Below are 139,281 nucleotides of genomic sequence, written 5' to 3'. Positions count from 1 at the left end.
TCTCTCTCTCTCTCTATATATATATATATATATATATATATATATATATATATATATATATATATATATATATATATCTCAAAATGATGCTAAAGGTAGATTCAGCTTTTTGATACCGCTGTCACATATCTTCGGATTCTGCAGACTTGTTAGGAACGTTATCACTTGGGGCCAAACAGACGGCTGAGTTAGTTCTAAAGTCCACCGACAACGATGCAATCTGGCGAGATAATGCTGAAGCTGCTGATAAAGTAATACTTACAAAACTTGCGTTGTGGATGCCAAAATTAACTGCATCAGTAACAGAAGAAGCGTGGTAGTTATCGTTCATGGATAGTGGTGGTAAAGGAACACTGTCGAGGCTGACATGGACCACAGATTCAGTTACAAGCACAGTCAATTCATTTGCATGGCAGATAGCATCTCAACGGGGAATTTCAGCACCACGACTTATATTCGTTGCGTTTCAATGTAACACAAGATTAGAAAATCAAGGAAGAAACCCAGTGGTGTTTGACAGATTAGCGGTGTCTACGATTTCATTATAAATAAATGGAAATCAGGAACGATCAGAGGACATAATACTGAATTTCGAATCAAACAACCTAGCATGGGCATATCATAGTCTGATGAGATTCATGGGTCGTGATCAGAATGTTTCTGGTTTGCAGATATCTCAGTGTGATTTCTCAACGCTGTATCCAATCTATTACTTTTCGATGGAACACCTCGATTTGTTCGGAGAATATGTCGTTGATATACACGTGCGAGCTACTGTTATTGACATACCTGCTGGTTCTGGTGGTTACAGAGCAATCGCTGCTATACTGTCGGACAAAACAATGCTGCTTGAAGGCGTTGGTGGACGAATGAGAGTAATTGATACGCCCGTTTAAAACAAGTAAGTGTTTTCCAACATGCAATTAAATCATTCATGATATTATAATGTCATTTCATCACGTCAATGTTACTCTGACCCCTGTCAGTTTAAAAAGCTGCAATAGGTATCAAAGAAGAATTCTGGGACAAAAATATATCTGAAAGCAGCGGCATTGCAAGGCCAAAATAAATTATTATTGACTGAACGTCAGCTCAAACCCTACTTGACGCAAAGAAATAAAAAACTGGCGTGAGACTTGATCATTCTGTGAATGCGATCAGCGATACAGCAAAGACCGAAGGTATATCTCCACTTCTAGCAGCTATACTAGCGCTGATTGTCGCTGAAGCTCTAGCTCTTGAAAAACTAGCTGCACTCGGTGCCGTTGGAACAGCTGCCGCCACTAAAAAAGGCAGCAGGACAATGGTTAAAGATCTAAAAAAAGAAAGACGGGGTCTAAGATTACCAACAACGTGGTACAGTCACGGTCTGAGACTGCCAGAGACGCTTCGTTAAAGTCCCCCATGTCCAGTTTTGATTTACTTGTTGCTGATCAGCGATTAAACATAAAAACTACAGAGGTGTTTTCATGCGTGATCAGTTACCGGAAAATCCAACAGTGTGGAAACTGATATCATTAACCTTGATGTTCGTTCTGGTCCAGGAACTCATTGGGTTGCATACGCAGTGGATCCACGTAGTGTTGTTTACTTGGATTCGTATGATATAGCGCCACGGAGAGAATTTTTAAAATATAGTGGCTTAGCCGTTGACATAATAATCTGGTATTCAACATTAGCAACATAGACATCAACGGATACACCTATATGCGGTCCAGAAGTACTAGCTGTATTTAACGCTTTGTCACGGTCATCAGCGCCACCACATAAAGTCGTGCACGAATATACGCCCCGTCGTTTAAAACAGGTTAATAATTTATAATTGTAGATATTTACCGAAGATCTGCTAAAAGCAAGGCCTCGGGTAACATTGATCATTGATCTGTCATCGTCAGTAACACGAGATTAACTTGCTGATCTCTTGAGTCTCACCGGGGTTGAGCTGGATGAGGGTGTTGTTTTTCACGATCAACATGGGCGCCTGAAGACGATCAATATCAAGTGGGTCCATATTATCCTGCGAGTTTCAGGTGCGACCAACGATAACATCTTAGTATTTACTTATGGTGGAAAAATCAAAGAATCAGGCGTATCAATCGGATGGACCATAGGAGAGATCTTTAAAGTGTTGCTAAAGCCGGCGATACAGTGACTGGTGAGCTCAGCATTAGCGGAAGTAGAATTGCTAAATGGAGAAAACCAGAATCGGACGATGACGCTGCAACGAAGAAATACGTAGACAACAACGACATCGCGATTAGTACTTCGTTAATAACAGTCAGCGATGAGATGGTCATATTCAGATTTGAATATAATAATCACGTAAGAGCGTTTACGAACTTTCGCAGAAACAAAAGTAGAGTCAAGAATGAGTTTTTGGGGGAATTCAAAATTTCGTCTCACTGAAATTCGTACACAACAAAAAGATAACTGCTGTTATAATACGACTCCGCTCATCAACGAGGTATACACAGTAGCGTCTGGATCAGCAACATGGTCACAACAAGACATCTCCATCAAACATATCGCTGAGGTCACCGGGGTGTACATGCTCTCCGTGTTTAGCGCTGAGCGATTTAGGATACTTACCACATTTATATGGCATCATTCCACCGATAGATTGTCTGGAACCGTGTCAGTCGTGTTAAATCAAAATACAGAGGAATATTCATGCTGGATCCAGGAGACAAAATATTAACCGCAACGACGTATTGGTGGTGTCTGGCAAACACCTCAATTGGTAACTTAGTATATAACATAATGAATCCCACACAATCCTTTCAGTATAATCAAGTATGTGCGTGGAAGGCATCGCTGGAAGAAATCATCAACGAACACATGACAAAACCACAAAAAATATCGCAGACAAATCATCGTCATCGACAATGTTGTATATGCGGTCTTCTCGCTGGGCGCTGAAACAAAGATGTTAATCGGCACGTTATCAGAGACGCACGTGATATCACCCATGGTTGGAATCGGTGTAGGTATTGTTGTCGTGGTCGCTGATATACGTAATATTAATGCGAAAAAATATCTACATGTGTCGGTAAAAAAAAAATACATGAGCACACAGAAATAACGTACGCCGCGACGTATACGTGTATACATATATCATCGATACTTCGGCGGCGTTAAGCGACGGTGCAATATCAGACAATGAATTTTCTGCAATTAGAGATATTTATTATTGGTATCAAAAGAATGCAACCATACCCGTGCCAACGTTGCCAACGCCACATTTAGAATCCACCGTATAGATAATAATGACCGCATAAATAATCACACGACTGGAACACATCATCGCTAACAAAACGCAGCCGACGACCACAATGATATCAGCGACGTCAACGTGGCCGGAATTTGATATTGGTTTTCCAACTCCAATAAAAGCCTCCAATGGTCGATCACTTGAGTTCGTACTGGCACAATTACGACTTATGGACAAATATCAGAGAAAAATCATTTGATAGATTAGACACAAACAGTTTGCTGATATTCGCGCATACGAATATTGAGGGATCCTTGAATACTGAGTGGAACGTCATTGGCATTCCAACAGGATCATATCAAATCGAACAAACAAGTTATGAACTGCAGCGTAGAATTAAATCAATAACGGGAAAGGAATCAAAGATCGCTGTCAAAGTACACGAGCCAACTTTGAGTTCCGCCATTGAAATATCGACGCCATATTACGCCGTTGACAGGTCGTCAATCAGAGCTGTGTTGGGATGACCGATGGTAGTATCAGATGCTGTTGGACCACCACAACCTAACCGATCTGATTATTTATCAGACAGACAAAGATCCATAAGAATTCCGGGGTATACAGGACACCGGCAATGGATAACCAGGGAAAACCGTTATACATTCGGGAATATCAATGATGAATTTATAAGTGACGATACCAAAACAATACGCGGTATGGTACTATGAATATACAAGAATGCCGGAGTCAATATTATGGGAAGAGGACACACACAGGTTTTCTAATGAAACACTTATTGAAAAAAAAATAGTTCAAGAGCATAAGGCTGCTTAATCAGTACATAGTTGAATATCCGAATGATGATCTTAATCTCAGAACCATGGTGACAGTAGAATATCCGAAACTGGTGAAATCTGACGTAGAATACTTTCATAAATCTGTGACAGAAACAGAAATTCACCGGGTTGATGTCCGGTTAGTAAGAAGCGCAGTAGAGTACAAAACAATATTTCTTGACTTCTTTAAGATCATCGAAGCCCCACTGCCTACATTTAAACTACCCGGATTGGATACCGATAACATGCAGCGGGAGCTCGATGACATATTTGCGAATGTTGACATGTAACAAGCTGCAGATGAATGATGATAAAACTGAGGCCATTCTGATCACAACACAACGACTTTCTCATTCACATCCTTTACCTCAAACAATAAATATCAGCAACACCAACGTCAAATTCATACAGTCAATACGAAACCTACGTGTTACTCTGGACAGTAATCTCACATTGCACCAACATGTCATGAACATATGCAAGGCTGCATATCTTGAGCTGAGACGTATCAGCTTCATTCGCAAATATCTTTCAGTTGATGCCACTAAAACACTTGTGTGGTCATTAGTACTTTCAAGACTAGACTATTGTAACTCAATTATGTCTGGTCCGTCTCAATATCTACTCCACAAACTTCAAAAAGTTCAAAACACAGCTGCTCGGATCAGAGTACCACGATCAGAGCACACCTCCCCGCTGCTCTGTACCTACACTGGCTATCCACTCCGTCCAGAATGAAACACAAAATTTGTTCTCTGTGTTACCTTTCACTAACGGACTCTAGTACAGCATACATATCCAACCTCATCCATGTGTACTACCTTAAATATTTCAGCATGTTTTTTTTATGTTTTCTAGGTGTTTGTTTTTTGTAATCATATCATTATATATATTTGTTATGTTATAGGTGTTGTCTAATGTTGTAAAGCGGTTAGAGCTTCTAAAGATTAGGCGCTATCCAAAGTCCTCATTATTATTATTATTATTATTTATCAACGTTAAACCCCTTACAAATCCGCCACAAGCAACCGAGTTCATTGTGGATGAGACCGAACAATATATGGCGCTCAAAATCTAATATGATGCAGCGGACACAAGGCATACACTTTGGTTGACATTTTCGAACTGTCATAAATGAACTAAAGGCCCACGCGAGATCAGAAGCTCGCCCGAAGATCATAAAAGATTTCACAGAAAATTCATGTTTTGGCGGCTTAAGCAACACAAATCACGCAAGCAACACAACCATTGAACCAACAACAATCTCTTGACTGGAGGACTACCGTCAGCACGCATCAACCATACGATGCTACCTTCCAATAAAAAGCACACAATTCGACGCCAATGCGCTAAATTTTTCTATTTCGTTTTTAGGAAATTTTTTATAAAATAAAAGTATCCGTCTCACGAACAATTGCCTTTATTCGATATTGTATGCATGTTTACAGTAGAAAGTTGCAAACTATTAATATTAATATTGATGTCAACGTTTCCGTTCTAACAAGCCGCATATATGATCGTATCATCTTGACTATTTTTATTATTTGATTGACTCTGGAAACAAGTTTGCATTTTGTTCGCTGGAAATTCTCTACTAAAAAAGAAATTCAGTCTGTTCAAATCAGCTTGGTAATTTATACGATTTTAATTGACTATAGAACTGAACGAGGTGTTACGAATAACAAAAAAAAAAAATGTATTTTCGATCATATCTGGGTCAGTCTTATTTTCGTAAATAGTCGAAGTTTTCCGACTGGCAGCTATCGACACACATTCGAGTTATGATCCGTCCTCGAAGTTGCAAATGTCGGCACACTTTGAAAGTCGATCGGAACATTACAGGAATAAATATAAATTTGATGTATTAAGTTATTCGCCTCAGGCTGGTTGCACCCAGATATGTTACCATAGCAAAGGCCATGATTTTTCCGTTTGTGACTTCGTCTCCTTCCAGCACCATGTGAGCAATAGTAGTTTACAATATAGTTGTTAATTGGGCGAATTTACAAGAGGTTCTTTCTCGACTTGACTGAAAAGGTTAAGGGTATTTTGATTGATTCGACGTATGATTCGTAGGACTGACATCGACATCGCGAATGTTTCCGATAGTTGGCAAAAAGGGCGTATTAGAATCGGTTCTCATGGGCTACATACAATTTACATTGTTTGTTATTTTTTTATAAATATTTTTTTAAATTTCATTACGTGCTCTTGGAATGTAATATTGTATGTTGGACTTGACCTTGTCCAAAATTGAGTTCATTCTGCTTGACCCGAACTGACGTTTCTATTTTATCCTGTGTAAAGAACTAATGATTTGTTATAATATTCTTTATGTGTATTGTTTTGAAATCGGATTTATTATTAAAGAAGTTAATCGGTTTATTTGGGTCTAGGTGTAGGTTTTGGAATTGCCTTAGTGTATTTGACTATTTTATAAACATCAGGTTCATTCTAGGTTAGTTTCCATTAAGTAATAGGTGTTTGTTGTTGTTTTTTAAATTATATGTTGTGTCCAGTATTTCATTTTTGGGCTGGAATTTTTTTCTTCAAATAGTTGACCTCAAGCAGCAGGGAGGGCGAACAGACCAAGGTTTTTTCACGAAATAAAAGCTTCCACAGAGAAATTCTCCGTAGAAAGCTCCATTTGTCAAATAAAAACCTTCTACGGGACGTTATTTTCGACATTGACCAGATCTCATTACTACTCCAGTAGTAATATTTAACTCCAATAATGTGGATTGTCTGTGAACATCACATAGGTATGCCCATCCCTGCTGCTCCTAATAGAAAAAAAATCTTAAAATATTTTGTCGAGGCCGATCCGTAATTTTTTTATAAAGATTAATTGAAATTATTATTATATTAATATTAATGGATGTCGGAGAAGCGTACACTACTGGATTAGCGCGAGAACGCCAAGAAGCAATACAAAAATATATTCCCGTGAGAGAATCCGTTAAACGAAAAATACGTGCCGTCGAAGACGCAAGTAAGGGATTTGCTGAGTCGGATGAGTTGTTATTTAAACCAATAACTACAACCACTGAACGAGTTATATTAGGAGATGTTAAAGATATTGACGTAAGAAAAACAGGTATTCTTCCGGTATTAAAAAAAATCGAAGAACAAACTCGACCTCAACCTGCGGTTGCACCTGTAGCTGCACCAGATGTACCTGCAGCTGCAGCTGAAAGAAAATACGATAACAAATTTAGTCAATATGGATTGGTTAGGATGATGGAATTTCCACTTAATACTCCAGAGGACTTCGAAAATTTTGGTGATTTTGCTTATGGAGCTTTTGCATATTTAGCTCAGGATGTTGATGTTAATGACCGTAAAAAAATTTGCTGATTGGATGCAAGGTTAAATATCCCTGAATTACGAGGTAAGCAAAAAAAAACCCCCGGCTATTATGCTGATTTTATGCGGGGATTTAGAGGGAGACAAGAAGAACCTCCACAAGAAGTTTTACAAAAACCTGCACACAAAAAACCTGCACAAAGAGAATTATTGGCGCACGAAGTATTTAGAGAAGATATTTCAAAATTACTTAGGGATCGTAATCGTGTGGTTGAAATTGCTGCACACGATTACGCTCAGCGAGATAAATATCTATTGTCGGAATATGTTAATCATTTAGATCCAAATGGTTGGAGAAATGCATTATATTTTACTTTCTACAGAGATAAAAAAAAACCTGATATTAATGATCCAGATTATAAAATATTTGTTGAAGAAGTTAATCGGAAAAAATCAACTTCAGAGGAAGAAATATTTCAGGAAAAGGAAGAACCTTCCGATATTCCAGAAGATAAATCGACGTTCCAAAATCTTGTAATTACAACCATGTTTAATAAAGATCCTCTCTCAAAAATCAAAGATCAAAATGAATTAATTCGTATCACTACATTCGAATATAAAAATAAAGGAAAATATCTGGAGAAAAAAAGTCATGATACTGTTACCGAGCATGATTGGATTCCCGCGTTATATTTTGCTCATAAAGGAGGCAGGGTTAATCTTGATGATCCGGATTATAAAAATTTTAGAAAATATATATATATGAAATGAGAGAACAAACCGGCCATACTGTTACTGGTAGCGGTTATAATTCTATCTGCCCCGATAACGTCGTTAATGACGTATCTCGGCTAGAGATTCTTATTGGAGGGAAACGAGCTGGAAATAACTCACCAGAAATAATTAACGAAGCAACTGATATTTGTCAGCGATTATTTCGCGGCGGCATCATGGACATTCACGTTTACAGAAATGTAATTGATGAAATCGTCGACGACTACAGCGATTAGTTAAATAAATGACAATTGAAAAAAATGATAATTCACAAAGGTCATCGCAAACCTACGCAGGCTCGGGTGGTAAACGCGCGGTTGCCCATGTACAAAGTTACCTACGGAGATGGTTTCGGCGACGTCGTTAGTGGATTTGTTACACGAATAGCTCCTAAAGCCGGACCTATTGCCAAGCAATTAGCAACGAAAGCTATGGGATTTGTTCGCGATAAAGCACTTTCCGCTGCTGGTGATTTTGCTGACAAAGTACTTAGCACCGTCAAAGATGGAATATTAAACCTAGTACGTGGAAAAAAAAACAGCCAGTTAAATTACCAAGTACCGAAGTGATGCCTAGCGATGTCAGCAAGGTAATAAACGACGCAGCAACTCAAAAATTAGCGTCGCTGATAGATCATGGATCTGATCAGATAAATACTAGCATGATATCAGGAAGTGGTCTTCGTTTTAGAAGATAATCCTTATAATAAAATGTTCAAGCATGCATCTAACGAAGCATTTGACATGGACGAGCAAATAAGTCAGGATACATCGATACGCGATTATCAACATTACTCTTACGACGCGGTAACATCAAATAGTAATAGCCGAGTTGAGATTCAAGTTCATGACACGAGTAGATATTTTCTACCATCTGAGGCGTTCATCGAAGTTGTCGGTGAAATCACAAAAACGGATAATACCGAGTATTTAGCAAATTATAAGGTTGGATTCGTCAATAACGGTATTATGGCGTTATTTAAAAGTGATGCGTATTTCGTAGACGGAAAAGAAATCGAATCAATTAACAACGACCTTGATGTTGCTACGACAATCATAGGCCTGGCTAGGTACTCAGATGATTTTGCTAGATCAGCCGGCCCTAGCATGATGTTCGCCAAAGATAATTCCGATCATCCTGATAATATTCAGTTTGATACAAGACGACCAAATATGTTTACCGACGTTGCTACCGTCGCTAATATTGAATCGGTAGTTATGGGCGTTAATCCTAACTTTAATTTAGGTTTTGCTGCACGTAAAGCTATGTTTTCAGGTATTCGTAGAAGATTTTCATGCGCAATTCCATTATCTCACGTATTTGGATTTTGTAGAAATTTTAGGAAGGTAATTTTTGGAGCCAAGCATACTATCGTTTTTTATCGAAAAGATAATAGCAACGACGCTATCTGGCGAGAAGGTAATCGTGCTGACGGCGCTGACGCTAATAATAACGCCAAAGTAACACTAAGCAGACTTACCCTGTGGATGCCAGCGATGACTCCGTCGTTGGTCGAAGAAAATAAATTGCTCTCATTTATGGATCAAGGCGGTAAATCAGTAATGTCGTGGTTAACAACAACTACTGATACTATTACTAGCAAAATTAACGGTGATTTTACCTGGCATATGGCATCGCAGCAGGGCGTTTCTGCACCTAGACATATCTTTGTTGCTTTTCAACGAGCTGATCGATATCATCAAACAGCTAGCCATATGATATTTGATAATTTTAATGCCAGCGAAATATCGTTGCGAATAAACGGAAAACAAGAACCAACCGAGGAAATATCGTTAGATTTCGCCGACAATTCAATGGCACGCGGATATCATCGGTTGTTAAGTTTAATGGGACGAGATCAAAATATTGATACCGGCCTGCAAGTATCGCAGCTGGATTTTAAAAATTTATATTCGATCTATTATTTTTCACTGGAACATCTTGATTTGATAAAACAGTCCGTCGTCGACATACATTTCAAAGCCAGAATATCTAATCATCCTCCTGTTGATTTTAAAGTAACCGCGGTCATGCTTAGTGATAGAACTATGATTCTTGAAGGTATTGGTGGCCGAATGAGAATCATTGAAGCACCAGTGGAAAAAATGTAAGATCAATTTAAATCATCAATATAATTATAATGCCATACGATCATGTTAGTGTGACTCTGACCCCAGGTCAGGTAAAAAGAACTTCAATCAAGCACGGCAAAAATGTGCGGGACAAAATTGACGTTAAAAAACGCTCAAATTCAAGGTGGTCCAAATAAACTGTCGCTAACTAAAACTCAACAAAAAATTTTTACCAAGGCTAAATCGGCAAATACTGGCGTCCATGTTGATCTTAGTCCAAGTGCAATCAGTGACATGGCGTTATTAGCGGTGGTGCTGGATACGCTGGTAGCATAATAGCACAAAAAATAACAGGAGGCAAATACGGTTAAAAAAAAGGACACGGACTAAGACTGCCAGGAACGCCTCCGTTTTACGGACGCGGCCTACGGTTGCCAGGAACGCTGCAGTACCCAAGAAGCTTTTAGATGTTACGCCGATGTCAAATTTAGATTTAGCTAATGAAGCAAAAACAAAAAAATAAAATTCTTTAGAGGCGTATTTATGCGAGATCAATTACCAGATCGACCGAATTTAAACGAATCTGGAATTATAAATTTAGATTCACAATTATGTCCTGGCACGCAATGGGTCTCATATTCGATAAATCCACGTGAAATTATTTATTTTGACTCGTACGGGCTAGCACCGCCGAGAGAATTTCTAAATTATGCTAGACAATTAAATACTACAATTTGGTATTCAACGTTACCCACGCAGACGCTAACTGATCCACCAATATGCGGCGGCGAAGCAATTAACGTCCTTGATGCGATATCAAAATCATCTCAGACGCATCACAAAGTCGTACTTAGGTATGCTTCTGACAAATTAAATCAACCGCGATTAAATAATGGTTGACATTTACGAGAGAACTCTATTGTCGCGATTATTGAAAAAAAAACCAATCGATGTCGATTTATCAAAGTACGCAACCAAAGACGACGTTAACAAGCTTCTATCGATATCAGGAATAGATCCTGACAAGGTTGTTATTTTTCAAGATCAACATGGAAAATTAAAAACTAGCAACATCAGATTAGCCGACATAATTCGACGCACCGAATATAACGCACATATAAGTGATTTTACAAATGCTCAAGGAGAAATTAATGAAATCAAGGAAAGAGCCGCCGAGGTAAATAAAAACACCGCTAAAGTCGTCAAAGATACCGCTGAAACTATCAAAAATATTAATGAATCTATTAGACAAATTAATCAGGTAGCCATCGAAACCAGCTCGGTAACCAACGTGGCTATTAGGCGAGTTGATGAAACCGCCGTTGAAACAAACAGAAAAATATCTGAAATTAACAAAAAAATTACTAGCATCGAAGCAACCATTGAAACACTTAAATGATTTGAAGCAATGATACCTGGAGTTATCGCAAAAACTAGCTTTATTAAGATTCCACCGGCAATAACTTCAGCGCAGGTCAATAATATCACTTTTATCATGTCGACGGGAGAATTAACATGGACGCAGGAAAATAAAACTATCAAATACACCGCGCCGGTTACTGGCGTGTATCGGTTATATGTGTTCTCAAAAACGAGATTTAGAGTCATAACCAAAGAATACGACTGGAAACATATTAATGAGCGATTCCTTGGATTTTTTAACATTTTGATGAATAAGGGCGTCGAAGAAATATTTACGTTAGAACCGCCCGAAAAAGCAGTACCAACTGCGCCAGTACCATCGTGGTGGGCTATGGAATTTATCGTTGAAACACCTAAATTGTTCACAATATAAATTAATATAAATGACGCCGTCCGATTACAGATATAATCAGGCGCGTGAGTGGCAGAATTCGCTAAAACTAATCATAGATACGTATCAGGCAAAATTAAAAAGATATCAACGACGACTAGTTATCATTAACGTCGTTGCTTATTCGGTGTCGGCAGTCGTTGCTGGATCTGGAATAATATTATCCGCGGTAACAATGATGGCACCAGTTGCAGTTACGATTTGTATTTGTGCGACAACGACGCTCGCTGGAGTCCTTAATATTATTGCAAAAAAAATATCATCATGCACGAGTGAAAAATTATCCTCGTACGTGGCAAAATTATACGCGGCAACGATCGCGTACACGAAATTATCTTCGTTGCTATCAGAAAGTCTCAACGACGGAGTTATTTCTGATTTTGAATTTTCCGCGATGATAAAAATTTATTCGCAGGCTGATATTAAAGTTACGGATAATAATAATGTCGGAATTATCTCAGATCGTGACAAACACGACCCTGCAAGTAACAACGATGATATCGGCAAGCTCGACTAAGCCAGAATTTAACATCAATTTTCCGATAGCGATCTTCGTCTGCGAAATCGCGCTGTCGCAGATGCGAGTTTATCATAGTTGGCCCAATGTTAGATCAAAATCATTTGGTGCATCACTGTCAAATAATTCATTTGTTTTCGCTAACAAAAATAAAGCCGACGGCACTCCAGATTGGACCGTTGTTGGATTACCAACAGGTAGTTATCAGGTCGAGCAAATTAATGATGAGTTATTATATAGAATAAAAAATATAACAGGAGATGAACCTGGAATAAAAATAACCGTACACGAGCCGACGTTAACTTCGATCATCGAGGTAACAGCGCCGTATATTGTTGATATTTATGCTAGTTCGATTAGAACAGTTCTAGGTTGGCCTGAAAATATGCCGCTACATCCGCCAGCGCCGCCAGAACCTGAAAAATCTGATTATATAATAACACATGGATCTTGGCATGGATATGAAAAAAAAAAAACTCCGCCAGTATCTTAACATTCTTGATGAATATGATTCTATCAAAAATAATTTTATCATCAGAGGTAAAGGCGATATATTACTCAATTATCACGATCATAGTGATAATAATAAGTCTAAAAAAATCCATTGAACTGAGTGAGATTAATGAGTGGGTCAAAGTATTTAAACAGGAATACGATGAACAACTACAGCGACTACGGCAGTTTTTCAAGAGTGTATTATTCATATATCAGGGTCATGCGACAAGATTATCGAAACCATCAGAATAGCAAATATTATCGCATATGAATTGTATCTCATCAACAATAGATTAGTTTTTCTTATTGGATATACTGAATCAGCAGCAGAAAGACAAAAATGTTTAGACATATACGGGCTGACCGAGGAGGCGTTGAAAACTTTCAAATTTCCCGGTTATAACGACGATGAAATGTTAAAATCCACCATTGATGTCGTTGATGAGTTATTTCCTCAATTACACTCCGCGTGGAGAAACAAAACTACAACCACCAAGTATACTTAAGCATAATAATAGTCAAAACGGAGAAGGCCGGCATATTTCGCCAGGTATCATAAATATAACAACCGTCGTCGCAGTTAATCTTGATTGCGACGTCGTCGAAGGCAGTTACAGCGTCGACGCAGCAGTGTCAAATCAAGTTCAGCGAGGATTTGTTCTTTACTCGTTTTCGCCAAAAGAACCGCCTGGATATTTAATTATACAAGAACCAATTAATCCGATTTATCTGCTGTGCCATAATAGTTTGTTATCGAGAATTAATTTTAGATTAACCGATCACGGGGGAAATTTACTTGATTTACGCGGAGAAACTTTAAGTATTAATTTGTTAGTAAGATCCTAAGGATCTTGATCTTAAGATTTTAAAATCTTTGATCTCTCTACGTAAAAAAACAAAAAAAAAAACAAACAGATAAAAACCAATAAATATTAGCAAAATATTTTTTTTTTAATTTTCACAATTTTGATGGGGTAATTGGTAGTCAAAATAAAAAAATTGCGCAAATTTTATAATTTGAGTGGGTAATTGGTAGTCAAAATTAAATAATTTGTACAAATTTTGTAATTTGATGGGGTATTTGCATGAAATTTCAGTAAAAAAACAATAATTTCAGTAAAAAAAACCCAAATAATTTCAGTAAATAACAAATAATTTCAGTAAATTTTACTTTTTATCATTAACTATTTTTCTTAATTGCCTTACGCGAGTGTTAATCACTTTTTTTGCTTCATATTCGTCAGATAATTCTGATCTGATTTTTTCGATCGCAATCGATAACGGAGCAAAATCCTTTATCGACGACTCGTCAACGGATGCCAACGACTGATACATCGCTGACTGAATTTTTTTATATATATTTATATTCTACCTTCGTGTTTGTTTTGCGCGAGCGTCTCAGAGTCAGCGATAATATTTTCAGCGTCCAACTCGTCCGATAGTGTTATTTTTTAATTTTTAATTTCTCAATAGCATCAGTTTTATTACTGATATTTTCTTCGTTCATTATAGTAAATATTATATTTCTAATGCAAAAAGAAAGTAAATATAATATTTTTAAAATAAATAAAATTGATTTAATCATCTAAAATTAGTGGAACGTAGGAAAATTTAATCCACTCACCAAATTTATATGAGAACGCTGATTTAGTTATTTTATCTGCAACATATTTGACCGAGCGTGGGTGAATATTAAAATATTTACCAGCGGCGCTCATCGACGCAAATATCATTTCTTCACCTGTTTCTACGTTAATTGATTTAACTGCCTTGGCGTATTTGCTATGTTGACCAGTTTTTCCGCGCGTGGAGTTTTCACTCTGCGTAATTGCCTGAAGATTGGATAATTTATTATTTGATATATCTCCGTCAATATGGTCAATTGCGTGTCCATCTTTTATTGGTCGTTAAAACACTCGAAGATGAAACGGTGATTCGGATAAGATTTCTTTTCGTGACTCACGGTAAATCTAAGATAACCTAATTTATGAATGTTTCCAACCGTATTTTTTGTTTTACAATGTCTGACAACGCCGTCGCATGATGCTTCGTAGTTATCGATAGTTGGATGCTTCTTGAATATTGGATTCATATACTAAATATCATTTGTCTAAATCAAAGTTTGCCCTGAAACCTATTTAGATAATCTTCTTCACACTTGATAATCTTATCATCGTCGTTTTTTTTTTGTCATAATGTCGTTTAAGTTCTCGGTAGCGTTTCCCGCTACAACATAAACATAATCGAGTTTTAACTCGTAATCCAACATTGCATTTTATGCATCTGATTGGCCCATAATTACCTACGCAAATGGCCTGCATATGCTTGCCGCAAAATTCACGTTTACATGATTTTTCACAGCAAGATAACGAACTGACAAGTATCCATTTGCAATGATTCATTATTGTATTAGATATTTGTCTAAAATATAACATGGATTTGTTTGACCTTGACGAAGCCGATATTGATATATCTGACGCTAATAAAGCTAAGAAAGAATTTTAAGACGACAAAGCGATTCACACGCGGACGACTTGGAAAACAAACGAAATTAATAATACTATGACCGATGAGCGGGCAAAAAGTATTATCGATTCCATTAAAATTAACCACGCCGGTGAGAAATTTATTTACGGAATAAAATTCATCGCACAAATGTCCGACGATGTTTGGGTTATTAGAGATAAACGCGACCCTGTAATTAGTGGGGAAAAAATGTGATTTTATCTGCTAGCTCAAAGCCTGGTTTGTTAACCGGCATAGACAAACCATATTATGATAGATCTTATCCAGTCACCGCGATTGTTTATGGAATTTATCGGCTAAATAATCGAACAGATGTTAAAAATCTACCCCCGATGAAATTATCTTCAATAAACTGTGTAGCTGAGCGAGTAATAGAGCATCTAAAAAATACAAAACGCGGATCTGGCTTGAATGATTTAAGATTATCTTTGATAAATACTTGGGCGAAATCAGTCGCTGACGGCGCATCAACAAGCGATGTTGCCGCGTTGTCGGGAAAATTAAAATTTCCAATAACAGTAAAGTCGTTATCGGGGGAAATTTTATATCATTCCCCATATAAATCTCGAGGAGCGCCAATTAATATAATTGATCATAATTTTCATGCGTGGACGAGCGCGGTAACGATATTTCCGCGAGATCGTACTGTTAAATTTTATTCGGAAATTTCTGAAAATTCCGCGAAAATGTTCGATTTTATTTACAAAATAAGCGAGTCAGATCCAGTATCGGTGTGGCTGTTTCGCAGCGATGACGAATACGACCAATTCGTGCGGTCTAACGGTGATGTATATAGAAATAAACTATTTCATGATTTAATGAGTGAATTAGCAGAAAAATACTCGATAAATCCCAAACAATTATCTAGTTGTTTTACTGTTCCATCACTTGCTGCTCACGCTGCCATGGAAAAAATCTTTGGAAGCCAACGCGAGGTGAGTTTCTCAAGGATATTCAAGAAAGTTGCATTGAATACGGTCACGGCGGATTATGGAACACCAAATATAATTATCTTAATATGATATCGTTTGACATCGTTGCGTGTTATCCTGGAAGTTTTCTAGGATACGGCGATTGTGCTAAATATTTTGCTCAATTTGGGCATCCTTGCAGCGAAATGACGCGAGTATCAATTAACGGTCTGCTGTCAGATTTTCCCATTACCGGATTCGCTCGCGTCGTATCATTTAAATTTGCCGATAATTTGCATAATTTGCACGGCGTTGCTTCGATATATGCTAGATTCGGCGATGTTAACGTCGTTGATAGTCAGTGAAGCGATTATATCGTATAAAAAACAAACTGAAGTCTGGTTGCCAACTGATCACAACGAAAAAGCAAAAGACCTAGGTAGGAGAATAATAGGTAAATTTACCGAAGGTGGCGCATATGATCATCAACGACATCATTGCAGGTTACTAATCGACGACGCCGAATTAGATTTTATAATTGCTGATACAACTGAGAAAAATACATTTTGTGGTCGAGAAAATATTCATCTTAGTGACGGAACGAAATTAGGCACCGTGGTTAGTTATCTCGATGGAGAATCACTTCAATATACTCAGTTAAGATCTTCGATGCTTGCATATGTAAGTATCAATTTGCTTTCCATGATAAATAAATTTCCCCATAACGCAGTTAGAGTAGCTACTGATTCATTTTATGTTGATAAAAAATCATTATCTGCGTTGGAAAATTTATCTGGTGATGGTTCATGGGGCACGTGGAGAGTGAAAGACGAAGATATTCTTGATTATAGTGAATCCGCGGACGTCGTAGACGCTGACGAATATCATCGTAGTGAAATATCAGAAATTTCTTCGTCGCCGTGCGTGTATGATCCAATATCAAGACATAAATTTATTTACGTAAACGGGTCATGAGGTTCAGGTACAACAACTCGAGTAATCGAATTATTTAAAAACTCTGATTTAATCGTGTTGACACCGACGCATAGATTAGCAAAGGAAATGAAACAGCGTGGAGTCAATTCCTGTACTTATCATAGTTATTTCAAATACAGCGGCGGCACATGGACATGTTCGCGAATGGGCGACAAATATATCAATAAAGTAATAATGTTCGACGAAATTTGCACAGTTCCGCTAGAAACATTAAAATTATTCCTCGACTGGTTGTCGTTCAAAAATACCGACGTAATCATGTGCGGCGATCAAGGTCAACCAGGTCCAATTGATGGTGAATCGCCTCATGACTGGCTAAAGAACTTTGTTGACTACTACGAGGAAGTTGACGCCGATTATAGATCTCTCGATGCGGCGTTGAGTGAATTAAAAAAATTAATTCGATTACAATCAAATAAAGTTCAGTGCAACATAATGCGAGAAATAATTTCAGAAACATCAATGAAGGATTTTTTTCTCTCATGGACGCCAAGTGATTTGATAGTTGCTAGTAGAAAAATAGTTCGAGATAAACTTCAACGAGAATTATTTTAAGATCAGCAGGATAAATTTCCCTTGCTACCGGTGCCGTTATGTTATCGGCCAGCCGATACGCGACAACAAAATATCAGCGTTGACGTGCCAGGGCAAGAAAGGAAAATTTTAGTGTTAAATGATATTGTCACCGTTGATATCAATTTAGTCAAAGATGCACTAAGCGCAAATAAATCTCCATGGACGCTTGGATATGTAATGACAATTCACTCATCGCAGGGATTGACTATTTCAGATACTCGAGTTTGGATCGTTCACGATCGAATCGAATGGTCGAATTTGGTTTATTTAGCCGTACCTAGAGTTAGAAAAATATCTCAATTAGCGCGAATAGTTTTAGATGCGACGATGACTAACGATGAAACCTGCGAGGATATAATTAAGAAAAAATTGTCCAGTTATAATCAATTTGATAAAAAAAATGATCTTAAATTCGACCTTGACGTGGACGCGATAATGATGCTAAAACAACAGCAGGACAATCACTGCGCGATTTGTAACTGCATAATGGCATGGAAATATAAAAAAATGATCCTTGGCAATTTACCGTGAATAGAAAAAATAATAATCTCGGCCATAACCGAGAAAACGTCACATTGGCGTGTTTAGAATGTAACAGAAAAGTTTACCTGAGTGATTTAGGTGGTAATTGAGTATCTGCGGAAATTATTTGTAACTCTTCGCAGTAAATCCGCGCTCAGAAGCTAGCGAATCAAGAAAATAAATCGCCGGCCTTCCTGATGACCTTGTTACGGAAGACATTTTATGTGATGTAACGCTCCAGACTGGATCAGTTGCTCTTTTTCGGCCATCTTCAGCTTCGCCGTGCTTGTATAAATATCGAACAATTATACTGCCTAAAACCGGCCGAGTTGAAAAATCACGCCTTACTATCGGTATAATTGTTTTTGTAATTGCCATCGCTGGTTTCATCTTTATTGTTCTCGTTGGCTCGTTATTTATCGCGTTAATCACATGAGGTAATCTCTGAACCCATTCTTGAGATCGCTCATCAGAAATAAATTCCCTCGCATATTGATATCCAAATAACCGCTCAGCAAGTGTTTTACTGAATCGCTCAACAATCGCTTGATCTCGATGAATTCCAACGTGTCCGCGCCGTATATTTGTGTTATTTTTTTTTTTTTTTCATTATTGATGAAACCGCGCCAAGAAATTCCCTACCAGGGTCAACTTGAAGTAAATTTGGCCAAGTTAAAGGTCCTTGTTGATAAATTCTACCAAATGCATTTGCAACTTCGGTAGCTGTTTTAGTTATTAACGGTTCTGCTTCTTTGTACCTGCTAGCGATGTCAACGACGGTCAGCACATATTTGTAAGTTTTACCGTCAACGACGTCGTGAGGAAGAAACATAATATCGGCCTGATGAACTTCGTTAGGTACGCTAACGTCGAAATGTGCGTGCTCGATTCGTTTTGGCGGAGGAAGATAAATCTGCCAAACGGCCTGCTTAGATAACCACGACGCTGCAACGGGAATTTTTACTTTAGCTGCTTTGGCGAGTTTGGCAATTGCTGATTTGCCACGCCAAAATCCAGCCGGAGAATAATAAATTGACTCCATTTATTCTAACCAGCACCGAATACTAATTTGCCTTTCATTGCACTTTTAATTATCCAGCTAGCTAATTTTTCTCCAATATTTTTGTTAGGTATAGAATTTAGCGCGTGAATTAATCTTACGTCGGCGAGATGTCTTTGTTGAATATCGCCGCTTCGATAAGCAATATCATGAATAAGACACGCATCATCGATGGCGTTTACTGGTTCCTCGCCAGATTTTGGCATATCATTGTCAAGTCTAAGATCAAGTCGAGTTCCTGGTCCGCAATAATTATATCCAGGAAGGTGTTTTTCTCCAGGATATTTCGCCCAAGGAGCGCCAGGTAAATTTATTAATCCTGATGCGATATCACCGCCATGTTGCTTTTTTTAGCCGGTTTTTCTTGCCCAGATGAAATAAACCTAAATTTTTTTGTTCCACATACTTCACATTTGCCTGTTCCAGCTAATCTATTATTGCGCGTCGTAACAGTAGTTAAGTCTATCGTACCTGTACGTGAACGACATTTCACACAATATAGATCCATGCTAATTATATCATGAATGTAATTGATTTTTCTGCCACAAAAAAACGTGAACCAGTTAAACATCATGCGGCGCTACCAAATTCGATTAGAATGATAATAATTGGCCCATCAGGATCTGGTAAAACGCAGTTATTGTTGAATTTGATAATGAGATGGTTGAAATGGGACAAATTATATTTAGTTGCACCATCCGTCGACGATCAGCGATGCTATGAGGTACTAAAAGATTTTAACGAAAACGCGTCGTTGATAAGCGAAAATGTTATTGAATTTATTACCTATATCAATGATGCACCATCCGTTGATGATCTTAACGGAGAAATTAACAATTTAGTTGTATACGACGACGTTATGCTAGATAAGCAAGCAAATCCAGCTAGGATATTTTCTCGTGGACGACATAAAAATACAGATGTCATTTATGTAACTCAGCGGTCTCGACAAGATATTTTAAAGTTTTTTTCAATTAGGAGCAGCAGGGATGGGCGGACCTATGTGATGTTCACAGACAATTCACATTATTGGAGTTAAATATTACTACTGGAGTAGTAATGAGATCTGGTCAATGTCGAAAATAACGTCCCGTAGAAGGTTTTTATTTGACAAATGGAGCTTTCTACGAAGAATTTCTCTGTGGAAGCTTTTATTTCGTGAAAAAACCTTGGTCTGTTCGCCCTCCCTGCTGCTGACCTCAAGTGATTATTTTATCTGGACATACGAACGTGCTCTGATAAACTTCATGGACAGAGATATTCACTGTAATTTATAGTGAATCCAAACTTGGAATTATATTAATGTGGCTCAACAAAAGGCTATTGACACATCAACACTCTTTAAGCTACCACAGACAAATCATTGCCTTCATTTTTTTCGATTTATTCTGGACTTTTTCTGAATTTTAGTCAGGACTTTAAGTGATTAGGTCTTGTGTTTGTAATTCTTAGATTGTTTTGGGATTTAATTCGCAATTCCGTAAGTTCTTTTTTCTCATTTTCACTTTGTATTCTAGGGAAATAAATTATTTGTAGAATTTTGAAAAGCTTGTTGCCTTTTGCTCTTTTAAATTACTTATTTTAAGAGCTTGCACTCGTAACACTACTGTCAAGACCAAGAAGGTGGGGTAGGTGGCGGTGCTTGCACAGAAAACCTATTGGCTTAGAATGTAAGCAACGTAACAATGTCCTTGCTTGCAGCAGTTGGTTTTTTTTTCTGTTGTAAAATCTTTAATTTCAGACGAGCATATTTTTGAATGTTGTTCTTTTCGGATGTAAATGCATATAGTCTGTCTAAATAAAAGTGTTGGGTTTTGAAAAACACAGAAAATTGTGAAGTGTGGAACTGAACAAATTTTCGTTTTGCAAAAACACATGCTAACTCTTTTTTTAATGAAGTACTTTACTTAATTTAAATTACAATAAAGGCATATATTAACTTCATCTTAATAAATAATTAAAAGGAACGAATTAAAGTGACCAAGTGTTTGGAAGTACTCTCAACATACAGACGTGTCCCCTGGGGTTGTTCGGCTTGGAGATAATATCCAGAATTGGATAGAAAATCGCCAATTAGTAGAATCGCTTACTTAGAGGCGATGAAAGAGTGGCGCATACATTTTGCTTCATTCGAAATAACTCCGGTTATTTCTGCAAGACCAAATTATGCCTGTGATGAAAGTCAACGAAGTAATTTACAGAAGAAAAAACAAACAAACAACAAAATACCATACCTTTTGTTCACCAGAAATTTTTCCACAATTCTCTATTTCTATCATTGGATTGACTGACAATTAGGCATTGATCGAGAAGTTACCAATGAAACAAGTTGTAGCCTCATCCCCTGGCTTCTAGAGAAGAGTATTATTCCAGAGTACCAGACAAAACTTGTTCTTAGCTCGGTTTATCGCTATTTTCAACTACCAACCATTAGAATAAATAAGTTAGGGAACCAGTCTAAATAGTTTGATGCAGTCGTAACTTTACAGTCAATCATTTATGGTAAATAGCAGAGATTATTCGCATGTCAGCTTTCGGAATACATCCTTAGGATTGACGTCAAAAGGGTGACAGTTGTATATTGGTAGTGAACCAGACTATTAGTTTTCCGGAAGTTTTGTTGTCCACCTTCGTGGGCAGATCGATAGCTGTCGTACGGAAGTTTGTCTTAAAATGTCTGGAAATGGTCTTCAGGTGGGGACAGGGGGATACGCCAATGAAAGGCCCCCATCTTCCACAGGGAGCGCGGAAACGGATCCTGCTACAGATCCTGCTAGCAGTGGATTTTTCAGCAATGACTACAAGAGGTAGGCTGGACCGGCGAGGCGTCACCTGACATGTAGCCATCATTCAACTTTCGACAAATAATAAATAACGAATTTAAGGATTTTGCAGGAGCATATAGGCTTAATAAATAAGAAAAGATATTAATATGGTAGACAAAAATACTGAAACTTGTTCAAAACATTCAGCGTAACATGTTTTCACGGTTGATTGTCTTGTGATGAAACTAAAAAAAAAAGCATTTATTGTTGTCTTATATATTTATTGAGTACGGTGAAGTATTCCAAATATGAGTTCACTGACATCATTTGAATACCATAAAGTACTCCAAATATGAGTACATTGACAGTGTTTGACATAATTTGAATACCATGAGGTAAACAAATGTGAGCACACTGACAATGTATGGCATCATTTGAATACCATGAAGTAAACAAATGTGAGTACACTGACAGTGTATAACATCATTTGACTACCATGAAGTAAACACGTGAGTACACTGACAGTGTTTGACATCATTTGAATACCATAAAGTACACCAAATGTGAGCACACTGACAGTGTATAACATCATTTTAATACCATGAAGTAAACAAATTTGAGTACACTGACAGTGTTTGACATCATTTGCATCATACAGAGAGCTCAAACACCTGATTAGTATTCTTTTGCAGAAAGTTGGAACCTTGCTCTATGAAATCTATAGTATGATAGTCATATTTTCCTTGACCCTTCCTACTGCATTTTAGGTACTTTGACATTTATGTTGGGGAGTGAGATTAGAGCCATTTGTCTATAGAAAAGATTAAATTCACCATTCTAATGTGGTAGCATTGGGTAGCCACTTATTTGCAGGCATAAGGAACTTATATACCTGTATAAAATTGATAGGAGGAGGATTTAATTTCTCAGCAATTGCATACATATAAGCCAAGACATCCTTTGTTCCCTTTTTTAACTATAATACCTCATATAAAAATCCATTTTTGGCCTTAAAGTCATTTGACCGCTTGATGTGTGCCCATGTTTACAGTCATTATTGAGTCCTACATAATTGTACTGGTATCAAATTTTCTGTACCCTGTAGATGGGACTCAATAGTTTCTGTAGTGTGGGGATAAAACACACAAACATGCCAGTTCTTTTGTCTCAGTAATGCAGGAATAATTATAATCTTCAATTTGTAAAAAGTGGCATGGCAGATTTTAACTATAAAACAGTATATGCAGTAGACGTCATTTAAAATGGTATTTTTATCTTACCACAGGTTGAATGTGTGTTGGTGGGAAATTAAATGAATGGCAGTATTTGATTAAACATTAATCAAATCAAGTCATAAATGATCCCCTCTTTTTTATAATTATCATTAACATAAGAGATAATCTGGAAAGTTTAACTTTGATTCAGTTATGCCCACCTAAGTGTGTCATCAGTGACATGTGAACTCTGCCCACTTCAGACTGATCTTGCATAGGTGCAATATTATTGGCCACTAAAGTGTAAATAGCGGTCAAGCAAATGTAAATCACTGGTATATACAGTTAATTTGGAAGGAAAATATGCCAGAGGTTAATCGAGGGTCAGCTCTACTTCAGATCATAAAAATGCACAGGTTGGAATTTCAATGTGCCAGAAATGGTTCAAAACCTGAGCGTACACATCTGTTGATAATGCTGCTTGGAGGAAACCATATTCATCAAGCACAGAATACATGACGGTGCTGTAGTCATGTAATACTAATGTAAACAACGACTTCCAATTTTCTGATGGGCATTTGACTCTGACCCCACACCTCAAGATAAATTTCAAAATATATAAATTGGGGTCGGAAGGGTCAATGGAAACTCAGTAGGTGTACCTGATCATGGTATGCAGTCTAATCATTATAGCCTAACTGATTTGTTTCATAAACCTTTGGAATAGAGAAGGGTAGATTTTGTGACCATGCTTTTTGTATAATACAAAATTTTAAGGGGGGGAGCATCACAAATGGGTCCCAATCCCAGTGATCATGATTACAGAATCTTGACTGTTGAACCAGGGGTTCATCCCTATACCCAGAAATTTAACCCCATGGGAACCTTTGAGATCCCCATCCTGTAACCATATATATACTTACAAAATATAAAACAAATTTGTATGGGTATGTGAGATAGCTTACCAGTAACTTCTTGTGGGTTGGTGGTTCTTTCTGGGGTTTTCCCGGGTTCTTCCTCCACCATTAATACTGGCCGCCATGTATAGCCTAACGTGTGCTGAAAACTGACGTTAAACCCTACAACAACAACAACAACAACAACAACACATTTGTGCATACAGCTGACATTGATCCTTTGGCCCCTGGGTGATAGGTTGTAAACTATTAAGATCATATTTCTAGAATGCATCCAGTTAACATGAGTCTATTATTTAGCAGTTTAATGAAATATGTTTTAATTTTTTTTCCATATATTTAAAGTTTTAAGTTTAATCAACACTGCTATTCTTGGTGTATCCAGTGTGGTAATGCATTGATATAATCTAGTCCAGCCCTAATTCATTGATACTGTTCTCACCCCCACCCCAGTTTGTTAAAAATTGACAATCTTACCATGTGAAATTGACAGAATAGAATTCATCCCCCCTTTATTTAATTTGAAAATTGTCCCATATGAAACTGATGGAGAACAAAATTCCCCCTTTGTGATAATCCTGGAGAAATATCTAATTTTAAACCAAAATTATATGTTTTATATTATATATTTATATTATATATATTATTTTCAGGCATGATGATTTGAAGTCAATGTTGGACAGCAATAAAGATGCATCAAAACTAGAGGCTATGAAAAGAATAATTGGAGTAAGTGAATAAGTTTCACTGAAAAGTGAATTAGTTACATTGACCAGTGAATTAATGTATTTACTGTATGTCTTGGGACATGAAAAAATAATTATTTATTTATTACCAACTCTCAAATTCCAAATTGCTAATTTATTTATTTTGACCCACATGCTCAAGAGTTACTGTTTTTCAGAGGTATAAGCAATCCAAACAAAGTGATGTGAATCATAAGAAATGACACACATCTTTAATTATACAAGTCACATAACCAGCATTCAGTATATTCACACAACTGATCTTCATCAATACATTTTAGTTTTGTGTTTCAGCTTACCATAACACAAAATTCATAATTTTCAACACAGTCTTCATTCTACCTTTGATTTAGGACAGCTGGGTGTCTTGGTGTTTCCTTTTGATCATAATTGTCAGAATTGCCTTTTGTTTCTTGAAAGGAGACCAGGTAATTGTTTGAACCATGAAACGTGCTTTGGAAAATAGGGATTTTTTCTGGCCGCAGTGCTGGTAACAATTTGTTCTGCAACATTGATCAGCATGAATTAACTGTTGTAAAATCTAAAGTGGGTTGAGCAGGATGAGATGTCCTGCTTAATAGTAGTTCTAAATTGTTTGGCTCCCCAAAATTATATTGGACTGACTAACCATTGACGTCAGTATCATTGTCAATCAATTAAGGTATGAACACTTGCTCATTTGAGTAGCATGATACCGTAGCCAAGTAAACAGGTAGCAGGATAAACGTAACTGAGTAACAGGTACTTATTTATGATCAAAGCAAACTAGGTCAGATTGTTTGAGATACTACTTTTATTTTCAAAGCATTATTTCTGAAGCATCTTTGTTGGATTTTGGACGTATCATTTAAGTTTAGTGCATTTGTGCCTATAATTCAGATCTAAGGGATGTACTTCATTAGTGCAAGTAAAAATCTTCAGTGTACATGCAGTTATGCCATGATGTAAATTTGCTAAATAGTGTTGAACCAAGTGCTATTGTTGTTCATTCTTGTCATACCTGGAGCATTGTTTTACTGAGTTAGGCATTTACTTTTTTAAGTACGAAATAAAAATGTAATTACTGTTGCATTGATACAGTATTGTAAAGCGATAATGCTTAAACAAACAATAATAAACTGAAGACAGAAGGGATAAGTTACTGTTGTAAATGCTTACAGCAGCTCGCTAATGCTCAGCTCTTGTCATCGATTAAATTATACATAATTGAATTGGGTAGAAATAATAAGGAAACAGAAGAAAATTAAATATATTTATTGACTTTTCAAACAAATTGCATCAATTTATAATATTCCCATGTGATAATTCATGATGATAGTCTCGTAACAGCCACTTTTTTAATGTTGTTACGCTCAAGAAATACTTAGATTAGTAGAAAAAATGTTGAAGGTGTCCCAAGACTTTTAGTACATGAAAATGTTGCTTTTATTTTATGTCCCAACATTTATTGGTTGTCAAAAATACTTTTGAAAATAATTTAGGGTGCCCCAAGACTTACAGTCATTACAGTAGTTACACTGAAAAGTGAATTAATTTAACTGAAAAAGTTTCAGTAAAAAAAATGTTCATTTGGATGATATTACTTATTGAAGAGATTCCAGGTACTTGAATGGTTTCCATTAAAAAATATTGTCTGGGTTTTAACAACATACATTTTCATTGTTTTTAGGGATGTTTTTTGGCAAAGCTTGATCAGATACATTCAGAGGTTTTGTTAGAGGATGTTTCATTTAAGAATCAGGGTATTATTTCAGCATGATATGTTCAAACTGTCTCCAACACATGTAGAGTCTTTTTCATGTTGAACTGAAGTGTTGACTAAAATATAATTTAAGAAAAACCAGTGGTTTTTATTTGAACTACTTAATATTCCGATTACACACATCATAATGGAATATGGCCTCCAGTGGTTTTTAGTCAATGCACTTTATATACCAAGTACACACATCATAATGGAATATGACATCCAGTGGTTTTTAGTTGAAACACTTCTTATTGAAAACTCAGAATGTTCCTCTTTGAAGGCTGTTTTTATCCATCTCAAAAATTATGTTTTGTAAAGGTTGAATTTTTAATTGACAAAACAGCATCCGATTTATCTATTTGTATATGCTGATGATGTTGACCTCCGACTGAAAACTGAAGTTAAAAAGATTAAAAGCCATGTTTTTTGAGTATTATTTATGTCTAGCTTCCATGTAGAGAAGCCTATACTGTGTTCTTCATGACTTTGGGTTAATTTTATGTTCTCAAACTGATCTTTATATTTAGAGAGTTTCAGAGGCTTTGGGTCAAGGTTGCCAACCAACTAAAGTTACCTAGCTTTGTGGATGGCTTGCACTAGGGGTTAAGGGAGAACCATATTGATTTTCAGCAGTCAACAGGTCAAAGGTCTTGGACTGTGACTGACACAAGAAAAACAGTTTCTGACAACAAATTTCAGTTTTCTGCTGACAGGACTATTAGACATTGTTCTGGCATATAATGTGATGTACATCTTCATATATGATTGTTGTTTTGAATATCGACATACTTTAATTATTAATTCATTGCTGTTTTCAAAACATTTTGTTCAACTATTTATGCAGCCAAGAATATATTCCTTGTTTAAAATAGGACTAAAAACCATAAGCACATATGAGTACCATAAGGCAAACATATATTAGTACCATAGGGCAAGCATATATTATTACCATAAGGTGAGCGTATATTAGTGTATATTAGTACCATAAGGTAAACATGTGTTAGTAACATTAGTACAAATGTAAGGCAGTTTTATATTTGTATCATAAGGCAAGCATATTTTAGTACCATAAGGCAAGCATATTTTAGTACCATAACGCAAGTTTATATTAGTGCCAATATAAGGCAAGTTTTTATTATTACCATAAGGCAAGCTTATAATTAGTACCATAAGGCAAGCATATATTAGTACCATAAGGCAAGTGTATATTAGTACAAATATAAGACTAGTTTTTATTAGTACCATAAGGCAAGCATATATTAGTACCATAAGGCAAGTTTATATTAGTACAAATATAAGACAAGTTTTTATTAGTACCATAATGCTAGCTTATATTAGTACCATAAGGCAAGCATATATTAGTACAAATGAGCATGAGGAAAACTTTTTTGTCTTCCTAAAAGTAATAAATGACAATTAAATAATGTCTTATCTTCTGTATCTCTGGTGTAGATGGTTGCAAAGGGAAAGGATGCCTCGGACTTATTTCCTGCAGTTGTCAAGAATGTGGTGTCAAAGAATTTGGAGGTAAGAAAACAACTGTATGCAGAAATCTAAAGATAGTTTTTTTTACATGTAAGTTGAAATTAATGTATTTAGTCCAGCTTGATAGATCAAGGCAAGCTCTTATAGTGTGACCAACCTTAAATGTTTTCTAGGGGCCCCGAGTGGCCGAGTGGTCTAAAGCGCTCTTCGTTACGGATCACTGCCATCTCACCTCTTCCTGCGTCGGTTCGAGTCTAAGATTCAGCCAATGTGGGTATGTGAGAAAGCTTGCCAGTAGCTTCTCGTGGGTCGGTGGTTCTTTCCGGGGTTTTCCCGGGTTCTTCCTCCACCATTAATACTGGCCGCCATATATAGCCTATCGTGTGCTGAAAAATGGCGTTAAACCCCACAACAACAACAAATGTTTTCTTTCAGGCGGAGAATCTATTTTAGCTGACTTAACTAGATACTTTTCCCATATTAATGGTAAAGTGAGACAGAAGTCACTTGTCCAACATCATGATTGTCATCAACATTTTGTAATTTTGTGAATGTTTTGCTTAAAGTTTTTCATTTTCTATTTCCTAGACTACGTGATAGATTCTCATTGTATTGTCATGTATTAATATGAAGTTAATGCATTTCATTCTGCATCATGCTTGCTCAGCCTTTTGACTTACAGCATTAGCTTGCTTATGGGTCCAAAGTGCAGACACTGTTTTGTTTTGAGCTTTGTTTAATTTGACATTTTTTCAGATGATCATGTAAAATTTAAAATTTAACACACTTTTATGACCAAAAAGATGTGAAATGGTAAACTAGTCTGTGACAAATTATATCCTGCAGTTTATCACAAGTCTCAGGGAACCTTGCTTCCAAGACAGATATACGTAAAGTTATCAGAATCTGCAGAGTAGTTAATGGTCAGACTTGGGTCAACAGGGATGAAGCCAGTAAGATTTTTTGACAGTTAATGGCCAGTCTTTATTAAAATCATATCTCCACTGTCTTATGTGAAGATCTGACAGTGAATACTTTGCAGTCATGTTTTGGTGACTTAAGTTATTACCGTAATCACTAATTTTATCAGCAAATCAGATGAAATCTTGTACAAACATGTTTGGGAAACTGAGCAGTATGGCTGAAGAGCATCCATGTGTGCCAAATGATTATATTCACTTTCAGATTTTTTAAAGCGTCATTTTCATTGACTAATTCAAAGGTCACCAGAATATGACCCCTAAGAGGTCACTGTCAGATCTTCATGTAGGACAGTGGAGATCTGATTTTAATCAGATTGGACCTGGATAGCAAGCAAAAACCCAGTACAGTTACATAACAGTTAGTCTTCCTATGGTGTGATGGCTTCAGAGAAACTGATCTTTTGTTGAATGTGTATGTAAGCACTAAAGATTGTTCAGCAAATAATGATACGCATTGTTGTTTTAACAGTGTTCAAATTGGTGGTGACACATACAGGTGGTGACATACAGGTGGTGACATACAATGGATCATGAAAGTTATAAAAGCTTTTGCAGATTTTGAGTTGGACATTTCTGTACAGTCTTTAATATGCATTAGTAGAAATAATAATAATAATAATAATAATAATAGATGCTACTTTAGTGTATGTGTTTTAGCCTAGGGCACAACAGTGTCAGTAGTCACTTTTAAAAGAAAGCTGAAAAGTACTCTGATGCCAAAAAATGAGCCAGTAAAGTTAGTTTTTAGTGAGAAATAGACTTACAATAAAAATGAAAATAATGTTAATAAAAAATAGACAATGGTGGCATGAGAACTTTGAAAATTGATAGGGAGAACCAATTTTCATGATTTAAGAGTGGAGATAGATTGTACATTAAAAATTTTAAAATAGTATATTTGTGATTGGATAAGTGTTGGAATTTAATGCTGGTCATTTAGTTGTTGTTGAGACAGACAATGCCATATGTTGTTGAGACAGACAATGCCATATGTTGTTGAGACAGACAATGCCATATGTTTTTGAGACAGACAATTCCATATGATGTTGAGACAGACAATGCCCTATGTTGTTAAGACAGACAATGCCATATGTTGTTGAGAAAAATGATGACTTCAAAGCAGCACATTTCTGTACAAAGAAACAGTGAAGAAATAAATTCAAGTAAAGGAAGAATTAGATGACTCTGATGGCAAGATGGCATACATACATTTGTTTAAGTCAGATATAAGTAAAATTTAACACAAATGATTTGAAAAATTAATTGCAGTGCATTTAGATATAACAATTTTGGACCATTATTGAAAAACAGTTACCCTGTAATGCGATCTTTTGAGGCTGAGAATATAATCCAGATATGTAATAAAATAAATATCATTATTTTTTCATTTTCCTCTTTGTTCTTTTGAAAGTGAGGGACTTACGAGTTTATACCAAGGGAGTACCCCCCCCCCCCCCCCCCCCCCCGAAATAGGCTGTGAACTCCAATTTCCAAGAGTGAAGAGTTCAGGACTCCTCATCTTAAAACTCTGATGAGAAAGTTGTATATATAGTAACATTAGCCCTTCAGGCAGTCAGATTCACTTGCTCAAAAAGAAGTTATCATGTGTCAAAAGAAAGTGTCATATAGTAATAAATAGCTAAATCCTTTAAGCCACATGTGTCAAAAGAAAGTGTCATATAGTAATAAATAGCTAAATCCTTTAAGCCACATGTGTCAAAAGAAAGTGTCATATAGTAATAAATAGCTAAATCCTTTAAGCCACATGTGTCAAAAGAAAGTGTCATATAGTAATAAATAGCTAAATCCTTTAAGCCACATGTGTCAAAAGAAAGTGTCATATAGTAATAAATAGCTAAATCCTTTAAGCCACATGTGTCAAAAGAAAGTGTCATATAGTAATAAATAGCTAAATCCTTTAAGCCACATGTGTCAAAAGAAAGTGTCATATAGTAATAAATAGCTAAATCCTTTAAGCCACATGTGTCAAAAGAAAGTGTCATATAGTAATAAATAGCTAAATCCTTTAAGCCACATGTGTCAAAAGAAAGTGTCATATAGTAATAAATAGCTAAATCCTTTAAGCCACATGTGTCAAAAGAAAGTGTCATATAGTAATAAATAGCTTAATCCTTTAAGCCACATGTGTCAAAAGAAAGTGTCATATAGTAATAAATAGCTTAATCCTTTAAGCCACATGTGTCAAAAGAAAGTGTCATATAGTAATAAATAGCTAAATCCTTTAAGCCACATGTGTCAAAAGAAAGTGTCATATAGTAATAAATAGCTAAATCCTTTAAGCCACATGTGTCAAAAGAAAGTGTCATATAGTAATAAATAGCTTAATCCTTTAAGCCACATGCTTGACTGGACAAGTAGGATATTGATTTTACTTGTCTAAATTCAGATATGGTTGTCCAGTACACTTTGACAAGAGTAAATAACCAGCCTCGTGTATTGAATGGATTCCATGATGAGTTCTTACTTTGTTTTTCAGGTTAAAAAGCTGGTGTATGTGTATCTGACCCGTTACGCAGAAGAGCAGCAAGACTTGGCCTTACTGTCCATCAGTACCTTTCAGAGAGCACTGAAGGTAACTTATACCAGTGATAAAAGAATTCCACATTTTTGGCAGAAAATTGTAGTTGGAATTTTCATTTCTATTTCTGTTTGTTTTTTTGCCCTGTTCTGGATTTGTATTAGTGCCTCTGCATATTCCAGTACTGGATCGAGCATTTAGATCTGTGCTCACAAAATGAACTCTATTTGAGTTGTAAAGCCTAGTTTTGCTGGTGTAACATGATATCTGACTGGTCATTAAGTGCATTGTTTGTGGGATTTGGTCAGAAGATATGTGGTCTACTGTTCTACGCAAAACGGTGAAAAATAATCAGAAAAAGTCCATCAGGAAGTAGTTTTTTTATTATTCTTCCTAGAACTGAATCGGTGCTTATCTTGGTGGGGAACATTGTTGGATTAAACCCCTCCCCAGCTGAAATTGAGATTGCAAATGCCATCGGCTATAGTAACTTAATTGGAAGTTGAGCCAGGCACCAAATTTTAGCTGATCTTCACCATTGCCTAGATTGTCACTGAGTGTGTCACCTGGTGCCAGAGGTAACAACACATTTCTCCCTTTGGAGCAAAGATTGTCTTACTCTTCAGTTAAAAAGAGCAATAGTATGAGGGAGTGTTCTTCCTTGTCTTGTCAGCACACTGTTTGAAAACTATGTTGAGATACCATTGACAGATCCTTCCATCTCTCCTCTGAAACAGCACTGTCCTGGAACATCACAATGATAATATTGATAGGTCTCAGCATTCCCTCTTCCTTTTACCTCTTCTCCTAATGTTAATGTGATCAGGGAATTTATTTGAAGGAGAAAGCCAGAGTTTGAAGTAAATTATTTTATTCTGAAAATACGTCCCCAGTTACATTACTATGACACCCTCCCACCTCCCTGCCATATGAGTATTCTTGTTAATGCATCACTCAGCTTAAAACTCGCAAAGCCTGGCAGTGTCAAGGGAGATAATGGGCAAGGGTTATTGTTCTTTTGTATTTATAATGCCCATTTAGTTTTTGGCTTTTGGAGGGCTAGATTTGTGAGGTAGCATGTTTATATCCCAAAATGTTGATTTGATATGGTAAGTATTTGCAGAGAAACATAATTTGACTCAAAAATTTGCTTTTCTAAAATGGTGGTAGTCACAGGAGTCTGTAACACAATTTACATGCAGTGTAGTGTCAGACCTGCCAACCATTATGATTTTTGCCTAAGTCTTACAAAAATGACCCTTAAAATACGGAGTTACTGAATAAGAACAAAAACTACGAAAATGATTGTTGTGGTAAAATCTGGATAATTTTCTTGTCCATGTTTGATTTTGGATCCAGATTTCACATTAGATTTAGTGGAATTAGCCAGCGAACCAGACAAACTTTGAAGTAGTACCTCAGATGCTTTAAACTGCACATTTTCATGCAAAACATCTGCATCCTCAAACTGTTGATTATAGAATGTTTTTAAAAAATAGTGTGCAGCAATTCATTCATGCTGAAGATCAAAGGGAAAATAAGCCTCTTAAATAGAAGTAATAATCAGTACAGAAAATTTAAAAGGAATACTCAGACTTTTGTCAATAAAAGCAGGAAGGGACACAGTTACTTTTATTGGACATCCTGTGTCAATTTGGGTATGTCTTATGGTGGGAGAGATGATTACCATCATGTGAAATAGAAAAAAGAATTCCAAGAATTACATCATATTGAGAGATAGCAACAAGCCATTGAGCTGCATAGGGGTTGGAACTGAAGCTTGTACAACTGCATTAGAGGTAAATATAAACTTTTCAATTGAACATAATGTTTACACTCGCCATATCAGTTTCAAATACCAAACTTTTTAAATATATGTTTTCCAACTTTAAATAGCAGTACATTATATTTTGTTTCATTTTGCTAAAAGTTGGTCGAAAGTATAGAAAAAAAGCAACTGCCTTAGTGAGGCGGTCTGTGGTTGGCAGGTCTGTAGTGTATGCTTTTATACATATGCTACATGGTGTGTGTATGAAACATACCTTCTGTTGCAATGGTCATAAGAAATCCAGAGATGTACTTAAAATAGATGTTGAAATTGGGAATCCTTGAGTATGGGAATTGATTAAGAAGCAGGTTGACTGATAGGTACAGTATGATAGTCTGAGCTGACATTTTCAATATGTTGATAACCCGGCCAATGGAGGTGGTTGATGACCCAATCAAAAGGAGGTGGCAGGGATACTAATGTTAGTACTAGTTGATGGTGTGAAATGAGAGATTTAGTTGATGGTGTGAAATTAGAGATTGTGCTCAACAGCCTGGTTACATTGATCTGGCAAAGCTGTTATAATGCAGGCTTTAGCCACAAGTAGAATCAACATTTGATAGAATATTCTTTTTACTGCAATGTTAAATATAGGATTTTGTTATTTGCTCATTTTTTTTCTCTGTTAACTTTACATTGTCAGAATCGTTCAGTGTTTTATGATATTGCACTCATGTGCACTTCATATTGCAGTCACATGTGCCCATTAGTGTATTAGGAACTACTTAAAACAAATCATGTACACTCACGTAGTAGGCTCTTTACGTTTTGGTTGATTAAATTTGTTTCTGAATGAACTAAAGCAGAAGTTTTGTAGACTGCCACATACCAGCTGCTTTGCCACATTCCGAGTTAACTTTCTTGATACAATGTTTGGAATTTAGGCTTGCGGTAGATGCCAGATTTCATAAAATTAGTGGGTCCGTACAAAAAACATGCAAGTGACAAGGCATAAACTGTCATCTTTAGCTGGTATTAAGAAAAAAAAATATACTTACAGTTCTACATCCTGGATTTCCTCAAAATGTACTTTCTTAGTTCTGCAAATCCAAATTACATGTGCCATGTCATGGGTTCTCACACTTGATTACACATTTCAAAATTGTTCTGTTATTTCGACTATATTCCAAGTGCAATTACATCCTCCTTACAACATTCAAAATGAAATTAACATTTATTCCAGAGTTCACAACTAAGAGACGAACGTTTGTCGGCAACTAATAGTTTTCCTTACGGACTAATAAATATGTTCCAATACAGTTCCATCTGACTAATAAAAAAAAATGGATGCATGTAATTATTTTAAAGTTTGCTCTTCTTGAATTTTTTAAAGAATTCCATAGCAGAAATGCGGACAAAAAACTTGCTATTTTTAGTTACTGAACTTGTTGTAACTCCCATATGTAAATCCAGATCACCTAGGCACTTTATATTAAACATTACAAATGATGTGCAAAGCATTATTGTCACACTGACCAGGATCATATTTAAACAAAAGAAAGCAAAGAGGACAATATGGCAATTTGTACAAGGTGTGGAAAATATGGCCAAACAGCTGAAGACTGGCAATAGCAGTGGAACATGACAAACAGTATGATAAAGAAAGTAGGAACCGAACTTTTCTAGAGAAGTGGAAATGTGGTCAGCTGTGGCTTAACTTTAACTGTGAAGTAAATACCTTGTTTTGCAGCATCTGCAGAGAGCATTAAAAAATGGAGGATGAAAAAAAAAAGCTCATTTGTCGTTTAATTTACGGTTGGAAACAATAATATAACATGAAACCAAATCACAAATCCATCAGAAATGCATGATCACGAGTCTAGATTTATCAAAACCCAAAGGTCAGTCATCTGCAAGTAAAATCGTCATGTCACGGAACGAAAAATTTGTTAGAAGAATGTCAGTTTTGTTTAGGAATGTACGGCCCCTAGTAAAAATGAGAAGGCCATTTAGCGATTATATGTGGATGGTCCAGTTGGATGCCAAAAAGGGAATTGATGTTGGTCAAACATATATATGTCATGATAAAGAGGCACAAGTGTGCAAGAAATAAACTTGAACAAAAGATTATATCAGCACCATTTATTAGTATTATCACTGATGGTTCCACTGATAAAGGGTTCCATGAACAAGAAGATGTTTATGTGAGAACTGCCATGGGTGGGCAAATATGCACATTATTTTTGGGAATGACAGAAGTTTCACGAGCTAATGCTGATGGGATTATAGGAGCTTTTGATGATGCATTTGCATCAGTTGCAATGCCTGATTACAAAAGTAAACTTGTTGGGTTTGGTTCTGAAGGAACTGCTGTCAATACTGGAAAAAACAATGGTGTTATTGCTAGATATAGAGAATCGCAGAAATGTCTTGTAGGAATACATTGCCATGCTCATCATTTGGAATTGGCTTACAAAGCTGCCATTGTGAAAAAGCCTATCCATGCAAAAGCTGAGGAGCTGTTAACTGGACTTTACTATTTTTATTGGAATAACCCTTTAAATATAAGTGATTTGTTAGGTGCATGTGAGATATTCCCTACTCGTATTGGTGGAACTAGATGGTTGGCATATTGGCAGAGGGCTTTGGACAGTTTGTGGAAATCATATCCAGCAATAGTCAGCCACCTCCAGACATTGACTGAAACTGATCAGCCTTCAGCTAGAAGACCTGAAGCTACTGGGAAAGCAGCTGGATATCTGAAAATGTTGCTAGATCTGCATCTTGTTAATTATGCCCATTTTTTGACAGACGTCATAAATTTGCTGTTGTCATTGTTTCTTAAAAATGAGTCTTGTTTTGGTGTCTGAAGTGTACCTGAGAATTCTTGCAACTACTGGTGTCCTGGAACAGTTAAAATTAAGAGATGGACCTTGGTTAAAAAAGTTTCTGCAAGATCTTGGTAATGGACCTATAAAAGAATTTCATTGTTTTTTTTACTAAAAGAACAAAGTTCCCCAACATTAGTGCAGTTATCACTTCATGCTAGAGTGGACATGATCAACAGTTTAGCAGAACACTTGTATGCCCAATTTGACAAACAGCAGTGTGATGTATTGAAAGCCACACATTTTGCATATTTTCATTCATGGCCAACAGACTCGAATCATATTGGATTTGGTGATGAGGATGTTACTGCTCTGCTGGAACATATTTCCCCAGTAATGACAATGGCAGGCTTCTATCCAGAAAAGGTTGAAGAGGTATGGTAACTCTTGAAAAGTTTAATTTATGCTTGTGGGTGGCAGGTAGAGAACTTACAATGGTATGATGTTAACATGAGATTTCAAGAAGGTCACACTAACATTCTTGTACTGGTGGATATTGTGTTTGACCCTTCCAGCCTTGTCTGCAGATGCAGAGTGGGGATTCAGTGAATTGAAAATGACATCTGATTGGAGATGCAGATTGTGCAGCAGTGTACTGAATGACTTATTAATAATTCATTATTTAAGTGAAGACATTGCTGATTATGCCAGCTATATATTTATGGAACTCTTGTGGACCAAGACAAAGAAGACCGCTGTATTTGGAGGACTATTTAGAATCGGATGGAGAAGATTATGATTTGGGACAAACTGATGGCAAATCAATATAATTTATAATGTGTTTAAATCTATATTGTTTTTATGTACATGTGTTTTGAGGACTAATGGCTTTTGCTGCAGACTAGTGTGTCTTTTGTCCTGTTAGTCTGCTTGATTGGTTAATAAAAAGTTAGTTTTGAACCCTGTATTACATAACTTCTTTTTGATAATTGCAGTTGAAAGACTTCATATTTTTTACCACATTATCATTTCAAACATTCAATGACAGAATAGAAACATTTGCAAATGTCAACATGCTGCAGAAATCCAATGTACTTCATGTGGAATTGGCACAGATAAATCCAGTCCATAATCACAAAATGTGGAATCAACAAAAATACCAAAATCCATTCATTCCAGATCAAATGGAAAAGTTGTTGCAATGTGCATCCATTCACAGTATGACTCCAAATTTCAATTTTAAGTAGACCGAAATGCCTTTTTCTTCTGAAAGTTATGTGTAGCGTGCAAATTAGTTCAAATTTATCTGGGTGGAGTTATGTGTGCATTAATAATGTTGTTGTTGTATAATGATGAATCTGTGCTTGTGTATTTAGTTTGAAATATGGCATACATTCAGTTACTCTGTTTCTTGTAGTGTATTTGTATTTACATAATTAAGCCTTAGGTGGAATAAGAAAATGAGCATGTAATAAAAAGGTTGCTGCACCTGTATGGGAAAATATGAACTCATTTTGTCAGATGGATATACTGCACTTCAAAGGTAGTGTAGTATTTCCATCCAAAAAAATCGTTCATATTTTCCATACAAATGCAGTAACCTATAAATACTGAAGAAAAACATTAATATCTTGCTTTACCTTGTATTCCACAGATTGAATAGATTCCATCCTTTTTTCTACTTAAGAGATTAAAGTGAGATTTTAGTAATAGTTCATGCCAAAACTTGTGATGTCCATTTATTTCAATTTATGTTAAAGAAATACATTGAAAACTGCTAGGTACTGGCATTACTTATAGTAGAAAAAGCCCAAAATTCAGTTTCAGCTGAGTGAGTGAGGGTGGGGGTGCTTTACCCCTACATTACCATGGCATTGGTAAATAGCCTTCACACCCTTGGCCTATTTTCAGCACTTCTGAAATATTGCTGTTATATGACATTGTGTAGTTACTTTTCCTAATTCTCAACAGCTTTAGGAAGTGATTTTATGGGTACTTTATGATAAATTAAAGAAATAGAATGGTCCAGTAATGTTTATGTAGAATGTGACATAAATTAATCATGATCCAAAGGAAGATAGACTAGCAACACATTGCTTGTGAAATGTTTTAGGTCTGTCATTCCTAAGCCATTGTCTGAAATTATCTACATTTAGTTGTTTTTTTTTTTTCTTCTCTTCTTTCAGTAAGAATAACTTCTTTTACACGTTATGATGTCATTATAATGAAACCGTTTGGAGAGATAACAGATTTTAGTGATACGCAGAAAAGTTAAACTGGCTGGAAGAGGCTTTTGTTACTGAATACAATTTTTTTTATAGGATCCAAACCAGCTAATCCGAGCCAGTGCCCTGCGTGTTTTGTCCAGTATCCGAGTTCAGATGATTGCTCCTATCATGATGCTTGCCATCAAGGAGTCTGTAATGGACATGTCTCCATTTGTTAGAAAGACAGCTGCTCATGGCATACCCAAAATGTACAGGTACAGTTCACATCTTTATCCTGCTTTCTTGTCTTTATTCCTCCTCTTTCTTTCTCCACTGTCCATCCATTCTTATATTGTTTTATCTACTATTTTCCTAATGGACAAGTCAGTAGCTGCATAATCAGAGACCATATTTAGTGAATGGAGTAGGGTGAAAGTCATATATGCTAGATTGTTAGCACAGTGCAGCTTTCTATTCATGTATACATTCTGCTATTTATATTTCATTCCACAAAAGCATCATGAATGATATCCATGTTTGTAGTTCAGTAAATTTTCATGTCACCATCTTTAAATGTAGAATTATTTAATTCTTTTCCGACATGAACTATTTCGACACCATTTTTACTGAAAAACAGCGTAACACTTATCTCAAATTACATTCTGAAATAGGGTGATCTGTTTACATCACCTTCTTCGATTCTACCATTTCTTTTGGAAGAGTTGATTTGTTTATTAAGGGGTGATCAGTTTTTTTATTTGGCCATAATGTAGTTGCCTTGCTTTGATTTCTTTGTAGTATAAAAATGGACTCTTCCAGAATGCAGGACAAACATGGCGGATTACATGTACAAAGACCAGCCATTTTCAGCATGTATTGAATGAATGCTGTTGTATCAATATGAATTTGTTTAAATTATTTGTGAACAGGATGAATTTGAAATCTTAGCTACATTTCGAGATGCTAAAGTGAAAATTCAATATAAACAAATGCTAAAATCATTCATGATGCTGTATGGAATGATCTGTAATCATTGTTGTTACAAACTTCAATGGCAGTGGATTATTCAGAATTAAGGTGCTGTGATTTTGATTCATTTGTTAATATACATAATACCGTTGATCTTTTTTTGTGTGTTATTTTTACCATTGCTAAGGATCACAAATAGACAACCCTGGGATAATTAACAAACATTAGGTAGACATGTTGCGCAAGTAGTCAGGTATGTTTACCCTGTTTTTGTCTGACCTTGTCAATATCCTTGATTATTAGATTGTAGTTACATTTTCTCTGTATGTTTGCAAGTGTCAAACTGTGTGAGGTAGAACTATTATATTTAGACTGTATATTAAGCGATTCAGTTGTTTTTTTTATCCACCCTTACCCTCTTTCTGCCCCTCAGGTGATGTCATTGTCAAGTTATCATTGATTTTTTTCTGTATCGTCTTTAGTCCCAAACCTTTAGAGGGAAAGATATCAAACTTAAAATGCAAAATCTAGGAGTTGTTATTTCATAGACGTACCCTCCTACCACATACCCTTAAGCAAGGTCAAGGTCAGTACATATAGTTCCCCAAAATATTTATTCTAGGAAAAAATTCAAAAATTATATCGAAGGTTTATTTACTTGCCATTAATGATTCGTTTGAGCAATTTGTTCACTTCAACAAAGATTATTGAGAAAAGCATCTGTCATTCTCTGCATTGACACCAAATTTCACTCCTCCATCATAGGCAAACATCAGTGGGATAGCCCTTAAATAGCCTGCATTTTGTCAATGTAACACATTATCTTCTATTTTCAGCCTCGATCCAGAACAAAAGGAACAGTTGATTGAAGTCATTGAAAAATTATTAGCAGATAAAACAACAGTATGTTTTCATATTACTTAATACTATTCCATTTGCATAGAAAAAATAATGACTGAGGTAAATTTTACTCAGATTTTTCATCTTCATAATTTTCTAAGAAAAAATAGGTTAAAGTGTCTGCCAATTGGTACATGCTTGTTAGTGTGTGTCTAATGCCTGACAACTCCTCCTTTTACTTCATTGATATTAGAGATTTGACACCTTTATCAGTGTGTACCTAATGCCTGACAACTCCTTTTACTTCATTGACATTAGAGATTTGACACCTTTATCAGTGTGTACCTAATGCCTGACAACTCCTCCTTTTACTTCATTGACATTAGAGATTTGACACCTTTATCAGTGTATACCTAATGCCTGACAACTCCTCCTTTTACTTCATTGACATTAGAGATTTGACACCTTTATCAGTGTGTACCTAATGCCTGACAACTCCTCCTTTTACATCATTGACATTAGAGACATGACAGATTTATTAGTGTGTACCTATTGCCTGACAACTCTTCCTTTTACGTCATTGACATTAGAGATTTGACACCTTTATTAGTGTGTACCTAATGCCTGACAACTCCTTTGATGTTGACACTAGAGATGTAACACTTTTGTTAGTGTGTACCTAATGCCTAACAACTCCTTTGATAATGACACTAGAGATATAACACCTTGATACATTTGAATATGATTGGGAATAGTTTTGAGATATGTACAGGGATTTTTTAGTTTTGTTTTATCTCCTGAGGAGGTTTGGTAAGAAGGTGGGAAGGCAATTTGCAATTTTGCAGAACTGTTGATTCTAGCTGTTTTTGTTCTCTTTTAATTACAGTACTGTTGCAATTATAGGAACCCTGTACAAGCAATGTTTCAATGCAGACCAATGGCATTACAAATATTCAAGTACAAGACATGAGTGGAAAACCGTACTTTTACAAGAGAAATTAAATCCGTTTTTTTATTAATCCAGAAAAGAAACTTTTACATGAGAAATTAAATCCCTGTTTTTTTTACAAATCCAGATGAGTAACTTTTATGACATGACAATCCTACTTCAAAGTTTCATAATTTCATGTTATAAAATTGTATATCACTCTGGCATAACACTAAGGATTGTTACTTAGCAATGTGTTAAATGTTTTGTATCACCGTGGCACAACACCAAGGATTATTACTTAGCAGTGTGTTAACTGTTTTGTATCACCATGACACAACACCAAGGATTGTTACTTAGCAGTGTGTTAACTGTTTTGTATCACCATGACACAACACCAGGGATTGTTACTTAGCAAGGTGATAAATCTTATTCATCACTGTGGCACAACACAAAGGATTGTCTCTGAGCAGTGTGCTAAATAATATGTATCAATACGGCATAAAACAGATATGTCACTTAATGCCAAGGAATATCACTTGGCAATCTTATATGAGTAATTAGAAGTGTAGACATCAAGTGATTGTGTGATAATTTTTTGTTCATTTGACATGAATTTATGAAACTCGTTCATTAAAACAAAAATATATGACACAATTAAAGCAGTTTTGCATCAGTACTATATGACGTATTTCAATAATTTCATATGAAATAAACAATTATACTTCATCCACTATTTCTGATATATATTTTTATTGCTTTAGCTTGTGGCTGGCAGTGCTATTCAGGCCTTTGAGGAGGTGTGTCCTGAGAGAATTGACCTGATACACAAGAATTATCGTAAGCTGTGTAATCTGCTGGTGGACGTTGAGGAGTGGGGGCAGGTGGTCATTATAAATATGTTGACTCGCTATGCACGCACACAGTTCACCAACCCGAACAAAGATGTGAGTCGATTTTTACACTTACAGGCTGGTAAATTTACTTGATCCAGAATTTTAGGTTGATGGCTTTGGTTGATGTATGAGAGTAGCAAAGGAAATACTATTAAGAGTTACTTCCCTTCTCAGTCATATGTCCTAGTGCTTCATAAACATAACATTTTGACAAAACAATACACTTCTGTAACGCATAAAGGAGAAATCTTTGCCATCCTTGCATTTCAAGACACTATGAATTTGGCTTTTCAAAACTAAACCAACTTCATTTTGAGGGGTTTCTGATGCATTTGTATCTGTGCACTCAAAAATAATCGGTTGTCCAAGCTCCAGCAGTTCAGTTGTAACCAAATGCAGTCATCAATAAAACCTTATCAGCCAGTGTATCATGTAACAGTTGATATGGGTCTGTAGAGTTTACCCTGATGATTAGTGACTACTTATGCTAATTTTTAATGACTGTGTACAGATATGTACAGGCAGATAACTGTGTTATTCAGGCTGCCCAGATGGTGGAAGCTAGATTTACTGATTATTTTAGTATCCGTATGCATGTCTGTACATTCGTATGTCTGCACTGATGATTAAGGTCAGTTGTAAAGTTATTTAGTGTGAGGTAAATGTAGAAGTTTTTACTTTTGAGCTAAATACAGGCTTTACAAAAAGGGACATGTTTTTGCTCCAATGTGTAAAATGTTTTGTACAGAATGCATACAGCTTCCTGTTCTTTAATAGGAGGTGCAAGATGAGGCTGAGAAACCATTCTATGACTCTGAAAAAGAGGAAAAGGAAGAGGAGGGAACAGCAGAGGAGAAGCCCCAACCTAAAACTTACATCATGGATCCTGATCATCGACTGCTGCTGAGACAAACCAAGCCTTTGCTTAACAGTCGGAATGCAGCCGTAAGTAGTGAACTGTCAATCATATATGTTTTACAAATGTACTTATTTAATTCTGTTCACAGAGAAGGGAGTTTCTGATCGTTATATTTCATACACTGTGTTTTTCACATCTTTTTTTGAATGAGTCGAAAGAGATTTAATTTCCCTTTTTCACATATTTGTTTGAATGAATCAAAAGAGAGTTAAATTCCACCTGAATCTAAACAATATGAATCTCATATAAACTATAAGTGATTTACAGCACTGGCAATAATACACAGTTATCTTCAGGTTCTCTTCAGGTTGACTCTGTTGCTGTAACAGGCTCTTCTTCATGTGGCCCCTGTTATTGTAACAGACTCGTTTTCAGGTTGATAATGTTGTTACAGACTCATCTTCAGTTTACCCTTATTGTTGTAACATGTATCTTCAGGTTGTTCCTATTGTTGTAACAGACTCATCATCAGGTTGCCTGTATCATTTTAGCAAACTCATCTTTAGGTTGCCCCATATTGCTATAACAGAGTCATCATCAGTTTGCTCTAATTGTTATAACAGACTCATCTTCAGGTTGTCTCTATCATTGTAACAGGCTTGTCTTCAGGTTGTCTGTATCATTGTAACAGACTCATCTTCAGGTTGTCTGTATCATTGTAACAGACTCATCTTCAGGTTGTCTCTATCATTGTAACAGGCATGTCTTCAGGTTGTCTGTATCATTGTAACAAACTCGTCTTCAGGTTGTCTGTATCATTGTAACAGACTCATCTTCAGGTTGTCTGTATCATTGGAACAGGCATTTCTTCAGTTCACCTGTATCATTGTAACAGACTCATCTTCAGGTTGCCTGTGTTATTGTATCAGGTACATCTTCAGGTTGCTTGTAGCATTGTATCAGGTACATCATCAGGTTGCCTGTATCATTGTATCAGGCACATCATCAGGTTTCCCTTTTCATTGTAACAGACTCATCTTTAGGTTGCATGTATCATTGTAATAGACTCATCTTCATCTTGCCTGTATCATTGTAACAGACTCATCATTAGGTTGCCTGTATCATTGTAACAGACTCATCATCAGGTTGCCTGTATCATTGTAACAGACTCATCATCAGGTTGCCTGTATCATTGTAACAGACTCATCATCAGGTTGCCCCTGTTGATGTAAAAGTGCTGAAGCAGTGGAATATATGCAGAGATTTTGCAAATTTACAAATTACATTACAATTATATGATTCCTATGAAAAGCAGAACATAGATCTATCTATCTACATACCCAACTCCATTCAGATTTATAAATATATTGCTATTATACGATTATCCATAAAACTGTTATATCTATCTACATACTGAAAAATAAATTACATTACTATTGTATAATTACTCATGAAAATTAGAGCATAAATCAATTTTGTCTAGCTAGATACATTCAAATTTATCAAACACATTACTATTGTATGATGATTTTCCATGAAAATTAGAACATAGATCTATTTTATCTAACAACATACATTCAAACTTATCAAATATGTTACTATTGTATGATGATTTACCATGAAAATTAGAACATAGATCTATCTTATCTAGCTACATACATTCAAATTTATCAAATATATTACTATTGTATGATGATTTACCATGAAAATTAGAACATAGATCTATTTTATCTAACAACATACATTCAAATTTATCAAATACAGTACTCTTGTATGATTTTCCATGAAAATTAGAACATAGATCTATTTTATCTAGCTACATACATTCAAATTTATCAAATATATTACTATTGTATGATGATTTTCCATGAAAATTAAATCAATCTTTCCATCTGCCTACCAAGCTTAATGTGAGAAATTTACTGTATTCGTTAACTTTTGTGATTTGGTCGTAAATTTAATTAATTTAAATTCTAATAAACAAACAAACCCTTCATTTTCATAGTCAGAAATTGACAGGAATGTAACAACATAGAAAATACCATAGTATAGTAATTTTATTTCACCATCCCTATCAGTCCACCAAATATTGTTGGGTTGTTTTTTTACTTCTAATTATTGAACTGATGGATTTAGTGATGGAATCATGCCAGGGAGTAATTGCAGTTATTGAACAATCACTTTTAGAAGTTTCAAAATTCATTCTCTTTATTGGAGTGTCTGAACTGTCTTCTTTTTTTTCCAGGTGGTGATGGCTGTAGCCCAACTTTATCATCATTGTGCTCCTAAATCTGAAGTCGGAGTTGTATCACGTTCACTGATACGCCTTTTAAGAAGTCACAAGTGAGGGCTATTTGCTTTAATTTTACCATGGTGGGGTGGGGTGGGGCTGGAATGTCACTTTGTGTAGGGTTACAAATAATAGGACTTTAATATCTCTTTTTAAAAAAAAGTACCTGTTCAGATCCTATCCCTACAAAAAGCATGAATTCCCATTTCCCCAGATAAATGTAAATGGAATAGCATGGAGTTATTCAAAATGATGAATTTTAATTGTCTCCCTTGCATTTAGCAGATAGCATGACATCAATATCAATTTAATGGATTTAGATTTGTGCTTGGATTTCATGTTATAGTGTTGAAAAGTGTTTTACCAGAAGGATAATGCACACTGACGGTGAGACATAGTGTTTTATGGAATGCTTGTTTGAATTTTCTACATATAACTGATGCAAGAATTTATCCTTTTTTTAAGGAAAACATTTATTATATTTAGATCTATTCTATTTGGAAAATGTGATTTAGAAATACATAAGATTTTTTTTCCTGACACAGTTACGAATTTTGGCAAGTAGTAAAGTTTCTCAGGTTTGTATCAGTATGTGCTTTTTTTGGTTGTTTGTCATGTTGGTGTTTTTCAAATGTCAGAATAATCTGCTTTCAAGAATGCAAATTTTCCTAAACTTATATTGAAATGTTTACAGATGTATTTTCAGCAAACCGATCTTTTTTGAAATGAAAAGATGACAATTATTCCATGATTTAAATCCTGACAAACCAAGATGGATATTTGTCCTTGGTATTTTGATATTCCCTTGAATGAACCATATTTAATTTTGTTTAATAAATAGCTGATTGTAGTGCATAATGAAACCAAATAAATCTGCCAAGGAATCTTAAGGTACCGTCTATACTCATGTATTAATCAGATGCCACAAAATCTTTGGGTACCATCTATATCCATGTATCAGTCAGATGCCAAGGAATCCTATTGTACCATCTGTACCCATGTATTATTCAGATGCCAAGGAATCCTAGGGTACCATATATACCCATGTATTAGTCAGATCCTGATGCAGCTGCATAGACCCAGATCTGCCATTGTTAATGTACTGGCAGATCTGGTTTTGGTTTGTTAAGATTAATCAGTAGAACCATCTGCATAGACTGGACCTGTCATTGCATTAATCAGTGGCTGATCTGGGTCAGTGTTGTTGGCAGTTGGACCCAACATAAAGCTGAGTATTTATGATCAGCAAATAAATCATTCCATATCAAGCTATGTTAATTGTTGACAAACATGAGGAATGTTTTCTTTTTCAATTTCAGGGAGGTCCAATATGTAGTTCTGTGTAATATTGCAACCATGTCCATCAAGAGAAAGGTAGAGAAATATTTTGGTTAGCAATAATCATTATGTACCAACAAAGTGTCTAAATTTACTTATGTACTGACAATGTATCTAAAACTATTTACATACCAACAAGGTATCTAAAGTTACATATGTTCCAATAAGCTATCTAAAGTTACATATGTACCAGTAAGCTATCTAAAGTTACATATGTACCAGCAAGGTATCTAAAGTTACATATGTACCAGCACGGTATCTAAAGTTGAATATGTACCAGCAAGTTATCTAAAGTTACATATGTACCATCAAGGTATCTAAAGTTATATATGTACCAGCAAGGTATCGAATGTTACATATGTACCAGCAAGGTATCTAAAGTTATATATGTACCAGCAAGGTATCTAAAGTTACATATGTACCAGCAAGGTATCTAAAGTTACATATGTACCAGCAAGATATCTAGAGTTACATATGTACCAGCAAGGTATATATAAAATTACATATGTACCAGCAAGGTATCTAAAGTTACATATGTACCAGCAAGGTATCTAAAGTTACATATGTACCAGCAAGGTATCTAAAGTTACATATGTACCAGCAAGGTATCTAAAGTTACATATGTACCAGCAAGATATCTAGAGTTACATATGTACCAGCAAGGTATATATAAAGTTACATATGTACCAGCAAGGTATCTAAAGTTACATATGTACCAGCAAAATATCTAAAGTTACATATGTACCAGCAAGGTATCTATAAAGTTACATATGTACCAGCAAGGTATCTAAAGTTACATATGTACCAGCAAGGTATCTAAAGTTACATATGTACCAGCAAAGTATCTAAAGTTACATATGTACCAGCAAGGTATCTAAAGTTACATATGTACCAGCAAGATATCTAGAGTTACATATGTACCAGCAAGGTATCTATAAAGTTACATATGTACCAGCAAGAGATCTAAAATTACTTTGAAAACATGGATCCTATGAGAAAGACTTTTTTTTACCTGATTGCAAAGCTGTTTAGGTTCATGTATTGTTTTTTGTTTGGAAGTCATTTTATGTCATGTTGAGTACTACACCTTTCATTAAAAAGGAAGTAGGTCGCTGTGACTACATTCTAGTGAGTTAAGTCAATTTGTTTTCATTTTTTCTTAGTTTCTCCTGGTTAGGGTTTGTGTTTAGGTCATTTTCTCAGACACTACTGCTCATAGAATAGTACCCCATGATACAAAATAAATTTATTGTATTGATGGTTTGAAGTTCTTGTTGATATTTCTTTATCATAATAACATAAAGTATATGTCAGGGCATTTATTCTAGAATATTTACACATAGGAGAAAGATTTGTGTTGATATTATGTAAGTATAGTACATAATCTCTTATAAATAATCAGTGCATAATATTTGAAAGGTGTTACTACCATTAAGTGTATCATTTGTTATTTGTATGATTAAGAGATTGTATAAGACAAAAGCCAAATTGATATAGTAAGAAAGATTTATTATAAGTAATATATTACTATGACACATTTTTCACAGAGATAATAAACTTCATTGAAATATTTCTTTCTTAAATGGTCATAAACTTGACAAACCTAAACAAAATGGAATTCATTATCTACCAAACAAACATTATTTTTCTGGCATAGTTCACAATACCTATTATTTCTCTCAACCCTGCTGTGCCTACCTGTCTCTGTATTCAGCGTATGTGCTGAGCATCTAAAGTTAGCTTGTAACAAAGTGTGAAAATCTACATTATAATTATTTTTCTGGTTCTAATTCAGTTTTATACATGTTTTAATACATAAATATATGTGAGTTGTTAATATCACTTGGGGGGGCCCCGAGTGGCCAAGTGGTCTAAAGCACCCTCCGTTACGGATCACTGCCATCTCACCTCTGTCTGCGTGGGTTCAAGTCTCGGATTCGGCTAATGTGGCTATGTGATACAGCTTGCCAGTAGCTTCTTGTGGGTCAGTGGTTCTTTCCAGGGTTTTCCCGGGTTCTTCCTCCACCATTAATACTGGCCGCCATGTATAGCCTATCGTGTGCTGAAAAATGGCGTTAAACCCTACAACAACAACAACAACAACATCACTTGGCCAGTTTTTGAATGCCAAATCCCTAATTCCTTGAGAAAATAGTGAGACAAATTGTTTTCCATCTCCAACATCTTGATTTAGCCAGACATACCTAAAGCCAAAGTGAAATAGCCTGTCTTTAACTTTGCATGCCCAGGAGACATGGTTGGTTTCATCTAAACTTTCCAACGCTGGTGTGGATCGCAAGTTGAAGGCATTATTAGAACCTTCAACTGGTATATAATACATTGTAAAAAAAAATATGCGGTACAAAGTGGGTATCTTTATTGACACCTCAGTACTGTGTGCAGAAGTTGTATTACACAATTTCAATATCTCTGCTAAATTCATATCCTCAGATTTGTGACCCATAGCAAGCAGTTGGTTTTAGTACACACAGAAAATTGTAAAAGCATCCTAAACACTTAAAACAGCCATATCGTTTTTGATAATTCAAAATCTTTGAAGTTGCTTTCTTTGTCTGATCCGCTAGTGTCTGCTTAACTTGTATCCAAACCAACTTAAGGATGAAAAATAGACCCATATATTTTAATAAGACTGAAGACGTCTTTCTTTGGAAAAACCAAACTGCCATATCCCCCATTTCTGAAAACAGCGATTTTAGTTTTATTGAGATTGACAATCTTACCAGCTTTAGCACAGAAAGGTTTAACATGGTCAAACATTTAAGAGTACAAAGAAATATAATTCCAATAAGAATTGTTCTAGCAATAATGACTTAAATTATCTCCATGACAATACTCTATTTAGATTTAGGAGGTAGCTGAATCATCTTTGAGATTTCAGTTGTTGTAATACTGTTACAGAATTTAATTTCACCTGTGATACGTCTTCCAAGGTGGTCAAATAATATTTGCAAGATTAAAACCACAGTCAAAGTCATAAAGTCCTAATAACAAGAATGTTATCCACATATAATTTGTACACATATTAGAAATTTTGTGCAGAAATTATTGTACATTCTGTCAGTGAACTTTACCCTGCATTGTTATGATAGATTTTACTGTGGCAGACTTTGACATTGACCAATCAGACTTTGATATTGACCAATCAGACCTTGATATTGACCAGTCAGATTTTGACATTGACCAATCAGACTTTGACATTGACCAATCACACTTTGACATTGACCAATCACACTTTGACATTGACCAATCAGATAGTGTATTATGTTCTGAGATGTGTTAGAATTTCAATGTATGTGCTGTGTATTTGTTTGCGCTTCACACATTCCTTTTTTTTTTTTTAAATCTTTTTCAGGGGATGTTTGAACCATACCTGAAAAGTTTCTATGTACGGATGAATGATCCAACACCCATAAAACTTCTTAAGGTAAGCTGTATATAGATTCAGAGATGGAAAATTCTCTTGAAAATAGAAGGATAAAACATAAGGCTGACACTAAGTCTGAGTTAACTATTCCTCCAAAGACACATAAACCAGACCTTTGGCAGCAAAAAATGTCAAATGAGACACAACTAAGAGACAAAGATGTTTAGCCAAATTGTGTAGATAATTATCCATGGCATAAATTCATCAACTGAATAGAAGATGTTTTGCAGTTATTGCAGGCAATATCCTGAAATGGCACAGGATGGAAATTCAGCCAGTATATTTGTCAATGGAAATGATTAATTCAGGAATTAATCAAGCAAATCACATGATAGTTTTTGGAGCTAATAAAGAATGTATATGCATGACACTAGCCGCATATGCAAAAAATCCCAGAAGTAAGATTTGCTAACATTCCTATAGGAAATTCAATTTTAAAACTAAATGAAAATGAAATGAAAAAGAAATACTTAGAGCCTAGAACCAACACCAGTATGGAAAACCATTTTTTTGGTATGGAAATGCTGTGTGCAATTCAGGAGAAGAATGGTCTTAAACATGGTTCTGATTATAAGAACAGACCAAGGTTCATGGCATATTAGTATATCAATTATTTAAGTGTTGAGAGAAGTTAGTAATGGTTAGAAATCCAGTAAATTCTTTTCTGCTCATGCTGATGAAAGTACTGATCCTATCATCCTATCATATTGGAGCAAAAAATTGGATGTATAAAATATAACAAAAGCTACAAAATTAGTTCCTTTAAAGAAAGAAATACATTGTACATTGTTTTTTAAAATTTTTTTTAACATGGATTAAAATGCTTACTTCTTGCTGAACCCTAGGCAAGAGACTGAAATGTTTCTTTGGACAAGTGAAGGGGCATTCTGATCAGTCCTGATCTAGTGCCATTTGGGGTATTCTTTCTCTTTTTACTTTAATTTTCATATTCAAGCTGTATAGAGTGCTCCTGTCCATTGATTAACCTGTTATTGACCCAAAATGTCCCAGATAGATACAATTTTCTGTATATTTTTTAGTACCATCACTTTAATATTTGCTAGGAATGATTCCAATATTCATGTCAATTTCAGCTGGAAATCTTGACCAATCTTGCCACCGAAACCAACATCTCTACAATTCTGCGAGAACTGCAGGTATTAAAAAATGTCATAGATTCTGCATGACCTCTTTTCTATGTAAAGAATACATTTAAAAATGGTTTGTACTTTCTTTCAGATAAAAGAAAATATTCAGTGCTGTTAAACTGCATAATACTGTTAAAGTCCTTAATATTGTTAAATTACTTAATTGTGATTAACTGCTTAATACTGTTAAAATGTTTGATAATGTTAATGTGCTTAATACTGTTTAATTGCATAATACTGTTAAATTACATAATACTGTTAAATTGTTTAATACTGTTAAATTGCATAATACTGTTAAATTGTTTAATACTGTTAAATTGCTTAATACTGTTAAAGTGCATAATACTGTTAAATTGTTTAATACTATTGTTAAATTGCATAATACAGTTAAAGTGCATAATACTGTTAAATTGTATGATACTGTTAAAGTGTTTAATACTATTGTTAAATTGCATAATACTGTTAAAGTGCATAATACTGTTAAATTGTTTAATACTAATGTTAAATTGCATAATACTGTTAAAGTGTTTAATACTGTTGTTAAATTGCTTAATACTGTTAAGTGCATAATACTGTTCAAGTGCTGTTGAATTGCTTAACACTGATAAATTGCATAATACTGTTAAATTGCTTATTAATATTCAAGTGGTTAGTAATGTTATCATGCCTAATAATGTTACATTGTTTATTACTCTTACAAATGCCTAATAATGTTACATTGTTTATTACTCTTACAAATGCCTAATAATGTTTACATTGTTTATTACTCTTACAAATGCCTAAAAGTGTTCAATTGTTTATTACTCTTGAGAATGCCTCTTATTACCATGCTTATTTTGAATAATTCATGATTTTATTTGCTTAAGATTTTTTTTGTAGTTTGGAAAATAACAATTAGTTTATGTTTAGAATTTTTTTTTGATAGGTACGGTGCACATTTAAGCAACACCACAGAAGAAAATTATTTCTTTTCAAGTTCACTTTATTCAAACCATTAAATGTTCAGATGATACATGCTTTGTGAAATCATTTGCCAATGATAAGGTTTGAGCCTGAGGGTGAAACAAACCATATTCTTCTGTATTTTGTGCAGAAAAAAAGCAGATATGCAAATACTACTTTTAAGTTCCAAATCCGATTTTATGCAAGTAAAGATATGGAAAGCTTGTATTTAGCAAGTACAGAAATAAAGTGAAAGAAGTATGAAAGAAAAGCCTGCCATAGCCATGTATTAAATAGAATGGTCATGTGTTAATTATTCAGCAACTGCACCTGTGTAGGGTTTCTTTGTCTTCCTCTTTAGTGTAAATAGCATCATGACTTACCTGGTTTTAGAAAATGAATTTGAAATACATTTATGAGGAAAAGAGTGGCTGAAGTAGAATAAACTTCATCCAAAGAAAAAAAGAGACAAGTACAACAGTCAATCACATGATACAGCAAGACCTGGCCATTCATTTCTGCTAACAGAAAGTGCGATAGTTAAGATAAAATGCAGAAAGTTGTCTTAACCAATGCATTTCAGTTGTAGTGCGTCTTCTCTCATTTATTCTGTTGTCTTTTTCATTGTTCTGTTCAAGGTATTCAAACCTGTTTTTAAAAAATGGAATTACAAAATGGGAGGTTATTGTAGTTGGCATCATTGCTATTAAAAGTACATGTTTTAAATTCTCATAATGTATAAAAGTCAACTTTTATAGTAAAATTTGATATAAATGCTTATTTACCTTTAGACATATGTGACCAGCTCAGACAAAGAGTTCGCTGCAGCCACAATTCAAGCCATCGGCCGATGTGCTAGTAGCATCGCTGAGATCACGGACACGTGTCTAAATGGACTGGTTCGACTGATGTCCAATAGGGATGGTATGTACCAATACTGGTAAAAATATGACTTTATGTCACATATGCCATGAAATCATCTCTACTGACTATTACATTTATCACATTATTTTAGCAAATAATCTGTTTCTCCTTCAAATACATTCCCTGATCACATTAACGTTAGAAATATAAGCCCTGCTACATCCTGAATCAAGCCCGCCCATAGACAAAAATTCGTCTTTAAATATGTTACCTAATCATAATGCCAAAGGATATTGACACACTCTGAAACAGCTCTGGCAACCAAGTTACCACCACTGAACTCAACATTATTGGTAACTCCCTCTACCTTGCCTCCTCAAGGTTTGACTTGATTCTTATTGCAGAACAGCAAGGGACAGAGCTGAACAAACAGCCAAGTTCCCTCTTTACTCAGCAGACATACGGACACTGGTTACATGGATCAAACATCCTGTAACCTGTCCAAATCTGGTGATCCCTGCTTGAATGATCTATTTCCATTGTGACTCGGATCAAAAAGGGCCAACACAACATTTTGGGCTCAATCACTACTAGCCTGGCTTCCATTACATAAAACGTTTGCAGTTTAGCTGCTTTGCAATCTACATTCTACCAACGAGAAGAGACTTTTTATTCAGCAACTATCTCAGAGTCACAGTTTGTAATTCAGGGCATTCTATAAGTTTAGTGAGCTGCAGACCTTGTCACTCCTCGCCAGCTAAGTATCATACAATACAGGAGGGGTGGCCGAGTGGTCTAAAGTGCTTTCCGTTATGGATCACTGCCATCTCACCTCTGTCTGCGTGGGTTCGCGTCTAGGATTCGGCCAGTGTGGGTATGTGAGAAAGCTTGCCAGTAGCTTCTCGTGGGTCTGTGGTTCTTCCCATGGTTTTCCCGGGTTCTTCCTCCACCATTAATACTGGCCGCCATGTATAGCCTATTGTGTGCTGAAAAATGGCGTTAAACCCCACAACAACAATACAGGAGACATTAGTCTCACCTCATGCAACCAAGAAGATGTTGCTTGTCTCAAGTCTAGATTATCTTGACAATCTGATGTCACAGGAAGATTCAGCTTTCCAAACCTCCATTGAGGACATTTCTGCCTTTGACCCCCGAGTCCTGCCCTCCTCCCACTCTTTCAACTATCTGGACCGGAACTCCAGCATCTGTTTGGATTATGACAAAATGGAAGAGTCAAACTTCAGTTGCTTCCTTATCTGGGAGAGTTATGGTCATTCTGACTTGCTTTTTATCATCAGTTCATTGGCAGTTCTATCTTGGCAATACACCAATATTTCATTTGGAACCCCAGCAGTTGACCGTGATACCACCGAGGATGACAAAGCCACACTCCATACACATGGATCTGATGGCCTTTGATGATACGTAGCAGTTAGTGTGCATTATTGTTGCCGTGGCTTCGGTGTTCCATGACTATCTTCCAACAGGCAGAAGCTAGCTTATCTTCTCCCACTCTGAATACCTCAGGGCATGCATTAGAGTCGGTCTCAGGAATGGCCAGAGCACTGAACAGAGCTGGTCAACACACTTTGGCCTATGCCATAACTTGCAGCTACAATTTACAATTGGTGGAACATAACTCAGTACTCTCCCTCTGCACTTTCCTGAGGGACCACTATTAGGCCAAGCTAAGAGCACAGCCTTTATTCTCTAACCTTCTGTTTAATGGGCAAATTAAAGAAGCCTGCAAACCAGCCACCAAGGAGACCAGTTTCCTTCCCCTCACAAACACAGCATCAATTCAGGGATAGTAAATCAACAAAAAGACCCAAGGACCACACATAGGACACAAACCTCTCAAAACCATCCTATCGAAGGTCCACCCAGCAAAAGTCATAGTTCTCACAAGCCAAAGAGGATAAACCACCAAGAGGGTCCAATTGTTTGTACCAACGTTTTTCTCGCGTTTTATCCCAGACATTTCATAGTCTCAAAGGAAAATGGCACTCTGCCTCCATTCATTGACCTAAGCGCACTCAATCCATTCATTCTTGATCCTTGGTTCTCAGTGGAAATAGCATGGTGCATTTTAATTACCATCCAAAAGGAAGACTTTGCCATCAGTGTGGATTTGAAAGACACATAACCTTTTTGTCCCTATTCACATGGCTTTCAGGACAGTCAGCAATTTGCCTACATCATATACCAAATTCAGGGCACTTCTATTGGACTCATCAACCCCTGGGTCTTCCTTCATCTGATGAATCAAATAATGGCACATCTGGACCATGTCATCATCAAGTTACCTGGATGTCATCGTGCAGAAACATCAAGTTATATTGAAATGCAACATGATAACCCTTTTTACACTGCTTATTAACCTGGGCTTTTTGTCAACAAGGAAAAATCTGACCTGCTTCCATCTCAACAATTTGTTCACCAAGGAATGAAGTTCAGTATACATGCAGGATTGTCCCTCTCAGGATTGGGCATTGAAAATCTGAACCATGTTGGCTTCTTTACTTTTGAGGAAAATTCTATCCACACAGGACTTCCTTCACCTGCTAGGCTTGCTTAATACAGCAGTGGACCTCATTGTCCTTGGTCACCTTTTTATACGCCCATTGAAAATGATTCATCGGTCCCAGTGGAGGTCAGAAGGTTGCCCACTGGACCAATTTCTTACTATCTGCACACAATCAAGATACCATCTGCACAACAGGTATGCCTCTGTAAGTACAACAGCCAGAGATTACATCTGTACTGATGCAAGTAGAGAAGGCTGGGGAGCCCACCTACAACCATTCTTTCAGGAACCCAGTGGTGGATGATACGGAAAGTTGCCTTATCCTCATTGCACCAATCAGATGGGAGAAATTGTTGATCAACGGTCAGATAAATCTTGCAATGGAAACTCCTTGGAAAATTTGAATTTTCCCTCATCTACTCAAACAACCACAACAGCAGTTGTCTCATTCCTACTCAGAGCTAATGAACCTGCATGTCTGGATCATGTTAAACATTAAACAAGCCATCAGAAATAAACTGTTCTTACAACCAGTCGTGGAGAGAATCACTCTAGCAAGAAGGCCCTCCACTTTGAAAGCTTACAAAGGCAAATGGCACTTTTCCATCCAGTGGTGCACAAATGAACACATCTTACCTGTCCAGGCACATATACACCAAATAGCTAAGTTTGAACTGAGTATGATAAAAGGTTACTGCAGAAGAGAGGATATCGGACAAAACAAGGCCTTATTTGATCTTCTCACCTTTCTTTGAGTATACATGCTAAAATGTTAGCTCTGTGCCTAAAGCAGAACCTATCTTTGGTATCAGTCTGGCTGAACAAGACACTTTTTGAACCACTCTCAAGGGCATCTGGGGCACACCTTTCATGCAAGACCTGCTTCCTCACAGCATTAACGATGTCAGGTAGAATTAGCGAATACATGCCCTATCAGCAGACCTGACTTGCACACAGTTCTGACCAGGCAGGTCAGTCTTTCCCATGACAGCATCCTCTGCCATTGCCAGGAACGGACTGCTTTCCATGGGTAACTATACATTCCTCATGAAACCTTTGTCTAGTCTGGACACATCCACTCAAGACCGCCTACAAGACATAGTCCCTTAAGCTAAAAGTAGTATCAGAGAGGGCTGGATTTGCAAGGTAGTAGTAGTTCCCTTAATTTATTAGGATTGGGTAAGTATTCTTAAAGGAACATTTTACCAGGAAAAATTGGTTTATGCCTGTGTTGTATAGACAAAGAGCAATAACTCTTGCCAATTAACTCCTCTTGTTGCCGACATGTGGCGCTGGTGTTAAGCTTTCACTGTAAACTGACACCATCATTCACATTGCCTCCCAAAAAACGTTGAAACCACCTAAATCAGAATTGTTCGTATTTGATGTCCAGTATGTCCACTACAACAGCCATCTTGAAAAAATCGGCTGCTACTCCAAATTGGAAAGTCATATTGACATGAAGTTTTCACCAGAAGGTTGCTTATGATGTCTGGTTGGTCATAAAATGGTGCCAGTAGGATGTCCAGTATGGTGGCCAACTTAAAAATCTTGTCGTCACTACTCCTCCAAATTGGATGGTCATATTTAACATGGCTTCTTCACACACAAAAAACGTTTTTGTGATGCTTAATTAGTCCTAAATAAAAATGTTACTATGTCCAATATGGCTGCTACAGTGGCCATCTTACAAAACATGTTTTTGATAAATATCCTGTATGTGGAGTCATAATTGTTTTGCTCCTTCTCATAGGTGACAGGCCATATAAAGATTGGTCTTGTACCAGAAGCCTGCTTGTGATGTGTAGTTGGTCTTAATTGGAAATTTTATGAATCTGATATTAAAATGTCCATGATGGCAGCCATCTTTAAATCCTTGTTATCAGTACTCCTCCAAAATGGAAGTCATATCAACATGTGATTTCACAGAAGACTTCTTGTGATATCTTGTTTGTCCAAGATGAAAATGGTGCCAACCAGACATATTCAGTTTTGACTATGGACATAGCTGTATTCACACAGATAACAGGGTGACTAGCTGTATTCACACAGATAACAGGGACAGGGTGACAGAGTTTGTTCAGAAGTCTTGTTAATGTTGAAACATATCTGAGAATGTTTCAGTACTCTGCATATGAATTATAGAAATTTTCTTTTCATGAGTTTTCGGCTGTTCTTTCTGGCCAGAATACATTAGTCCCTTCAGGGGACACTTTTATACAGTTGTTGCCAACCTGCCATCAAATATATCTCCAAATGTCAAATGGATAAGCAATGAAAATGCTTTCTGTAAGACACAGAACAGAATTTGACCAAAAGTGATAGACAGCACAGAAGTATAAAGGCTTTTCAAGTTAATAAAAATAATGTTCATTACAAATCAAATATGACTGAAAATACTAGAAAGAGGAAAACCTGTAAACGACTGCTTAAATTTGAAGTTACGTGACTTTGACATAAACTATCAAGGCACCAAGATCTTTTAAATTTGACAAATAATGATGATCTGCCATTATATACAGCTGCTGTTTCCAAAAGTTGCAAAGAGTACCTCACCCCACCCAACCCATAGTACAACTCAAAATCCATTTTAAAATATGGCCATAATTGACAGAGAGTATCATGCAATCAAGGCCTTTATTGACAGAGAGTATCATGCAATCAAGGCCTTTATTGACAGAGAGTATCATGCAATCAAGGCCTTTATTGACAGAGAATATCATGCAATCAAGACCTTTATTGACAGAGAGTATCATTCAATCAAGGCCTTTTCATGTTATAAAAATATTGCTGATCTGTCATAAAATATGGTGACTTCCCCTCCCACTCACTAACTCTCACCCCAATTAAAAGAGGCTTTTCAGATTTTGTACCAATGGTGCAGATCTGTATACTCATTTGGCCTCCATGACAAGGAATAAATGCAGGCCTTGAAAGGACCATTTCTACAGAAACCATTCAACAGATTTGTACCAAATTTGAGAAAAAGAAATGTGCTAACCCATAGCTCTTACATGTTACTTTTGGGCTGATGTCAACCAAGTGAGTAGGCTCAGACCTACTTGGGTCTCCTGTTTATGAAGTAAGATTGTATGATTCATAGAGAACCACCTGAATATATTTAGTGTAATGCTTTTAGTGGTCATTTTACCAAATTTAGTAATTGTTCTTATAGCTGTAGATATTTCTGTCACAAATGTTTGACTTGTATAGCAGTGGTAAAAACATGTGATGAAGAAACATTAGTGTGTTCACAATGATACTACACAGGTGAAAACTGTAAATGGCATGTCTGTTGTTGACTTTATGGGTGTTGAATTGAAGTGTCCTCATCATGTATGTGCTGTTCTTGGCAATATGCATGAAGTGGCCGCATCACCTATCCGTTGCCCTTGCCAATCGTTGTGAAGTGGTCTCATCATATATATGTTACATTTGGCAGTCAGCATGAAGTGACCTCTTTACCTCTGTTTTACTCTTGGCAATCTGCATGAAGTGGCTTCATCACCTGTGTGTTACTCGTGGCAATCTGTATGAAGTGGCATCTTCACCTTTATTATACTCTTGGCAATCTACATGAAGTGGCATCTTCACCTCTATTATACTCTTGGCAATCTGCATGAAGTGGCATCTTCACCTCTATTATACTCTTGGCAATCTGCATGAAGTGGCCTCATCACCTGTGTGTTACTCTTGGCAATCTGCATGAAGTGACATCTTCACCTCTGTTATACTCTTGGCAATCTGCATGAAGTGGCAATTTCACCTAGGTGCTACTCTTGGCAATTTGCATAGCTACTGACTCTATGAAGTGCAATAACAAAAAAAAAACCAATAAAGACTGTGCATTGCTATCTTAAATGTCTAATAACAGTAATAAGATGAATAATAATAATAATAATAATAATAATAGATTGGTATGTTTTAATATAAAGTTTAATTTCTTTTTCAGAGAGTGTTGTTGCTGAGAGTGTTGTTGTCATAAAGAAATTGCTCCAAACTCAGGTACTCACCAAAACAAACACTTACATTCTGTTTTCTTTGCTATGTTACAAATTCAAAGGAGAAAACTTTTTATGACCCTGTGTTAGTGTTGATTTAATTTGTAAAACATACTTAGTACATGAACAGATACACTCCAGTTCATTGTAAATGCAAATTGAATTCACATATCCAATGAAGCATCACATCCCCAAAACCTTTTTTTATTGTTACCCCAATACCACCTTTGATCCAGGGGAGATAACCCTTAAACTGTTACTTATAATATGTTCTTGTGTTATCACTATATCAAGTTTGGCTAGAAAATTAAAAATCTAACCGCAATGTTTGTATGTTTTACCTTGACTCTGTTTTAGGGACCCCAGGAGTGGGGCCCAAAACTAGATCCATGGGACTTATTCTGTCAATGTTGTAAGAAAATGTCACATTATCTGAGGGAAAAAAATAACAAAGCCTATACAGAAATATAAAATAAAGGAAACATTGGCAGCTTGTTTTCTTTGTAGGTGGGAGAGCAGAATAAACAATTCTTTTTTTAATACCATTCAAAATATTTTAAAAAATCACACCTTGCCTAAAATAAGAAATGTTATCCAACCACCATGATAATATGGACAGTTCCAAAGTAACTAAGAAGAAATCCAACAAAAGAAAATTCAGGGACAAGTTTCTTTATATTATATTTTGCAGTCCTCAGGACACAAGGATATCATAATACACATGGCAAGGATGGTGGACACCATCACTGTTCCCATGGCAAGGGCCAGCATTCTGTGGTTGATAGGGGAGTACAGCGATAGAGTTCCAAAAATAGCACCTGATGTTCTTCGCAAGATGGCCAAAGGATTTATTTCAGAGGTTAGAAGAATATTATTAAATATCTCCTCCAAAATTGATGGCTCACACAGGACAGATTTAGAATTCTGGGAAATAATTGGAGATAATTTTTAAATGTACATAATCTTTCATAGAATTTTTATTCATCCTATTGGTGGTTGTGGGGAAAATGGAAATCCTGAATGAGCTAACATAGTGGTATAATATTTTGCAGTAAATTGTTTGTTATTCGCGTGAAGACAAACCTGTCTTAACCAGCCACCTAATACATGAAGTGAGATAATTGGCTGCTTACGACAGTTGATTGCTTAACAGGTTCATCATGAAAGTTAAACTTAATAACAGTGAAATCTTAGGCAGATCTGAGTGTACATTTCAACTAAGTTGGAGAAAAGGCTTGGATATTTACAGGTGGACAATTAGGAGATTAATAGAAACATTAATTTTGATTCATAAATGTCCTTTCTAACCGGAATACTCCATTTTATAAATTTAATTATTCTAATTTATCATAGTAACTTTAATTCTTTTTATTGCTTTTTCTCTAGGAGGAGATTGTAAAACTGCAAATTTTGAATCTGGCAGCCAAACTGTGCATCACAAACAGTAAGCAAACCAAATTACTAGTCCAGTATGTGTTCAACCTGGCCAAATATGACCAGAACTATGACATCCGAGATCGAGCACGATTTCTGCGCCAGCTAGTTATGCCTGGAGAGAAGGGCCCTGGGTTATTTACCAAGCATGCCAAGAAAATATTCCTGGCTACCAAACCAGCACCTGTATTGGAATCAAAGTTTAAAGGCAAGTTTATCTCACACCTGTATTGGAATCCAAGTTTAAAGACAAATTTATCTCGCACATTTATTAAAGTCAAAATTTAAAGGCAAGTTTATTTCAGATAAGACCAGACATAAATAGTCATTAGTGTTGACTATATCATAAATAGCAGGCTTTCATTCAGTACTAGATGTTGTCACTCATTTCTGGATTGCTGTCATTCAGTACTAGATTCTGTCACTCAATAGTAAATGCTGTCATTCAGTAGTAAATGCTGTCATTCAGTATTAAATGCTGTCATTCAGTAGTAAATGCTGTTATTCAGTACTAAATGCTGTCATTCAGTATTAAATGCTGTCATTCAGTATTAAATGCTGTTATTCAGTACTAAATGCTGTCATTCAGTGCCATCATTCAGTATTAAATGCTGTCAGTAGTAAATGCTGTTATTCAGTGCTAAATGCTGTTATTCAGTACTAAATGCTGTCATTCAGTATTAAATGCTGTCATCAGTAGTAAATGCTGTCATTCAGTAGTAAATGCTGTTATTCAGTACTAAATGCTGTCTTTCAGTATTAAATGCTGTCATTCAGTATTAAATGCTGTTATTCAGTAGTAAATGCTGTCATTCAGTAGTAAATGCTGTTATTCAGTACTAAATGCTGTCTTTCAGTATTAAATGCTGTCATTCAGTATTAAATGCTGTTATTCAGTATTAAATGCTGTCATTCAGTGCCATCATTCAGTATTAAATGCTGTCAGTAGTAAATGCTGTCATTCAGTATTAAATGCTGTCATTCATTAATAAATGCTGTCATTCAGTATTAAATGCTGTCATTCAGTAGTAAATGCTGTTATTTAGTTTTAAATACTGTCATTCAGTATTAAATGCTGTCTTTCAGTATTAAATGCTGTCATTCAGTAGTAAATGCTGTTATTCAGTATTAAATGCTGTCATTCAGATTTAAATGCTGTCATTCAGTAGTAAATGATGTTATTCAGTACTAAATGCTGTCATTCAGTATTCAGTGCTGTCATTCAATGCTGTCATTCAGTAGTAAATACTGTTATTCAGTATTAAATGCTGTCATTCACTGCTGTCATTCAGTATTAAATGCTGTCATTCAATGCTGTCATTCAGTCTTAAATGCTGTCATTCAGTATTAAATGCTGTTGTTCAGTAGTAATTGCTGTCATTCACTTTTAGATGCTGTCATTCAGCATTAAATGCTGTCGTTCAGTATTAAATGCTGTCATTCAGTATTAAATGCTGTCATTCAATGCTGTCATTCAGTATTAAATGCTGTCATTCAGTGTTAAATGCTGCTATTCAGTATTAAATGCTGTCATTCAGTATTGGATGCTGTCATTCATCTTTGAGGTAGGCTGTAAGGTTATGGCTTTGTGGAAAATAGAATGAACACCATCTGTCTGAAAACATATGCAGTCATTCAAGATTTTAAAAAATTTCTTACTATTGTACAAAACATGAGACCTAGAAATTCAAAGGGTTGTTTTTAGAGAGCCATTTTACAGGTCATTTTTCTCCTATTTGTACTGAGTACACCTTACCACTCTGGTGGCCTAGTGGTTAGAGCATCCACCATGGATTTGGCAGCTCATGGGTTCAAACCCTAGCCAAGTCATACCAAAGACTTTAAAAAAATGGTACTAGCAGCTGCCTCACTTGGCGCTCAGCATTAAGAGGTTAGTGTTAGGACTGGTCAGCCTGGTTTCATAATTTGACTGAGTGGGACATCATGCTACGTGTCTGCGGCATGATGCCCCAGTGCTATACATCACTATACACTGCCACATTGCAGACATCATAATGATATGATTGAATATTTTTTTAAAGCTATGTTAAAACTCAAAAACACACACACACACCCTCTATACAGAAAGTGTAAAAGATGGTTAGTTGCCATGTTTTCCTTTGACTTCTATAACTGCTGTAAATGTCATCTGTGTTTTGATCTGTTATCATTAGCAATTTTACCATGCAGAAATTGGGCATTGAGTAATTGGTAGAATCTACTGCTTGCATTGCCATGGTGATCAACAGGACTGTGCATCATTCCGTGATCAGCGCCATGCTGACTTTTTGCAGCTGAGATTTGGTGACATAATACATCTTTCTCTGCTTGTCTTCCCTCATTGGTTTTATGCTCACTGCTGATTGGTTGCAGCAATGAAGAAGTGTCTTTCCAGCTTCCAGATCACCTTCTGTCTTTTGTCCACATCAGTCTCAGTCACAACAGAGAAATTATCATAGGTAAAAGGTGCGAAGTCCTAAGTCCACTCAACAGCAGTAGGTTTAACTCATCATAGGCAAAAGGGGAGAAGTCCTAAGTCCACTCAACAGCAATAGGTTTGACTCATCATAGGCAAAAGGAGAGAAGTCCTAAGTCCACTCAACAGCAGTAGGTTTGACTCATCATAGGCAAAAGGAGAGAAGTCCTAAGTCCACTCAACAGCAATAGGTTTGACTCATCATGGGCAAAAGGTGTGAAGTCCTAAGTCCACTCAATATCAGTATGTTTGACTCATCATAGGCAAAAGGTGCGAAGTCCTGAGTCCAGTCAACAGCAGTAGGTTTGACTCATCATAGGCAAAAGGAGAGAAGTCCTAAGTGCACTCATCATGTGTAGTTTTTACTGGTCTAACTTTAGTCAATCGCAGGAGCCTCATTTTCAGAGGCAGTGTAATAAAGGGGATAAGAAGCAAGGTTTCACCTTTCCCAAATGCCAGTGACGTGACATGACACCATCCTGCCTGTAGTGCCAGACTTTTTCATTTTCAGTAGGCTTGGATCAATTTTGTCTCCACAGAGCAAATTGGTGATCCAAATTATTACAGAGGGGTTTTGAAATTTTCTGATTCAGCCACCTCATCTTTCATCTTCCCCTTCCATGATGGAGGTTTTGTATGATCCAGAGAAATCAGAAGTATAACAGAAGTAACTTTTCTCTTTACTCAACAAGTGGGCAGTGGATCTCTCCAGGGGTTCAATAAGTTCATTTTGTTTTCTCAACTTCATTGATAACCTCACTGGATTGTTTGAATTAATTGTTCATTTGCTGTAGAACAAAACAAAGAGTTTAAAGTATTTTATGATGAGTACTTTAAATTTTCAGTTTATTGACTAGTTCCAAAACTATGTAATGTAGAAGTAACTGAAATATAAGATGGAAATGTTTCTGAAATTTCATTGGATTTAGTCATCAGTTTCTTGCATGGATTTTAGCATGTATGGCAATCTGTTCTTCAACACATAATTTCAGAGGCAAGGAGAGATAAATCCATTGCCTGGTAGCATAGGGCAACAAAAATGTTTGGCTTTGGTCAACATGTATCAACATTCGAAGCTGGTTGCACAACTAGCTAGGTTTAAATGGCTCTACTCTATGATGAGTTTGATTACTGTAACAAAAAATCAGTATGAATTGGCAAACGATGGGTCTTTTAATTCATTAATTCATGTTAAATGTAAAAAGATTTAATACCCACTTTGCAGGGTAAATTATACATAATAAACCTTATCTTAGTTGCCATTCAGCAGTCCAGTGCTGGATGAGTGCTATACCAGATGATGGATTGCTGAGTGCATTACCATATGATGGATTGCTGAGTGCAATACCATTATGATGGATTGCTGAGTGTAATACCAGATGATGGATTGCTGAGTGCAATACCATTATGATGGATTGCTGAGTGTAATACCAGATGATGGATTACTGAGTGCAATACCGGATGATGGATTGCTGAGTGTAATACCAGATGATGGATTACTGAGTGCAATACCAGATGATGGATTGCTGAGTTTAATACCATATGATGGATTACTGAGTGCATTACCATATGATGGATTACTGGGTGCAATACCAGATGATGGATTGCTGAGTGCAATACCACATGATGGATGGCTGAGTGCAATACCAGATGATGGATTGCTGAGTGCAATACCAGATGATGGGTGGCTGAGTGCTATACTAGATGATGGATTGCTAAGTGCAGTACCACATGATGGATGGCTGAGTGCAATACCACATGATGGATGGCTGAGTGCAATACCACATGATGGATGGCTGCTTGCAATACCAGATAATGGATGGCTGAGTGTAATACCACATGATGAGCTCTCTGTAACAGGCAGATAGTCCATGGTTAGATTGTCACAGGCTGTTATTTTAGTTGCTTTCAGAGTTCGTCCACTTGTCTCCAAAGGGCAGTAAGTCATTACTCTGCAGACACATATTATGGTAAAATATTACTCTGGAATGATTATAATTGTGGGGTTTTTTCTTTGTTTTTTTGTAGTTTGAGAGATAAATAATTTAACCTATTAAAAATTCTTTAACTTATTTACATAAACAGTACAAGAAGACAAAATCCTCCATGTGATGCCATTGACTGAGATAATATATAAAATATTAAAAGTTATAAAAGGAAAATTAAAGTTTGACTTTGGGGAGAAAGAATATTTTGGGGCATTAGCTAAATATTCATATTAGGCAAAAATCTAGCGACGATTCTGAACTTTTATTAAAATGCTGATTTTATTTAAATTGTGCATGTTTTTTATTGTGTATTGAAAAATGAAGTAAATAATTTATTAGGGCATTTGGCAAGAAACTTTGATTTACTGATGATGATCACCTTTATTGGAATTTCATCCAGTAATATATATATATATATATATATATATATATATATATATATATATATATATATATATATATATATATATATATATATATATATGTGTGTGTGTGTGTGTGTGTGTGTGTTTGGAGAACTGAATGATTTGCTGGCATCCATGCTTTAAAAAAATTCTCAACCAAAAGATCATATTTAGCACTTCCAGTACTTTGCTGTTCTAATTATGTGGGGTGCATACTTTAAAAAGTTAGGAAAGAAAGAAATTTTGATAAATCAAACAGTTGAAAACTGCTATTAATTTGTGAATTAATGAGGTGTTTTTTTCAGTAGCGCATGTTATATACATCATGGATAAAAGCAGTAAGTCTCATAATGGCATCCATTCAATGCCTGTAAGAAATAAGTTATCTTCATGATGGATATGCCAATTTTGAAGATAGAATTTGATATTTGTGATAATCTAGTCAAATTTGTGACTCTCATTTGTATAAAGGTGTTAAACACGAAGTTCAAAGAAAAATAAGTGATGACTGTTTCAACTTCAACCCAATTCTTGTTGCTTCAGCTGTCACCAATGCACTTTCTTGTCTTTGCCAGAAAATGTACACCTGTTACAATCTGTTAAAATTGCAAGTCAAAATCCTATTATTTTTTAAAGTTTTGTTTCTCAATTATTTTAAATTTCCCCATGAGGTGCTAGTTGTGATATCGGCAGTTGCCAAAAATGTCCGGTACTGCTAGTTGCGATATTAGTAGAACTATAGCTGAGTGTTACAGTTGGCTCGTTAGCAGACATTTTAGTGTATTTGAATCTGTTTGTTTAAGAGTAGTTTTACAAATGCTTTTTGAAAGAAACCGGAGCCTAACAGGAATTTTCCGACATGTATGCGCTGCCAACACTGATTTGAATTACCATTCGGCATCACATTTTGAAAGCATCACCACCAAGGAAAAAGAAATATATTGCACAAAAAATTAAGTTTAGTTTGGAATATACCAAAAATTGGCCGTGCATTCAGCCAACGAATATCAATATACATCATGCTTTCTGCAAGGTGTGCCAAAACTTTTAGCATTGGGCATGGTGGCAGGGACAATGTGAGGAAGCACATTGGCAGCAAAAAGCACATAGAAGTTGGGAAACTACATGAACACAGCTTTTCGAGTGTTGGAATTTGTTAGATTGGAAGATTAGCATATATCATAATTTGCTTGAGTGCACAGTTTTCCACTCATGCGCCGATACCATTAATCATTTACTGTTTGACTTTTCATCTTCTGAATTAATACCATTTGGTAATTAAGCTACACCTCCAGGGAAAATTATTTGTATTCCACAGAAAGTGAAGTATAGATTGAAGTACACCAAAATTTGGCCTAGTATTCAGCCATTAAACATCAATGCACATTATGCTTTTCACACAGTAGTGTGCCGCAAATTTTGCAATTCAGAATGAGAAAGGGCTGGTATTGTTGCTTACGATGTACCATGTAATATTATTATATAGTAGATGTATGACAGATAAATTGTAAGCAACGATACGAGCCTGTGTAGGCATGTGGCAGAATGATGTGAAAAAGCACAGTGCTATAGCACACCAACAGATTTCAGTTTTGGAGTGCTTTAAGCCACCTTTTCAAGTCCTGCATGCTACCAATGCTGAAGCATTATTTGTGAGCTTTCTTGTTGAACATAACCTGTCTTTCTCAGTTGGAGATCAGCAACAGTGACAGTGAAAGATTATTTCCTATTGTGAGGAAAAATAAGACAAACTTTAGTGCCTCCTCAGGTGCTGAAAATTTGCAACAATTTTAGTCACCAGTATTAACCAGAAGCATGAACTGTTTTTAAACAAATTTAACATGGCCTGATTGAGGAAGTTCAAGACTGCCACAGCATCAGATCTTGACAAACAGTGTGAAGTTTATGTATATCAGTAAATTTGGCTACAGATAAGGTTGTACATGTAATCAGTGTAAATAATAGGTTTTAGTTTTATTTGGGATTTTCGTATAATGCAGTACTGACCATTGAAGTGGATGGACTTAATGTCGTGATATAATTTTTCAATAATTGTGTTCAAAATTCACTAATTTGTATCCCACTTTTCACTAATTGCGAGTCTTGAGGGTTGGCAGCTCTGTTGTTTGGATTTCTGTACCATAAAGCCAGTTATGCATATGGTATGTTTCTGCATCCAGTCCTTTGTTGTCCTTTGTCTCTCAGCTATTGCTATTGGGAACCTTTTCTCATAAGGTCCTCACAAATTTCAACCAGTCATATTATGTAGGCCTTTCAAGTTTGAACAGTCGATGATGTTGATTTGTAGGCATACAAATCTTCAACACATTTCACAAATCACTTAAAAGTTGTTTAACTAAATTTGACAGCTACCTTGCATAGCGCCCTTTTAGGGTTTGTGCTAGCAAGGCTAAACCATCATATAAAACATCCATCATTTTTCGAAATAGGAACCTATAATAGAAAACATCTTCAAAACATCCACCTTTTGTAGGAGTAGGAAAGGTATTCTCTAAAACATCCACCATTTGTAGAAATAGGAAAATCATCCTCAAAAACATCCACCATTTGTAGAAATAGGAAAATCATCTTCAAAAACATCCATCATTTGTTGAAATAGGAAAACCATCTTCAACACCATCCACCATTTGTAGGAATAGGAAAGCCATTCTCTGAAACATCCACCATCTGTAGAAATAGGAAAATCATCCTCAAAAACATCCACCATTTGTAGAAATAGGAAAATCATCCACAAAAACATCCATCGTTTGTAGAAATAGGAAAATCATCCTCAGAAACATCCACCATTTGTAGAAATAGGAAAATCATCTCAAAAACATCCCTCATTTGTAGAAATAGGAAAACCATCTTCAAAAACATCCATCATTTGTTGAAATAGGAAAACCATCTTCAACACCATCCACCATTTGTAGGAATAGGAAAGCCATTCTCTGAAACATCCACCATCTGTAGAAATAGGAAAATCATCCTCAAAAACATCCACCATTTGTAGAAATAGGAAAATCATCCTCAAAAACATCCATCGTTTGTAGAAATAAGAAAACTTGTAAACAGCTTCTCAAAAACTTTAACAGAATTTGAACACATCTGACAAAGCATTTGGGAATACTGGCCTTTTAATTTTGTACAAATACTGTTAACCAGCCATCAGATCACCATTACTACAAAAAAGAAAAATCCTCTATCAGAAACTGCAGAAGTGATCTCAATTACATTTGAGAGAAAACAAAGGCCTTTCAGTTTTATGCAGTTGAGGCTGGTATGCAATGAAGTCTAGCTGTTGTTACGGAAAGCAGAAAAACTGCCAAGCAACTTTTTCACAAACTGTTGAACAGAATTTGAGCAAGTTTGACATACAGAAACCTGGCATTAGGTCTATTAAATTTTTACCAGTAGTGCCCATCCATCATCAAGTATAACCATCTTTGCTAAATAGAAAACTCGTCAAATGACTTTTGTTCAAAGACCATTAAACATGAACCAAATTTGACACAAAGTATCCAGGAAATGATGCTATTCCATCATTAAACACGCCAGCAGATTCTTAAAAAAATCCCTGTAAGATGACTTCGTCTCAAAAAGTACTTGACAGAGTCTGAAGGAAAGCATCCCTGCATGAAGGTCTTTTGGATTTATACAGATGATGATTATCCAGTTTCAAATATGGTTACTGTTACTAAAAATAGTAAAACATAACTTCTCATATATCCTGAACATAATTTGACAAGATTTATCACAGCCCATATTGGCATAAAGACTTTTTGAAACTATGCCAATCCATTATTACAAATGTCCAACATAAACACAAAAGGAAAACTGATTTTTCAAAAACTGAAAAACACAATTTGACAGCAAGCATCATTGCAGGAAGGCCAGTAAATTTTCTACAGGAATGCTGATCTGTTATAAAATATAACAAAAATATCTTTTAAAAAGATAATGTTTGAGCAACTCTTTTTTGAACACCAATCAAAACAAGTTGGCCAAATTTCACAGAAAGCATCCTTACATTAAGCATTTCAAGTTGCACAAATGTTGCTGATTAGTCTTTCAAAATGGCTTAGATTACTGAAAATGAGTAAAACCCTTTAAGGACACACGGTACTAATTATACGGAAGAACTGTGAACCAGTCTAGAAATGGGTGAAGAAATAATAGAGTATTTACAGGTTTGGTGGTCCATAATTGGTTAATAATGAAAATTAAAATTTTAGGAAAAACATCTTTTGAGAGCTTATCCTATATGTAATGTAAAAAAAATATTGACAAATTTCTACTGATGCAATTTTAGCATTTTTACAGGCTTGACTCAGGAGTACTCAATACTGAAAGTAGCACCTGATTCATTTGGTGCAGAATCAATAACATGTTTCATGTACATGTATGTAAACAAAGTGCCGCGGGTCATATGGTGTTCTCCACACATAAGCTTGCACCAAGGTTAGATGTACATGAAGAATTATAGGTGTCATTATCAGCACCCAGAAATTTTAAGTTATTGAATTTTGAATATGATAGTGTTTCCATATGTTTACCATTGGAGTTGAATTAGTACTGTGAGTCCTTAAGTGTCAGCAAGTCTGATACCAATCTTTGTCCAACTTCTCTGAACTTTGGCTCAGAGAGTTAAATGTTAGTCAGATGAATGATAAAAGGCCCACTTTGTCCTCTTGTTTCAGATCGTGACCAGTTCCAGCTTGGGACTCTGTCCCATGTAATCAACAAAAGGAGCACAGGGTATCAAGAGCTGCCGGATTGGCCAGAAGTGCAACCTGACCCAAGTGTAAGGAATGTGGAGGTGGTTATGCCTTGGACTGAAAAGACAACCACTAAGGAGAGGAAAGAGAAGAAACCCAGGAAGGATGCCTTCTATTCAGATGAAGAATCATCAAGTGCTGATGGTATGTTTACAATAATTCCCAAATCCAGTAATATCATGCAAGAAGAAACCACTCTATGTGAGATTATAAGCAAAACAAGTTTTGGACCCCAAAATACATATCAACAGAGATAATGACAAGGTAAATATGAGTGTGAACCACACTAAAAATGTATAAATTTGTGTGCACAAATTGCAGTGATGTTCAAGAGTTCCCACAAATTAGTTTAAAGTCACTTTTAATAATACTCTGCATAGTATTCAATTTTTTTTTGAACATTTGTCACAAGTGCTTGTTGTAACACAAGCCATGCTGTCAGTAATGGTCTTGTAGCACTCTTCGAGACATCTGTCATTTTTCAGGTAGGCAACTGTTTGCACATCTGGGTACTTCAGTTAAACATGAATGGTTGTGCAACTAAATGTGATTAGTACATTGTGCCCTGGAACATGCATTCATCCATAATTTGAACTTTGCTTTCAGCAAGGATAATTACAAATGCTTGTTTAAAATAAGGGCCTTTCAGAAAATCCCAAATGACTGACTCCCAGCATGCTTCATCTTCATATGATGATTTCATTTGGCATAAACTGGCTGATGAGTACATGGGATCATTAGAGCTGGAATAGAGTCAACGATACTACGGTGAGCAATTTGGAACCCAAAAATGATGTATCAAGTCCATTGTATGTGATGGATGGACAAAAATGTCATGCCAATCAACCCCTATACCCCTATTCAACAGTATCTTCAAGTGAAATGTAGAAAAGTCAGAATACCAAGTCTGATTTTAAAAAAATGTGATTTGAAAGTTGGGCACAGTTTTAATTTCTATTCTGAAACAATTCAACAATGGGGGATCTTGTGCTACAAAATTATGTTGATATGGATAGGAGAGAGAGTTGTAAACAAATGTAGTTGCTTCAGGAAAATAGTTGAAGAAAAGTTAATGTATGGAATATGTGTGCTTAAATAGTTAATGCATGGAATATGTATGCTTAAAAATTAGGCATGGAATATGTGTGCTTAAATAGTTAGTGCATGGAATATGTGTGCTTAAATAGTTAATGCATGGAATATGTGTGCTTAAAAAGTTAGTGCATGGAATATGTGTGCTTAACAAATTAGGCATGGAATATGTGTGCTTAAATAGTTAATGCATGGAATATGTGTGCTTAAATAGTTAGTGCATGGAATATGTGTGCTTAAATAGTTAATGCATGGAATATGTGTGCTTAAAAAGTTAGTGCATGGAATATGTGTGCTTAAATAATTAATGCATGGAATATGTGTGCTTAAATAGTTAATGAATGGAAAATGTGTACTTAAATCGTTTAAGCATGGAATATGTGTGCTTGAAAAGTTAATGCATGGAATATGTGTGCTTAATTGTAAATGCGTGGAATATGTGTGCTTAAATAGTTAATGCATGGAATATAAGTGCTTAAAAAGTTAATGCATGGAATATGTGTGCTTCAATTAATGATATACAGTTACTGTAAGAAACTACATATTGAGTACAGTAATGGTAACACATAAGATTAATTTGTGTACAGATTATGTATGTGGTCTTTTTTGCACTGATTTGGTGGTGCAGTCAATTATTATTATTATTATTATTATTATTATTATTATTATTTGTTGAACAAGTGCATGAATAAACTTTGGATTAAAGTCTTGAACTGTCTTGAGTGATTGAAGACTGAACAAATATCATTTTTATGTTTAATGCTGAGTAGACTTAATTGCAATTTTAAAATGTGTATGTACTGATAAATTAGGAAATTTAATCTTAATGTAAAACAATGTCTTTAGTTCAGTTTTGCCCATCACCCCTGCCAGGGTATAGGCTGCCCACAAAAGATCGCCAGAGGCTTCTGTCCTGTGCCATCCCCTCGAGCTGACTCCAGGAGTGACCCTTCTTGGTGATGTTCACCTCAAAGTCGTGTCACCAGGTGTTTCTTGGTCGTCCCCTTCTCCGCTTGCCTTGAGGGTTCCATTTCAATGCCTGTCTAGTAATGTTGGTTGTCAGCTTATGTAAGGTGTGTCCTATCCATCCCCACCTTCTCTTCTTGATCTCATCCTCTAGCGGAAGCTGGGAGGTTCTCTTCTACAGGTTGATGTTGCAGATGGTGTCTGGCCAGTGGATCTGGAGAATTCTTCTTAGGCAGCTGTTGATGAAGGTCTGAACTCTCTTTACGGTCGACTTGGTGGTTCTCCAGGTCTCTGCTCCATACGGTAGGACTGACTTCACATTGGAGTTGAACAGTCTGATCTTGGTAGTCAAGGAAATTTCTTTGGAACTCCAGATGTTATTGAGCTGTATGAAATCTGCTCTGATTCTTTGCCTTGACATTTGCATCTGTGCCACCCTGCTGGTGGGGCCCCGAGTAGTCTAAAGCGCTCACCATTCCGGATCACTGCCATCTCACCTCTGTCTGCGTGTGTTCGAGTCCAAGGCTCGGCTAGCGTGGGTATGTGGGAAAGCCTGCCAGTAGCTTCTCGTGGGTCGGTGGTTCTTCCCTGGGTTTTCCAGGGTTCTTCCTCCACCAGTTATACTGGCTGCCATGTATAGCCTATCTTGTGCTGAAAAATGGTGTTAAACCCTAGAACAACAACAACAGCCACCCTGCTGGTTGATATTGCTGCCCAGGTACATGAAGGACTCCACCTTCTTCCAGGGACTTCCATGAAATGAGACTGAGTTGTTATTGACATAATTGATCTTGAGAATCTTGGTCTTGTCTTTGTGGATGTTGAGGCCAACCTGCTGCTGACTGTGGGACAAGAGTGCTAGGACATCAGCAATGTCCAGGTCCTCAAGTTGACTCCAAAGTGTACACTGGATCCCAGTTCTCTGCCCATTGGTGGGCATCTTCATAATCTAGTCAGTGGTGAGAAGGAAGAGAAACGGCAACAGCAAGCAGCCTTGCCTCGTGCCAGTCCACGCTAGGAAGCTGTGTACTGTCCTGCATGAATGACTCTGCAGGACATTCCGTTGTAAGCGTTCTTGATCAGGTTCACCAGCTTGGTTGGGATGCCATAGTGGCGAAGAAGTTTCCAGAGTGTCTCTCGGTCCACGCTGCAGAATGCCTTCTCATAATCAACAAAGTTGATGTAGAGTGAAGAATTCCACTCCAACATTTGCTCGACTATGATGCAAAGAGTAGCTATTTGGTCCATACATGATCTGTTCTGCCTGAAGCCCGCTTGTTCATCTCATAACTGGGGGTAGATGGCCTCCTTCATCCTGTCCTCGAGGACCCGGTTGAAGACTTTCCCTGGTACTGACAAGAGTGTGATTCCTCTGTAGTTGGAACAGTTGCTGAGGTCGCCTTTCTTTGGGATCTTGATGAGGTGTCCCTCCTTCCAGTCGGTCGTTATTTCTTCTTCCTCCCAGATCTTCTCAAAGAGGGGTTATAGCATTTCCACTGAAGCCTCTAAGTCTGCTCTGAGGGCTTCTGCTGGGATGTCATCATGTCCAGCTGCCTTGCAGTTCTTCAGCTGGGTGATGGCTTTCGTGATCTCATCTCTGATGGGATTGTCACAGCTTATGGGGAGATCTGCATTGGCTGGGTGGATTTCTGGGGGATTTTGTGGTGCTGACTTGTTCAACGGATCCTCAAAATGTTCTGCCCATCTATTCATTTGGTGTTCTGTACTTGCTATGGTCTTTCCATGCTTGTCCTTTACCGGTCTATCTGTTTTGCTGTACTTACCCGACAGCTTCTTGGTGATGTCATACAGCTTCTTCATGTTTCCACTTCCAGCCACTTATTCTGCCTCTGCTGCCAGTCCTTCAACGTAGTTTCTCTTGTCCATCTTGATGCTTCTTTTCACTTCTCTGTGGGCGTCAGTGTACTCTTTTTGTATTTTTACTTTTTTAGTTCTTGTCCTACTGCTATTTACTGCTGTTTTCTTCTGTTTATGCACCTGGATTTTGCCAATGTTTTGGCTGAAATCCATTCTTTCTGCTGGTGCATCATGGGGCCTTGTACTTCTTTGCATGCTGATTTCACTGCCTCCTTAACTTTCTGCCATCTGTTGTTTGCATTGTTTTCCTGATCTTCAAGAAGCTTTTGTATCACTTGGTACTTGTTGTTAAGCGTCAGTCTGTATTCTTCTTTAGTTTTTGCATCTTTCAACAGGCCGATGTTATACTTTGTTTTCTTCTTGTTTGTGCCCATCAAGTTCTTCTTCAGCTTAAGTTTCAGTCTTGCAACAGTGGTGGTCAGTGCCACATCTTCTCCCCTTGTCACCCTCACTTCTTGCATAGATCTTCTGAACGTCTTGGCTATGCAGATATGGTCAGTCTGATTTTCTGTCACATGGCCTGGTGATATCCATGTGTTCTTGTGGATTCTTTTGTGGGGAAAGATAGTACCCCCGATTACCAGGTTGTTCAGTGCACAAAGGACTGCGAATCTCTCTCCATTTTCGTTCATCTTGCTATGGACAACTTTGGCATTTAAGTCTGGGAAGTTCTCTATTATGTTCTGTAGTCTGTTGTAAAACTGGTCATCTTTTCTTCACTGTAATTTGTTGGAGCGTAGCACTGTATGATGTTCATCTTTATTTTCTCCTTCTTGGTCCTAAACGTTGCCTTGAGGATTCTGGGCCTGTGTCATTCCCATCCTATCAGTGCATTATATGCTTGCTTTGACAGCATGAGCCCCACCCCCTGTGCATTGGGCACATCATCTTCCTCATGTCCTGAATACAGTAGCATCTCTCCTGTCATCAGTCTTCTTTGTACAGATTGAATCCATCTTGTCTCTCTAATGCCCAGTAAGGATAGGTTGTAGTTCCTCATCTACTACTACTTGTACTGTTTTTCCTGCCTCATCCTCACATTCCATGTTGCGATGTTAATACTCATGTTTGATAGAAGAGTGGTCTGCTTTATGGCTGCCACAGGCTTGCAGCTTTTACCACATAGCATCATAAGTCTTCCAGAAGAAGACCCTTCCTCCCTCAGGCTTTCGGTTTCTGGTTTTTCTTCTGTTGGCGTTTTTGTAGCAAGTTGGGTTTTACAGGGTTGGGTTGCTAACCCCATGCCCAACCCTCCTTTTTTTACACTTGGGCATGGGCCTGGCAAAGTCGGAGTTATAAAACAATGTAAGAACTGATAAATGAGAAAGCTTTATGACAATTTTAAACAGTGTAGCTATTTATAAATAGAAACCTTAATGGCAATTCACAACAGTTGTTGTTGTTGTTGTGGGGTTTAATGCCATTTTTCAGCACACGATAGGCTACGTATGATGGCCAGTATTAATGGTGGAGGAAGAACCCGGGAAGAACCACTGACCCACAAGAAGCTACTGGCACGCTTTCTCACTTACCCACATTAGCCAAATCCTAGACTCGAACCCATGCAGAAATTCACAACAGTGTATCTACTGATAAATTAGAAAACTTTATGACACTTTAAAACAAAGTATATACTGATAAATTATAAAATTTCATGACAATTTAAAACTCTACAGATAAATTAGAAAAATGTATGGCTACTTAAAACAATGTCTTACTGATAAAGTAGGAAACACAGAATGAAACAATTTATCTACTGATAAATTAGAAAATGTTATGGCAGTTAAAAATATGTATCCTGATAAATTAGAAAACTATGACAATTTAAAATAATGTTAGAAAAACTATTATTATTAGCATTATATATAAATTATACAATAAGTTTTTTAGGTGGGGTGGAATTGTTTTCAGTAGCTAGTGTCTTATTGAAAGCAATGCTCCTCCTACTTTTGTCATAAAAAGAGTCACTTATCAGACACAACTCTCAATGCAGGAAACAAAAATTATTAATTAATTAAAAAACTAAAGAAACTGAAGGTGCTTTGGTAAAAATACTTAAATATCTTGTCCATTATTTTTTCAGAAAAGGTCTTCTTTTCTATGCCATAGACTGGATGCATGTCTACTGCTTTTGATGCTATTATGTTATAATTATTCATCAGAATTCTTTAGCGTTTTAAGTAAGAATTATTTTGATTGTCACGCAGCCTTGTTAAAATTCTGCAATCTGCTCATTAGCTGACATTTCTATGTGTGCACAGAGCATTCATTTTCCAAATTTTTCCCAAGCAGTTGTCATGGAAGTTCAAGCCATGTACTTATTTCTGGATCAAGTTGTAAGATGTCTGATGTGGTCATGTGGACAGAACCATGTTCTTACATAATTATGGGGGCCCCGAGTGGCCGAGTGGTCTAAAGCGCTTTCCGTTATGGATCACTGCCATCTCACCTCTGTCTGCATGGGTTCAAGTCTCAGATTCAGCCAATGTGGGTATGTGAGAAAGCCTGCCAGTAGCTTCTCGTGGGTCGGTGGTTCTTTCCGGGGGTTTTCCCGGGTTCTTCCTCCACCATTAATACTGGCCGCCATGTATAGTCTATCGTGTGCTGAAAAATGGTGTTAAATCCTACAACAACAACAACTACTACATAATTATGTTCTTGTCATACACATCATTAGCCAGTTGGTTTCTGAAGCAGTTTCCATTGGTTCCTCAGCTAATACTCTCCACATAACCATTTTACTTGTACCATGGCCCTGACTATCTTCTCAGTCTTATTGCACTCACTACAGGTGAGACTCACTGTACTCAGAGTTGATTTACACAGTTTCATTTTAACGCCTTATATAATGAAGAAATAGCATTGAGTTTGTACGATATGCTTGCTTTTGCAACATTGCTGGTGCAGTGTGCTGTGAATTACTGACAGCTCACTTACGTGCATGCACACACATCTTATCATTCTTTGAGAGAGTGCAGTTGCTTTAAATTTTCACCAGTTTTGATTTACAACATGACTTCAGGAATGCATCTGTTGCATAAATCAAGAGGAGCCCCGAGTTGCTGAGTGGTCTAACGCACTCTCCGTTACAGATCACTGCCATCTCACCTCTGTCTGCATGGGTTCGAGGCTAGGATTCGGCCAATGTGGGTATGTGAGAAAGCTTGCCAGTAGCTTCTTGTGGGTCGGTGGTTCTTCCCGGGGTTTTCCTGGGTTCTTCCTCCACCATTAATACTGGCCACCATGCATAGCCTAACGTGTGCTGAAAAATGGCATGAAACCCCACAAAACAACAACAACAGCATAAATCAAGCATTACCTGTATTTTACTTGTACCATGTCTTCAGCTATTTCACCAGTCTTATGGCAAGCACTGTTTCAAAGCACAGTAATTGTCCTAGACAAATATTGATTACTCATATTACATACTTTGGAAATAAGAAGACCACAGTTTTTGTTTAGCATGCACAAACAAGATTATTTTCTAAATCATTGTAAAAGTCTGTGAAGTCAGCTTTTAAAATGCCATTATTGGTAGCTGTATACCACAAGGAAGGTAAGGATATGACAGTAATGCCAGTACATCTTTTATTTTATAAAATGTTTTTGATGTTCAACCAATCAGTTTACACATCACATTCATAAATGCACTTCCACATTAACCAGTAAGAATGTGTGTCACATTTATAAATGTATTACCACATTAGCCAGTAAGATTGTGTCACATTCGTCAATGTATTCCACATTAACCAATAAGATTTTGTCACATTCATAAATGTATTACCACAATAACCAATAAGATTGTGTCACATTCATAAATTTATTACTATATTAACTAATGATTGTGTGTCACATTCATGAATGTATTACCACATTAACCAATAAGACTTTGTCACATTCATAAATGTATTACTACATTAATGATTGTGTGTCACATTCATAAATATATTACCACATTAACCAGTAAGATTGTGTGTCCCATTCATAAATGTATTACTACATTAATGATTGTGTGTCACATTCATAAATATATTACCACATTAACCAATAAGATTGTGTGTCACATTCATAAGTGTATTACTACATTAACCAATCAGATTTTGTGTCGCATTCATACATGTATTTGCCATAATTTATTAACTTTGCAGATGATTCTGATGAAGAAAGTAGTGATGATGAGAATGAAGAGGATTCGTCAGAAGAGGAAAGTAACCAGGAAGAGAGTGATTCTGAGTCAGGATCTGATGGGGATAAAAAATCAGAGAAATCAGAGGAGAGTGAGGAGGATTCAGAAGATGAAAGTGAGGAGGAAAATTCAGATGAGGAAAGTGAAGAAGGCTCAGAGGAAAGTGACAGTGCATCAGAAGAGGAAGTTAAACCTAAAGAGCAGGTGTGTAAGATATAGAAATGTAAATTTTGGGTTCACACCTTATATTCATTAAAAAGCTACTTTGAAACACAGGCAGTATTTTTGCCTTTAAATGTGTGTGCATTCATTGTGTACAAAACCCAGATCCTGTTATGTATGCTGGGTTATGACATTTGCTTGTGGGTCAGAATTATAATGGTTATGCATGCTGGGTTATGACAATTGCTTGTGGGTCTGAACTATAATGGTTATGTATGCTGGGTTATGACATTTGCTTGTGGGTCAGAACTATAATGGTTATGTATGCTGGGTTATGACAATTGCATGTGGGTCTGAACTATAATGGTTATGCATGCTGGGTTATGACATTTGCTTGTGGGTCAGAACTATAATGGTTATGTATGCTGGGTTATGACAATTGCTTGTGGGTCTGAACTATAATGGTTATGTATGCTGGGTTATGACAATTGCATGTGGGTCTGAACTATAATGGTTAAGTATGCTGGGTTATGACATTTGCTTGTGGGTCAGAACTATAATGATTATGTATGCTGGGTTATGACATTTGCTTGTGGGTCAGAACTATAATGATTATGTATGCTGGGTTATGACAGTTGCGTGTGGGTCAGAACTATAATGGTTATGTATGTTGATAGTTACTCACATAATGAACTTTGAGATTCTTGACATTCCACAGAGTCAGATTACACATTTTAGTGGCAATCAGTTTCCCCGTTTTGCTACATTTTTGTTAGTACTTAAATTTGTGGATTGGGAAGGAGTCCAGTTATTTTTGGGGTCTTGATGGTACCTACAAATGTGGATTGGGAAGGAGACCAGTTGTTCATTGGGTCTTGATGGTACTTAAATTTGTGGATTGGGAAGGAGTCCAGTTCTTTGGGTCTTGATAGTACATAATTTGTGGATTGGGAAAGAGTCCAATTGTTTTTTTGGGTCTTGATGGTACTTAAATTTGTGGATTGGGAAGGAATCCAGTTCATTGGGTCATAATAGTACATAATTTGTGCATTGGGAAGGAGTCCAGTTGTTCTTTGGGTCTTGATTTTACTTAAATTTGTGGATTGGGATGGAGTCTATGATTGTTCATTCTGTCTTGATAATTATGCTGATTTCTTGAAAATTTTGCTTTATGAAAGCCACAGGAGTTCATTTGGTCTTGATAGTACATAATTTGTGGATTGGGAAGGAGTCCAGTAGGTCATTGGGTCTTGATAGTACATAATTTGTGGATTGGGAAGGAGTCCAGTAGGTCATTGAGTCTTGATAATACATAATATGTGGATTGGGAAGGAGTCCAGTAGGTCATTGGGTCTTGATAGTACATAATTTGTGGATTGGGAAGGAGTCCAGTAGGTCACTGAGTCTTGATAGTACATAATTTGTGGATTGGGAAGGAGTCCAGTAGGTCATTGAGTCTTGATAGTACATAATTTGTCGATTGGGAAGGAGTCCAGTAGGTCATTGGGTCTTGATAGTACATAATTTGTGGATTGGGAAGGAGTCCAGTAGGTCATTGAGTCTTGATAGTACATAATTTGTGCATTGGGAAGGAGTCCAGTAGGTCATTGGGTCTTGATAGTACATAATTTCTGGATTGGGAAGGAGTCCAGTAGGTCATTGGGTCTTGATAGTACATAATTTGTGGATTGGGAAGAGTCCAGTAGGTCATTGGGTCTTGATAGTACATAATTTGTGGATTGGGAAGGAGTCCAGTAGGTCATTGGGTCTTGATAGTACATAATTTGTGCATTGGGAAGGAGTCCAGTAGGTCATTGGGTCTTGATTGTACATAATTTGTGCATTGGGAAGGAGTCAAGTAGTTCATTTGGTAGACTCATAAACTAAAGGTTGTGGGTTTTTTACCTGCCAGTGCCAGTATGAATGACACTTAGCTTTTTTCTCAGTGAAAACATTATTTAGCCATTAATATGCTCAAATTGCTATTAATGTCTTGCAACCAGCAAGTTTTGTTTTATGGCTAGCCCAATTACTACTGACCAGAACTTGTGCATGCTAATTGAAAATTGAACATAGCTGCTTAATTTGGTAGTTTATTTGCATCAAGTGTTCCATCAATTTTTCTTTCAGAACCATTTCATATTGTTTTAGATACTAATAAGATTTATTTATTTATTTATGTAAGCTTGCTGTACAGTAACAGAAAACTGACATAAGAACATAGTCTTGTATCAGAAACTGTAAGGGCTAAGTTCATTAACAAGCTGTATTGTAAAGTTTGGAATATTTTATATATTTTGTTATGGAACTTTATTGATATCTTTAAAGGTTACAATTAAGACTGACAAGAAGAAGACTCCAGGAGCTCCGGCCCAATCGACGGGACCTCCTAGCCGAGATTTTCTGCTTGATCTGGAGGACTGTAAGTGCAGTGAATGTTTAGTGTGTATTTCATTAACGTCTGTTCTGTTATAGACAAGGTCACATTATGCTGTCTTTGTATTAAGTGATGCTGTGTAAAAATGGGGTATCCATTTAGAAAAGAAATGTGAATGTTTAGTGTGTATTTTATTAACGTCTATTCTGTTATAGACAAGGTCACATTATGTTGTCTTTGTATTAAGTGATGCTGTGTAAAAATGGGGTATCCATTTAAAAAAGAAAAATAATGTTATAATGAGAAACTTAATGAAGATACTATTAGTATTGTATTCAAGATCATTTTAAATCCATAACAACCCATTATTGCAGTATTCATGATATAAAATGACACATAAATGCTATTGTCATAGTGTAGTATTCACGATATAAAATAACGTCTAAATGCTATTGTCATAGTGTAGTATTCACGATATAAAATAACGTCTAAATGCTATTGTTATAATGTAGTATTCATGATATAAAATAATGTCTAAATGCTATTGTTATAGTGTAGTATTCATGATATAAAATAACGTCTAAATGCTATTGTTATAGTGTAGTATTCATGATATAAAATAACATCTAAATGCTATTGTTATAGTGTAGAATTCATGATATAATGTGATGTCTAAATGCTATTGTCATAATGTAGTAATCATCATACAATGTGACATCTAAATGCTATTGTCATAATGTAGTATTCATGATATAATGTGACATCTAAATGCTATTTTCATTGTGTAGAATTCATGATGTGACATCTAAATGCTATTGTCATAGTGTAGTATTCATGATGTGACATCTAAATGCTATTGTCATAGTGTAGAATTCTTGATGTGACATCTAAATGCTATTGTCATAGTGTAGTATTCATGATGTGACATCTAAATGCTATTGTCATAGTGTAGTATTCATGATGTGACATCTAAGTGCTATTGTCATAGCGTAGTATTCATGATATAAAATGACCTCTAAATGCTATTGTCATAGTGTAGTTGTACGATATAATGTGACATCTAAATATTATTATGTGATATTGCACTATTCATGATGCAGTATGATACCTAAATGTTATTACATCTTGTTGCAGTATTCGTGATAAATGTTATGTCATATTGTAGTGTTGATGTTGCAGTTTGACATATAAATGATATTGTCATTGCAGTAATCAGGATAATAATATAATAAGACGTGTAAATGATTTCGTCATATTGCATTATCCATGGTACAAGATGATATTTTAAATCTTAGAATGTCATATTGCATTATCCATCATACCAGCTGCTTTGGCACATTCCGCATTGATACAATGTTTCGGATTTAGGCTAGCTACAGTATACAACAGGCGCAAGAAAGGGTCCTTACTAATAACATATAAGTGACAAGTCATATACTGTCTTCTTTAGCTGGTGATAAGAATGGCAAAAAAAATATACTTAGTTTTACATCCTGAATTTCGTCAGAATGTACTTTCTTAGTTCTGCAAATATGAATTACATGAGCCATGTCATAGGTTCTCAATCTTGATTACACATTTCAAAATTGTACTGTAATTTCGATGATAAGTGCAGTTACATCCTCCTTACTGCACTCAAAATGAAATAAGCATTAAATTTCATCGCGTCTTTTTGATAATTGCAATTGAAAGACTTCATATTTTTCCCACATTATGATTTCAAACATTCAATGACAGAAACAGAAACACTCATTTTGTCGAATGGATGTACTGCACTCCTGGGGGCCCCGAGTGGCAGAGTGGTCTAAAGCGCTCTCCGTTACGGATCACTGCCATCTCACCTCTGTCTGCGTGGGTGCGAGTCTCGGATACAACCAATGTGGGTATGTGAGAAAGCTTGCCAGTAGCTTCTCATGGGTCAGTGGTTCTTTCCATGGGTTTTCCGGGGTTCTTCCTCCACCATTAATACTGGCTGCCATGTATAGCCTACCGTGTGCTGAAAAATGGCGTTAAACCCTACAACAACAATATATATATACTGCACTCCCAAGGTCGTGCAGTATTTCCATTCGAAAAACTCGTTCATAATTTCCCATACAAATACAGTAACCTATAATTATGTTGTATTGCAGTATTAATGATACAACATGATATTTTAAATCATAGTATGTCATATTGCAATATCCATGATACAACATGACATTTTAAATTGTAGTATGTCATATTGCAGTATTCATAGTACAATAATTCAGGTTAAATGCTGGTATCTCAATATAGTATTCATGATACAGTCTGACCATTTAAATCTTAGTCTATTTTTTTATTGAGCCAGTCTTTTTGAAAGCAGTCATTTTGGCATCCATGTGTTTGTCCATCAGTCTGTATGTACACCCTAGATTAATTCCATTAATAAAGTTTTTTTCAGTACCATTTTATCTGACCCTCTTCAAAAATTTTAAATATAGCTGAGAGATGCTCGTTTCTTTTGTAAAATTTGTTGACCTTTGAAAGTTGGCAGGGTCATTGGTGATATTTTTTAATTGCATCATTTCTCTGTTGCACAACCAGCACCACCACCAAGCATGTGTCTACTCTGGCTGGTTTTGACAATTAAATACTTGACATTCAAGTGCTAATATAGTGCAAAATTGAGATGATAAAGTGAATCTAATCAGAAGTTGGTCATATATAAGGACTGGAATGTATCTCGACGTGTCATGTATTGGTACATCTATGTTGTGGTACAAAGAATGACTGTTATGTACCATGTTGTGTCAGGTTTTGATACTTCTGTATTGTATAATGCCTGTAGAATGACTATTATGTACCATGATGTGTCATGTATTGAGTGTGTATGTGTGTGTTTGATTTGGATTTTTTACATAGGTTTAACAATTTTTCAGTCATATTGCTATGATGTCTGCAGTATGGCAGTTTATAATGATGTCTAGCACTGGGGCATCATGCCGCAGACATGTAGCATGATGTCCCACCCAGTCACATTATCCTGACACCAGGCCAACCAGTCCTAACACTAACCTCTTTATGCTGAGCGCCAAGTGAGGTAGCTGTTAGTACCATTTTTGTAAGTCTTTGGTATGATTCAGCCAGGGATCAAACCCACGACCTCCCACATCCGAGGCAGACACTCTAACCACAAGGCCACCGGAGCTGTGTCGTGTATTGATACATCTGTATTGTGAGTCAAAGAATGATTTTTATGTATCATGACGTATCTTGTATTGTTGGCTCAGTTTTTTGTGCATAGAAGGACTGATATATATCATGATGTATCTTGTATTGATATCTATGAAATGTGGAATGAAGTCGCAACAAATTTGAGATAACATTTGTTGTTGTTCCCAATTTCAAGTAAGCATTCAGGTATAACATTTTCCAGGCAAACTCGATGTTCTGGCTGATTCTCTATCCAGGGAGTGGTCCCTCCATCCTTCTATCTTCCTTTGAGTCTGCAACCTCTGGGGTCGACTTATTACAGACCTGTTGTAAAAGGGTGGAACAACAAGCTGTCCACCATCATCCTCCCATTCCTAGATCTGAATGCATCGATGTTGAAGCTCTTTCACTAAGTAGGGAGGGAATACCTGTATCTTCCTCCCAACGGTTCTTATTCCAAAATGAATCCAGAAAATGAAGGGCACAGATTGCAAAATCATCCAGATTGACCCTCTCCAGTGGGACAAATCATGAGTCATGGATATGCTTGACATGACGACAGATGTTCCCAGAAAATTATAGCGACCAGGAAGCTTCTCAAACATCTTCGATCGCTAATCTTTCACACAGGTCTGGAGAAACTTCTACGTCACACAGGGCTCTTTTCCAACAAACTTTCAGTCTTAAGTTGTGGAGAGGATCTCATTGGCTAGATGATCCTCTGTTTTAAATATATACAATGGGAAATGGTGTAATTGTTTTTACTGGTGTCATGTGAATGATGTCAAACCACTGTCAGCCTTTATTCCCCAGTTTATCTCATTGAAAGTAAGAAGGCACCTTTAACTGTTATGGAATACTGCTCCATAATTTCTGACAGACATGAGCATCTTTACATTAATAACAGCAAGGATCTCTCAGACGTGCCACTCAGCTTGGATCTATCCTTACCTCACTTGCTAAACCTGTTCCCGAAGTGGAATCCATCATGGATCTTGACATGGCTAAGCTTAAACATTTGTCTACTGTCCCACTGAAGCAACTGTCATACAAGACATACTTCCAGATAGACTTGGCTTTTGAATCACGAATATGGAAGCTCCATGCTCAGTCCACAGATCCAAACTACCGACAGTTTTAATCTGATGGTTCAATCATTTTAATGTCACAATTGTGTCTCATTGCTAAGAAATGACTTCTGTCTACTGGCAACCAGATAATAATCGTATGGCTCCTCTTATTGATCAATCCATACAGAGAGGCAAGGTTACAGGACCCAATACTTGCTCACCAAATTTATCTGAAGCACACAAAGTCCATCTGGCCTGGACACCAGAAGCTTTCTCCTCCCACTAAAACCAGGGAAACAGGGCCTAACTCTGCAGGTTTTATTGTCCTGGTTAAAGGGAGTCATCCAGTCAGCAAACTCGGATCTCTCACAAGAACAGGTATGTCTAATGATTATTTTGGCTCACAAAATATGAGTTATTTCTACGAGCCTTGTCTTTCAGCACAGTGTTTCATTTAAAGATATAAAGGATTCTGTTGGTTGGCATACCTAGACCACTTTTCCTCTTTATATTTGCGTGAAATGGCCTCACATGGAGTTTAATGTAGTTGGTCCTATAGTTGCTGCCCAGACAATCACCAGACCATGCCACTCCGGACAAAACCACGTCATTGGGTAGGACCTGTCAACTTGCGCTGGGTTAACCAAAGAAAAACTTTTCTTGGTAATTGTATATTAAGTGCAGGTGTCCACAGAATAGTTCTTTGCACATTTATATACACTTACATTTGGTTGCATCAGTTATCATTAGGAGAGTTTTACCCTTAAAGTAAAAGAGTTTTTTTTTTTTAACTGTGCATGATGCTTTTAGGTAGAGGTTAGATGCTCTTCATTTCCTCCTTCTATCCTCTTAACATGAATATGATTGTGTAATGTATTTGATAGAAAAAGGAAATTTTATAGTAAATTATGTTTCTCCATTAATAGTTATGCAGTCACATTCAAAAATATCCCTTCCAACCCTCCCTGAAATGTGAGCATCCTGTCTTATACAGTGGTCAAGTTAAAACTGATGATAGCCAGTATACAGAGTGCTGCCTAGGTGGAGTAAGGGGAGGTAATCTATGAGATACTTAACTCTTTCTATGCATGGTATAAACTTACTTTTCAAGTTTTTTGGAAGGCTGGATTTTGGAATTAACAGAAGTAATTCTTAATTTCAATGTGATTTGATAAGTATTTTTCTGAGAAAGAATTTACTATAAAATTCTTGAATCAAAAATCGGTCAAGAGAGATTAGTGAAGATACGAAATTCAGGAGTGTTGCCATGACTGATCTATCCCAATTCATGTTTCACAAAGTATGATACAGCAGGTTTTCTGTGCACCTACTTAAAACTTGGCAGCATTTATAGGCCTGTCATCTAAAAGAACACTAGTTGCGTTTGGTCCACTCAGTGTTTGCTATACACAAACTTTGTCATATATATCACTCTTTTGACCAGTTGCTCCGGTTAGTGGTACAGGCAGCAATACTGCAGGGGCTCCTGGTGATTTTCTGACCCCAATGACGGCATCCAGTATGAGTGCAATGTCCATCAGTGATAAAAGTCCCAGTTCTCGTTCCAGTTCTATGGTAAGTGTGATTGTGTTACACCATCGGTTATTGATATTTGCTTGTTTCATGTTCTACAATATATGTCCATTTTTTATGGTTGTATACATTATGTGCTAGACCTAAATTGCTTTTAAAAATTCAACTTTCCCAGAAAAATGTTGGATAGGAAAGGCTATTGGATTTCTAAATTTTGCAAGTGAAATGCACCAATTTTTGTTGTGTGTGTGTGTTAAATTTGCAAAAAATTTAGAATTGTCTTTATTTCCTTTTGCATGCTATTCTCACCACTGATATAGAAATCATCGTAACACCTTTTATGTGTCATCCTTGGGTTGTTAAATTTCTTATTTCACAAAATTTTGATTTTTTAAAATACATATTGTATGAATAGCCATAGCAAAGTGAATTTCATTCATGCATAGATTGTAAAATATAAAGTTATTTATATCATTAATATTGTCGTAAAGAACAAAACTGTATTGTAACCATATTTTGCAGATATTGTCAAAGCGCTTAAGAAAGGCACACGAATTCAGAAATAGTTCTATTTTGGTCTTATGAACTAATTTAATGTTTTCTGCATTGCATGATGTGGTTTTAACCAATCAAAATGCTTGTTACAGAGTTTTTTAAACATGTATCATGTAATAATACAAAATAATATTGATAGCTATTCTTGATTTATAATGACTGACTTATAAAAATCAAACAAAGTGGGAAAATACTTTATTTTGGTTGTTAAATATATTGCTATATATGGAAGTCAGTTGTTGTTTGTTACTTTGGGTATAACACCATTTCTCAGCACAAGATAGGCTATACATTGTGGCCAGTATAACTGATGGCGGGAAAACCCTGGTAAGAACTACTGATCTATGGAAAGCTACTGGCAAGCTTCTTCGCATATCCACATTGTCCAGTCCAGAGACTTGACCCCACATAGCAGGGATGATATGGCAGTGATCATTAAAGGCAAGCGCTTTAGACCACTCGGTCACTGGGGGCCCCTGGAAGTCAGTCAAAAGTTGATAAATTTATAAAGGGTCATTGTATTGTGTGTATGTTATTAGCTTCACTCAGTCTGTACACTGTTCTTTTACCACTCTGGCATGAAAATCTGCACCAAATAAACATGGAAGTCTGCACCAGATAAAGCCTGTGGCAGATGGAAATGTCTCCTCCCAAAAATTAATAACCTGCCACAGTAGTGTATATATACAGTGCATCGTTCACAAGAGCAGTGTGGGCTTTTTGTCTAGAGATGACTGCCTGATTATGTATTTAGTCAAGAAATTCGATTGGCGGATATATCTCAAAAATCATAATTCGCCAATGAATTTGTTTGTTTATGTTATGCAATACATAATTGTTTTAAGAAATCTTGCTTTTTTCACAGATCTCACCATTAGAGGTGCCATTGAAGACGCATGAACTCCTGAATAAGATGCAAGGCAAAGGATTAACTGTATCCTACAAATTTACAAGAACAATTTCTGTTTTTTCACCAAAAATGGTCTCCATAGAGATGATATTTACTAATCTAAGTGATAAACCTATAAACTCCATCAAAATTGGGGATAAGGTGAGTTGGCAGTTACCTCTGATGTTCTTATATTGTTTATAACTTTTAGCTTATGGTATGGTCTGTTTTCCATACATTAGCTTGTGGTATGGTCTGTTTTCCATACATTAGCTTATGGTATGGTCTGTTTTCCATACATTAGCTTATAGGATGGTCTGTTTTCCATACATTAGCTTATGGTATGGTCTGTTTTCCATACATTAGCCAACTCAAACCACTCTGAAGGCTGCATGAGGCCATTTTCGATGGCCCAAGGCTGCACCACCTTTGCTATCTCTTATGACACCTTGTGATGCCAATCATTTTGCAGGCCGCAGGATATGGTGGGCCGCATGTTTGAGACCTCTATCCTAAATGATGTCTGGTCCTAAATAAAGTTAGTGTAAATCTGACATCCACATGATCTAGTTTGAAAATCTTGTTATTGCTGAAGAATATAGATTGGTTCAACACCCAGCAGTTAAAAGGAAGTATTGGTCTGAAGATAAATGCCTGGAAATTATTTTTGGCCGTTTTTTTTTTTCTTCTTCTCATTTTTCTATCACTCTCTTTTTTGCTGATGCATGAATAATTTTAATATATAATATATAATAATTTTTAACTTTTAAGCATGAAAATGTGTTACTTTTAAACAGATATAAAGTTGTACAATTATTAAAGTTAAAATTATTTATGATTTTTATTGATTGATGGTGTACAAGATAAATGACAGTTTGAATTACTTGTTACGTTTTTTTCAAGTCAGATATTTGATAAATGCAGAAATGCCACCTATTCATGATAAAATATGATTGTATTGAAGTGTGTTACCTTTAATGATCTCATTATCCATTGTGAATGAGTGGTCTAGATTCCAAAAAGTTTTTGCATGGATTCCTGATTAGCATTATTATTGGTTGGCATCTCTGCTGAAATCATGGAAAAGGACAGTGAGCTACATACTCTTTCCATCAGGACTAATATTCCATTCAAAATGTTTTCTTTCTTTTTTGACAGAAGTTTCAGAAAGGCACAGAAATGCAGGATTTCCCAGAAATAAGTAAGAATTTGTCTACTTTCAAATATAAAGTATAATGCTGAAGTTAAGATGTTGAAATATTCTCAGTTTCTCAAAAGCCTCAGATTTGACTTTCCTTTCTTCAATTCAATTTTTTTTAATAATTCTATGACAAAATACTTCATGTTCTGCTGATAGGTGGAATCCTGAACATTAGTCTGTTTTAAACAAGAATCTTATTACTGGAATCAATTCTTATAAAAGCCGATATTACAGAAAGCTGTGAAACTCTTGTTCCATCTGATTGCTGAATCAAGTAAGGTGCAAAAGTAAAAAGTTGGAAGAAGAGTAGAAACTTTTTAAATGTTGTATGCAAAATTTTCAAATTACCATGTTTAATTTTATTTGCATGGTTATATTTTATCAAGCATAAATTTATATGAATCTAAAGACAGTTGATCATTTGAATTAATATGTATTTTCAAACAGCTATTTTGGATGTGAAAGCAACAACATCTGTGCTAATGGCAATAAATTTTAATGATACAACCCAGCCAGCGACTTTTGACATATGTGCTCAAGACCACAAATTCCAGGTTTCCATAACAGCACCAGTGGGGGAACTCTGTCAGCCTTACACAATGAATGAGAAGGAGTTTGTAACCCAACAAGGTGAGTGCTGAAAAAAGTCTTGTCCTGGGAGAAATGATTTTTTTGCCTTACTTAGGACCAATCTGACAGCTATGCGACACAATGTTGTTAGGACCACATTCGATATGATAAAAGGTAGAGTAGTTAAATCCAAGTATCAGAAAAATGTTGCTTTTCACAAAACCATAAAAGTTGATGCCTATCAGCATGACTTTACCATGTTAAACTTAACATTTACAAAATGTCAGTTTAGTTATTTATGTCACATAAATTTGTGAAAATACCTAGAATGGATAAAAGTTCTGAATTTTGTTTTGAATTCATTGAGCCTGTCTCCTTAGTGAGCTGGTGAGTGAGTGAAACCATTGTTACGTTCTTTTCATCAGACCATCAGCTGTTTTGGCTGCCACTAACAATGTATCAAATATACTAAATAACTTAACCTCATTCTACCTTATGGCAATTTATCTTTTCACTTTGAAATAACTTCCATTTGGCCAGATTGCATAGCTACTGTGGCATGTGACCTGATTATGTCCATCCATCCATTTTTCCATCCATTTCGTTATCATCACATAAGTTGGAGCCTGCATTTAGTTTGTGTTATCTAACTTAGTATTTGGATGTGACATGAGGAGCGCCGTACAATTTTGACACAACAAAACTTGAGCTTTTATTAATATACTTCATCATGCGTCACCCATTATTTGCCATCCATTGTGCATCATCAATTCAAAATTGCTGTTTAAAGCTTCTTTTCAAAAAGAACTTACCAATTTGCAATTTATTTTCAAAGGAGAATTCTGCTATCAAGGTCTTTCCAGATTATTTCAGTGAATGCTTATTTATCATTCAATATGGTTACCATTACTAAAGAGTGGCCGAGTGGTCTAAAGCGCTGTCCGTTATGGATCACTGCCATCTCACCTCTGTCTGCATGGGTTCGAGTCTAGGATTCGGCCAATGTGGGTATTTGAGAAAGCTTGCCAGTAGCTTCTCGAGGGTGGGGGCCTCGAGTGGCCGAGTGGTCTAAAGCGCTCTTCGTTACGGATCACTGCCATCTCACCTCTGTCTGCGGCGGTTCGAGTCTAAGATTCAGCCAATGTGGGCATGTGAGAAAGCCTGCCAGTAGCTTCTCGTGGGTCGGTGGTTCTTTCCGGGGTTTTCCGGGTTCTTCCTCCACCATTAATACTGGCCGCCATGTATAGCCTATCGTGCTGAAAAATGGCGTTAAACCCCACAACAACAACAACAACAAGCTTCTCGAGGGTCGGTGGTTCTTTCCGGGGATTTCCTGGATTCTTCCTCCACCATTAATACTGGCCGCCATGTATAGCCTATCGTGTGCTGGAAAATGGCATTAAACTCTACAACAACAACAACAACCATTACTAAAAATACAATTAAAAAAATTTAAAACAGCTTCTTCTCAGAAATTGGTCAAGAGAATTGACATGAAGGTCCTTCAGATTTCTTCAATGATGATGACCCACCTTAAGATATGACTGCAAATACTTGCAAATAACTTTAAACAGCTTCCCCCAAAAATGCTTGATTAGAGTTTGACCAAATTTGACAGAAAGTGTCCTGGCACAGATACCTTTCAAGTTCCTGTAAATACTGATGTGTCATCAAAAAATCTTTACACATCTTCATCAGAATTTGACCAAATTTGACAGATAGCACCCTGTCCTAAAGGCCTATCAGCCTTGTACAAATCAAGTATGGCCACTGTTACTAATAATAGAAAGTCCTTTAAATGTTCGTAATAGCTTCTTAACATAATTTATCCATCATTAACACAAAACATTATGACTCAAAGGACTTGTACGTTTTCACAACTAATGCCAAGTCTGTCATGAATTATGGATGCTGTTATGGAAATTAGAAGAGAAATAAAAAAAACACATACAATTTTATTTGAAACAATTGCTTTGCAAAATTTGACCAACTATTAGAGACATAGAGGCTTTTTGTATTGGAACAAATGAAGCACCATCAAATTTGGATGACTGTATGAATTAGAAACCATGAAACAGATGCATTCATAACATACATATTAAACTATATTGGATAAAATTATATACAAAGCTTCCAGCTGACCCAGATTTCTTGGCGAACTGTGATTACATTAGGTATTAGGCAGATTTCAACCAGGAGAACAATCTCAGCTCCCATATGCAAGAAAAAAGGAATTGTACACACATGGCTGAGTTCAAACATTTGCTGGAACATGAATAAAGATTTTAACCCTGTTTTGAGGGTTCTTATTCTTTCAATCAGCAAATGAATATAGACTGTAAAACCTCACCTAATTACCACCACAGCGTTAAGACTACCTCACTTAATCAGTAGATAATTCTAAGAACCACGTTGTTATTTCAGTCAGAAATAGTCATCATTACTAAAAGCACATTAATAGAACATGTCCTGTGTGGTATTGTAAGCAAGGTTCAACAGTAATGGATCAGAATAAAAGTTTGTCTGTGTGATTTAGAATTTTAACGTAGATGTAACAATTATTCAGTCATTTATATGCTGATAGGTATATAATTTACATATTAGATTTACTGAGTGGTACCTGCATATATAAATGTAATATATTATATTTATGTACCGGTAGGAGTGTGTAATTTGAACATTTTAACGTAGCTTTAACAATTTTTTAGTCATATCGCTACGATGTCTGCAGTGTGACAGTTTATAGTGATGTCTAGCACTGGGGCATCATTCCGCAGACATGTAGCTTGATGTCTGACAGTCACATTATCCTGACACCAGGCCGACCAGTCCTAACAGTAATCTCTTAATACTGAGTGCCAAGCAAGGCAGCTGCTAGTACCATTTTTTAAAATCTTTTTTATGCCTTGGTCAGGGTTCGAACCCACATACGAGATGGACACTCTACTCACTTTTGGCCACTGGAGTAGTGAATAAAAAGAATTGCACATTACTTACAGAATGGAAGTTTTCATAAGGTGTTATTTGATGCTGCATATGCAGTTGTTATCATAGTTAGATGGCACTAGCCAGATTTCAGGGGCCCAGAGTGGCCGAGTTGTCTAAAGTGCTCTCCGTTACGGATCACTGCCATCTCACCTCTGTCTGCATGGGTTCGAGTCTCGGATTCAGCCAATGTGGGTATGTGAGAAAGCTTGCCAGTAGCTTCTTGTGGGTCGGTGGTTCTTTCCGGGGTTTTGCCGGGTTCTTCCTCCACCATTAATACTGGCTGCCATGTATAGCCTATCGTGTGCTGAAAAATGGCGTTGAACCCTACAACAACTAGCCTGATTTTATAATAATTTAGACATTTGCATGCGTTTGACGTTTAAACGTATGTTAAAAACTTTTAAGCTCATGCAATGCCAAATTATGTAAGAATGAGAAATCGTGAGGAACAGGATAATATGTCCTGTTAAAAATTGCAATCCTAGAGTATAGAGTACATAGTTGTTTCAGTTAAATTTTGTCATCTTGTAAGGGATGGGGGAGATATCACCTTATTACATGCTAGTTTCATCTTATATGCTTAATCTGGCATGCGATATGTTCATTCCATATTTCTGTATCACACACCCAAATTAGGTGTCTTCTTTGACATCTACACATTAACATTTTAGGTACAGTAGATTGAACTTTTATACATTCTAATTAATCTTTATTTTTATTTGTTGAGTAAATCTGAAACTGTTTTAAAGCTTAAAAGAGGGACATGTAATGAATATGAAACCGCATTTATGTTTTTGTTTCTGTCAGGGGAAATAACTTGTTTCATATGGCTTATGGATACGTCTTGACCTAATGGCCTCATCAAACATGTTCTTTACACTGATTCAGAGCAAAGCACTTTGTTTTCGTGGTTATGATGAGGTATTGTATAGTAAAATCTTGCCCATATTGCGCGAGCCGGGGTTGTTGCTATCTCTTCCACTGTCATGAAAGAGAAATCTCAACAGAACTCTTAATAATTCCTTCTTGAAAAATTTTGTTCAGAAACCAAACCATTTAAATGAGGCTTCTCTTGGAAATGCATGCAGACTATATAAAAAAGGAACATTAAATTAAATTTTTTATTATTTAGTGTATAATTTATGATTATTTTTTCCCTTTTCAGGAAAACTATCTGGTATGAATGAAAATACAGGTTCAGTGGAAATTCACAGTGAGAAACCAGATCCTAAAACGGTGGTAACAACAGTTTACAAAGTTGTAAATACACTTGAAGTTACTTCATCAGAAGAAAATGTGTTCCGATTTGCAGCAAAGACAGTGTCAGCAGGTGCCCTTGTTCTAGTCAGCATAAAATGGAAGGATACCAAAGCAGCTATCACGGTTAACTGTGAACAAATGGTGATAGGAACAATGTTACTGAAAGACTTGAAGACAGCTTTTAGCATATTCAGCTGAGGATTCTATAGCAGAATAATTTATCTCTTGAGTATTATATTAGCTGCTCTCGTCTTAAAATTTGCTGTTGAATATTTTAAAGAGGCATTGATTGGTCTCTTTCATTTTTGTAAATGGATTCAGAAGTGTATTACTGTAATTTTAGCTAAAGATGATCACATATTTAATTTTAAATATAGTGAAACCTGCTTTTAAGGACACCTCCTTTAAGGGATGCCTGCATTAAAGTATTCCTCCATAAGGATCAGCCCATTAAAGTATTCCTCCATTAAATGATGTATCCACTAAAGGACACTTCCATTAAGGTTCATCTCCAGTGCCTTAAAAAAGGTCCAAGCTATGCAAAGTCTATTTAAAAAATGTATAGCTTGGTGTTCATTTTCTTGCTTTATACTAAGTTGAAATTTATCACCGGGTTAGAAAAGTAATGACTAAAGTTTAATATTTATCCCCAGGTAAGAAAAATAATGACAAAAATATCTGTCTCTAATTGCTCATAAAATAAAAGCTGAACGAGTATTTAAAATTCTTCAAAGTTTGTACAAGTTGTATATCAAAGATGCCCAGATCTGCCAACCCTTACGATTTTGCCGTAAGTCTTATGAAAATTACCCTTAAAATAATGACTTAAATAAAAAAACTATGGAAAAATGATCATTGCCGAAAAATCCGGAAATTTTGTTTATCCGTGTTTGATTTGGATCCAGGTTTCACATTAGAATTAGTTAAGTTAGTCAGGGAACCAGACTAACTTTATAGCAGTTCCTCAGATGCTTTAAAATGCACATATTTGTTCATGTGAAGTGTCTGCATGATCAAACTGTTGATTATAGAATTTTTTTAAAAATGGCATTCAGCAAGCGATGCATGTTTAAGATGAAACGGAAAATAAGCCTCTTGAAAATGTTAATAATCAACAGAAAACTATTCAGATTCTTGTGAATAAAAGCCAGAAGGGACACAATTACATTTATTGGACATCACATGCCAATTTGAATATGACTCGTGGCGGGAGATAAGATTACCATCGTCATGTGAAATGGTAAAAGAATTTCCAAGAATTACGTCATTTTGAGAGATATCAACAATCATTGAGCTGAATAGCGTTTGGAACAAAAGTTTGTGCAGCTGTACTAGTGGTAAATAAAGTCTATGCATACTTTACAAACTTTTCAGTTGAACATAATTTTTATCGTTGTTGCATGTTTCGAATACAGAACTTTTAATTTCGTTTTCCAGCTTTAAAGTAGCAGTTTATGATATTTTGTTACACCTTACTGAAAACTGGTCAAACTTATGGAAGAAAATCAACTACCTTACTGAGATTAACTCGTCCGGGCTGGCAGGTCTGGATGCTTCATATCAAATGTACCAAAGGAGGGCATGTTGGTGAATGAATATTTTAGTATGAGACGGGTTGCTGGGATCACATCAGTTTTCCATAACAGAAAACCTGTGCAGTGTATTTGTGGCAGGTCATAAATTGTTCAAGGTTTCCAAAGATCTTGTATGCTTTTCATTGTCTTTATAATTTTCCTTCACTGGACTGTTATTGCGAATGTTAAATTGCATAAAAATTTGTTTTCATTATTTTATATATAAAAAACAGAAGTCACAAGACATGACATAACATCTTTTCCAGATTTCCAGAGTACTTAGAGCTGTGATACATCTAGATAAAAGTGACATTGTATTGATGATAATATGATGTGGTGGTCATATCATTTTGAGATGTGCATTGCATTAATTTTACAAAACAGACATCCTTAAAAATAAATGTGCTCATCAAGGACATTTCTGAGATCCTTTTCATTAGTTTACTGACACATTTCACTTGTTTATAAAGGACACTTGTCCACTATGGAAAATTGAGTGTGTCCTTGTTATGCAGCTTTCACTATATAGTATAACTTCTCTTAACAAGCCATCTGCAGGATGGATATTTTTTGGCTGTTTGTAAAGGACAGGACTATTGTAAGGAACAACACTGTTGTATGGGAACAAGCCTATTGTTAGCAATAGGACTGTTGTAAGAGATAGGACTGTTGTAAGGGATGAGATTGTTGTAAAAACAGTACTGTTGTAAGTGGATAAAATGTGCAGATAAATAGAAGGGAAAATCTGAAAATGGTTGGATATGTGAGGTGTTACAGGGAGGTTACTCTTTATGGTAGGTCATACTGTATGTATACATGTTTGCAAACTGAATGCAGAGCTAAACTTTTCTGCCATCAAGTATGTATTGAAAATAAATGAAAGCTTTGATTTAGTTTATTTTATACATATTAACAACTACACATTGCATTTTTTGACAGTTCATTTTGTTTGTGAGCTTATTATTGTATGCTGCATTGTGACTTTGCTTGCTGATTGGGTGTTTGAAACAAGTTAATATATATTTAAAAGTCTCATGTCTTGAAGTTGTAGGATTATTCATTAGGTTACATGGGGACTGTTGAATGTGTATATTACACACAAATTGTTGTTGTTTGGACAAAAAAAGATACAAAGATTATATAATATTTTGGGCTTCATACATTAAACATACATACATTCATACATGCATGCATACATACGTACTAACATACACACACACACACATACATACATACATAGACCGCTCCGGTGGCCTAATGTTAAAGTATTCGCCTCGGATGTGGGAGGTCACAGGTTCAAACCCTGGCCAAATCATACCAAAGATGTTTAAAAATGGTACTAACAGCTGCCTTGCTTGGCGCTCAGCATTAAGAGGTTAGTGTTAGGACTGGTCGACCTGGTGTCAGGATAATGTGACTGGGTGGGACATGATAGCGATATGACTGAAAAATTGTTAACGCTACGTTAAAAATCCAAATCACACACACACCCACATATGCATACATACCACTTTTCCAGTGATGATGTTGTTAAGGTTTTGCATTAGTTTCTTTTACACTGTTGTATGTACAGTCACGAAACTTGCTGGGTGTAAACATCATGTAGGTAACTACTTCATTAACAGATATGCCAAATAATGCATAGCCAATGTGGATTACAAATTTATGCCATACATACATTGTTATTATGATGATCCTTGAATGTAAATTGTTAGTTAAGAGGAATTAAGATATAACAATTACTAGAATCTGTTACTGTGTTACTATGTTGAATTGATATTATGTATTGAAATTAACATGCAACTGTGCAAGAATCTTGTTTCTTATTGATAGAGGATAAACTAAATAATGCAATGTCAAAAATGTTTTGTGTAAAGCAATTGTAAAATTGTAACCTGGTGTGCCATTGCTTTAAATAATATCAGTGTTATGAGCAGACTGTAAATATATCACGTCTAGGTTCAAATGTATCATTTGGGTTTGCGATAATCTTGGGAAAATACCGTATAGTAGTTATTTTAGTGGTGTAGAAATTTAGGGGTCTCAGATATTGTGAAAATAAATTCAGTAAAAATAGTTAAATTACAAAAATAATGTGGCCAAAATTTGTATAATTTCATAGAATTTTGGGGGGAAATGAAAGGAAAGAAATCCTATTTTGGTCAGTAAGAATATTTTGACGTTCTCAGAATACAGTATGCATTGTAAAAAAGACACATTGAGTCAAAATGTTTCTTTCCACCTTGAAACTGTTATTGTAACATTATGTAAATCAATTTGTTTCATTATTGTTAAGTAGATTTCATTAATTGCTGTCACTAATAATGTGAAACAAAAGGTTCACAGGCTGCAGTTTCACTAATGCTATGCAAGGCTATGAAGAACTTCATTTGATGCTACTTGAGAAGCAATTGTAAACACATCTGAGTAGCAGTTATGAGCTTGGAGTAGTCAATTGAGCTCATATGTTTTGAGTTGCAAATGTGAACATAGTAGTCATTTGAGCTCAGAAAGACTTGAGTAGCAGTTGTGAACACATTGTCAATTGAGCTTACAAAAGACTTGAGTAGCAGTTATGATTTTGGAGTAGTCAATTGAGCTCACAAGTCTTGAGTTGCATATGTGAACATAGTAGTCATTTGAGCTCAGAAAGACTTGAGTAGCAGTTGTGAACACATAATAGTCAGTTGAGCTTACAAAAGACTTGAATAGCAGTTATGAACTTGGAGTAGTCCATTGAGCTCATAAGTCATGAGTTGCAAATGTGAACATAGTAGTCATTTGAGCTCAGAAGGACTTGAGTAGCATTGTGAACACATAATAGTTGAGCATACAAAAGACTTGAGTAGCAGTTGTGAACTTGGAGTAGTCATTTGAGCTCACAAGACCTGACTAGCAGTCATGAACATTGAGCTCAGAAAGACTTGAGTAGTAATTGTGAACACATACTCAGTTGAGCTAACAAAAGACCTGAGAAGCTATTATGAAATCAGTTCAGTGAGTCACAATTTCAATTGTGGACACATAGTAGTCAGTGAAACTCACAAAAAGGAAACAGAAAGGACTTGCATTAGTTTTAGTTCTGATCTCGGTCAACAGATCAGTTTAATTAAACGTGTTTTGTTTCTATTTGAAAATACTTTTTTGACAATAAATGACAGAATCTGATCACATAGTTTATTCTTGATTTTCCCCGCTGAATGCTTAATTAACTATTTTGACCTAAGTGTTGTTTAGTAAAATGTAATTTATGGTATACAAAAAAGGCATTTTTGGACTATAGATAAAACAGCATTACAGGTAGTCGCCATTAAAATAAAAGCATCCCAATTCTGCAGTCACTAAAATTAAACTTGTCAGAATGTAATACACTGCTTTTTAACAAGATTACTAAAAAAAATTGTCCAAAAGATAAACATCTATATGGGAAGTAATATATTGTAAATCCCAAAAACTGATTAAATTATGAAATTATATTTATTTTAAATTTAAATTTAAATTTTTAAATTTCTGTATGGCACAAATGGCCTCCCACCTCTTGTTTTTACAATTTATGAACTGCCTTGCCTAAGTCCCAAACTTAGTCACATAAGATGGATAGACAGATGGATAGAATGACAGGGTTGATGAATAAATGTCCATTCCATTCATAGTGAGGCATACTAGATAATTTTAAATATAGTCACAGAAATTGAGAAAAAGTTAAGTGTGTTGACAATAATTGATATTAAATAGAAAGGATGTAAATTCTGTAATTGATGTTCCTCAGATTATCTTTTCATTGGTCCATATAACCTATTGACGCTCTTTCAGAAGAAAGTCTGACCATTGCAATCTGTTGGACCATTTTTCAGCTTTAATAATTCTAAACAAGTCAGTTAATAGTTCTACTGTTTACAGTAAGTCCTGCTTACTACATTTGCATAGGAAACATTGTAATAATTACACAAACATAATACAATTTTACATACTTATTGCTTCTAATAAAGTTAAAGCTAACTTCATTGCTTCTGGAGCTCAATGTTACTATATTGTTATGACTGTGGTCTTAAACTAAGATTAATTCTTATAATCTAAATTGCATTTCTCTTTCTTTTTCTGTTCTCTCTGTGTATGTATTTCCATCACGTTTTTAATTTGCATTTCCAGTTATCTCTTTCTTCCTTCTGCAACTGTAACTCTCTCTCTCTCTGCAGCAGCATTTGTCTCTTCTTTCTATTTCTGAAGCTGAAACCTTCTTAACTCTATTTCCAGCTGGTGTTTTAACTTTAAGTCCTATTTCCATCTGGTATTTTAACTTTCAATTCTATTTCCTTCTGGTGTTTTAACTTTCAGTTCTATTTCCATCTGGTGTTTTAACTTTCAATTCTATTCCATCTGGTGTTTTAACTTTCAATTCCACTTCCATCTGGTGTTTTAACTTTCAATTCTATTTCCATCTGGTGTTTTAACTTTCAGTTTTATTTCCATCTGGTGTTTTAACTTTCAGTTCTATTTCCATCTGGTGTTTTAACTTTCAATTCTATTTCCATCTGGTGGTTTAACTTTCAATTCTATTCCATCTGGTGTTTTATCTTTAAATTCTATTTCCATCTGGTGTTTTAACTTTCAATTCTATTTCCATCTGGTGTTTTAACTTTCAGTTCTATTTCCATCTGGCGTTTTAACTTTCAGTTCTTTTTCCATCTGGTGTTTTAACTTCAATTCTATTTCCATCTGGTGTTTTAACTTTCAGTTCTATTTCCATCTGGGGTTTTAACTTTCAATTATATTTCCATCTGGTGTTTTAACTTTCAATTCTATTTCCATCTGGTGTTTTAACTTTCAATTCTATTCCATCTGGTGTTTTATCTTTCAATTCTATTTCCATCTGGTGTTTTAACTTTCAATTCTATTTCCATCTGGTGTTTTAACTTTCAATTCTATTTCCATCTGGTGTTTTAACCTTCAATTCTATTTCCATCTGGTGTTTTAACTTTCAATTCTATTTCCATCAGGTTTTTTTTACTTTCAATTCTTTTACTTTCATTTCGGAGCCAGATAGAGACTTGCTAATCAAATTCCAAATGACTTTTATTCAAAAGATTCTTCTCCACTAAATATTGGACCAAAATATTTTTATTTCTTGCTTCTTTAAAGAAGCCTTCACTTCAGAAATATCATATTGTCTGCCAGCCTAAAACAATTCCTCCTTTTTCGAGGACTCTAACCCGTCCAGACATTTAGAGTATTCCAAATGAATTCGAATGGTGCTCTGAAGGAATTCAAATTTTGAATGTGTTCCTGTACCAATGGCCAGGAATAGTGTTGATGTGTTAACAGCCTTGATGTATCACAATAATATAATTCTAAAATGTCTTTGAATGAGTTCACATTAAACATTAATCCCAGAAATGTTATTTAGCCTGGAAAGTTAATAAGCACTTTATAATTTCAGTGCGTAATTTAAATAAATTCTCCCAAATTAAAACTGAAACACAAATAAAATGTATTCATCTAAAGACAGGTGTTTAGATAGGAATGAGTAATTATAATATGATCAGCCTTAATTAAAAAAATTTAGACACCATCTGAGGACCAGGATGAGGGTCACCTTAATGGAAATTTCCATCAAACAGTAAGTTAAATTCGTTTCTAGAAAATTCTAAAGAAGTCAGGATCAAAATTCTATCTGGAACTCAAACCTAATAAACATGTTTACCTCCAGATATGATCATATAATCATGGACAAAAGCCAACACACAATACAAATGAAATATACATAACAATATACTATCTGACATATATTGCCTATCATATACTGAAAAATGCTGTTAAACCCAAAACAAAATGGTTGGTGACCAGGCTATTGGTCATTGGTAAAATGAAATGAACATACTAAGTAAAGTTGTTTAAAAATGTAGAACTGTAAATAGGTACAAGACCTTAATGGTACAAACCTGAAATATACTTTCTTTACTCTTAAGTTTTGGGACACACTAAGTTTTTGGGCACCCTTGAAATTTTCTTCTAACAACTTTTTCGTGAACCCTAAGTTTTCGAAAATTTTTTGAATCCTTCGTATGTATGCCATGTTGTGACTCAAGCTGGTTATTCCTTGTTAAGATGCATTTTTTGTGCAGTCTTAATCGTAAAATGTCTTATACAAGAAATTAGATTTCATGGTTTATGAAATTTACATAACATTATGTTACCTTGACGTACAGCTACCATTCAGAATGATTAAATCCCCGTGTAATTGGTCAGATTAATATATTACTTCTCCATTTAGTGTTGAATGATGGTTAATGACTTTGTTATATGCATGGCTGTGTGATAATGTCTATGTTATATGCAAAGATGTGTGATAATGGATATTTAGTTGAAAAGCTGTGTGATAATAGATGTTATATGCAAGGCTGTGTGTTAATGAATATTTATAGGCAAGGCTGTGTAACAATCAATATTTATATGCATGGCTGTGTGATAATGGACGTTATATGCAAGGTTGTGTGATAATGGATATTTTTAGGCAGGGCTGTGTTCATAAATTTACACACCAAATTTTAATCATTTGTATAAATAAGAACAATGCTTTGCTGGAAAAAGAATTGGGAACATAAATTTACTTTTACTCGAGTCTAAACAAATCTTTGAGAGTTGTATGGTGAAGTTGCATATTTGGATGATTTTATCCGCTGTTAGTCAGTCGATGAGTGTTAGTTATTATTTAATTTGTAAAATAAACTTAGTATGTATAGTGCAAGTTAGGTACAGTTTAAATTTAGCATTGATTTATGTTCATTACCTAACAAACCAGAGACGTATAAATTAAAGATACATTTTTGGAGCAGTGATTGACTTTTGAATTTGATCATCAGCCAATATTTGTTTGCTTTTTTAAAAATTTAAAATATTTTTAAAGTTTTCGTTTTGTCATCAGAATTTGTCAGGACTGGTATATGGATAATTTGCAGTATGTTCCTAAACCAAAGAGAATTGCCGAATACCATCGCTTGCAAGATAGTGTGTTCGAAAAAGTCACTTCACTGGTATAGAACATTAGAAATATAACATTATGACTCGACTTTATAAAAGAGAAGAATGAAATATGCAGTTTGTTTATTTATTAATGTAATTGTGGATGATTTAAAAAATTGGAAGATAAAGGATATTTTTTTGTGCAACGAAATAATCAGAATGTCTTCAGTATAGACAGCGTCATCCACTAAATGCGTAACTGGAAAAATCCGACGAGATGGAAACATTAATTACGTAGGTGGAGAGATGACGGTTAGCCTCCATTACGTAAATGTAGAGATGACGGTTTCCGTTTCCTTAAAAGGCCCAGCAATACACTCTGGTGCCATCTCCCAGGTACCATTGGTCATAGCAACCCCCACAGAAGCTGGAACTGGAAAATAAACATTTATTTAAATAGGAGTCTTTCATTACGAGAGCTGCATTTGTACAACTATAACATTAATACACAAAACTACGTGTGTATTTTCAGTTATTTGGGGGGAAAGAACGAGTTTGATACGGCATATGATATATCAAGGTTATTCATACACTAACACAATCTTTCCATAAACTCGGAACAAAACATTTATTACATGCCCCTGGTTTTATTTCTTTTTAAACACTTTAGCATTACAGATTATGATTTGAAATTTAAGCAATTTGGGATTTATAAAAGATCAATTCGGTGCACTTTCAGAATACTGGCACACACGTATAAGAAAATCCATAAATAGTTCCAGTGTGATACAGAAATACAGACTGAAAATCGGAATCAAATACCAGATCAAGCACGTGAGACTTAATGAGTATGCAATACCAGATCAAGCACGTGAGACTTAATGAGTATTCAATACTATATTTAACACGTGTTTACTAGCAAAGGGTCATCAGTCCACATCGACTTTTGGCATATGTAACTATCTGAAACAACATATATTGCATTAATATGTGCTTGGATACAGCTAAAGAAACTGATTCAATCCGATCACTCATTACATTACTTGGATACAGCTAAAGAAGCCGACCCAATCCGATTTCTCATTACATTACTTGGATACAGCTATAGAAACCGATCCAATCCGATCTCTCATTACATTACTTGGATACAGCTAAAGAAACTGATTCAATCCGATCACTCATTACATTACTTGGATACAGCTAAGGAAACTGATCTAATCCGATCACTCACTACATTATTTCAATACAGCTAAATAAACTGATCTAATCCGATCACTCATTACATTACTTGGATATAGACAAAGAAAATGGTCCAATCCGATCACTCATTACATTACTTGGATACAGCTAAGGAAACTGATCTAATCCGATCACTCATTACATTACTTGGATACAGCTAAATAAACTGATCTAATCCGATCACTCATTACATTACTTGGATACAGCTAAAGAAACTGATCTAATCCGATCACTCATTACATTACCGAGCAAGATGAGAATAAACATAAAGGCAACGGCATTTGTCACATAACGTATTTCCAATTTAAATTGTTCACACACGTTTTTCTTTTGAAACAAAAGCATCTAGATATAATGAAAGTTGCTATACCATACACGTAGCACGTTAAGTGACAAACTTTCTCATTGGTCGCTTGATTTTTGCTTGCTTTGGGCAGTCTCTCTTTCAACTGCAAGAGGGCAGTTGTGTCAACAGTTTCAGCAAGTTGGACGGATGTTATTTTCAGCTTAACTTTACACGTACATTGTTCTAAATGAAAATTCAGCCATTAAAACATCCAATATGGCTGCCACAGTGGCCATCTTTAAAATCTTGTTATGGATACTCATAAACTAAACGTTGTATCGACCAGGGTTGTTTTTTCCGTACACTTCTTATGGTGTCCAGTTAGTTTTAATGAACGATGCCGATCGTACGTCCAATATGGCCACTATTGCGGCCATTTTTACAATTGTGTTCTCACAACTGCTTCTAAATGGAAGATCGTGTCGTTCACAAAGCGTATGCACACTCCTCTGCTCATTAATAAAGAAGCCGATGGGTTTTGAGGGAAAATAAAAGTCTGCGTTCTTTTTATTAAAAACAGGTGTTTAATTTGCAAGTATTGAGGGAGAGAGATGGGTGAGTGAGAGAGAGAGAACTTACATGCAAGTTGCATCTTTGTGTAAGGGGCATCCAAGTTCTTGTTCTCTGGTGCAGGGATCTATGTCACACGCCGTAAAGGGCTGGCCTTCAGGACAATGAGGTCGTACGACAGCACCTAGTTTTAAGGAAAACAAATCTTCTCTAAAATCGATAATAATACAGATAATATTTCAAAGACCAATAATTTTGTCAATATTTGTTGTTGTTATGCTCTCCCATTTATATCCGTCGGTGAGAGCCACAGAAAGATTCCTGCATGAAAGAAAAATTTAGATTAAAGTATGAACATAATGGATTACTAACATCGAGAGAAAACAGATAAGGAAAACTAATTATAAACCAATGAAACAAATATGGCATTTTTAATCTTACTTGATTCATTATGATCCTGTGTGTCTACAATTAAGAGCACAATCCATACATATGAATGCTTTGAGTTTGTTTCTTACTCGTTCAGCATGTCAACACTATAGCGACTTTATTTCTGATTTTTATTTACTGATAATAGACCAGATGAGCTTATGTGATGGTCTCGTGTTTGCTCTCCTTCATCTGACGTCAGCCGTCTGTCGTCGTTTTGTCCGATAGCACAATATTGTTATCCCTTTCCTAATCTAGTTGGAGGATTGCCTCAACTTTATAGACACATTCATCACGAAATCTAGTTCGTCCTAAATGAAAATGGTGTCGCAAGGACATCCAATATGGTCTCCACATCAGCCATCTTGAAAACCTTGTTATTGCTACTCCCCACGAAAGGACAATCATATCAACATGTGAGCGGGGAGAGCACTAAAAGACTTTTTATGATGTTTATGTTGGTCCTAAAATTAAAATGGTACCGATCCAACATAGAATGTGGCTATTATGATAGCCATCTTGAAAATTTTGTTATCAATACTTCTGGACGGAAAGATTGATCAGCATTTTAGCTTTACCAGACGACTTCTTGCGACATTTGTAAAAAACGTTTCACTAACATGGCAGTGTATTACTTTTGTAAAAGATTCATCCCTTTCATATGGTATCAAAAGCATTTAGTATATCAACAAAACAAACAAAAACATATTTACACACAATATATACTTTGAATGGAATATAGAGCAAAACATATAATAATCACTTGTACTGTATCCAGCTCTGAAGCTATTTTAATAATAATACCATTGATATGTCAATATATTCCTGTAGTCTTTTATCTCAAATCTTGCAGAACACTTTATTAAGGCAGCAGTAAACAGGCATGCCTCTATAATTGGACGAACTATCTGCATGGCGTTCTTCCTCTACCAGTTATACTAGCCACCATACATTGCCTGTCTTGCGCTGAGAGGTGGCGTTAAACCCAAAACAACAACGTCTTAATACTTGGAACATCATCAATAGTAAAGCCTTGCTGATTATACAAATACATTTTTTTTTACATTAGATCACTAAAATAACACAGCAGTACGAAAGAGACATATTAACTGATTGACACAGCAGTAAGAATATTGCCTGATTGACGCAGCAATAGGAAAGAGACATATTGCCTGATTGACACAGCAGTAGGGAAGAGACATATTGCCTGATTGACACAGGAGTAGTAAAGAGACGTATTGACTGACTGGCACAGCGTAGGAAAGAGATATATTGCCTGACTGACACAGCAGTAGTAAAGAGACCAACTAACTGATTGACACAGCGTATGAAAGAGACATATTGCCTGATTGACACGGCAGTAAGGAAGATACATATTGTCTGATTGACACAGCAGTAAGAATATTGCTTGATTGACACAGCAGTAGGAAAGAAACATATTGACTGGTCGACACAGCAGTAAGAAAGAGACATATTGCATGATTGATAAAGAAGCTGTAAAGAGACATATTGCCTGAATGACACAGCAGTAGGAAAGTGACGCATTGACTGATTGACACAGCAGTAGGAAAGAGATATATTGCCTGATTGACACAGCAGTAAGAATGTGATATATTGACTGATTGACACAAGCAATAATATATCAACATTTCTCTTTAAAACATGTACGTTCCTAATATCACGTACACTTGGGGCTGGGCTATTTTGTTCTCATATGCGCGTCTTCAAATGAATATTAAAAGAATGAGTCAAATGCAAGGCAAAATTTCACCTTTAAATCCCGAATGCTCTTAGGCACTCTCCTACTGACGTCAAGCCTACTTGGATTAAGTTTACGGGTGTTGTGGTTAGTTCTATACTAGATTCACCATAATTTTGTATCCAAAGTAATTTTATGCGGAATCGAATACACCTTACTACACCAATCACTATCATCTGGAATGTTAAAATGTTAAATGTAACTTTTATAAACCTAAGTAGGACGATACATATTTCTTTTCTCGCATTACAGATTTAATCTTGTAAAATAGAACTGGAGTGCACTTATAATACAGTAAAACTGTGTCATCTGGGTTAAGCAATATATAACTCAATAAATCTTTCATGTGGACCCTTGCTCATCAAAAAATGGTATACAATTTTATCACATTCGACAATCACGATTAATACGAAATTTGTAGGTGGGTTAATCGTTGTATTTGCATTTTTCCAGATACCCTCGTTTAAACTTTCAAGATTTGTTTTATGTTTGTCATAAATTCTACGAATGAAGTACATTATTCCGAAAAAGAATCCGATCCGGTGGCCTAGTGGTTGAAGCGTCCGCCCCTGACGCGGGAGGTTGTGGGTTCGATCCCCGGTCGAGTCATGCCAAAGACTTATAAAAATGTTACTAACAGCTCCATCGCTTGGCGCTCAGCATTAAGAGGTTAGTGTTAGGACTGGTAGGTCTGGTGTCAGGATAATGTGACTGGGTAGGATATCGTGCTACACGTCTGCGGCATGATGCCCCAGTAATATATATCACTATAAACTGCCACACTGCAGACATCGTAGCGATATGACTGAAAAACTGTTAAAAATACGTTAAAAATGCAAATCACACACACACCGAAAAAGAATTTTTAAAAGTATTTTTGGATAAGTGTGATATTTGCAAATTATTTATTTGGAGAAAGAAAACTATTATATCACAGCTCATATTTATTGAGAAGTGATCAATTATATCCTAACATTTAGAATGATTCATCAACAGGTGCCTTATCCAATATATTTTTAAAGATTTTATAAATATACCAGATATTGTATACGCAATACACATTCATTTAAGTTATTAGTGAGTTTTGTTCTTTAACAGAACCGTTATTCCACGTAAATGTGAGAAAAAAGAATGTTTGCAATTATTCATTTTCTTCATTTCCGTTCACCTCAACGTTTGTATGTAATTTTTATTTTATTTTAAAAAAAGTCATTTCCACAATCTCTTCTGCATCTATACATAACTGAGCTGCTCCGGTGGCCTAGTGGTTAAAGTGCCAGCCTCGGATGCGGGAGGTCGCGGCTTCGAACCCCGGCTGAGTCATACCAAAGACTTATAATGGTACTAACAATGCCTCGCTAGGCGCTCAGTATTAAAAGGTTAGTATTAGGACTGGTCGGTCTGGTTTCAGGATAATGTGACTGGGTGGCACATCATGTTACATGTCTGCAGCATGATCATGATACCCCCGTGCTAGACGTCACTATAAACTGCCACACTGTAGACATTATAGCGATATGACTGAAAAATGTTTAAAGCTACGTTAAACTTCCAAATCACAAACACACACGCACACAGCTATACCTCACTCAACTCCTCATAGAAAGAAATTGGAAACCCAATCAAATCCTAAATTTGTACACATCTGTGTCCGGGAATTATATACTGTTCCCATTCGCGTATGTTGTTGATATTAACATTTAATCCCGAAAATGATACAAACCAGTCTAATGTTTCTATTGATGTATACGAAGGGTTATCTGATCCAAGTAACAGAAAAGCTTTGTCATCTTCTTAATGTGTCAGTTTAATTGTATATCCATAGATACATATGCCTTTAATATCATTATTGTTCCGGACCATAATTCCTCAAGAAAACATATGAGAGAGAGAGAGAATACTTTGCTGTTGAAATCTTATAGTGTAAGTTTAAATAACATCAAGAGTAAGACAGACTCGGTCAAGATTCAAGGTATGGTAATGCCCTTACGCTCGGAGAAAACTTTACCTACGTTTAAATGGACACTTAAATTAGTGACTACCTGGTTACTTAATGCAATCTGGTGGTTTTACCATCAACTAGATACTCTTAATAGTTACAAGACAGATAATCAAAGGACAGTAACTATGGCTACAGAATCTGATCTTCAGATGGGCTTGATTATTGCCGCAAATTATTGAATAAAACTTCTGTGCCGTGCACCCGTTGACCTCTTTCCTAGCTACAGCAATGATGACACAAAGAGGCATTCCACAATGTAAATCATCTAAGTGACAAACTAATCCACTACAGAGAGAGGGGTGTGTTCCGCCTGACGCCAATATGAAAATAAACTGCGGAGGAATAAAAGAGTTCATAATTTGCTTGAGAAAAGACAATTTATGAGCGCGAAAATGTAAACAATCAGGATGCGATGATGATGTTAGCAGAACAAAGAGGCGGCAATGACAGAAAAGGCAAGGACGTGAATGTCCATATATGGCAACGAAACTTATCTGCCTTTAAAAAAATGCACGCAAAATTTAAAAATGGCTGAGTTAAAGAAGCTATGAAAAAGTGCAGAACAATTTTATATTTTTTAAAATTATAATCAGTTTTTATAATGTTAGTTGTTGAGTATTATTTTTTAATCCAAACCTTTTAATGTAATGTATCATAAAAATGTCTACATTTGTTTTATTTATTATTGCATGATAAAATTGCTATAAGCAAAGATGAACTTAACACTAGGTAAGTCAAAATGGCTGCTAAAGGTACCAGCTAGTATAGATCTGTCCAGGTGGGGTTATATTTATTACAATGTCATAATGTGATTTCGATTCGATATACCTGTATGTTACTGTTTCATCTTTGCTTATACCTTCTCAAAATTTCTGTGAAACCCTTATTTGATAATTCAAGCTATAAACACTAGACAATACTTATATATTTCATGACCTATTCTAGCAATTTGAGATCACCCTTCTATTTTTTTTTTTTTTTTTTTTTTTTTTTTTTTGTACTATGGACATTCATATAATCCGACTATCAGATTATCAGTGGCCTAATCCACTCTCGTTTCAGATATGCAGGGTCAAAAGGAAGAAAGTCCATACCCCCAAAAAATCAGTAAAAGACTGTGGACTTAATTATTGGCAACGAGGAACAGTGTTCTTGGTCAGAATCAGAGGGACCTGCAAGACATCAGAATGTCTCGGAAAGGGGGGTTGCAAAAGAAGACACTGGTAACAAGAGCAGAATTGGGCGGGTTGACGTCTGAAATTGGGATTCAGCTATTTTGCAAAACTGGAAGCACAATGAGAGCAGAAAATAAAAAAATAATAGCGCGTGCTTGGAAGAAAGACCATAATCATTTGTTTTTGAAAATGAAAAATTAAGAGAAAATCTATAAAATACTAAACGTGAAAATATATTTTTGAAAGAGGTTGTGATGGTGATGATGGTGACATTAATAATACATGATTGGTAATACTGTTTTTGTTGTCATCATCGCTATTGACATTGTTGTTATTGTATTATTATAAAAATAATATTTTCACAGGCACTGACATAGTTCCACCTCAAAATGGTCTGTGAAATTGTAAACTCTCAAGTATTTGCTCATCGTGGATTATTGTTTTTACAAACCATATTCACATTGTTTTGGCTTTTTATTTTTATTTTTAAAAAATGTCTTCCCAAGACACATGTTTAAGGCACGTTTATGATCCTTCATACTGGGTTTTCCTTCACCCATGGCAACTCATTTCATATAGTTTTGAACATTTTGAACATAAATGTGTGTGTGTGTGTGTGTGTGTGTGTGTGTGTGTGCGTTATAACTTTTATTTTTATATTTTGTGTCTCAAATGATTAAGGTGTACTCAAATATTTCTGTCAATTCACATTACACTTGTGCTGAAATTCTAATTTATGAAAAATCAGATTAACATTGTATCAATAATTGTAAGGAGTCTTCCAGAGAAAAAGGACACGTATATTCCACTGGGATAAAAAAAAAAATAAACGGCATCCATTATTTGCTTACAATAAACAGCCAGTACTACGGAATCTGAAGAACATTGAGAGGGTTTCCGGTTCCGGCTTTAAGACATGAATCTTTTTAATAGTGCTGGTGTCGCCATTATGTTAAGAAATAATTTTAAAGATGTGACGATAATGATATATATATATATATATATATATATATATATATATATATATATATATATATATATATATATATATATATATATATAGTGCAATCTATTTACCTTTACATTTTTAGAACTTTGATTTTAATCGGCAATATTTAGCAGGTACTTTGCTGACGGGCTTTTAAACCATATACATTCTTCGAGACCGGTGACAAAAGTGTATTAATCAACCCAACAAAGTAAGGTAACATTAGATCCAAGTATAACTCAGACTGAGTGGAGATCGTGCTTAACGATAACATTTCAACAAGAAGTGCTTGCCCGGGTGAAGTTCGTGCAACAAAAATGTAAATCGGGTACCAGACCTTATTTGTTTGTTTCAAAGTTAAAAAGGAAATTACGATGTGAGCTAAGTATATGATGCTTCCATACATTCTTAATTTTGCGTCAGTATTGTTGGCAATATGAAACAGAAATAAACAAAACTTTGATTCTTGATACCACTACAGCCAAACAATTTATTATTTTATGACATCTCCACTCAAAAGCCTATCAGTTTTATTGCACTACCCGCATTGAAACTTTGCCCACTGCCTTAATAAAGCATAATTAACAACTGACCCAACTGACCAACAATAGATTCTTGAGAATTTCTCTGTAGATCGTGGCTAATATTTCTGCCGGGCAAACACTCATCTAGGGCTGTTTAAATCATTCGAATTGCCATTGCAGTAATTTGTCTCTTGATTAGTGACGAGTAAGTAGCACGAACCATTATAGCTACAAATAGGGAACAAGACTCAACCCGTGTCATGAGTTTTAAAAGTCTTGAATTACAAACATTTGTGAAGTAGAAGCCTTGTAAACACTTAAATGCCTAATTTTGTAACATGAAATAATTTAGCATGAAATGCAAACAAACAGATGAACAACCGGTAAAATACCAATCCAGCAAAATTTGTATAACGTCTGTAAACTTCCCTGGCCACGGAATAGAAATACCATGATGTTTTGAAAGTCTGGTACAGGATCGGAATTTAAGATTAGGAACGAGGTTTTACCCGGTTACAAAGAAGGTATGATATTAAACAAATTCCACACCAGTACACATTTAGTTGACCGCTCCGGATGCGGGAGGTCGTGGGTTCGAACCCTGGCCGAGTTGTACCATATTCTCGTTGACTTTTTGGTTTTAGGATCGATCGTTAGCGCATACCTTTAGGATCGTCAGCACGTATGTTTTAGGATCGTTCAGCACGTATGTTTTAGGATCGTCCAAAAGCTTTTAGGATAGTCGCCACAAACTTGAAGAGATTCCCATAGTCTATCGTTCAGCCTACACGTAGAATGAAACATAACCATTCCAACAGCGAATGCAGCCATTTTAAAAGAATTTGCACTTACGAATACTGATCATAAGAATTAACCACATAACTATCTGTTTCAAACCTAAATGACGAACGATTTAACATCGACTTTAATGAACGGTTATAAAAGTATTATCCCCTAATTTAGATTCACTACCTCCAATGCGGTTGATGTAACTCATATATAATATAGTGTAAGATCACCTTGAGACGAGTGTATGAAGGTAAATTTGGATAGTAAGAGAAACTTGTTCAAAGGATGCCAATACCGAAAGTCATGGGCGCCTCACATTGGGGTGAGCTTGGGAGTGGCGCTTGTGCCCCCGACCCTCAGATTTTACATCAAAACATGTTTTGGCTTACATCCGTAAAATTTAATTGCTGACTACTGCATGTTTACCCCACCCCACCCCACCATCGGTGAAAAATTACTGCGGTCACCCATGCTGAAAATTATTAGTCTTTTGTGTGTTTCAGACATAATACTGAGGGTCGAAAGGTCTGAGACTGTATAGGTATAATGGTCTAATTGATATGGGTTGCATTTCTCACATGAATGTACGGACAATTTAATGTATACATTACCGTTTATTGTATACGACCACAGGCTAAAGCGCGTGAGAAGAGCCTTGGATGGTAAATTTAGCTAGTATGGGTGAGTACTTTATGGGATGCCAGTACTAAAAAGTAGTAGTCTTTGTTAGTTTCAGACATGATATTGAGTGTCGAATGGTCTGAGACTGTATATGTATAATTTTCTAATTGATCTCGGTTGCATGTCTCACGCAATCGTGTTTACAATTTAATGTGTATACATCGCCATTTAGTCTAACGTCACAAACTAGCAAACGTTAGGTGGTATTAATTTTACAAAAGTAAAATCGCTAAAATATTATGGAAAATGAACACATTCCTAATTTTTTTTAAAAAACACAGATTCTTTTTAGGTCAGGTTAAAGTTAAAAGGTAAAAATAAGGCAATTATTTTGAAAGTAAATAAAAAAATAAAGATAAAAAAGTAAAGTCCTCAACATTTGAAGGAGTTGTTTGATGTTATAATGATTTTATAATGCTAATTTGAGTTTTATCAAGTTGTGACTATTTTAAGATGGCAATCAAGTTGTGATCATTTTAAGATGGTAATCAAGTTGTGATAATTTTAAGATGGTAATCAAATTGTGATCATTTTAAAACGGTAATCAAGTTGTAATGATTTTAAGATAGTAATCAAGTTGTGATCATTTTAAGATGGTAATCAAGTTGTAATGATTTTAAGATGGTAATCAAGTTGTAATGATTTTAAGATGGTAATCAAGTTGTAATGATTTTAAGATGGTAATCAAATTGTGATCATTTTAAGATGGCAATCAAGTTGTAATGATTTTAAGATAGTAATCAAGTTGTGATCATTTTAAGATGGTAATCAAGTTGTAATGATTTTAAGATGGTAATCAAGTTGTAATGATTTTAAGATGGTAATCAAGTTGTAATGATTTTAAGATGGTAATCAAATTGTGATCATTTTAAGATGGCAATCAAGTTGTAATGATTTTAAGATAGTAATCAAGTTGTGATCATTTTAAGATGGTAATCAAGTTGTAATGATTTTAAGATGGTAATCAAATTGTGATCATTTTAAGATGGCAATCAAGTTGTAATGATTTTAAGATGGTAATCAAGTTGTAATGATTTTAAGATGGTAATCAAGTTGTAATGATTTTAAGATGGTAATCAAGATGTGATCATTTTAAGATGGTAATCAAGTTGTAATGATGTTAAGATGGTAATCAAGATGTAATGATTTTAAGATGGTAATCAAGATGTGATCATTTTAAGATGGTAATCAAATTGTAATGATGTTAAGATGGTAATCAAGTTGTAATGATTTTAAGATGGTAATCAAGTTGTAATGATTTTATAATGCTAATTTAAACACATGTAAGGAATTACTATCAACGCCGCCGCCACAAGGAGATGAAAAAGCAGAAAACAACAACAAGTATGACTACCACTGCCACCACCTCTATTATAAGTACTACGACTATGGACTCTGATTTTATCAATTGTCAATCTTCTATCCAGAAGGATCAAAATAAGATAGTTTCAGTAGAATGTCATCATTCATGAATTTAGTGGCAATGTAATTCCCTCGTGTGCAGAAGCCATGTCGAAATTTTTTTATTTGTATATATCTCCGAGTTGGCTATGTCATAGCAAGACTTGGCATTTCGTAATCACGACTTCGTTAACTCGTAATAACGACTTCGTTATCTCGTACTTGAGACTTAGCATTTCACTTAGGTTCCACACATTACGTTCAGGTGCAACATGGGATCAACATATTAAAGTATATTTTCTAAGGCACCAAGCCGAAGAAGTCTGAAATACCAACTTGACATTTAAAAAAAATTAATTGAAAATATATTTGTCTTTTAGACGCCCAGTGTTGGACTATGGCAGTACAGTGTAGTGACAGTTAAGAAATAACAGATTCACCGTCTGCACTCACTTATTAGTCTAGTCGACCTGCTAAAAGTTTTTGGACGATCCTAAAACGTACGTGCTGACGATCCTAAAGGTATGACGATCCTAGAGGTATGCGTTAACGTTCGATCCTAAAACCAAAAAGTCAGCGAGAATATATTAGGAGTTGAATGTTGGACTCCATAGTTTCATAGTTTTGAGGGCTGAATTTTGCTTGGACTAAATAAAGAGGTTGGAGCATTTGGAAAATTTATACTACCGGTAGTTATTCGCAATGTATGCCTAGATAACTTCGAGATAGAGCTCCAAAGGAGTCAAGGTGTGCTCTAGGCAGGGCTGATTATTAAGGCTTCAGAAAATTCACTTATCCCACCTTTAATTTCAAACAACAGGCTATGCGAATTTCCCGATATTCAATTTTTTGCCTAGGTTGGTCGAGATGTATGCAGTTTAATTAATATTAAAAACAAAACAACGTAAAATATGTGTATTTATTCAAGGCTTCATTCTTTTTAGTCTTTGTATTTGTCAAGGAATCTAATGTACATTATTTGTTGCTCCAATATGGTATCATTAGAACTTTCATTAGTACGAATGGAAAGGAATTTACTGGAATTCAGACATTTCTTGGCTTTTTCTCTCAAGATATTTGACAAAGTCTCTTGCCCTTACCCGGTTCTTATAATTAGCACCAAGTCTGAGACCGTTCTTCTTCTGGAGTGCACACATCTCAGAATCAGAAAATAGTTTTCTATTTGGGCTATGAAGGATGTAGGTCAGGCATGTACAACTTCCTCTAGGGCGCGGGACGGATATACGATGCAATAAACATATAAAACCAGGGTGCGGGCCGGATAAGCGATTTTCAAAGCCACACAAGCAATATGTAAATAAACTGATGAGACCAGAACGTGGGCCGAATCCACGCACATGCCCTGTGTAGACCGTGTTAAAGAGAGTTCTCGTTCTATTTGTTTTTAATTTCATTCTCGATTTGTTTGAAAATAGAATTTGCTAGTGTTAGCAACTCTAACGTCAGGGATTTTCTGCACATGCTAGCTCGTATCATGCTGACACCGCGCTGCACAGGCTTTATGAGGTCCAAAATTGTCATCAGACTTGCTTGAATTTGCCTGTTCCATTTACAAATACACTACTGTAGTTCCAACCTGTGTAAGTTTGGAATATTGTTTACAATAGCTGCAAAACATGTCTGCATCAGAGACGATATATTCAAGCCACGGATAATTGTCAAACCAGTGTGACTGAATGTTTCTTTGTCTTTTAGTCGAGTCATATCTGTAATGTTTTGTTGCCACCTGTTCTGGCTCATATCTCTTAGTTGTGTCATATCTGTTATGTTTCGTTGCCACCGACTCTGGCTCATGTCTCTTAGTTGTGTCATATCTGTAATGTTTCGTTGCCACCGACTCTGGCTCATGTCTCTTAGTTGTGTCATATCTGTAATGTTTTGTTGCCACCTGTTCTGGCTCATATCTCTTAGTTGTGTCATATCTGTAATGTTTCGTTGCCACCGACTCTGGCTCATGTCTCTTAGTTGTGTCATATCTGTAATGTTTCGTTGCCACCGATTCTGGCTCATGTCTTTTAGCTGTGTCACATCTGTAATGTTTTGTTGCCACCGACTCTGGATCATATCTCTTAGTTCTGTCACATCTGTAATGTTTTGTTGCCACCGACTCGGGATCATATCTCTTAGATGTGTCATATCTGTAATGTTTTGTTGCCACCGAATCTGGATCATGTCTCTAAAGAGGAATAGTTACCTCAGACTCAGTGGCACCCTTACGTTTTATCCATCCACTTGCACGTGAATTTTCCTTCACTGAATGAAAGGCCCGATTCATTATGCCCAGTAGGCCTGAATGACGAGATTCATTATACCCGATGGGCTTGAATGGCCAAATTTATTATGCCCAGTGGCCTGAATGGCTCTGATTCATTATACCCAGCGGTCTAAATGGCCAGATTCAATATTCCAAGTAACATGAATAGGCAGATTCATTATGCCCAGTAGGCCTGAAAGGCCAGAAACATTATGCCCAGTGGCCTGAATGACGAGATTCATTATACCCGATGGGCTTGAATGGCCAAATTTATTATGCCCAGTGGCCTGAATGGCTCTGATTCATTATAACCAGTGGCCTAAATGGCCAGATTCAATATTCCAAGTAACATGAATAGCCAGATTCATTATTCCCAGTGGCCTGAATGGCCAGATTCATTATACCCAGTGGCCTGAATGGCCAGATTCATTATGCCCAGTAGGCCTCAATGGCGAGATTCATTATACCCGATGGGCCTCAATGGCGAGATTCATTTTGCCCGATGGGCTTGAATGGCCAAATGCATTATGCTCAGATTCCTGAATGGTCCTGATTCATTGTGCCCAGTGGAATGAATGGCCATCTTCATTGTGCCCATTGGCCTGAATGGCCATATTCATTGTGCCCAGTCGGCATAAATGACCAGATTCATTATACTCAATGGGCATGAATGGCCAGATTTATTAGACTCAATGGGCGTGAATGGCCAGATTCATTATACCCAGAGGCATTAACGGTCATATTCATTATACCCAGTGGCATGAATGACCAGATTCATTATACCCAGTGGCATGAATGGCCAGATTCATTATTATGCCCAGTGGACCAGAATGCCAGATTCATTATCCCCAGTCGCCTTAATGGCCAGATTCATTATACCCAGTGGCTTGAATGGCCAGATACATTATACCCAGTGGCATGAATGGCCAGATTCATTATACCCAGTGGGCTGAATGACCATATTCATTATACCCAGTGGCCTGAATGGCCAGATTCATTATAACCCAGTGGCCTGAAGGGCCAGATTCATTATACCCAGTGGGCTGAAGGGCCAGATTCATTATACACAGTGGGCTGAATGGCCATATTCATTATACCCAGTGGCTTGAATGGCCAGATTCATTATACCCAGTGGCCTGAATGACCATATTCATTATACCCAGAGGCCTGAATGACCATATTCATTATACCCAGTGGCTTGAATGGCCAGACAAAGGTAGCTAGTGTGATTAAAGAATTTCTTTTTAGCGACTGTTCGACTTGTTGCATCTATCAGTGACTAGCACCTTGGAAATTTTGACTTGTCCGAACTCGAGAATGTTATTAGGTGTAATCAACCTGGTACTAGCAGAAGACAAGATGTGAGAAAAAGGTACATAATTTAAAAAAATGTGTCTATATCGAGGAACACTAAGAATTATAGAAATTCATACAATGCTAGCTATTAATGATATTCAACTGTCAGAAATATAAATATCCCCCGGACTAACATAAGGTTTACGTGTTTGGTTATTTTTATCTTATTTTTCTTGATTATTATAATTTCATCCATTTTTGGGTAGATAAACAAAACCATGATGACGTCACAGAGATAGGTATTTATATTTTAAAAGGTGTCGAATACAATTGTGCTCAAGAGGAACAGCGAACCCGACGATGTAAAAAAAATAAAATTTATATTTCTTGTGGACCATTCTTGCATTCGTAAGCCAAGATGAATGCGAAAAACTGAATTCACAGTGAAGATTTTATTTCAGTGGAAATATTGTTGGCCTTTTCCAGTACGTGCTAGAAAATGACACATGATGTAAATAGTGGCAATCTCGTAGGCTATGATCGTTTCGTGTCCACGTGGTTCCGAAATTAACCCCAGGTCATGAATTGCTGCGTCGGTGTTTGATAACCAAATTCAGAACCTGAACAGTGATAATGGTGTTTTACTCCGGGTGGGGAATTCTCGTATGGTAGAATCTGATCTCTTCGGCTGCCACCTAAGTTTAAGAAAGTCCTACGGTACGATTTGGCTGAAATGGTTGCGGACTATGTGAACCAAACGTAACAATATGTTTGTGGTTTAACCTATTGTATCAATTAGCATTCGGAATAAAGAAATGTCTTGACACTAGAATTCTATATTTACTCACCGTCCGTCATCCAGTGGAAGGTATACAGTATACAAATTATGTATATTATCGTTATAATAGACATTATGTAGAATGGGATCACAACTTTGCCTGTTCGTGAACACTGCTGTTATCTATTTGTTGATATACGTTGACTCGGTGTCTAGGAAAAGCTATTTTGCTGTGACGCATTAGGTTCAAAATTGGGTCACAACAAATTAGGATTGGCTAGGAAGCCCTATGGGACCCATATCATGCTTTGTATCTATTCACGATGAAATGAAAAACAGCTTAAACCATCAGAAGACCGACAGTAACAATAATAATAGTGTCAGCTAAAGGTAGAGGAATGAAAACGTCCTGTAAATGTTGATTTAGGCGGTAAAAAATGTAATGAATATAAGAACAGGTTCGGACTATAGCGAAAGTCAAAATAGTGCGACGTTTTACGAATAACCCTCACCCACGCATAAATAAAAATAAATACATCGAGAAATCGATTTCAAGCACAGTCGTTATATCCACTACTTTAGAATTACTGGACCAATCATTCTCGTGATTTTCGCAAAAATTAAAAAATATTTGCCGTCCACTACAGAAACTTAAGGACTGGTATGTAGTGAGTTTTAATAAACAACAAATATACAACCACCTGTACTTTAGATCAACGTCCATGTCTAAATCTTACATGGAAATGAACAATAATTTGAGAGATTGATTTTAATAAAACCTTTTTAAAATTGATGAACAGCGCTTGTTCAATAAACAAATGGAAAATCGCATAAAGTGAACAAGAGTTGAAATACATGCAGACAAAAGTATCATGAAATGTCAGAAAGAGAAATTGCGTTAATATATGTACAGACAAAAACATGTTGTAATGTGTGTGTGTGTGTGTGTGTGTGTGTGTGTACGAGAGAGAGAGAGAGATCAAGATTGAAAACATGTATAGACAATATAATGTTTTATGTCAGAAGATACACCATTTGCCAGGAGACGAATTATAGATTATAATTTAGTTTTTTTTATTTGAGCAAAAAAGAGAAACACGTCAAAAACTGTAAACGGTGAATTTATATTGTTGGAATTACACACGTTGTTGATGCATTAATTCCCTTACGGCAATTTAAAAACAAACAGTCGTAATATTAGACTAGTCATAATTGATACAGATTTATTGTCTGTGTTAAGACAGAAAACGTTTACAATGTCACGAACGAGAATATCAAGTTATGTGACATAAAGAGTATCCAAAATGAGAACATATCTGGATTCTCACAGATCAGTCTGGATTATCACAGATCAACAAGAAAGCTCCATCGTCTTTGCATGACAACATGCAGTTTCCATTGGACAACATAACAGATCGCCCAAAGGGCCATTTTGATAGATAAACAATACCATCATCACGTCGCAGAGATTTGCATTTTATGTCAATATCATTTTGTTCAAGAAGAATATAGAATCTAAAACTAAATTTTTTATTTGTTTTTAACCATTCTCGTATTAAAATTTTTTTTATTTATAAAAAGCCAATATGAGGGTGAAAAACTGAAGGCACAATGAGGATTTGACTTGAATGGAAATACTGTTAGCCTTTTCCAGTACATGATAGAGAATAAAGATATAAACAGTGGCTATTTCGTCACTTTCGAAATCACAGATATAGTCATGATCGTTTCTTATCTCTTCCACTGCCGCCTTTCTGCACGAATTGGCTGAGATTGTTGTGGACTAACTGTACCAGACGTAACAGTATTTTTACCTACTGTATTAATTAGCTTTCCGAATAACAAACATCTTGACACTAGAATTCTATGTTTACTCACCATCTGTCATCCAGTGGAATGTACACAGTCCACACATTAAGTATATTATTATCATCATAGAAATTATTCAGACTGGGATCACAACTTTGTCTACCCGTGAAAACTGCTCTTATCTTATCTATTTTTCGGCAGACACACACACACACACACACACACACACACACACACACACATATATATATATATATATATATATATATATATATATATATATATATATATATATATATATATATATATATATATATATATATATATATATATATATATATATATATATATATATATATATATATATATATATATATATTTCGCTGTAACCTATTAGGTTCAAAATTGAGTCAGACAAAAATAGGATTGGCTAGCAAACCCTATGCAACCCATGTCATGTTTTTTTCTATTTCTGATTAGGATGAAATGACAAACGATTATAGTCATCACAAGAACGAAAATAACAAAAACAACAATGTCAGCTAAAGGTTACAGAATAAAAACGTCTTGTCAATATTTCTCTTGGCAGTGAAGAAAGTCCTGAATACAATAAATGGTTGAGACCATAATAAAAGTTAAAGTAGAAACCCGCGCTCATATATAAATAATTAAAAATTCATAGAATTTCCAGCACTATCGTTATATCCACTACTCTAAAATTACTGGACCAATCATTCTTGTGTTTTTCACAAAAATAAAAAATACAAGACCAATTAAGCTACGATGAAAAATAGCGAACGCCATATAATAATAATTCTAATTTGTTTTGCTTATGAATAATGACAGAAAGATATATGGTATTCAATTCAAATTGTCTTTTACTACAGAAACTTACAGGTTTGTATATATCTAATTTTAAAGAAAGTGAAGCAAATATACACCCAGCTGTGCTTCGGATAAACAGCCGTGTTTAAATCGTACATGGAACTGAACACTAATTTGAGACAGAAAGCAAACGATAATTATAAAAAAAAATCTTTTTAAAATTGATCAACAGCACCGTATTCGGTAAACAAATAGAAAATCTCATAAAGAAAACAAGAGTGAAAATATGTACTGAAAAATTATGACAAATAAATGTAAAATGATTACTTATCTAGTGACAATGAAAACGAAGTGGCTTAGATCATGTGCTCATGCATAGGTTTTGGCAATAATACTCGTCTTTGTACGACAACATGTGGTTTTCATTGGACATCATACAGTACCTAAAAGACATGTAAACATACCGAAGGCAATATTTACGATTTACTGATGATACCAGCACATTGTACCAAATTGAAAATCCAAACCCATTGGAAGTTTATCTATTTGACTCTTTCAAAGTATCTACAATTTCACGTTTATCCTCGAGTAACGAATTTTGTATTATAAGTCTGCTGAAAGGAATATAGCGATGTAATCGTAAACATTTTTGCTAATAATTTCTATCACAATTATCATAAACATATTCCTTTTACAATTAATCTCTGCATCGTATGGGGTTCTTTCAAATGCATTGTGGTTAAGCAGTTTATTCATTGTGAACTTTGCTTGTGAAATGAACATAATTTAAACATAAATTGATTTAAAATAATTGTTTTCACTGTTCACTTGAGCATCTACCTCAAAATAAATGTATATTTTGTGTCCACTACCATATAATCTGTCACTATGTGTACTTCACAAACCAAGCTAGATGCGCTCATTGTTAAGGTACAAAGTTTTAATACCTCCATTGCTAATGCTTTTTTTATTTGCGTTATTCAACAAAGGGATAGTTAGTCGCTTGTGCACAATGATTTTCTTTTGAGTTGAAACCTTTGTTAACAAAACTATGCTTGGCAGCCATTTTCTGTGGCTCAGTTGTAGAACACTTTGGGATCCACTTTATTTACGTTAATGCTATGCGACTTGTAACTGAACTATGCTGGTAAATTCATACCCGATTAAGTTTTCTTGTGACACAAAAACACCAATCATTTTTCTTACTTATCGTAGTTTTTTTTTCTTCCCCTGCAAACTTTAATTTCGTCTCTGACCATTGTAAATAAATGAAGAGTTGAACATAGCCCACAAAATTCTGTAAACAGGGGCACCGTTCAGCGTATGTTTGAAAGGTCAATTAATATTGTTCACCTGTTTGTTGTTCTTCCCTTGCAAACTTTATTTTCGTCTCTGACTAGTGTAAATCAACAACAGTTGAACGTAGGCCACACAATTCTGTAAATAGGGGCACCTCTCAGCGTATCTTTCAAAGATCAATTAATATTGTTCACCTGACCAATGATATGTCTTTCTGACACTTATCTTATTCTCGTTTGTAGATATTTTAACTGTTGATTATTTTTATTTTGTTTAGTTTTATGTAGAATTTTAACCACATCCGATAATTAAGAAAGACATTTATATGTATCTTGTTTAGTTTTAAATCTAATCGTACGTAAAGTTTTAGATTTCAGTTGTTAAAGGCATATGTTTATGTATTGTTGTTCAATGTAAATATTAGCTTTGGTCCTATTGATTTTGTACTGTTGTTCAATGTAAATATTAGCTTTGGTCCTATCGATTTTGTACTGTTGTTGAATGTATATACTAGCTTTGGTCCGATTGATTTTGTATTGTTGTTCAATATAAATATTAGCTTTGGTCCGATTGATTTCATATTGTTGTTCAATGTAAATATTAGCTTTGGTCCTATTGATTTTGTACTCTTACAATTATCTATTGGCTGCTTTAGCAAGGAAGAAAAATGTAATAATTTTAGAGGGCTAATGTGTAGTCCTGGAAACAAACAATTCACGTGTAATGAAATATTAAAATTCACTTGTAAGATCCAGTTAGAACAAGAGTCATCAGGCTAATTAAGTAAATGATTTTCTTGCACTTTAATTTGTTCATTACTTGCTCGTTTGAATTTTTCAAAACCGGCATGTATTAACTCATGGTCCAACCATAACGATTATGGAATCAAGGTGAAAAGAACGATTTTGACTTTGACATTTCATACGCGGCATCAGTACTTCGACTAAGTAGTTTTCATAATTCCTACACGTATTCCACCTTCAATCGTCAATCTGTTAAAAGTTGACTTTTTACACCTGCTCTATTTAGATCTGCATCATACGCTAATCTTTGAGCAATGCAGAATAATCAAAACGAGCTATTATGCAATGGATCATACAGACGCTACAAAGTTCAACAAAATGCCACACAGCGTAACTTTCTTTACGTAATAGTCATGTAACTCTCCAAACCTTAAGCTGAAAGTTTCCCTGACATACAGGATGTACCTATAATCGTCATTTTATATTTTTGAGTTGTTATGTAATGATTATAACTTATTGTTGGGTGAATTAGCTGCTTCGTTAAACCTTTCAAAGCTATTTATGTATTCAAATGGGTATTAAGGAAGCATATCTATATAACGTTTCCGTATCGCAGTCAATTTTTTATTGCTTAAATACTAGCATACTTCTTGTCTATGATGTTTGCATGAATTTAAATGTTTCAATCAACATAATAGTCCATTTAATTCTTATTTCTTGTTCTTACTTCATAAACTTATAAAAGAAGAAAATTAAATATAGTTTGTGTCGTTGTTCGGTGAGATTTTAACCTCATTATCTGGACTAATTTTAATCAATATCTCAGTGAAAAATAGGTGATTGTCACAAGACGAGTATTTTGAATGGCTGTCACAACACAACTAGTTATAAATGGCGGTCACAACACAACTAGTTATAAATGGCTGTCACAACAGGACTAATTATGAATGGCTGTCACAAGTGGACTAATTATGAATGGCTGTCACAACACGAATAGTTACGAATGGCTGTCACAACAGGACTAATTATGAATGGCTGTCACAACACAACTAGTTATAAATGGCTGTCAAAACACGAATAGTTATGAATGGCTGTCACAACAGGACTAATTATGAATGGCTGTCACAACACAACTAGCTATAAATGGCTGTCAAAACACGAATAGTTTTGAATGGCTGTCACAACATGACTAATTATGAATGGCTGTCACAACACAACTGGTTATAAATGTCTGTCACAATACGAATAGTTATGAACGGCTGTCACAACACGACTAGTCATGAATTGCTGTAACAAAACGACTAGTTTGTGAATTTGTAACTCAGTCTACAAGAAAATAGGTTCAGGAAATCTTTTTATTTCAACATTTGACTGTCTTCAGGCATTATCTAGTTATCTTTATTGCAATATAACATTTTGTGTTCTGGCAATTTTTCAGATGATGGGGGAAAGATTTTATAATTTTGTCACAAATGATATTTCGGGCAAACTTAACAATGAAAAGTCTGCGTACTTAGTTATATCAACAAAATGAGTGGGCTTTAAACAGATTAAGAACTTTATTACATGAAAACCGTGAGAGGACATAAATATTCGTAAGAAAGGATGAACATGCCATCATATCCGGAAGGACACACCTTTATGTCATGATATAATATTATTATATTATATTATCAGTACGTTCCGGTCTTGAAATAATTATTAACATCCTTAAGATTTCCTGTAATAACGCGTTTAATGACATCCCACCCCACAACCACCGCTATCAACATTTAGCCAGAGCTTGCAAATTTAGCATTTTCAACATATCTAGGTCGATTTAAAATCTTCATTGAATGTATGCAAATGATTAGAATTAGAAAATACGCAAACGAGTTGAAAAAGATATTCGATCACGATCTCTCTTTTCTATCTGACTGTTTGTCTGTCACATACACACGCACATACACCGAAAAACATATTAGACAAATAAATTAAAATATATAATATCTTTATCTAGGTGATGGCTTATTAAAAATAAGCTATAATGGAACTTAAAAATGTCTGCTCAGTGGTTAGCGTGCCAGACTCAGGACCAAAATTGTGCGGGTTCGAATCCTACCATCGGAACAGCCTTAGGCAAGGCACTTTACTCCAATAGCTTGAGCACTAAATAACTTATTTACGTTTCTATGACGTAAATCACTTAAACAAGCCCAAAATGTTGCATTTCCTCCCAGACCATCGTATTACCTCTAACTATATACAACGATTGTCTAACCACACACATCATCAGGTGATCTCTATCCTTTGGAGAAACCATGATTCTGCGTGCTGACGAAGAATAAATCTACCCTAAATAATTACAGTACTAACTTTAAGTCTTAACCCCACCCACACTTCCGACTTAGGTGTAATACTGTATATTATTGGTAAATTTTGGAGGGTCCATGTCACCCTTATGACTAGAAAAGTTCCGGGATTCGGAACATTAATCATTCAAACGTCTAAAAATGACACCAGATCAGGGAGAGTACGTGCTATGCACATGGCTGTGTGAAACTTTGGGTGGGAGACTACTTTTACAGTTGCATATGTTATACAGACCAGTATCTAGGTTTGTTTATATCATGAATAGGTAAAGAAGTATATATTTAAAATCACTCGACTTCATTAGCATTCTAAATTATCGTAGAATAGTATAAAGCTTCCGGTTAGGATATACACATTCAGCAGCCTTAAAGTGATGCTTTATAGGTTTTTAAGTTTTCTTCTATTAGTTAATATCCAACGTAAACATGTATTGGAAAACACTACCCTATCCTCCATTCATAGCTGCACCTAAAGCAACTATAAATGTAAAAATGGCGACTAGAGTGCGTTTAGTTTGGTGTACTCTCAGTAGATTTAACACATTGTCTATACTATTGACGTTGTCAGTAGAGTTTACTCAGTGTCTGTACTATCGTGCGTTGTCAGTAGAGTTAACACAGTGTCTGTAGTATGGTGCCCTCTCAATAGATTTAACACAGTATCTGTAGTATAATTGGTTGTCAGCCGAGTTAAAATGTGTCAGTAGTATGGTCTGTTCTCAGTAGAATATCACAGTGTTTGTAGTATGGTGTTATCAGTAGAATTAACACAGTGTCTGTAGTATGATGTGCTGTCAGTAGAATTAACACTGTCTGTAGTATGGTGAATTGTCAGGGAAGAATTAACACAGTGTATGTAGTATGGTGTGCTGTCAGTAGAATTAGCACAGTGTCTGTAGTATGGTGTGCTGTCAGTAGAATTAACACTGTGTCAGTAGTATGGTGTGCTGTCAGTAGAATTAACACAGTGTCTGTAGTATGGTGTGCTGTCAGTAGAATTAGCACATTGTTTTTATTATGGTGTGCTGTCAGTAGAGTTAACAGAGTGTCTGTAGTATGGTGTGCTGTCAGTAGAATTAACACAGTGTCTGTAGGATGGTGTGTTGTCAGTAGAATTAGCACATTGTCTCTAGTATGATGTCTGTCAGTAGAATTAACACAGTGTCTGTAGTATGATGTGCTGTCAGTGGAATTAACACAGTGTCTGTAGTATGGTGTGCTGCCAGTATGATTAATACAGTGTCTCTAGTATGATGTCTGTCAGTAGGATTAACACGGTGTCTGTAGTGTGATGTGTTCTCAACAGCGTTAGCACAGCGTTTGTAGTATGATGTGTTCTCAACAGCGTTAACATAGTGTCTGTAGTATGGTGTACAGTCAGTAGAATTAGCACAATGTCTGTAGTATGGTGATTGTCAGGGAAGAATTAACAAAGTGTCTGTAGTATGGTATGTTGTCAGTAGAATTAGCACAGTGTCTGTAGCATGGTGTTCTGTCGGTAGAGTTAACAGAGCGTATGTAGTATGGTGAACTGTCAGCAGAGTACACACAGTGTCTGTAATATGGTGTGCTGTCAGTAGAGTTAACACAGTGTCTGTAGCATGATGTGTTCTTAACAGCGTTACCACCGCGTTTGCATTGTGATGTGTTCTCAACAGCGTTAACACAGTGTTTGTAGTATGATGTATTCTCAACAGCGTTAACACAGTATTTTTAGTATGATGTGTTCTCAACAGCGTTAACACAGTGTTTGTAGTATGATGTGTTCTCAACAGAGTTAACAGTATTTCTAATATGACGTGTTTACAACAGCGTTGACACAGTGTTTGTCGTATGATATGTTCTCAAAAGCGTTATCACAGTGTCGTTAGTGTGGTCTGTTGTCAGTAGAGTTAACACAGTGTATGTATGGTGCAGTATCATGGTGCGTTGTCAGTAGGGTAAACACAGTCTCTTTAGCATGATGTGTTATCAGTAGAGGTAACACGGTGTCTGTATTATGGTGTCTAAGCAGAGTTAACAGTGTTTGTAGTATGGTGCGTTGTCAGTAGAGTTAATACAGTGTCTGTGATATGGTGTACTCCCAATAGATTTAACACAGTGTTTTCAGGATTATGTGTTGTCAATAGAGTTAAGAAAATATCTGTAGTATGGCGTGTTTCCAGTAGAGGTAACATAGTGTTTGTAGTAATATGCGATGTCAGTAGAATACAAGTCTCTGTAGTATGGTATGTTGTCAGTAGAGTTATCACTGTGTCATTAATGTGATTTGGGGTCAACAGAGTTAACACAGTATCTGTAGTATGGTGAATTGTCAGGGAAAAGTTAACACAGTATTTATACAATTGTGTTTTTGCCATGTAAGTAAGTATACTGGCACATGTTGTCACAGAATTAGGCAAAGAAATAACTTGGTTTTGTCTTAAAACTATTCGACTATTTCTCGTTGTACATGCGTACAACGTTATCTAGGGTGAATGTGTTTTTCCAGGTAAGCGACTGTATTAACATGTACCTAGCCATATAGATTACTTGTGACGAGGTAACATGACTAACATGATATGCACGGGTATTCTACCCTGACTTGTACTCACTCTCCTATGGATTTAAGTAAGACCAATTTCTAAAACCACACTGGTCGTTTTTGGATCACGTCAAGGAGTATACACTCTCCATTGTTCTCCAGCCATAGGGGTAAGTGTTAAATTTACATTTTCATTTGATATGCGAAGCTTATTCGGTTTGTAATGTCTTATCGCGTAATAATGTATTTATTACAACGCAGATTTAAAGTATTGAATTACAAGTAACTGTTAGAGGTTAAAGTATTATCATATATCTAGAGATTATACAGAAACTATTATTATGACCAATTTTGGTTTTATTGTAACTGATTCTGACTGTGTTCGTAGCTGACTGTGTTTGTAGCTGACTGTGTTTGAAGCTGATTCTGACGGTTATTGTAGCTGACTAATATTGTAGCTGATTGTGACTGTCGCTGTGATTGTGTCTATGAAGTGTGATTGTCAATGTGACTGTGAATATGACTAGAGCGGTCTGAAGCTGTCCGAAGCCGTCTAAAGTTGCTTAGAACTATCTAAATATTCCAGAAAATTTAATGTACGTGCTGTCGATACGTATGTATATATGTACGTATGTCTGTGCCACGGACGTAGACGTAGCAAATTAGAAAAAGTGCTGTATGCTGTCTGTACGTGTAACGTATGACTGTACTCGTGGTGGATCCATAAAGCGTGCGAGCAGTCGATAAGAGTGTGGACCAACCCAAGGAATCGTGCGACTGTACAAGGGGTCTAGAAGCATACGTTTGGACAATTGTTGTTCCATTGCATTTTTTATATCCATAAGATTATTTTGAATCTTCGTTATGTTCATAAGATTATTTTGAATCTTAGTTGTGAATCTTAGTTGTGTTCTTAAGATTATTTGAATCTTAATAGAATTTATGTTCGAGATTATGTGAATCTCTTATTGTGTGAAATACTGTTCGAAGCGTATGTGCAGTCCATGAGGTTTCTTGGATCTGTACTTCATTTTGATTTAATAATTTTTTGTTTATTTTCGATGTATGAATGTTGTGTAGAGTGATTTGAGTAAATCGTATGTCGAGAGCGTGAGAGATTCATTGTATTTTTACATATATTTATCTTTATTAATTCATTCATAAATTTTCATCTTTCTCACATTGTGTTTGTCTTATTCATTTAGTCCAAAAACCCACTAGGTGTCTATTCTGCGACAATGGTGTCAGAAGTGGGATCTTTGGATTAGGTGAATCGTCACCATATTGTTTGTGAAAGTAAACACGTATTGTTTATATTCGTGTATGACCTTCTTGACAAAATAATAATCAAGTAGGTGTTTATTTTGTTTAGTAGTTCTAGGTCTGTGGGTCTAGTATAAATACTTATTCATTTTTGTTATTATGAATAGTTTCTTTTGTAAAATTAAATTTGTTTTGTTACTATTAAGCATGTCATCCCTTAAGGACTTGGTCGCCTTAGGCAAAGAACTTGGGTATGAGGGAGAAAGTTTAAGGGAATTTATTAAGGAAGAACAAGCTCGGGAGAGGGATGAAAGGGTAAGGGCGAGGGAATTAGAAAGGGAAGAACAAGCCCGGGAGAGGGATGAAAGGGTAAAGGAGATGGAAATGACCAAACAACTGGAAAGGGAAAAAAGGGAAACAGAGGAAAGGCGGGCAGAATTAGAGAAGTAAAAGATAGAGTTAGAAAAACAGGCCTAAAGGGAAAAGATAGAACTAGAAAAACAGGCCGAAAGGGAAAAGAGAGAACTAGAAAAACAGGCCGAAAGGGAAAGGATAGAATGGGAAATGGGAGCTGAGAGGGAGAAGATAGAGTTAGAAAAACAAGCAAGGTTAGAAGCTTTGGAGGTAGAAGAAAGATTAAGGCAACGAGATCATGAACGTAAGGTAGAGTTATCAACAGTTAGAAAAGAACACGATTCTGCCTCTAGTAAATTAAAGGGTCCCAAACTACCCCCCTTTGACGATGAAAAAGATAACATGAATAGTTATCTTCGGTTTGAGCGGTATGCCGAGAACCAGAAGTGGAGTCGAAATGACTGGGCACTGCATCTCAGTGCTTTATTAAAAGGTAAAGCGCTGGATGTGTACTCGCGACTTCCTAGAGACGATGTGTTCAAATATGACGTCCTGAAGGAAGCACTTCTAAAAAGGTACGAGCTGACTGAACAGGGTTTTCGTAAAAAGTTCAAGTATAGCAAGCCCGAGAAGGGAGAAACCTTTATCAGTTCATCGTTAGAATAGCGAACTATTTTCAGCGGTGGATTGAATGCGGCAAAGCGGTGAAAACGTTTGAAGGGTTGACTGATTTCTTGCTCAGAGATCAATTGTTGAACACAGTTGGGCGGGAACTAAGTCAGTTTCTAAAAGAGAAAGTCTATTCAAACGTACAGGATATGGCTAAACAAGCCGATTTCTATGCCGAGGCTCATGGGGGAACCCAGAACGTGGTTTCAAAAGATTTTAAGTCTGGAAACCAGTCTACGAGACCGATGCCTAGGGAGCTTGTGAAATCAGCTGAGGCAAGTAGGTCAGTTAGGGATACAGGTCGTCAGGGTATACAATGTTTCTTTTGTAAGGAATGGGGTCATATTCAAGCTAAATGTCCTAAAAGAAAGGGACTTATGCAATAGGTAGCCGTGGCTATACAGAGTAAAAGTATATCTGGTAATATGGTGCAGGTAGAACCAGGTATTCATACACTTGGCACGTGTCTTTTTCCCGAAGAGCGAGTACCAACCGCGAGAGGTTTCGTGAACGGTCGAGAAGTCGTAGCATTACGTGACACTGGTTGCACGGCTGTAGTGATCAAACGTAGTCTCTTGCAGGATAACAAATGCTCGGGTGGGAGTTCCGATGTATGCTACTTGATCAAACGATGGGTCGCATTCCCGTAGCAAGGATCACCGTAGAAACACCTTTCCTAACCGGAACTGTAGATAACCTTTGTATGGAAAACCCTATTTATGATCTGACGATCGGTAATGTTAAAGGTTCCCGTCTTCCAACCATGGCAGATTTCAGGATACCTTTGGCCCAGGCAGTCGAAACGCGAGCGCAAACCAGGCGAGAGAAAAACGCGTTTCAGAAATTAATAGTCCCTGAGTCGATCTCCGGATTTTCGCGTGATGAATTCAAACGAGAATAAGAACGTGACGAATCCATCAAAACTGTTATTGAGAAAATCGCGTCCGGCGCAATTAGACACTGCAAGGGTGGGGGCAGCTCGAGATTCGTTCGAATGAACGGGCTAATTCATAGGGAGTTTATCCCTCCGGAGGGTAAGTGGTATTGGCAAGTGGTCGTACCCCAGAGATACAGATCTCAAGTACTTAGGGTGGCCCATGAGTCTAGCATGGCAGGACACCTAGGTAAGGCGAAGACCACCAGTAGAGTAGTCGCTGAATTCTACTGGACTGGTTTTAATGGCGATGTCAAACTGTTCTGCAGGTCTTGTGACGTATGCCAGAAAACCGTATGTAAGGGAAGGGTTACAAGGGTGCCCTTGGGACAGATGCCATTAATAGATACACCGTTTAAAAGAGTGGCGGTGGATATTGTAGGCCCAATACAACCAGTTACCGAAAGGAAGAACCGGTATATTCTTACTCTTGTGGATTACGCAACCAGATATCCCGAAGTCGTAGCGTTACCAACTATTGAAACGAAACGGGTGGCTGAAGCATTGGTTGACATCTTCAGTAGGGTAGGGGTGCCAGAAGAAATCCTTACGGATTGTGGTGCCCAATTCACCTCCGACCTCATGGGTGAAATAAGTAGACTGTTATCAATCAAACAACTAAACACTACCCCATACCATCCGATGTGCAATGGACTGGTAGAGAAATTTAATGGTACCCTAAAAAGTATGCCACGAAAGATGTGCGTGGAACGTCCGCAAGACTGGGACCGTTATTTGAACGCGGTTCTGTTCGCGTACCGTGAAGTACCGCAAGAAAGTTTAGGGTTTTCACCCTTCGAATTGCTGTATGGAAGAACAGTTCGAGGCCCGATGATGATACTACGCGAACTATGGACAGGTGACGTCGCGAGCGAGGAAATAAAAACTACATACCAGTACGTGTTAGATCTGCGATTGAAACTGGAAAGTACATGCCAGATGGCACGCGACGAATTAATGAAATCGGGACGCAGATATGCCAAGTCTTATAACCGCAGAGCGCGAAATAGGAAATTTCTTGTAGGAGATCAGGTTTTATTGCTTCTTCCTACTAGCACAAATAAGTTACTAGTCTAGTGGAAAGGTCCCTACGAAGTTAAGGAGGTCAAGAATGACATGGACTATAAAATTGACATAGACGGTAATTTAAAGACATTCCATGCTAACTTGCTTAAGTTGTACATCAAGAGACAGAGCGACAATGTAGAAAAAAGGGTCTTGAATGTCGTTTGTATGGCAGTCATCGACGACGACTTGGGAGAATCAGAGCACGAGGTTTCCCTTGAGTGTTCCTTGGGTGTTGCATGGGAAGGGGTAGATCAAGTTGATGTGAGTGCAGAGTTGACCAAAGACCAGCGTCAACAAATTAATGCGCTTTTGGTTAAATACTCGGATGTATTTACCGACAGACCAGGTTGTACAACCTTGGTAGACCTCAAAATTAAACTGAATACATCTGACCCCATTAGAATCAAAGGTTATCTGGTACCATACAACGCACGAGAAGCTGTGGACGAAGAGGTGAGTAAAATGTTAGATCTGGGGGTGATTGAACCCTCCAACTAGCCATATTCTTCTCCCGTAGTGCTAGTCAGGAAAAAAGATGGGACGAACCGATTCTGTATCGACTTTCGACAGTTAAATAAAATCACGGTGTTCGATGCGGAACCAATGCCAGATATGGAGGGTCTATTTGCGAAGTTGTCGGGCAACCGATGGATTTCCAAATTAGATCTGTCAAAGGGATATTGGCAGGTTCCCATTGTTCAAGAGTCCCGTACATTGACAGCATTTGCGACCCAGAAGGGATTATATCAATTCAAGGTAATGCCATTCAGGTTAGTAGGTGCCAGTGCCAACTGTTGTCGTTTGATGCGCAAGTTGCTAAGAGGTTAAGCAAGCGTTGATAGCTATGTAGATGACATATTTGTGTACACGAATACTTGGAGTGGGCACGTGTCCGTCTTGGGGGAACTCTTCGATAGACTCCGCAGAGCGAACCTCACAGTGAGACCCACTAAATGCAGTATTGGTTATACAGATTTAGATTGTTTGGGTCATAGGGTCAGTGGTTCGGGTCAGTTGAAACCTCACCCCAAGCAAGTGGAAGCGATTAGGAACGCACCTAAACCGGACAACAAATCGCAAGTTCGTTCGTTTCTAGGTCTAGTAGGGTTTTATAGAAAGTTTATACCAAACTTTGCAGCCATTGCTAGCCCACTGTCTGATCTGACAAAGAAGGGGCAACCCAACAAAGTAGAGTGGGGACCGCCACAAGATAGAGCTTTTTGCGCGCTGAAAGAGAAACTAATCAGTGCACCAATATTAAAATTGCCAGGTGTTAGCAAACCCTTTATTTTTAGAACATATGCCTCTGAAACTGGGTTGAGAGCAGTTTTACTGCAAGAGCAAGACAGCAATAAGTTACCCGCAGCTTACTCGAGCAGAAAATTGCTACCCAGGGAGAAAAACTATTCAGCTATTGAGAAAGAGTGTTTGGCCGTAGTGTGGGGAATTGGGAAGTATTATGCATATCTTTTTGGGAGAGATTTCGTTCTCAAGACTGATCACCAACCCCTATTGTATTTAAACAAGGCCAAGGTCGCTAACGCTCGATTGATGCGTTGGGCGCTGACACTACAACTCTATCGCTTCCGTGTAGAGGCAATAAGAGGAGTTGAAAATATAGGGGTAGACTACTTGAGAAGGGCATGATTGGAAATTCGGATAAATTTTTACCCAGTATAGAAAACCCAGATTGCAGTATTACCGGTGTAAATAGTGTAACATATCGTTAGTAGTTATGTTTCTTTTATTCTGTGAGGGTTTCTAAAAAAAAGTGTGTACATTTATTTTCTCTTAGGGGGGAGGTATTGGTATTTAAGACAAAACCAAGTTATTTCTTTGCCTAATTCTGTGACACATGTTTTACATATTTCAAAGCTGTGAAAGGTTCTCGTTAGTAAATTAATAATCCACTGTCATAAGCATCTGACCCAAATGAAACTATAAGCCAAAGTCATAAGCATCTGACCCAATGGACCAATAAGCCACTGTCATAGGCATCCGACCCAATGGACCAGTAAGCCACTGTCATAGGCATCCGACCCAATGGACCAATAAGCCACCGTTATAGGCATCCGACCCAATGGACCAATAAGCCACCGTTATAGGCATCCGACCCAATGGACCAATAAGCCACTGTCATAGGCATCCGACCCAATGGACCAATAAGCCACCGTTATAGGCATCCGACCCAATGGACCAATAAGCCACCGTTATAGGCATCCGACCCAATGGACCAATAAGCCACCGTTATAGGCATCCGACCCAATGGACCAATAAGCCACTGTCATAGGCATCCGACCCAATGGACCAATAAGCCACCGTTATAGGCATCCGACCCAATGGACCAATAAGCCACCGTTATAGGCATCCGACCCAATGGACCAATAAGCCACTGTCATAGGCATCCGACCCAATGGACCAATAAGCCACCGTTATAGGCATCCGACCCAATGGACCAATAAGCCACCGTTATAGGCATCCGACCCAATGGACCAATAATCCACTGTCATAGGCATCCGACCCAATGGACCAATAAGCCACCGTTATGGGCATCCGACCCAATGAAGATATAAGCCAAATCCGTAGGCATTCGACCAAATTGACCAATAAGCCACTGTCACATGCATCCGACCAAATGGACCAATAAGCCACAGCCATAGGCATCAAACCAAATGGACCAAAAGGCCACTGTCATCGGCATCCGACCCAATGAACATATAAGCCACTGTCGTAGGCATCCGACCAAAGGGACCTGTAAGCGAGATTCATAGTCATTGGGATGTATCAGTTACTGTGAGAAGTACTTGACCCAATGGATCTATCAGTTATATGCTTTATATAATGCTCATATTAAACTCGTGTTAGATCTCATGTTCACATAATCATGTAACTGAGCGCATAATGAATCCATCTCAAGACAATAACAATAGTTATAATAATGACAATGGGGAGACATCATCGTTTTACAACTACCATGAATAGAATGAAAATGGCAAGGTAAGACGCCAGCAAAGCCATAAAACTGCTTTAACAGTGTTGACTATGTTATGGCAAACGTGTCTAGTACTGATTCAATGCGGAAAGCAGTATTAACAGATCGATTAGTGCCACGAGAGATTATTAGTGCCACGACAGTTACTCCGAAAGGCCTATTCACTGACCATCTTAACGATGACAACAGAACCATTAACCTGGAAGACGTTCAACAACAAGAAGAGACATCGCGCGGTGGAGTTGGTAAAATGCAAGATTCATCGCAACAAATACTGAACCTGAATGCAATAAACATTTCCATCAATAACAAAGGCAGGGTATGATTTCCTTCGCGTTATTCATTATTGTTGCGATAAATAATCCTTATTGTTATCTTGGAATAAAAAACCACTTTATTCACATATACGTAATGTCATTTGCTTTGTAGTTCAGATCAGATTTAACTCTGTAAAATTTAAAATGACCGTAGACCGATGTGCTAAGGCCATCAACAAGAACATATCTTTTGTCGTCGCATGTACACAGTAAACTTCATGTAACTCAGTCTTTTGTCTAACCTGATTGTTGGAGCAAATCATATTATTGTCGCATAATGTGTTTCTCCAGCTACTTGCGTATCACGTTTGTATTGCGAGGTTATAAAAAATTTGCTGTTGCCAAGATAGATAGAAAAGTCAAATAATTCGCTTGCAGCAAATTTATCTACATATACATGATCAGTTTCAACCTAATAACACAAAAAAATCTGTATCGGTAAAAAGTAACTTGGCTTTGTTGTGATATTTGACTTGACAAAGCCATAATGAAAGTCGTACAGGAGTAACTTGTAAAGCTCAAGTACAGTGAAACCGCAATAGATGGACTTGTTTTTCAGTAGGGCACTGTTCGTGCAATTGTTATGTATATCTACTTTTGTGTCTTTAAAGTTTGATTGATGACTATAAATTGCAGTGAGCGATAAATATATTACTTATTTGTTTTCGTATTAATTTATTGAGCCTGTTGACAAGTTTGAGGTAATTTCCCATTAGATGATTACGTCAGATGGGTCGTATTGCGACGTATGTCACGTGGGATGTAGTTTGAAATATGTCACGTGGGGATGAATTGTGAAATATGTCACGTTGGAGGTAATGCGGATTAGAGCAGTAGTATACTTGTAGGGATGTATATAAGGTTGTAGAAGAGAAAATTTACTTCATTCCTATTTCATATATTCTTGTTTTAAAATCAGTCTTCAGATGTATTTAATGTTGTATTTAGACATAATTTGACAGGAATCATTTATTGTGATTTTTCATCCGAATTAAACAGTGCTCTTATTACGGTCATTTTGGGATTATTATGAACTTCTTCAAAGGCGTTCTGGACAGTGCCATTGCGATACATAATTACTGTTGGCACGTTAGCACATTCAAAGGCTATAGATACATGAGCATTCATGACATGGAATTCATTCGGAACACTATTCTTTTGGACATGCGATATAAGGTTTAGGAATGTTTCGAATTTTATTCATAATTCTGTAAGTTGCTATTAAATTTTATTTTTATTACTTAGAGGATTAGAATATTTGCAAAGTAATTAGAATATTAGCTAAGTTTTACAAATCTTGTTGGTTTTATTTTTTATGTTACTTAATTTAAAAGCATATAGACGTAACATTCTGAATTGCCACGAGGTTTCTTAAAATATTTTAATTACTGCAAATATTGTTGCTACGACCAGATTGTTACGACACTCTTGTTCGTTGGCAATTTCTTCTTTGACTTGCTTTATTCATCAACTTGACGAAAACCTTTTTCAAGTCATTTTGTTTCTGCATCACGTTTTATTGTGTTAAAGTCAATGTTCGTTTCGGGGTCTTGTCTAAATTTGTTGAACACACTTCAGACTCTCAACAAACACAAACCTAAATCAAAACATCGCTTCAGACTTGCGTTATAATGAAACATATGCCACATTGTATTCATCCGACTTGAAAGTAGCTTTGGCGTCTTCAAGTTATCTACACCAAGTGTGTTTCCTTTAGCAACTGAATACGCGGACTTAAAATGGAGTCATCAAATGTCATGTTGTCTGGCGTCAGCGGAGAATCATTATGCATGCAGGTCATGGATCTCAGTAGGAGACTGGAGGTCAGATTATAAATGCAGCCAATATCGTCATCATTATGTAAAGTTCCTTCAGTAAACTGTTCTAGCTGCTTCCAGGTAACAAATGCCAATGGACAATTTGAGTGACATTGGTCGTCCATAAAGATTGTGCCATTAGGAGTAGAAAGCAGTGAAATTTATGTTTCAAGTGTGATCGAGGACAAGTGCGGTCGAGGACAAGTGCGATCGAGGACACGTGTAGCGGTTTCATCTTGTCATTATCTACGCCAAAAACATTGACTGAAATATTATGTTTTTCAAACGTTGGCACGTCGTGTACTTGGACAGGAAAACTTGTCCCAGTAAACGTTAAGTTGTCTTGATAAGCTGCATAATCCCTAACTCGATTTTTATATTTTATTTGATGTCAATTTGGACATCTTTGGACTCGATTTGGATATCTTTTAGACTAGACATTTGATATTTCTATGGACTCGATTTGTAAATATTTTAACTCGACTCGGATATATTTGTACTCGATCTGGATATTTTTTGAAGCAGGAAATAATGCATATAGTATCGTACCCATGAATTATTTGTTTTCATTATTTTTTATGATGACACAACGTTGACTAGTTTTAGTTTTGCATGGCAATTCCATAAACCGACCACGATGCGGACTGTATTTTGCAGCGTTCCAGACACATTGTCAAACACCAAGCATAGTCCAGCTACAAAAACATATCAACGTCATTTCTAAGTGAGTCTGAAACACTTTTGA

General features: G+C 36.2%; 1 protein-coding gene and 1 long non-coding RNA gene across 2 annotated transcripts; one reads left to right on the top strand and one right to left on the bottom strand.

Annotated features, from left to right (window-relative positions):
- Positions 1-22,193: 22,193 nt before the first annotated feature.
- Positions 22,194-99,587, top strand: LOC149772807 (AP-3 complex subunit beta-2-like). Its single transcript, XM_089947265.1, has 24 exons — positions 22,194-22,422; positions 25,165-25,240; positions 28,454-28,528; positions 31,967-32,062; positions 38,926-39,086; positions 40,617-40,683; positions 42,313-42,495; positions 43,222-43,389; positions 45,549-45,646; positions 46,913-46,967; positions 50,305-50,376; positions 51,471-51,533; positions 53,258-53,390; positions 59,813-59,865; positions 60,553-60,720; positions 61,248-61,503; positions 70,864-71,085; positions 79,026-79,267; positions 81,554-81,647; positions 87,294-87,424; positions 88,803-88,988; positions 89,985-90,027; positions 90,475-90,657; positions 94,751-99,587. Exons 1-24 carry the CDS (start codon positions 22,289-22,291, stop codon positions 95,041-95,043), a joined length of 3,252 nt encoding a protein of 1,083 aa, XP_089803391.1. The 5' UTR covers positions 22,194-22,288; the 3' UTR covers positions 95,044-99,587.
- Positions 99,588-103,508: 3,921 nt separating this feature from the next.
- LOC149772806 (uncharacterized) lies at positions 103,509-119,798 on the bottom strand. The gene is made up of 3 exons (XR_016417589.1): positions 119,642-119,798; positions 105,544-105,658; positions 103,509-103,812 (listed from the first exon to the last, which is right to left on the bottom strand). It is a non-coding gene; the product is annotated as an uncharacterized LOC149772806 (long non-coding RNA).
- Between the last annotated feature and the right edge of the window lie 19,483 nt (positions 119,799-139,281).

Source organism: Sinohyriopsis cumingii, unplaced genomic scaffold (genome assembly GCF_028554795.1).
Source record: "Sinohyriopsis cumingii isolate HCF-2022 unplaced genomic scaffold, ASM2855479v2 utg001170l, whole genome shotgun sequence".
In the NCBI taxonomy this organism is placed as follows: domain Eukaryota; kingdom Metazoa; phylum Mollusca; class Bivalvia; order Unionida; family Unionidae; genus Sinohyriopsis; species Sinohyriopsis cumingii.
This window is presented reverse-complemented; position numbering and strand designations above follow the sequence as displayed.

What these genes read in the sequence shown, in the direction of transcription:
- LOC149772807 (XM_089947265.1), top strand. Translation starts at nt 22,289, where the DNA reads ATGTCTGGAAATGGTCTTCAGGTGGGGACAGGGGGATACGCCAATGAA. An exon ending in CCTTTCAGAGAGCACTGAAG is followed by an intron (nt 32,063 to 38,925) that starts GTAACTTATACC and finishes TTTTTTTTATAG; the next exon opens with GATCCAAACCAGCTAATCCG. An exon ending in GCAGGATTTCCCAGAAATAA is followed by an intron (nt 90,028 to 90,474) that starts GTAAGAATTTGT and finishes ATTTTCAAACAG; the next exon opens with CTATTTTGGATGTGAAAGCA.